This window comes from Coptis chinensis, chromosome 4 (genome assembly GCF_015680905.1).
Source record: "Coptis chinensis isolate HL-2020 chromosome 4, ASM1568090v1, whole genome shotgun sequence".
NCBI lineage: Eukaryota > Viridiplantae > Streptophyta > Magnoliopsida > Ranunculales > Ranunculaceae > Coptis > Coptis chinensis.
The window spans coordinates 3,288,841-3,429,615 of record NC_141459.1 but is presented as its reverse complement, the minus strand read 5'-3'; the positions used below and the strand labels follow the sequence as shown (position 1 = coordinate 3,429,615).

The 140,775-nt window shown below is 36.8% G+C and overlaps 14 protein-coding genes and 1 non-coding gene across 28 annotated transcripts; 9 read left to right on the top strand and 6 right to left on the bottom strand.

Annotated features, from left to right (window-relative positions):
• Positions 1–1,225: 1,225 nt before the first annotated feature.
• Positions 1,226–8,766, bottom strand: LOC147501259 (DUF21 domain-containing protein At1g47330-like). 4 transcript variants are annotated; one of them, XM_086606290.1, is made up of 12 exons: positions 8,492–8,766; positions 8,324–8,400; positions 8,150–8,233; positions 7,940–8,053; positions 7,747–7,833; positions 4,917–5,056; positions 4,741–4,828; positions 4,126–4,199; positions 2,980–3,152; positions 1,971–2,239; positions 1,824–1,870; positions 1,226–1,677 (listed from the first exon to the last, which is right to left on the bottom strand). In XM_086606290.1, exons 1-12 carry the CDS (start codon positions 8,667–8,669, stop codon positions 1,416–1,418), a joined length of 1,593 nt encoding a protein of 530 aa, XP_086462416.1. In that variant the 5' UTR covers positions 8,670–8,766; the 3' UTR covers positions 1,226–1,415. The 4 variants fall into 4 exon arrangements, with proteins under 4 accessions (XP_086462416.1, XP_086462417.1, XP_086462418.1 ...); XM_086606291.1 differs by having other exon boundaries at positions 1,971–2,236; positions 8,492–8,729; XM_086606292.1 differs by having other exon boundaries at positions 4,741–4,824; positions 8,492–8,683.
• A 10,680-nt stretch (positions 8,767–19,446) lies between these two features.
• LOC147501258 (Leucine carboxyl methyltransferase) lies at positions 19,447–21,262 on the top strand. Of its 2 annotated transcripts, XM_086606286.1 has the most exons (3): positions 19,447–20,041; positions 20,478–20,732; positions 20,826–21,262. In XM_086606286.1, the coding sequence occupies exons 1-3, from the start codon at positions 19,501–19,503 to the stop codon at positions 21,104–21,106; spliced, it is 1,077 nt and encodes a 358-aa protein (XP_086462412.1). In that variant the 5' UTR covers positions 19,447–19,500; the 3' UTR covers positions 21,107–21,262. The 2 variants fall into 2 exon arrangements, with proteins under 2 accessions (XP_086462412.1, XP_086462411.1); XM_086606285.1 differs by having other exon boundaries at positions 19,457–20,041; positions 20,478–21,262.
• Positions 21,263–22,485: 1,223 nt separating this feature from the next.
• LOC147501257 (plasma membrane fusion protein) lies at positions 22,486–24,793 on the bottom strand. 2 transcript variants are annotated; one of them, XM_086606288.1, is made up of 6 exons: positions 24,532–24,793; positions 24,339–24,446; positions 24,147–24,262; positions 23,961–24,061; positions 23,819–23,878; positions 22,486–22,888 (listed from the first exon to the last, which is right to left on the bottom strand). In XM_086606288.1, exons 1-6 carry the CDS (start codon positions 24,734–24,736, stop codon positions 22,804–22,806), a joined length of 675 nt encoding a protein of 224 aa, XP_086462414.1. In that variant the 5' UTR covers positions 24,737–24,793; the 3' UTR covers positions 22,486–22,803. The 2 variants fall into 2 exon arrangements, with proteins under 2 accessions (XP_086462414.1, XP_086462413.1); XM_086606287.1 differs by having other exon boundaries at positions 24,147–24,265; positions 24,532–24,792.
• A 13,671-nt stretch (positions 24,794–38,464) lies between these two features.
• EMB2754 (Vacuolar sorting protein 39) lies at positions 38,465–53,971 on the top strand. Its single transcript, XM_086606283.1, has 12 exons — positions 38,465–39,031; positions 39,134–39,345; positions 40,291–40,422; positions 40,511–40,654; positions 41,878–41,990; positions 42,877–43,306; positions 44,165–44,494; positions 45,815–46,036; positions 48,408–48,650; positions 49,650–50,096; positions 52,244–52,342; positions 53,346–53,971. The coding sequence occupies exons 1-12, from the start codon at positions 38,566–38,568 to the stop codon at positions 53,544–53,546; spliced, it is 3,039 nt and encodes a 1,012-aa protein (XP_086462409.1). The 5' UTR covers positions 38,465–38,565; the 3' UTR covers positions 53,547–53,971.
• A 7-nt stretch (positions 53,972–53,978) lies between these two features.
• On the top strand, positions 53,979–58,431 carry LOC147501255 (uncharacterized). Its single transcript, XM_086606284.1, has 8 exons — positions 53,979–54,220; positions 54,322–54,400; positions 54,535–54,588; positions 54,684–54,775; positions 54,852–54,965; positions 57,769–57,836; positions 57,910–58,021; positions 58,100–58,431. The coding sequence occupies exons 1-8, from the start codon at positions 54,161–54,163 to the stop codon at positions 58,193–58,195; spliced, it is 675 nt and encodes a 224-aa protein (XP_086462410.1). The 5' UTR covers positions 53,979–54,160; the 3' UTR covers positions 58,196–58,431.
• Positions 58,432–62,489: 4,058 nt separating this feature from the next.
• Positions 62,490–62,858, bottom strand: LOC147501254 (uncharacterized). The gene has a single exon (XM_086604289.1). The coding sequence runs from the start codon at positions 62,856–62,858 to the stop codon at positions 62,490–62,492; it is 369 nt and encodes a 122-aa protein (XP_086460415.1).
• Positions 62,859–66,789: 3,931 nt separating this feature from the next.
• Positions 66,790–97,816, top strand: LOC147501252 (phenylalanyl-tRNA synthetase, putative / phenylalanine-tRNA ligase). Of its 3 annotated transcripts, none has more exons than XM_086606281.1 (19): positions 66,790–66,851; positions 87,976–88,133; positions 88,205–88,327; positions 88,395–88,487; positions 89,096–89,152; positions 89,590–89,645; positions 89,810–89,902; positions 91,270–91,360; positions 92,867–92,904; positions 93,003–93,041; positions 93,351–93,427; positions 93,524–93,608; positions 93,796–93,892; positions 93,980–94,076; positions 94,529–94,600; positions 96,913–96,979; positions 97,100–97,225; positions 97,396–97,450; positions 97,546–97,816. In XM_086606281.1, the coding sequence occupies exons 2-19, from the start codon at positions 87,981–87,983 to the stop codon at positions 97,597–97,599; spliced, it is 1,473 nt and encodes a 490-aa protein (XP_086462407.1). In that variant the 5' UTR covers positions 66,790–66,851; positions 87,976–87,980; the 3' UTR covers positions 97,600–97,816. The 3 variants fall into 3 exon arrangements, with proteins under 3 accessions (XP_086462407.1, XP_086462408.1, XP_086462405.1); XM_086606282.1 differs by having other exon boundaries at positions 66,842–66,869; positions 88,000–88,133; XM_086606279.1 differs by lacking the exon at positions 66,790–66,851 and having other exon boundaries at positions 87,590–88,133.
• Positions 66,821–77,592, top strand: EMB1427 (Spc97 / Spc98 family of spindle pole body (SBP) component). Of its 3 annotated transcripts, none has more exons than XM_086606276.1 (19): positions 66,821–67,007; positions 68,889–68,944; positions 69,041–69,156; positions 69,238–69,495; positions 69,573–69,661; positions 69,944–70,106; positions 70,207–70,317; positions 71,850–72,887; positions 72,984–73,136; positions 73,222–73,321; positions 73,430–73,524; positions 74,332–74,526; positions 74,611–74,667; positions 74,744–74,815; positions 75,019–75,117; positions 75,205–75,336; positions 75,447–75,620; positions 76,364–76,587; positions 77,200–77,592. In XM_086606276.1, exons 4-18 carry the CDS (start codon positions 69,256–69,258, stop codon positions 76,520–76,522), a joined length of 2,877 nt encoding a protein of 958 aa, XP_086462402.1. In that variant the 5' UTR covers positions 66,821–67,007; positions 68,889–68,944; positions 69,041–69,156; positions 69,238–69,255; the 3' UTR covers positions 76,523–76,587; positions 77,200–77,592. The 3 variants fall into 3 exon arrangements, with proteins under 3 accessions (XP_086462402.1, XP_086462404.1, XP_086462403.1); XM_086606277.1 differs by having other exon boundaries at positions 66,842–67,007; positions 69,020–69,156; XM_086606278.1 differs by lacking the exons at positions 76,364–76,587; positions 77,200–77,592 and having other exon boundaries at positions 75,430–75,587.
• Positions 97,817–99,981: 2,165 nt separating the features above from the next.
• On the top strand, positions 99,982–104,394 carry LOC147501251 (cold-responsive protein kinase 1-like). The gene is made up of 5 exons (XM_086606271.1): positions 99,982–100,377; positions 100,465–100,505; positions 100,856–101,860; positions 102,033–102,266; positions 103,426–104,394. Exons 3-5 carry the CDS (start codon positions 100,878–100,880, stop codon positions 103,634–103,636), a joined length of 1,428 nt encoding a protein of 475 aa, XP_086462397.1. The 5' UTR covers positions 99,982–100,377; positions 100,465–100,505; positions 100,856–100,877; the 3' UTR covers positions 103,637–104,394.
• A 1,829-nt stretch (positions 104,395–106,223) lies between these two features.
• LOC147501249 (cold-responsive protein kinase 1-like) lies at positions 106,224–121,504 on the top strand. Of its 4 annotated transcripts, none has more exons than XM_086606273.1 (5): positions 106,224–106,364; positions 106,716–107,796; positions 119,489–119,722; positions 120,931–121,015; positions 121,201–121,504. In XM_086606273.1, the coding sequence occupies exons 2-5, from the start codon at positions 106,814–106,816 to the stop codon at positions 121,306–121,308; spliced, it is 1,410 nt and encodes a 469-aa protein (XP_086462399.1). In that variant the 5' UTR covers positions 106,224–106,364; positions 106,716–106,813; the 3' UTR covers positions 121,309–121,504. The 4 variants fall into 4 exon arrangements, with proteins under 4 accessions (XP_086462399.1, XP_086462398.1, XP_086462401.1 ...); XM_086606272.1 differs by having other exon boundaries at positions 119,477–119,722; XM_086606275.1 differs by lacking the exons at positions 119,489–119,722; positions 120,931–121,015; positions 121,201–121,504 and adding exons at positions 107,926–108,159; positions 108,785–108,917; positions 109,053–109,363.
• Positions 110,986–116,778, bottom strand: EMB2219 (Mitochondrial transcription termination factor family protein). 2 transcript variants are annotated; one of them, XM_086606269.1, is made up of 6 exons: positions 116,067–116,778; positions 115,514–115,922; positions 115,140–115,355; positions 114,651–114,758; positions 113,502–113,776; positions 110,986–111,121 (listed from the first exon to the last, which is right to left on the bottom strand). In XM_086606269.1, exons 1-6 carry the CDS (start codon positions 116,744–116,746, stop codon positions 111,043–111,045), a joined length of 1,767 nt encoding a protein of 588 aa, XP_086462395.1. In that variant the 5' UTR covers positions 116,747–116,778; the 3' UTR covers positions 110,986–111,042. The 2 variants fall into 2 exon arrangements, with proteins under 2 accessions (XP_086462395.1, XP_086462394.1); XM_086606268.1 differs by lacking the exon at positions 110,986–111,121 and adding an exon at positions 111,839–112,606 and having other exon boundaries at positions 116,067–116,776.
• A 933-nt stretch (positions 121,505–122,437) lies between the features above and the next one.
• Positions 122,438–124,020, bottom strand: SYP111 (syntaxin of plants 111). The gene is made up of 2 exons (XM_086606267.1): positions 123,882–124,020; positions 122,438–123,787 (listed from the first exon to the last, which is right to left on the bottom strand). The coding sequence occupies exon 2, from the start codon at positions 123,747–123,749 to the stop codon at positions 122,808–122,810; it is 942 nt and encodes a 313-aa protein (XP_086462393.1). The 5' UTR covers positions 123,750–123,787; positions 123,882–124,020; the 3' UTR covers positions 122,438–122,807.
• A 1,280-nt stretch (positions 124,021–125,300) lies between these two features.
• On the top strand, positions 125,301–128,186 carry LOC147501247 (AP-3 complex subunit sigma-like). Its single transcript, XM_086606266.1, has 6 exons — positions 125,301–125,432; positions 125,522–125,626; positions 126,154–126,250; positions 127,074–127,144; positions 127,785–127,876; positions 127,968–128,186. The coding sequence occupies exons 1-6, from the start codon at positions 125,364–125,366 to the stop codon at positions 128,029–128,031; spliced, it is 498 nt and encodes a 165-aa protein (XP_086462392.1). The 5' UTR covers positions 125,301–125,363; the 3' UTR covers positions 128,032–128,186.
• Positions 128,187–129,420: 1,234 nt separating this feature from the next.
• On the top strand, positions 129,421–129,492 carry TRNAQ-CUG (transfer RNA glutamine (anticodon CUG)). The gene has a single exon. It is a non-coding gene; the product is annotated as a tRNA-Gln (tRNA).
• Positions 129,493–130,660: 1,168 nt separating this feature from the next.
• On the bottom strand, positions 130,661–137,380 carry LOC147501245 (putative LRR receptor-like serine/threonine-protein kinase At2g16250). Its single transcript, XM_086606265.1, has 4 exons — positions 135,251–137,380; positions 132,870–132,998; positions 132,189–132,211; positions 130,661–131,648 (listed from the first exon to the last, which is right to left on the bottom strand). Exons 1-4 carry the CDS (start codon positions 137,065–137,067, stop codon positions 131,044–131,046), a joined length of 2,574 nt encoding a protein of 857 aa, XP_086462391.1. The 5' UTR covers positions 137,068–137,380; the 3' UTR covers positions 130,661–131,043.
• Positions 137,381–140,775: the final 3,395 nt, after the last annotated feature.

Genomic DNA, 140,775 nt, shown 5'->3' with positions numbered 1-140,775 from the left:
TCAGCTCTCAATTCTGCGCAATTTCAGCTCTCGGTTCTGCAATAATCACTTCATGATCATTCCCTGTCGGTGGATCAACCCAGGCAAAGAATAAACACCTTTCTGGGTGTGGAAACTTTCTACACCCAACAAATCTTCTTTCGGGGTTCGTTGGCGTCTGAGAAATCCATAACTTGGGTTCAAGTCCACAATAGCAAACGGTTCGGAATCGGGAGTTGCCTCGAGAGTTCACAGATGTGGTAGAATTGACATAGACATCTAGAATTAGACATAGAAATCTAGAATTTGAGTAGAAATGATGAGTTTGAGCAGAAATGATGAGTTTGAGCAACAACAGTGAACTAGGGTTTCAATTTAGATTTTCCATGGTTTCAATTTGAAAATTTGTGGATTAGGGTTTCAAATTAGGTATTTAGGGATTTGGGGATAGAAAATACGAGAGGGAATAATTTTTTGTGCGCGCGCGAGTGGTTTTGTTGGTAGGTCACGTGATTTTCTCATGTCTTTGTTGACTTGACTTGACCAGAGTGTGTTGAGTGTGCAAGAATTTGATACATCTCAAAATTAGAATTAGAAATTCCATGTAAGAAAAAAATTAATCCACATCACTCTTCAGGTGCCGGAAATGAACCGGAAATATGAAGGTGGATACGTTTTACAAGTACAGGGTTAAAATTGCCTAAACTGAACTTTAGGGGGTAAGTGGTAAAACTTGACAAGTTCGAGAGTGAAATATGCCAATTTGCCAACCCTAAAATTTTATCACTTTCTTGTATAAATAAAAAATCTCTAATGATTTCAATGTTTTCTTTGATGAAATGTTGGAATGAATAAATTGTTTTTCCATTATTTTCCCCAGATTTTATTAGTTTAGAACACCCTAAAATTTTTATTCCTTCGTACATGCTAAAACCAACAAAGCTTTTCATTTAATTTTTTTTTTGTTCAGAAATTGGGAAAAACAACTCAAGATATGAAGCCAAGCCCCCTAAGCAATTTTATCAGGCTGTGTGTACTCGAGCAAAGAGGTAAGAACTTCATCTGCAGAATTGGTAGGATAGAATTGTATAAGAGTCTCTGCTTTCTAAGACCAAACTTGTGATATCAGGAAAACTATTGATGAATTGATTTTGAATGTGATGCAAGGGTACAGCTGTAGAATACTTTTTCACCCCAAAAGAGATTTGCAAAAGTTTCAGAAACACAAGTAGTCCACGCTTCACAGTTCAAATGAAACCATTTCATTTCTGTATGAACATTAATAGAGATAAGGAACATCCTTCTTATGTTTTGAGATGGCCAAACCATTACAATTTCGTAGTGAACTCAGCCCTTGCCTGTCATAGTTACCGAATTCTACCCTCTATTCAACTAATCTCACTGGACCTTTGATTTACAAATATCAAGCTTCTTAGTTAACAGTTTAAGTCCGAACCTTGGGAATTACTAGTAGGTGAACTTGATACAGAAGTACCGGTGGAAACTGAAAGTGCTGGTGTGGGTCCTGGAACCACCAGCTGAGGGGATATAGGTGACTGCTGACTGAGATTGAATCCCTTGGCCGACAATGCTGATGGTGGTGTTGGCATATATGCTTTTGATAACAATGTAGGAGAAGGCTCTTGCGAGTTCAAGTAATTCGTCTTTCCTTGAGATGCTTGCATGTTGATCTTTATCCTGGACCCCAGTAATCATAAAGTTCAATCAATAGTTTAACAACCGAAATTTCATAGGAACCAATACTGTCAAGTAACCAAAGTACAGACCCCATCCAAGAAGCTAGTCAAACAAAAGAAAATTGGCGAACAATATTTTAAACTTACCTGTTGTGAATATTTACGTATTCATCTGTCTCGTCCAATATCTCCTCCTGAAAAAAGCAAACATCTAAGATGAGAATGGACCATCTTATGTGTATGAAACTACGAAAGTGAAGGGAGCAAAACAAATTTTGTCATATCTTGGTTAACCTGTAGAAGTTCCTCAATAACATCTTCCATGGTTATTACACCCACAACCTGTTCATTGGATGAGAATTCTGGGATTGGAGAATTTTCAACATCCAGAATGCAATATGAACAATCTCTATGTCGTTTCTTTGATCCAGGAGCAATCGGAGGACAATTATCTGACTGTTGATAGCCCTTCCTGCTTGGAAATGCTGTCTGAGAATCACAACACTCTTGTTTGACCCCAGCAGTCTCAACACCAGCATTAGGAATTGCCCCACTAACCTCTGCTATTTTATCAAGAAAATTGTTTTCTTCAGTTAAAATGCCCACGGGAATTCAACAGGCCTGACATGGTACCCCACAAGCCCACAGCTTATTTGCTACTACAGAATTTCTTAACCAGAAGCAATACTGAGAAAATAACTACAACTCTAACTTTAGGGCCACTAGCAAGAGCGACATAGGTAATGGAATCTTCAAGTTCATATCTTAGATCATGCTATTGAATCTCAAATGTAAACAAGTGTAATAATCCAACAGATTAAATCTCCCAGGAATATAATTTGCACCAAAATTTCAATGGATGGCTTTGTCACATTAATAGGTTACCATGGACTTGGTCATCTTTCACTCTGCCAAGTAATAAAATTTCACACAGGCACTTGAGATCACAAGTACCACTAGATCACTTTGAAGTAGATTGCCAATTCCCCATAAACAATTTAAAGATGAAAGTACTAGATTTTACATGAGACCAAATATTTATCATTCCCTTCCTCAAATAATATATCCTTTAACATATAATATCACATTCCAAAGGTTAGATGGGAGTCCCAATAACTGAGATAAGTGAAAATTAGCATTATTTATGTATTTCTACTTCTCTGGACAAGTCACTATAAACTAGCGAGGAAGAGCAAACAGTGGTGGAGGGTGTGAACCATGTATACGAACAAAGTCAAGACTTTACCAACCAAGCTAGCAACCACACATGCAAAAGAGAATAGAGAGTTATTCTTCATCTCACCTTCCGCATATACAGTTTTAACAGATGGGACCCTGTGCTTTCTGCGATTCAGCTTAGGCTCCACATGCAGCACCTCGTTTGAGTGAGAAAGATCCTTTAGAACAACAGCTATATGGCTGTGACCCTTCTGAAACTCATTTAGAATATCATAAAGCGGCATATTTTCTGAAACCCTGCAGAATAAACATTGAATATAGTTTTGAACATGACAACTTCAGCATAGCTCAAGTCAAAGCACAAAGAAAATACAATACGATGATGACATGAACTTCCAAACTAAATGCTGGAATTCATAAGGACCCGTCAAAATGGACAGTTTGAGCTTTTAACAACTATATTGAACAGAAGTAAATGCAAAAGTATGAAATCCTCCATTATGTTAATCTGAACAACAGAGTGTCAATTAGCATAATGGCTACACGCTAAAAAATTAAATTTTGGATACCAAAGATGATAGTTTTCAAGTGCACATCTAGAACTGTATTGAACCAAATATAGGATAATCAGTACGATAAACGCCACTGGTGGTCACAGATCAATTTATCACTCTGCAATCTGCATGACTAAATAGCACAATATAAAAGCCAGACTAGAAAATGACCGACAGAAGGGCTGCTAGTGTCCTAACAATGATTAATTTTTTAGGAAAAAAGAAGTACGAAATCCTCAATTTATCCAAAGTGTGAAGTGAATTAACAATTTCCACTTGTTTTTGGATCTTTCAATTTTCGGTAACGCCGGTGAGCATCGGTTCTTTAATCTCAATGATTGTAAAGGACGTAGCTCACTGATTGTAAAAATAAAGTGTAATTATAAACCCTGCAGCCCACCAATAGAATTCGTGTGGTCGCTCCAATAAGATTTCAGAACAAATAGAGTTTGTTTGAACTAAATCAGAGTACAGTAATATAGAAGCAAGTCTATGGTACGCAGATATGGCAGGATAAAGTCCTGCAGCTGCATGGATGATGCCTTTTACTGAAGTATCCGACATGGTACAACACCTAGTTTTAAGTATTGGGTGCCATAGAAGCAAGACAGAAATTGGGCCCAAGGCACATACACTTTTATTTTCTTTCTCAGTTAGTAGATTTAGTGGTAGAAATCAAATAGGTTGAGGTTAACATCTAAAGAGAATGTACTGACCTAGGAATTTTCCGAATGGTCATTTTCTTTAGAGAAACCGCGTCATTTGGATCAACTGTCAACAGATTTTTCACCTACACAGCAAATTGTTTGTTAGATAATAAGGGATACAGGGGGAAGAACAATCCTACTGAAGGCATGGGAAATGCAAGTTCTAGTAAACTGGAATAGATGAAGAAACTAACTCTTTTTACAACCAATTATAGCTCATCAATATCAAATATGATGTATAAATCTTGAGTCAAAATGGCTTCAGCACAATTCAGACACACATTGATGCTTCAGAACCCAAGATAATTTAATTGGCTACAGCTGAAAAGAAACAACTATTTACGCCCCCCAACCAAAAAAAAAAAAAGAAAATCCAGTTTCTAGTTTCCCCTATAAATATTCTATTCTTGCTAAAATTCCCAAACTAAATGAACCGGCCTTAACATTCCAAGGGTGTAAGGGGAACCAGAAACTGATGATGACTCGCAACTTTTTCTTCCCTTGTTCTAGAGTCTAGACACGTTTTTGAATCATTCTTGGTCTAGTGCATGCAGTATATACGTTAGTTCCATAGAACAGATTAGATCATCCTAAGCAAAATTTAAAGGTTGAATTTCGACTTACCAGGATTAGTCCAATTATGTTAGTTGGGTTTCCGGCATAGACTGGAACTCTACTATGACCCTTGGCCATTATAGAGGACAAAGTCTGCCTGAGACAAAGAATGAAGGAAAGAGATTAGAGTAACACTTAATTAGGAGGTGACCAAACTAAAAAGAAAAGAAGAGAAGATAACCCACAAATCAAGAGCGCCATCCAGATCAAGAGAAAATGCTTTGGATATGGGGGTCATGGCATCCTTTGCTGTCTTCTCAGTCAATTCAAGAGCACCAGCAATTATGGTAGTTTCATCATGAGACAAATCTCCACCTTTTCCGGCCTAAAAACATCAAACAACAATTATATCCTCCTACATTAAACATAAAGAATAAATAGAGAGAGAGAGAGTACTATGTTGAGATTTATGATCCCACATCGAGTATATTAAGTCTTGCACTCGAATAAATAAATCTTGGGGGATCTCCACTTACCGACCAATTAGTTTTAAGTTGAATGCCCAAATTTAAAATGGTACCAAAGCAAACTATTTCTTTGACCCAAAGGACACATGTACTACACATCACCCATTTAATAATTGTCCACGTGTTTGCTCAAGATTACACCACATGTGCGGGGGCATGTTGAGATTTATAATCCCACGTCGGGTATATTAAGCCTTGCACTCAAATAAACAAATTATGGGCCCTCTCCACTTATCGCCAACTAATGATTTGAGTTGGATGCCCAAATTTAATATACTGAAAACAAAAAATGTCAGCTCAAGAACAACAAGCACATCACAAAGCCAACCTAGCCTACCAACATTATGCTCTGATGTGCTCCAAAATGAATTCCATTGTAACATGGAAATTTGAGTATAACTACAATCTACCAGTAGTTGTGTCGTGTACTTCCTCCATCATAGATTACTTCACTCATTTGTAAGCATAGAGAGAATCAGAATTTGTACAGAATGAGACAGAATGACAGGTTATTACAATAGGTTGGAACGAGACATAGTGTTTTACAGCAAAAACCATCATGGCAGACAGTAATTTAACTCAACTGGTTCACTAAGTTATACACAAAATTCATGTTACACTTTGAAAGTATGCTTCTACCAAGCTGAGAATCTTGATAAATAATAATAAATTAAAAGTTTATAGCTTGAAAAGTTGATTAATACATGAATTTTCTTTTGATGTACAGAGAGCTACAAAGATTCAACCTTACTACATGTAATGACCAACCGCATAGCAGGTGCCGACTAGCAAAGTCGGTAAAACCTTTGGGTGATGATACCAGAGGTCTGGGGATCGAACCACGCCAGCATCAAAGAGTTACTGATCTCATTTAAAACAGGCTTGCCAATCAAAAAAAAAAAAAAAAATTGACCAACCGCATACCCCCAGTCAATACTGTCACCACCGACACAAGTAAATGACAGTCCATTACATATTATCCGGGATCCAAGACGACTTCCTACCAGATTGGGGACCAACTTACCACCCACCCACCACCACCACCACCCACACACACACACACATGGAATACCACACTAGAACTATATTGGACTAAACCCATACACTCCAAAACACAAACTACTTAATATATTCGCCTTATCATACTCCCCCCCCAAGTTGAAAAACATGGTTTCTTTATTCTCAAGCATAAAGTACAATAAAGAAACACAATAAAACAACCAACAACATCCCCCCTTAAAAAACTTATGCAAAACTTTTTCTTTGAATAACACAATATCTTCTAACATCCAAGCTTTAATTAGCAGACAAAAACTTCAACACGAACATTGGCACTGAAGAATTTCCAACAACAAAGCACACAATAGCCACTGGTACACTTGCCTCAGGGCTCAGGCACAACCACACAAGTATCACAAACTACGAGAAAACATACCCTGGCCAATAGTATCACATACAACGGCATAAAACAATGTATCAACAGGAAAATCCACACACATGGAGCACAAGAACATGGTGAAGGTTCGAGGCTCGCTCACTAGAACGCAAGATGGTAGTAGACTAGTAGCAAATATTTTACCACAATCCAATACCAAAACAAAATAAAGCAATGGTGTTAGTTGTCAAGGCGGTGCGGCACAAAAACCAATCAAATATAACCTAAAGACTGCATCAACCAACTCATATTTTCCGCAGTTGCATAATAACTCCAGCAGAGAATATATAAAATATGTTACACTACACGTTCTCAAAGCCCGTCCAACGAAATCGGCCATTGAGGAGTTTCACCAAACTCAAACAGTGTAGGGAACAAGGCAAAACTCGAGACAAAGAACCAGAGAAATCAGCAAAAACAGGGGAGGAGCAAAGAAAATATAACCACTTTTTTGTTGCTATTAACACCAAGAATCAACCAGTAGAAGGCAACCATTTTCTGATTTGTAACATGAGCTTGATATGAGGACTTTGCTACCAGTACTGGAACTGGTGAGTAAGGTTCATGTAGTTCAAACACTTTTGTAACTTTCTTTCTCTTATATACAATATATAAAACTTATTACCAAAAAAAAAAAAAAAAAAAAAAAAACAGTAGAAGGCAACCATTTTCTGATGGTCGGTTACGAAAAGTGTGAATACGCGCACGTATGAAGGCTAGAGATGTGATATCTTATTGTGAAATAATGTAATGAAATAAAACCTTTTAGTTGAAGTGATTATTACACGAACTTCCTCTATTGGTCTTGGGTTTTGTCTTATATACTCTATAAACTACTCAACTTATATACCTTCATGCAGACAAAAACGGAATCTGCATGTGATTTACAGTCTACCACACAGTACTGAGGATGCTATTTCAACCATTTTTATGTGAGTTGATTTGGATTTACTTTCATTTCTTTGAAGCAGAAATAGTAAAATTTATCTTAAAATTTTCTCCTTCGATATTTTAAGTATGTTATTAGGAAGTCCAAATGATCTGACTCCATAGTGTAAATTGCAGTGCTCTACTAACAATTACAAATATCTTTCTGGATGCAGAAAAACATACCTCATTTCCATGAAAATCAACAAATGTCTTGAGCTCAGCTCTCCTTAAAAGGGCAGCATGCCCCTTACCCAACATCCAATCCAATATCTACAGATTATAACATTTTAATCAGTCAGCAATACAATTTTAACACTAATCAAACCATACAGAACAAAAAAATAACAAAGAAATTGTGTACATGCAGGTAATCCACCTTACTGATTGGATAAGCCACTGGAAAGAAGAGAAAAAGAAGCATGCGAACAAAAGGTGCCATCACTGCTCCCACCTTCATTCCATAACGAGTGCAAACGGCTTGTGGCATTATCTATACTTCCCAAACACAAACAACCAACAAAGACTTTTTAAGGATTGTACAACAGCAAATACAAAACACTCTTCCACTAGAAGAATTAAAGCTTACCTCTCCAAACAAGAGGATTAATGTCACTGACACCAAAATGGCCGCCCAAGGTTTCAATAACTTGTCCAAGAAAATAGGCAGAGACTAAAACACAAATCACAATCAAATAATCCATAAAATGGAATAACCAAATACACATATAACAAAAAAGAAGTATGTGGAATTACAACACACCTCCATGGCTAAAGAGTTCCCAATCAAAAGAGTACATAATAACAAGTGTTGATTCTTCACCACTGGAAATATCTTAGCTGCCCAAATACAAAAATTATATAATTCACTTCTCTTTGACTTAAAATACAGCCTACTAGTCAATTTTGAAAAAAAAAAACAAAATGTTACCAGCATGTTTACGGTCTTGGGGACGACCAGATTTGATGAGAACTTCAAGATCAACTAGACCAAGTGACATCAAACCCAAAGTTAAACCAGCCATAAGACCAGCAAAACATACCAACCCAACACATGCTATTAGATACATCCAGAACTTCGTCTCACAGCACGGTACGTCTGCTGCCATTATGTTCACACCACACTACTCTTCTTTGAAGGTGGTCAATATATACTAGTTTTTTTTTTTAATGTTTAATAATAGTTTGTTGTTGTTTATTATACGATGCTTACAAATCTAGTTGTGTGGGGTCCAGTATGTCAAATTGTTACTAGTTGAACCACTTGAACTTGAACGAACTAAAACGGTTGTTCAGGTATTCTGATTCTCATATTCTCAATAAATTTGTTTGGGAACGTTTGTAGCGCGAGTCATTGGATGATACGACCGTTTAACACCAGTTTGTTTATGACGGGCCTTCACCCCCAAAGATTGTAAACTAACACGTACTACAGCCACTACATTTTTCAGAGTGTCAAATATTCTCGTGCCCCATTTTTTTTTAGTCTTGGGCTACCGGCTACCCGAGAATATCTTCATAGGGATAAGAGTTTCGAGGCCGTTGGATGTGTGACCGTTGGTCATCCAACGATCCGAAAGTTAAAAACAAATCAACGTTGTATTTGTTTTTTATTTTCAGACTGTTGGATCACACATCCAACGGTTTCGGATCTCGATTTCGTCTCTATAAAGATATCCTCAGATAGACGAACTCTTTTTTTTTTTATGGTTATTCGTAATAATTTACATCAAAACTAGTACAGTATATGGAAAAATTAACGTATAGGTTCTAGCTATGGCCGGCGGTAAAACGAAAAATGGAGTGGACCACAACAAAAGCCACTTTGACATTTTCGTGGGCTGCCGCTGATTCACCAATACAATATATTAAGCCATTAAGGTAGTTGAGTGCTTGAGTGTAAAGTGTAAACTAGTACCATGGTGGACTAATTTGGTCTGTATTTAAATAACCATGGTGGACTAATTTGGTATGTTTCTAGTTGTATTCGTAGCCTTTTGGCAACCAACTATCAATAAAATTCAATTATCAAAAAAAAAAAAAAAAACTAATTTGGTATGTTTCAGGCGTGTGATCCAGGAAATCTTTCTGATGGGATTAAACATCCTAATAACTTATTATTCTGGCACTCATCCCTTCTCGAAGCTTTTGATAGTAATGCACTAATGCATACCCACTTAATTGTATAAAACATGTTATTTAACTAATGTATGTATACGTCCTACACTCCTACGCTCTGCATGCAAACTCACTACTAGCTAATAATAGCACATATTTAAAGCGTATTTCTATCATTCTCTATCTGTCAAATAATACATAGATTGTGCTTATTACAAAATCAATGTTTGTCTTGTGTGTGCACGGCTAGCTTACACTTATTCAGTTGGGCAGAACAAATCAACAAAGATTCTATGAGTCCCTATATCGATTTATAGATTTTATTATAACTTATTCAGTTGGTATATTAAGAAACTAAGAACAAATCAACAAAGATGTTTTCTTAGTTTTAGAAATTTATGAGTCCCTATATCGATTTATAGACTTATATGACGATAACATGCAGCTACTCTCTTACCTTCTTAGTTCTTACTTTATTAAAACTAACTCTATACAAAATGCATATAGTTGAGCACTTGGGCTTAAGCTAAAGAGCACTCCACATACCATTTTTGAAAAGGGAGTTCATAAGAGTCAAGAAATCTAAGTAAGAGAGCAAAGAGAATTGAAGGTTATTGAATATAGAAAGTGTCTTGATTCATGGACCAATACTCTGGTCTCTTCCGAATCCAGTTCAGTAAACTCAATGACCCCACGACCAAAACTACAATCCATAAACTTTAATTCATCTAAGACTCTGAGTCTCTGAGAGTGTTTAAATTCAGGGCCATCATTCCAGTTCACTCAATTATTGATCATTGATAACTTGATCCCACCATTGCTGAATGTTGATAATCTGATACCAAGAATCTCATGGTAGGTGTCTGTGATGTCGGCCCTTACATGATCCTGGCAGGGCTGTCAATGGACCGGGATTGAAACCATCGACTATAGATTTTCCACTGTAAAGCCCAATAGTCCGATCTTCGAAGTTAACTTGTTTTAATGACCTGGTGCTGTGGTGCATTACTAGCCCAAAGCTAGCGACACAGAGAATGCCCACGACTAAGTCTCTGAATGAGAGGTTTTTGAGAGAAAAATGTCCAGAGCTCCCATTGCTACTGGAGATTGGAGAACGCGAGGAGGAAATATAGCAACCAGTCACGGACGGAACCAGAATTCAACGTCTGGGGTGCAAGAGCAAAGACCAAAATATCACTGATATTTCTGAAATATCAACAATATATATCAGTTTTTTAGGTATCCGATTTGGATATATTGTGATATATCAATAGATATATTGCCACATTTTGTATTCGATATATATTGGATGTCCCATATAGATCGTTGATTTTGACTGTTTGACAAATCTTTGACAATTTTTATTAATATATTAACAATATTTCTAATATAATTGATGATATGTTTGATATTTTCTGATACATCAATATACAAAACAAAATTTTGACCGGTCAACAAAAAGATATATATCCATTAATGTCGATATCCATTACGTCCGACATCTTAAATTGACATCGCACATTCCAAAAGATTTTCACATTGAACTAAGGGCTGATTTTTGGTAGATGATTACTTACCTACTATAGAGATAGTATCTCCACAAAAAAATGTTTTTCAATTAGATGTCTAGTCAAAAGGTGTTTAAATTCTGGAATAGTATATATATATATATAGTAGCGAGCCCGATATATATATATTTTAAATACCTTTTTGACAAGACTAGAGACATTCATTGAGCTGATTTTTGTGGAGATACTATCCATAGTAAGTAAGTCATCTCTACCAAAAATCAGCCTTAGTTCAATGTCAAAAAATTTGCTTTTGGAATGCGTATGTCAATTTAGTATGTCGACGTAGCGAGCCCGTATATATATATTGTCTAGGGTGCCACTCTTATAGTGACACCCTTATCTCACACTTCTCTTGAGCCGTCGGATCTCGCCCTCTAGATGTGAAGATCTAATTCACCCAATTTACCGATATTTATCGATATTTCAAAATTTTGGTTTATTTCAAAATTAAAAAAAAAACGAAAATACCAAAAACACGAAATTGGGTTGAGTTCTCTCTCTCTCTCGGCTTCTTCTTCTCCAATTTGAACCAAGCTTCTGGATTAAGGTATTTTCGAACATTTAATTCGTTTGATTTGTTGTTTAATTAGTAAACAACAAATTGGGTATATTGTTGGATGTTGTTTAAACGGTTGAACCTAGTAAACTTTATTCTTGGCAATTGTTTAAAACGTGAAATTGGGTGAATACTGTAACAAGTAAACAAGTTTAAAACGCTTGGTTCAACCGTTTATTGGGTATGAAATTGTTTATATTGTTGTTTGGAACAAGAAACTTGGAAGTAAACAAGTTTCTGTATTTGAAGAAAACATTAGACAACCGCGTGTATGAACTTTATTCAAATTGGGTAACCTACGTGTAGTGAATTTATTGAATTGGGTAACCTTTATTCAAATTGGGTACATGTAATAATTTTGCAAATTTAATTAGCTTTGAATGGTATTTAATTTAATTAGCTTTAATGGTATTTTCGTTGCCGTATTCTTCATGCTTTAATGGTATTTTCGTTGAAGTTTGAATGTTATTTAATTAGCTTGAACTCTGTCGTATTCTTCATGCCGTATTCTGGCAGAGTTTTGAACTCTGTCAGAGTTTTAAATTCTGTCAGAGTTCGGTGAACTAGCATATTCGGTGAACTCTGTCAGAGTTTTAAATTATGTGAGAGTTTTGAACTCTGTCAGAGTTTTGAATTCTGTCAAAGTTCGGTGAACTCTGTCAGAGTTTTAAATTCTGTCAGAGTTTTGAACTCTGTCAGAGTTCTAAATTCTGTCAGAGTTCGGTGAATTCTGTCAGAGTTTTGAACTTTGTCAGAGTTTTAAATTCTGTCAGAGTTCGGTGAATTCTGTCAAAGTTCGGTGAAGTAGCATATTCGGTGAACTCTGTCAGAGTTCGGTGAATTAGCATATTCGGTGAACTCTGTCAGAGTTTTGAACTCTATCAAAGTTTTGAGCTAAAGTGGATTGATCCGGTCGACGTGGCTAAGCTGAAAAAAGAAGGGAGTCCTATATATTATATAATGTATTGATGGCTCATTTTGGCTCACTTCCTCGATATGGGATCGAAAATGTTAAGTACTCAGGTTTCTTAGAGAGGTAGCGGGTTAGCTGTACAAGCAATTCGACCTCTTATAGGGGGGATGGGGTTTAAAGCGACTTCTCTAGAGGCAGACCCGAAGCAAGATTCTAGGCGGGGCTTAAGTGGGGATTTTGGTCTAGCCATTAGAGATAGAGAAAAAGTTGAGCCAACCAAGGCTTTGGTAAGAAACCAAGAATATGCTTAACACACCCAAGTCAAGGGCTACGAGTGGGGATTTCTAGGGAGATTCAAGCCGTGGCGCTAGCTTTAGCTTTAGTCGGCATAAGAACAAACAACTAAATGGGTATCCTTAGCCTTTGTTAGCCGTGGTGGCTGGAGTCTTCTGGGGCATCTCTTCTTTATAGCTTTATAGATTATGAATTCGATTGAACACACAAGAAAAGCGTTGATGGAACCATGCAAACAATGCTCATTAACTCACTAGCGTCCCCAATCAAATCATTCCAAAATACTTCCCCATGCCCCATTTCGAACAAGCTCTTGGTGAAAAAGATCGTGTAGTCGAACGAAGATTATCCGTCAGTAGTTATTTCCTTTTTCTTGAGAAAGCTCTGCCGAGTAAGGGAATGCTCGTGTAGTCGACACTTGCACTAAGCTTTTAGAAAATCTTCCAATAAACCGACAACCGGAGTCCGGCCATCCCGAGTGATAAGCACCGCTTAAACCTCGAGTTCGATTGCCTAATTTCTTCCATAGCACCCTTTATTAGAATTAGAGCGCCAGATCGGTGTATTGATCGGACATAATGCTCCCCTTTCGTCATAAGGTGTGGTTTCTCACGCCTATAATGATGATCAAACCACGATCATGGGATAGCCCGGTTCTAATTCTATATGCGGATTAGAATTGAAATTAAGACCGAAGCTTATTTAGTTCCGGATGATGTAGAGCCAATTCAATTTATTTCCTTAGGTTCCTAGCTCTCCTCTCTCGGGTGGGTTGGAAAACTTTCATATCAAAGGGGTTAGCTCTATCGAACGAAGGTTAGGTTTTCAAAGTGGTAGGCTTAGAGCCAAATAAAGCTAGAAAAGTCTACCGGTGAGTGAGTAGTCTTTGCCAAAAAGCAAAAAGGTAAATGCTTATTTCATCTTTCTTTGAGATGAAATGCAAACGTTAATTGGTGGTGTGGGGTCCAACTTCTTTCTTTTTGTTTGTATTGGACTTGCCGACATATCCAAACGTAAGTGAGTCGGAATCAAGCTCTTGTCGTTCGGTCCATTCAAACGATGCTATAACTTAAGAAAAGAGGCGGCCCCTCTTATAATAATAGTAGATCATTTTCGCATGCTATCCATTTTAATTGTTTTTCCTCCCTTTCCAGTGATCCTTTTCGATCATTTTTGCATTATAGTCCTCCTCAACTAAACAAAAAACACCTAAGATGATGCTGGTTTTGCTTTACTTTTCAGTTTGTGTTAGTTGAGATGATGCGGGGAGTGTTTATTGGCATTTGAGATGATGCGGGTTTTGCTTTACTTTTCAGTTTGTGTTAGTTGAGATGATGTAGGGAGTGTTTATTGGCATTTGTCTTTCTTTGTTCTTTTGAGAGTTGATCATGACTTAAGTTCAAGAGTTTTCCAATCAATGAGGTTTCTAGATTTGGTGTTGAATTTGACATATGTGGTAGTATTTATCTTTGATTCATGTGTTTTATTGGGGGGTAATTAGGCAAATGGTGGTGGCGGAAGATGGTGAACATGAGGAAGCAAGTGGAGAGGTTAGTTTTTGTCGGGACCTTAATAAAGCGGTTTGATTTAACTTTGCTTGACTGATCTGTTTATTCAATTTTTTTGTTTTGCAGGAAGGAGATAAAGTCAGAAAGTTAGATTGGAAATCTCTTTCTAGTCAAAAAATGTTATGTTAGGACTCTTTTGTAAGTGCAAGTTGTTGATATGTAGCAACTTAGCTTTATGTTCAGTAATTCAGACAATGTAATTCGACATGGTGTCACATTGTTGAAATATGAAATGATAGTGATCTTGCTTTGGACTTGTCATTCTTTTCATGTTCACCTAAGATCCTAGGGTTTCATGTATTTCATGTCACATTGCCTTTGGTTATGTTTCTGCTATTAGCAGGCATTGATTTGAATAGGACGTCTGCTGTCAATGGAGTAAACAGGTTATACTACTTACCGTATTGCGTATGTGCTTTGCTTAGATCTCGGTTTATATCCATTCAATGGCTCTTCTTGTGCTTTCCGACAATTTGGCGATTTTAATTTGTCACATCAAGTATCTCTATTAATAATCTAATGCGAACATTGTCCCAATGTTATCTCTAATGTCCCAATGTTATCTCTATTAGTATCTCTAATGCGAACACACAAAATCCCAATGTTATCAACAAAAATCCCAATGTTATTTACCAAAACACAAAAATCTAATGCAAAGACGCAATGTTTTTGCCAAAACACAAAAGATCTGCTTTTTTGCCTCTTGAGCGGTGTGGTCACACCGTTTGGGACTAAGGCCAAACGGTGTGGCCATATCGCTTGGATTTGAACTTGCAAAAAATGGGCGGTTCTGTTTGGACTTTGTCCCAAACGGCATGGCGTGTCTGTTTGGACTTAGTCCCAAGCGGCATGGCCACACCGTTTGGTACTAAGGCCAAACGGTGTGGCTATGCCGTTTGGGACTAAGTCCAAGCGGACGATTTTTTTTTGCAAGTTCAAAAAATCAAACGGCATGGCCACACCGTTTGGCCTTAGTCTCAAACGGTGTGGCCATGCCGTTGGAACTAAGTCCAAACGGTGTGGTCATGCCGTTTGGACTTTGAACTTGCAAAAAAATGGCGTGTCTGTTTGGACTTTGTCTAAAGCGGCATGGGCCACACCGTTTGGACTTAGTCCCAAACGGCATGGCCACACCGTTTGGTACTAAGGCCAAACGGTGTGGCCATGCCGTTTGGGACTAAGTCCAAAGAGTGTGGCCATGCCGTTTGGACTTTGAACTTGCAAAAAAAAAATGGCGTGTCTATTTGGACTAAGTCCAAACGGTGTGGGCGGAAAGGACCAACGGGTAAAGAAAACTGAAGGGGAAGTGAAGAAATTGTACAATTTGTGAATATCCAAGATAAATAACATTGTCAACTAAGTTGGTCTCAAACGAAGTGTGCATATGGATTGTAAAAAATACGTGTTTTCAACAGTCGAACTTGGCAAAATGCAATTTTTGAGCATGGTTTTCCGTCTCCGTATCTCTCGAAGTTTCGAATCAAACGAAACATATAAAATGGCAGTTCCCCCACGGAACTATATTCCTACAAATCAAACACATCCTAAGATTATTCAATTCTGGACTTGGCGCTCAATGGGCATTCATGTACATCCTTCAAATTTTTATTACATGCACTATTTGGTAGTTGCGAAGTGTACACTGGAATCACAATCCTCTCAGGAACGTAAGTGGCCATCAATGACATTATATCAGCTCGTCGGCAGTGCAGTTCAATTTGTATTTGCTTGGCTTAATGCGAACCGAAGAGCTTTAAGTTGACTAAATTTAAGTTAAGAATTATGGTTAGCTACTATATCACAATAGACAAATGTCATGTTAAAATCACCATTACATCCCAAAATGCTTGTGATCGTTTCAATATGCTCGGAGACAGAATGCTCCAATAGAATACATAATATGCCCGGAGACAGAATGCTTCAATAGAATACATAATATGCCCGGGGACAGAATGCTTCAATAGAGTACATAAACAACTGGGTCCTCGAATCCAAACCAATTTATTTTTCAAAGCTGAACAAAGGTAAGGTACAAATCTCCAACAAATGCACCCTAGTTACATTGATTTAGTCGGTTGCCCGAAAAGCTCTTGCAAAGACCTCGGGGGTTGGCGCCATCGAGCTTGTTTTTTCCATTGATCCGTCGGGAAGAATCGCCTTAGTAAGGCAAAAAAAAATCCATAATATCAACAGAAGGAAAATTTTCTTTTACTTCTTAGTGAGAATAATGATGAGATGGAGCACATACCACATAGTATGGAGCGCTTTGTTATGTGGTCGGAGTACTTCTCAAGTTCGGTAAACCTTTCGGATAACCACCAAGAAGAATGTCGGGTTTAAAAAGAAAATAATAAGTGTAAATGTAAGAAAAACCTATTTGTTTATGGAGAATAGACCTCTTGGACTCTCTTATTAGGGTCATCAAAACTCCTTTGCTCCTTCTATTCCAACCTTTTTAGTAGCTTCTACAAGAAACTCCCGTGATCGCTTACAAAGAGTCACACTGTTAATATTTCTAAAATAAAAACTGCAAACCATTGTCGGGCTATGATCACAGAATGAGCACTTGTCTCCTATATACTTCCCCTGGGTGAAATAGCCGAGGTGCAACTCCTCCACAAGAGCATTTTGCTTATCGTAACCCTGATGCCCTGCAAATGTTATGAGTCTGTGGTTATCTAAAGTGTTTCCCCTACATATTTAAGCATATCGGTCAATGTTAATTTAGCAACAGTTTCTTGATTCATCTATTTGTAACGATTGGAATTAAAGTTTGATTCAAGCTTACGTGAGCCCATCCACATCGTAGTCAAGACCATGACCACGGAACACCTACATGATTCAAAACCTCATTAACACCAAATGCATTGGACCAAAGAAACACACGGTATATATAGATAAAAAGAACGGAAGAAAAACCTCACCATTCGAGCTTTTATTCTTTTGATTGAGGTCCAAATTTCTCCATGTAATGAACTTTCTTAACAACACCTTCTTTTGGAGTGAAGGATTCGGGAAATAAAGGTGCCACCGACTGTAAAATATAGTCTCGTTATCCGTAGAAATGTAACTAACTCAGTAAAATATAGTCTAGTTATCCATTGAAATGTAACTAAGTAAAATAGTAGTACAACAATGAGATCGAAGCAGTGAAGGGAAGGAAACCTCAAAATCAAACTGATCATTTGATGAGGCTATAGCCTTGTCTAGATTCTGCCACTGCTAGTAAGCTAATGAACAAAGAGGACTTTATCAGCAAAGATAAGGCACTACACAAGTGTGAAAGAGGTCGCAAAGGACATGTACCAAGGGAGAAAGAATATATCAATTACTGACTAAATAGTTAACTGGACGCTTTGGCTAAAATCGGATTGAGTGTTCAAATTTATACATTAAAGGAAATTAAATGAATGAAATGCGAAACTAAATTATGCACAACTTTACATATTCATCATGATACAACATAAAAATAGAAGGAATTGAACCCTTAATGTGGACTTTGAACTTGCAAAAATATGGCGTGGTCCCTCGTTCAACATATTGATAAGTAGAAAACTAGTAGCATTTGCAAAGTGGATTGCGAGAACACCAAGCACTATGTGAAACTGGAATATTAGATCTAAACAACCAATAAACTACTAAGATTAGATCAGATCAAAGCATGATTATCATAAAAATGAAACAAACAATAATAATAAATCTTATGAAAATAAAAGAGTGAAAGAGATTTACAGTTGCGGTAAACGTTAGCATGCACCATGATTTTGGGTTATTTGATTTTGGGTTTCGATTTTTGAAGAGGCAAATTTGTGAATCAAACGTGAAATCAATTCGTGAATCAATTTGTGGGTTTCGAAATTTTGGGTTTGATTTTGGATTATGAATGATAGCTATTGTTGATTTTGGGTTTCGATTTTTGAAGATTTTCTATAGTGAGAGGAGAGAGAGAGAGAAGGCGTTGGTTTTGCTGGTATATATCGAAATATTAGGCTTTGTGCAAGAGTATACGCAACTCATGTCTCCCTTGTCAAATGTCCACCCTCATGTAGGTTGAAAATTTTCGTTGATTCATGGCTAAAAGGATTCTAATTAAACTCTGAAGGCACGTGAGTGTTCAGCGTTTTTTCTTCTTCCTTTTCTCCTCTTATCAGCTTTGGACATTATTTCACCCTAAAATAAGGGCTGGACATCAGGACATGGTTAGGGAATCTTGTTACTCTAGCAATGGAAAATTTTAATTTTTTTTCCTAAGAAAAAGAAGAAAATAAAACGTGTACATCTCGTGTCTAGTGAGTCAGAATTAATGAAGAGATGTTCTTTTCTTCAAACTTTGTATGCATGGAAACATAAACCAAGTGCTTTCCGCAAAGCAAACTGAGTTTGCTGGTACCGGAAGCTTACGACAACCCAGGGGATAATTAAATACTTAAGTCCCTGATCAAAAAAATTGACAGAACCCTCGGGCCACCTATGGATGTCAGCTTTGAGATACGCAACATCAACTCAAGATATGCACCAGTGTCTCACTGTCTCAACTCTAAAGACTTTGGCATGTAATTCACAAAGCAGCATAGGTGGATGGATGGGGACCTTTATCAATTTTATGACCGCTAAAAGTACGTCTCATCTTCCACAGGTTTTCTGTGTCTCACGAAGTACCAAAATTCTTGTCCATATGTTGACACAACTGATTAATGTCGCCACAGAAACCATTTCTAAATATATTATAACAAAAAAAATAAAATATGACGTACCAGTCTGTTTCTATGCATGGTGGGATCCATCTTATGGTATTTTGTAGAGCTTTTTGTGGGGTTGTGAAAACTGAAAAGTGTAAATGGGTTCACAACAAACAAAGAAATAGAACGTACAATATGAAGAATAGTCGTGGGTTCAATACCTCCCTTCCCATAGCTTCAAATGAACTTGGATGCGTTTGCTTTCAAAAATTGGTTGTGTGGCTCTCTTTTCTTATCCCTTCCTACTCGTACCCTTTCCTCAAAACACTCTTCCAAATATTTTTGGATTGCATTACCTCCTCCACTCCCTCCTTCCCATACTTCTGCAAGGCTGGTTGCAAACATGTTGCCGCAGGAAAACGGGATGGAGGAACCAACTATGTTTGAGCTGAAGCTCTCAGACTTGCTTCTGTCAGATAAAGTTAAGGAACTGCATGCATCCATAAATGACGAGTGGGACTCGCTCCAGCTTTCTGCATGTCAAACTGCAGCTGGAAGAGCTCTGTGGAAGCATATGATCCATGATCCTGTTGCAGACATACTTGCCGGTGAGAAGTATCTACGAAATCTTCATGAGAAGATTAAGAAAGATAGGTGCAATAATGCGCGTGAAGTGTCTGGGGTGATTCTTGCTGTCAGGACACTCTGGTTTGATTCAAATATTGAAACTGCTCTGAGCTCCTTTAACGGCAGAGAAAACCAAGTAGTACTTTTGGGTGCAGGTTGGTAACTCTTTTATTCCACTCGTTCCTTTCTAAGCTTACCATTGCATCACCAATCTCTATGTTGCTATATGCACTCTGGCACTCAGCTGTATACAAGAAGGGTGATCACATTGATCATTCCTTCAATAACTAAGTCTACAATTGCTACACCATACTTGGTGTTACTAGCTTTGGTAGCACATTCCTATCCAAGCACACACTTAAAGATGAAATGATCCAGATACTGGCTCCTGCATGTCATGTATTACTGATTGATAAGGTTTTGTCAACTAAACGAACATCATCTTTATCTATATATTTATCCAAGAAAGATTAATTTTCATACATTAGTAGAGCACACAAGTCTTTAATGTGCTTAAAGAACAACGAGTCTTTTTCTCATTATAACTAATGGAACCCTTCAATAAAAACTACTATCCTCTTTTATCTGCAGGAATGGATGCAAGGGCCTACCGTATGGGCTGCTTGAAAGAAAGCAATGTCTTTGAGGTTGATTTCCCAAAGCTCTTACATACGAAGGCTACACTTATACAGGCAGCTGCAGGGTCCAACAATGGAAACCAACAACTCAACTTGATGGCCAAATCTGTAACCAGAGTGGCAGCTGATATCAGGGATGAGGATTGGTTTGAGAAGCTTAAGAAATCTGGGTTCATTCCTGAAAGGAGTACAGTATGGGTTCTCGAAGGTATCATTTATTACCTCTCCCATCTCAACGCAATGCAAGTGCTGCAAACCATAGCTTCTAATAGTGCTTTGACACACACGGTCCTCCTAGCAGATTTCATGAACAAGTCTTCAACTACACTTTCCCAATCCACCTTCCATTTCCACAGTGATTGGCCTGATCATCTCCTGCCATCTCTAGGGTTTTCTGATGTGAAGCTTTCGCAACTTGGAGATCCAGATGCTGATTTTGGGCTCATGCATGATCCTCTAAATCTATTCAACCGGCTCCGGAGTTTGCCAAGGTCAGTCCAAACCCACCCAGATGATGGAACACCCTGCTGCCGGCTTTATTTGGTGAAGGCCACAGGCTACCCGAACCAGACAATCACATAAAAGATCAACATGAATACCCACATACCTTACATGTTGGTTGCTTTTCAGATATGGTTGCAGCTTGAGACATTGTCGTCATTGTTCACCAAGAAATACAAATGTACTTTGAATCCTAATATTGACCCACAAAAATGAGTCATTTCATTATTCAGTTTAGTCACCAAGATATTCTGGAAGTTTTTTTGAATGTTGTGTCGAGTTCAGCTAATGAACCTGATAGAAGTCAGGGTCAAGATGCTTTCCCAGGATCCTTTCTTCTTTACCTCTTAAACTATGTATCGTTATTATAAGAAGTTCAAAAGAGAGAGCGTATACAACTGAGTCTTTTTAGGAGGATCAAAAGCTGTATTGCTTCGAGAACTCTCAGTTGAAGGTCATCTACTAATAACTCAAAAGGCCTGCAGTGTGGATTGCAGTTTTGTTAACCCACTTGCAGTCGCATTGTAGAACAGAGATTATTTTGTGGTTACAGGAATACCACTGAACAAACGGGCTGGGATGCACAACACATACTTGTGTGCCCATTATTCTATGTAACCCTACATCGCAAGAAAGAACAGAAAGGGGATATCTATACCGTCACTCAAGAAGATATATAGCCTTGAAAGTCTGCTAAGTCATGAAGTCAAAATAAACTAGTTTATACTTTATAGTCAGTTCAATATTTCAGTTATACAATAGCAGAAAATTTCCTAGAGGTATTTTACTTAAACAATCACTGCTCAGAGAAGATAAATTAGGCATGCCTATGACTTCAAAGTCCAGTTTCTTTAACTAGAATTTTCAACTTTTATTATATTTCATAAACTGTTATAGACATTACAACACTTAAACTAGAATAGTACTCACAGCATAAATCAATGACAGAACATGCTATTGTACAGTTTCTCACCTCAGGAAAACAGGGCAGCATGAGTCATATAGCTGTGCACTTAGAACACCCAAACTCATTGGACTTTTGGAATCAATTATCCGTTTACTAAGCACTAACTAGTGCAACCTGTGAGTCACTGTGAGAAATAAATAAATAAAAAAGAAATAGATCTACATGATTCTCTATGCAAACTGAGGTCTATATGAGATGCAAACCCTCGGGCATCTATTCTGGCATTGGGATATGTTCTTTAGGAAACTCTTTAGTGGGTTCACTTCCCAGCATACACAAAATCAGAATACAATGATTTCTTGTTCAATACCCTTTTATCAGGCTTACTCAATACCTTAACATGCCATACTTCAGTGAACTATAATTTTATACAGGTGTCCAAATCCATTCGATTCAGGAGTACTTACAGTATTTGTTGTAAGTGAAAGGTCTACTGCATGGCCTAATAGATACACCGTAAAGCAGAGGACTTAATTAGTCCTAAAGAAAAGGGTAATGAAAGCAGGCAATAAACTGGCAAAGTGGTGATGAATATGTAAGCTCAATGCATTTCCTATACAGCTACACTGCTACATACAACTACCAGACGGGAAAAAAAACATAGTAGTGATTACTATACTCAGGGAGGCGAAGGAAACTCTGTTTAAAATCAAATTAAAAAGCAACACCAAAAAAACAAAAAATTAAAAATCATACAGGCCTTGCATTGCAACCAGAATCCAATTACCAGTGTCCTCTGCTTCCAATGAAAAGTATTGACCTTCTTTCTGGAATCTCACATACAGAATATAGTTCTTCTGGAATTTAACAATCAAATCTCAAGGCAATCCTTGATACCTTGCTCGAATTTTTCAAGGGAAAAGATGGTGTCTGTAAGGGCATCTTCCACCTTCTGTCTGCATTGCAGTTATACAGAAAACATAAGCATTTGTACGTAAGGGTTCATACTCATACTCATAGTCTAAACACAAGTACTATACAAATTAGTTGCATAATCTAATTTCACAAGAACCAAATGTAAACATATAATATGTATGGAGCTTTTTATCCTATACAAATGATTTCCACAGAATTAATTGATTATCAGATAGGTGAAGTTTAATTGCAAAATCCATGTTATGAGTTTATGACCCTATAATAAAGATAAATAATATATGGTGACGATGACATGCAGCCTTTGAAAAGTTTCACCTCGATCATTGGCTGCAGTAAGTTCAATATATGAACTGGTTAAAACCAATAAACTTACAGAAATCATGTGAAACCGATAAAGAGCATGAAGTTTCCAAACGAGTTGATGTTAGCTTTATACGAAACAAATATACAAGGAATGTACACAAGCTAGGCAAATATAGATTTAAGTGCTACTTGTAGTTTGAAATGTACCTTAAAAAACACAAAAAAGAAGGCGTACTTTTGAAAGAAACAAGATCATCAACATCCGGACAGGACATGAAATTGAATAAATAGTATATTAAACCAAGTGCAAAAAGGAAGTATTAAGAAGTAATAGTAATAAAATGTTACTGTACATACAGTCATTAAAACGACTTGGATGCCAATGGACCCATTTCTAAAGAGGCTAAGAAGCTGGTAAACATTTAAAATTAACCGCGACAATTAGTCTTTATGTAGATCTCCTGTCTCGTGGTGTTACAAAGACGAGGGAGGATATCATTATAAGCCATAAATATAGATTCTGAATTAGTTTATTTATCAACTAGCACTACTGAAACAATGGACTACACATTTGCCTAACCACTGCTCAAAGGATGCAATAACTTGCACGAATCGATATTTTGCAGTAAATTTTTAACAAAACCTACCTACTAGAAGATAGTTGAAGATCTGCTTCATTTGCCACAACATCAAGTGAGGTAAAAGACCTGCATTTGATAAGAGAACATAAATACATAATGTCATTAGATATGTGTCTTACTCCTATGTGGCAAGGATAAGGAAATGTACCTTACAAGATCAGCTAGCATAGCTTCCGCTTCTAATTTTATAGGATCTTTATTGTCCAGTAAAGAAGCTGCATTATTCAAAATCAAACGGAATGTGCATACCTACACAGTGTACATGGCAATTCAATTTTTAAATCTACACCATTCAAAAAAAAAAAAAAAATGTACAAGTTAAGTAAAATTCTACCTCGACACCGGTGCTAGCTTGAAACGAAACGAAAGAATTCCTCTCCTTAATAACACAATCTCTTGCAGCAGATGTCAGAAGCCTTTGAACTTCATCCATGTCCTTAGTTTCACTTTCTTCTGTCAAAGTGAACGTAAAAACCAGTCCAGTTATTCAAAAGAAGTAAGAATAATGGACTAAACTCTTACTTACTTAGTATAAGATATGCAGCACGTAGGCTTTCACGGGAAGCATCAATAGGAGCTAAGAGGAATCTAGAAGCTTTCTTCTTCTGTTCTCTTAACCAGTCCTTTGGTCCAGCTGTAAGAAAAAAACGTAAAGAAGTAAATATATAGACGTGGCAATAGTTACTGTTTTGAGGAGTGAGTGAGTTAGAGAGAGTTACATATGCCTATGGAGAAAGCGTGAGCAGGAGGAGAAAGAGAGAGAGTGGGAAAGAGAGAGAGGAGACAGAGATAAACGGTGCTTCTACGGGTGGAATGAAAGTGTTGGTTTAGTGGGATTTGTTTTGGCGGGGAGTTTTTATTAGTGAGTGTGGAGGAGATAAGGTGTGATCCTGATCCTGATCCTGCTGTTGCTGATAGTGTCATGGCGGATAACTCTTTTTTTTTCTAATTTCGAGTTTGAGGTTCTAGCTGGAATCTGGATGGTTTTCCAGGGCTTACTAAAAAGGCCTTGGTAATTTGGGCCCAAAATCAAAATTCAATCATACAGGTTCGGCTTGTTGAGGACTCTTACAATTTTTTTGAAATATGACTGTCGGGTTATAGGTAACCACACTATCCAACAGAATGACTGAAACAATTTCGTCCCATATTTTACAATTTAAGGGACGAGGCCAGCCCAATTCCCATTATCTATAAGTCCAATAGCATTAATTTACAACCAATTGGACTTATTAAAATAGAATTAGTTTTCAAATTTGGAAAATAATTTTGATATGCTCAACCACAATTATTGAATTTTTGGTGATCTATAATATTATTGATTGTATTTAAAAAAATTGCACAAAGGTTTCCAAATATTTGGAAAAAACAAGTCATATTTGTGTGAGAATGATTACCTATAATTTGGATGGGGCTTTTTGGGCCCCACACTTCTCTATTTTGTTAGATAGATATGGCAGTCGGGGTTATAGGGAGCCACACTTTCCAACGGAATAGGCTATTTCTAATCCCTCCTATTTTACAATTTAGAAACACCTCCCTCAATTATTTTAATTAGCTCTTTTTATTTTAAGTAATTTACAAAAAACTCAATCACCTCACTGAAATTTTTTTTGTTTGTTTTTTTTGAAAGGCAAGCAGGGTTTTTGAGAGGTCCCTTATCCCTATTTTATTGAATATAAATAATGGCTTGGTTACATTCGTACATATTGTTTGCCCATGGCATCATCAAAAATAATTTTCTTTACATCTTCTGAAAAAGAACTAAGAGTAAACTCTACATAAATTAGCTTTCATATTATTTAAAATAATTTAGAAAACCTCCTTCACATCACTGAAATTATAATCAATCCCTCATAATGTTTTTATATTGTTTTTTAAATATGTTAGAGCAATATGTTTAAATATTTGAAAAAAACCGATGCGTAGCACAGTCCTTGTTAGCAATTCGCGAATAATTTGCAAATTGAACTTTTGAAGGGCAAAACGTATAATACTTCCGAATGTTTGAAAGATTCACAATAATTCGCGATTTTTTGTCTTGAAATGAATAATACGGATTTTGCCTAATTTTTCAATAATTCGACTAAAAAATAAATAAATAAAAATGAATGAAAATTCGGTTGCATTTTTGTTATTTTTTATGTATTTTATGTCCTCACTCTTACATTTTTAGTGATAAATTAATCCAAAAGATTTGTTTTTTATATTTTTTGGGCAATATTTAAATTGTCATGTCATGATATGTGTGTATTTTGAAATTTGAACGTTAATTTCAATCCAAAAACAAATAAATGAATGTACATATATAGACCATTGAATTGGTTTTAATGTTTTTGTAACTAAATTATTTAGATATATTTTTGTTATACCAAATAAATGAAAACAACTATTATTAATATTTACTAACATAATATCACGAATTTTTGACTTCCGAATTTTTGCAACCAAACATTTAAAATGCGTATTAATTAAACACCACATAATTGCCGTATAACTGTATTGCAAATTTTTGACCGAATATTTGACCGTACCGTTTTTTTGAATCACCGAATTATTCTCGTACCGAATTTTTGTTGTATCCCGAATTGCTAACAAGGAGCACAATTCGCATACTTGTTTTTTAAATGTGAAAGTATATACTTGATCGAGCAAGTTCTTTTCATGGTCCGGTTCATATAGAAACTGCAAACCAAACCGTCTTGTCGGTTATCCTATTTTCAAAACCGAACCATTAATATAAAATCAATATAAAATCAAACCAACTTAACAATTCAGTACCGTTTCAGTTATTTGGTTAATTTGGGCCAGCCATTGGGCCTAATGTCTGGTTACATATCCAATTAATATTGAGCCCATTGATATCAATCACAAACATTTGAAATCCATGGACTAAGTTAAAATTCAAGCAAGCATACACTAATAAAGGATTTGATTTCACAGTTCTACATAAAGAGCCGTGTATATAGTCTATTCAATATGTTAATACGTCATAAATGATAGGATAAACATTTATTGAGCTCAATATAGCCATCCAACAAAAAATAGGCTTTATGTTTTTTGTTGTTTATTGTTTATAGAAACCCTACACTTTTATACTTAACATATTTAAATATAGTTATTAATATACTCAAAATTAGTTTTGGTTTTCACTACGACCAAAGCCCCAAAACTAGACCGAACCTAACCCACCAATTCCTATTTTTTAGAACCGTAAACCGAACCAAATATACCAACAACCGTAAAAATTGTTACATTTGGTTCGGTTTCACGGTTCCAGTTTTTTGTTGAACAACCCTACCTCATGTTGTTTAAACAATCTTTTAAAGTTGCTTAGCATTTAACCTCCTACAGTTTAAAAATAAATCTTTGAATTGAATTAACAAGATGACCTAATGTGATTATTGAGGGTGATGCGGTTAGAGTGATTAACGATTTGAATAATAAATTCTTAGTGCTCTACGGAGTTGGAATTCTATTTTAGATATTGTGTTTTGAAAACTTTGTTTATTTTTGAAGTTATTTATTTGGGTTCATTTTTAGAAATTGTTGTGAACCAATTAACTCGTGAAATAGCTAAAAGGGCAACTCTACCGTAAGCCTGTCAAATAACTCCTATTAAAATATATGTTATATTTAACTCGCATGAAAATCCTAAATCCACTTAGATATTATAAAAAAAAAAACATCTCCAAATTTAGACATTAGGCAACACAAAATCCCATTATTACTACTAACACCCAAAATCTCATTAATGAACTCGATCATTCACTATTAGCATATTATATTATTCTTTTTGATTAGTTGATCTTTTAAAGTTGTGCTTGTAGATGTATAAGTTTCTACCTATAACCTGATGCTGAGGTTGATTGGGAATGACTGCACTATTTTTTGGGATAAGAGTTGCATACGTATCAAGTTTATTGGGTGAATTTGAATCAAGCTTTACATAGTTTATCTCTCTTTACTTATAAGTGTTTGCATTGATATGACTTTTCTTATTTGTTTGAGGCCGTTGTCAAGTATAGATCCATATTTTTTGCTCTTTTGATGATAAGCCATTACTTCTGCTGTTACAAGGTAAATGCCTCCTTCATTGGTGCGTTGACTGAGCTTCAAGATCGCGGTAGATCATTTGTTTTCATGTATGGTTGTATTTGTTATATGGGATGACCTGAGTTTGGGTCGTGGTTACGTCCTGGTGGAGTAGTATGACCTTGTGATATACGAGCTATGTAGATATGATCTGATGTGTGGACACATGTGCTGTAATGATTGGTTTGAGAACAGATGGTACTTACACAACCCCTTTATTCTTTAGAGGTTGTTTGTCTCGTGAGGATGAAGTGGTTGAAAAAGAATAAAGTTGAAATAGTGAACTCGTGTCGCACAGCTGGTGGGATTTTGAAAATCGAAAATTTTAGAGATTATGCGGGAAAAAAGATTGTGGATACTGATTTGTGGGCCCAAGTCACGCCATTTTTGTGGGGGGGTAAGTCTATGTAATGATTTTGGTTTTTTGGGTACTCAAACATTTTCTTTTGGGTTTTGTGCAGTTATAAGTCGGTTCGCTTACCAAGATTGTTCATTTGCTATCAGTTGTGAAGAAAGAAACTTAAACTAGCAATCTTCTTCTCCAAAACAGGTGCGTGCTTTTGTCTTTCCTTTCTCATTTGTGATTTTGTTTTTGTTAAAACTGAATTTGTGATGTCTATTAGCTCTAATAGTATGAGTGGTGAATTGGGGATGAGTGAATCGAGGGAAAGGGAAATGGGTGGTGACAGTGGTGTTGTTAGAGTTTGTAGTGAAGATGATGCGTCATCGTCTTCCTCATTGGAGACGATTACTGAGGAGGCGGTACCTAGGTTGGTGTTTGACAATTTTGGTGATTTGAGGAGGGAGTTTGGATTGGAGACACTCAACTTGATGATATACGACCTAAGTGGTGAGAGGAATGTTTTTGGTTCACATTATGTTCCTCAAGATGGTGGGGTTATGGTTACTTATGGCCAAATGAAGGCTGGATTGAGGCTTTCGTTCTCACACTTGACCTTGGACGTTCTAAACTTTTGTGGGAAGGCACATTTACAGTTTGTGGGCAATAGTTGGAGGGTGCTTCATGTTTTGGATTTGTTGAGATAGAGGGGTTACAATATTTGTTTGTCTGATGTGCTAGAGCATTTATCTGTTAAAATGTCTTCTGCCATGAACTTTGGTTTCTAGGTGATGAAAGGTAAATCATCAGTGATTGTTAGTGTGAGTAAGGAGGAATGGTGGCGTAGGCCTATGTTGATTGTTGGGAGTTATTGTGCTCCTGGATATGTGTTGGATAACCGTTGTGCGAGGGACTGATGGTATGTTATTATCTATGTGGGTCGTTTATATGTATAGGTCGTTTTATTTGTGTAGGTCATGTGATGTGGTCACGTGTTGGTATTAATACGTTATGACGTTCGTTTGTTTTGCAAATGTCATCATTCGTGGTTGTACGAGTACGGGAGCTATTAATGAGTTCGCCGGGTTGAGTTGGGAAGAGAAAGCATCCTTGTAGGAGGAGATTGCACACTACTTCAAAAGACGAGACGATGGTGAGAAGATTAACTTGAAAAAAGCTGAGTAGAAGAAAATGGTTCGTCGGTTGATTTGTGTGGACTCTGACTCTAGTTCAACTACTGAAATGGAGAGCGATGAAGTGCCAAATGCTAGGGGGAGGAGCTGGCTGGTGGTTCCAGAGGTGGTGGTGCTGCTAGCAGTTATGACACGTCCAGACGTTCTGTGGAGGGTGGTGATACTGGAAGGGGTGGACGTGTTAGTGAACATGTTGGGGCTGGTGGTGAAGGTATCCCTTCAGTTTGGAGGCCTGCGTTGAAAAGGCGAACTGAAGGTGGTGAGCCTGAAGGGGCCAAGAGAATGCGACCTGAGGCTGAGAGTGAAGAACGACCTGTTACAAGGGGAGGTCATAGTTCATTAGGTCAGGCTCCTTTGAAAAGAATGAATTTGAAGGACTTGGCGGTGAGGTTGGTGTGGCGGATGCCAAGGGCAAGAAGAAAGCTAGTGACATTGAGCCAACTGTCCAAAAATGTAAAAGGTTAGGGAAGTGCCCCCCAAGGTGAAGAGACTAGGAAGTTTGACGTTATGGATAGGACGGTCACCTATTATCAACTTATGAGTGGGTTGTCGCGGCTGGTGAGAAATAAAGACTATAGTTTCAAGTCCTCTTTGGTTGTGAATGGATTAATGGAGAGTATTGTTCTTAATAGAGATAGGAGTGCGCTAGAGACTGGGAAGGATTTGGAGGCGAATATGAAAGACATGGATCACTTGATATGTTTTGTAAGTATTCTCTTGATTTGAGCTTTGTTTTGTGTTTTGCGTTGTTGATTTTTGATTTATTATGTTGGTTTGTCAGGTTTTGGCTATGTATAGAAAGTTGAGAGAGATGACAGTTATTTCTTATATGTATAAGAATGAGTTGAAGGCTGCCAAGGAAGCTTAGGACAAACTGGTGACTATACAAGAAGTTAAATGAGCTGAAGTGGCAGGGCTGAGGGCTCAAGTCGGTGATTTAGCTAGGAAGTTGGCTTTAATATAGCCCTCTCTTGACTCTTCAAGGGTGGAGGTAGCGCATTGGATTGCTGAGAGTATGTAATCACATGCCATTGCTGAACAAGCTCAAAATGAATATAACGACCTAGTCAACCTAGTAGAGAGTGGTGATGTCTACGTCCTAGTGGATGAATATATGGAGCTAGAATGTAAGTACAAAACCCTAAAAAAGTATGTTGAAAGTTGGGATACAACATTAACTATAGAAAGTACTATGACAGATGCTACTAGACGACCTGATCTACCCAATGGCATGAGTGCTTTCGTTTCTGGCCAAACCAACTGAGGGTGTTGCTAATGATGTGCCTATTGTAAGTGGTGATCCGTTGGTGGCTCTGTTGATGAAGAAGGTTGCACCCTATACCCCCAAAATGTGGAGAATCTATTTTGTGTGAACTAATTGGTTTTTCTTGTGTTATGTTGATGGTAGGTGAAGTATTTGAACTGTTTTTTTTTTTATGTTGATACTGATAAATTAATTTTTTGATGGGGATGCTGAGGTCGTTTACCCAAGATAACTTGGGGGCCTTTAGTGTCTAACTGACTTTGTAGTAAGTAGTTAATTTATTTGCTTTGAATTGAGATCATCTGTGAATTTGGTATGAATGTGATTGTTTCCTTTGCTTCTTGTTTTACTATTCGACGACCTGTCTTGTACTCTTGTATAGTAGTAAATTCGATGATCTGTCGTATATTGGTAGATCGCCTGATGCTTGTAGGTCGTAAATATATGTAAACGACCTGATAGATGCGCCTAGTTGACACTTAGGTTACTTCGTACCCTTAGGTATGTGTGAATTGATTGACTGGTTCCTTTTGGGGAAAACCTATGATTGATTTTTGACTGAAAATTAGCCTTTGAGTGGTAATTATAGTTGAATCAAATTTAACCCTTTTAAAGACCTTAAGTTGACTTGTGGTCCTTTTGGAGGTAATTTGGATTAGATTTGACTGATAATTAGCCTTTGTGTGGCAATTATAGTTGAATCGTGCTTAACTCTGGGGTTGGTGTTAAGTTGATTTGTGGTTTTTTGGGGACCATGGATTGGATTTGATTGATAATTAACCTTTGAGGGGCAATTATAATTGAATCGTGCTTAACCCTAGCATTGGTATTAGGTCGATTACTTTGCTATACCATATCGAGCAATGAGTACAAGATGTGTGTTATTCATGTAATGCAAGGAGAACACTTAAGCGTGAAATGCTGACCAAATTTTTATTCATATTGATTGATACATCTGGAGAAAATTTATTGGTAAAAACAATTAAGTAGAATTGTATTCCAAGGTCGGGCAAACACATCACCGAGCTGAGTTTTGATCCAATAAGCTCAATTTCCAATAACTCTATGAACTATGTATGGGCCTTCCCTAGTTGGGTTAAGCATGGTTGGTGCTAGAGTTCTTTTGAGGACTAGGTCACCAGTCTGGAAAGATCTTGGGATGACCTTCTTGTTGTAAGATCGTTAGATGATTTGGTGGTACCGAGCTAGGGATATTGCAGCAGTCTCCCTGCGTTCTTCTAGGAGGTCAATTTCTTTGGATAAAATGCTATCGTTTTTTCCTGATTCAACAATGTCAGAACGCGTGGTTGTGATTGTAAGTTCTGATGGTATTACTGTTTCAGTTCCGAAGCAAAGGGTGAAAGGAGATTCGTTGGTACTGGATCGGGTTGTTATTCTGTATGCCCATAAAATGTTATTGAGTTGTTATGGCCATTGGGTTTTCTTGCTCTCCAATTTCTTTTGGAGATTTTATTTGATGGATTTGTTTGTGGCCTCTGCTTGGCCATTGCTTTGTGCATATCTATGTGTGGAAAATGCTTGATTGATGTGCCACTTTTGTAGGAATGCCTTGACTTGTGTGCCAACAAATTGGGTTCCATTGTTCATGATGAGGGTGTGGGGTAGACCAAATCTTGTGATGATGTTGGTCCATATAAAGTTGATGATGTGAACTTCTTTGACTTTTAACAAGTGGGATTGTCTCAACCCATTTGGTGAAGTAATCTGTTACGACCAGGACATATTTGAGTCATGTCTTATTTTGTGGGATAAATGGTCCCATGATGTCTAGCCCCCACATATGAAAATATCACGGGATGGCTATGTTGATTAACTCCCGCGATGGACTTAAGTGGTTGTGACCAAATGTTTGACATTTGTGGCATTTGAGAACATACTTCTTTGCTTCGATGTGCATGCCTAGCCAATAATACCCTCAGGTGATTGCTTTATGAGCAAGAGATATTGCTCTTGCATGGTTGCCACATTCGCCTTTGTGAATTTCATCGAAGATGAGTTGGCCTTCGCGTGGAGTGATACACCTTAGGTGAGGTCCTCATGCAGATTTACGGAATAATCATCCGTTGATATATGATGGTGTATATGGGAGCGCGAAATTGTATGTCACAAGCATTCTTTGCCTCCACTAGGAGCTTGCCATGTAAGATAAATTTAAAAAATGGACCGATCCAAGATTGTGTGATCTCTTCCTCGGATGAAGGCTGGAAGTCCGTGAAGTTATTGATACTTTCATGTTGGTAGGCGGGCCTCTCCAGGATGTCAATGTAAACTGTCATGGGACATGCATCTTAGGTCTTTGAGGCTAAGAAAGTCAGGATGTTTGCATGTCTGTTATATTATTGGGGAATGTGTTCCAAGGGGAATATTGCGAACGAGCTAATTTTATCGCGGATGACCTAAACGTACTTGGATAAATTTGCTCCATTTGTCACATACTCTTTGGTGATCTGTTTGATGATTAATTATGAGTCACTATAAGCTTTAAGCTTTCGTACTTGCAATTGTTGTGACATGCGGAGGCCTGTGATTAACGCTTCATATTCCGCTTCGTTGTTAGATGTTGCGAAATCGATCTTTATAGACTTTTGTAGCTGGGTTCCTTCTGGTGAAGTTAATACAGCCCCCAGTCCACTACAGTTGTTGTTGCAAGCTCCATCTATGTAGAGGTGTCATGTGTCTGGGGTGGTTGGTTGATGGAGTGAGGTAATGGGCTCGGGTTCCCAGTTGATATCTTATTTGGGATGTCGAAGAAAAAAATCAACAACAACGACCTTTCGCGCAACGCGTTTAGGGAAAAATTCGATGTGGTGCTCTCCGAGTTCTTCAGCCCATTTAGCCATGTGGGCTGTTTTGTTGGAGGAACTCAAGACTTGCTTGATGGGCACCTCTGTTAAGACCTTTGATGTCGTGAGCCTAATGGAAGTATGGTCGAAACTTGTGAGCATAGTATAACAAAGCTAACATTGTTTTCTCAATTGGAGAGTAATGCTTTTCTGAATCTGCCAATGTTTTGTTTGTGAAATAGGCTAGTTTTTCGATTCCCTCACTTTCGCGAGAGAAGACCGAGCTGATGGCAAAATTGGTAGTCATAAGGTAAAGCCCCAATGTTTCTCCTTCATTTGGTTTAGACAGGACGGGTGGAGTTGATAAGTAAGCCTTTAGGTCGTTGAATGCTTTGTGGCATTCGTCTGTTCATGTGAATGTTGCGCCTTTCTTCATTATTTGAAGGAATGGTCTGCATTTGTCAGATGCACGTGAGATGAATTTGTTGAGGGTTGAAACCATGCCAGATAGCTTGTGTATTTGTTGTTTGGAAGTTGGTTCTGACATTTCAAGGAAAGCTCGTATTTGTTCTAGATTTGCTTTAATGCGTCGTTGTGAGACGAGGTATCCTAAGAATTTTCCCTGAGGCTACTCCAAATATGCACTTTGCTGGGTTGAGCTTCATCTTATTTTGGCACAATCGTCCAAAGGCTTTTTGTAGGTGAGAAATGTGGTCGCTAGCCTTGGTGCTTTTGACTACCATGTCATCTATATAGACTTCCATAGTGTCGCCCAACATGTCTTTGAACATTTTCATGACAAGTTTTTGGTAGGTCGCGTGGCGTTCTTCAAGCCAAATGGTAGGACGTTGTAGCAGAACGTCCCTTGTTCGGTTATGAAGGACGTCTTTTCATGGTCCTCTTCTTCAAGTGGTATATGATTGTATCCTCTATATGCGTCCATAAATGATAAAAGTTTATGTTCGCAAGTTTGATCTACTAGTATGTCAATCCTGGGTAGGGGAAGTTGTCTTTTGGGCAATGCTTGTTGACATTGTTGAAATCAATGCAGAGTCGTACCTGACCATTTTTCTTAGGAACGGCTACAATGTTAGCAAACCATGTCGGATATTCGACCTCTCAAATGAATCCAACCTTTTTTAGCTTTTCTATCTCTTCATTTATGGCTTTTTTAAATTTGAGTGCTAGTTTCTAAAGTCGTTGTTTGATAGACTTTACATTTGGATTTACATTTAATTTGTAGCAAGCGACCTGAGAGTCGATTCCTGGCATATCGATATACGAATAAGCAAACACATCTTTATTGAGAGATAAAAATTGGCAAGTTGCTCCTTGAGTTTGGAGTCTAAATAAGCCCTACATAAACAATTTTTGGGTCATCATCTGTGCCCAAATTAACTTTCTATCATAGTTTGACTTGTGCTTGTTTTCCTTGAGCTTGTTTGTTCCTGATGCTGGAAGGCTAGAAGCTTAAGGATCTTGTGGCTTCGGGATGTCGTTTGACTTGGCAACCTGAGTTTTGGCCTTGGTTATTGTGCTTACTTGATTGCATCAGTGAGTTTCTAGTTGGTTACTTCTAAGCTTTATGATACCTTGAGGTCCGGAGAACCGCAGGACTTGGTGTAAGATTGATGGCACTGCTTGGATCTTGTGAATCCACCTGCGTCCTAAGATGGCAGTGTATGATGACTTGACATCTATTGCACTAAAGCGTGTTGATGTTTTAACCATGTCCTCTTTTTCTCCAATGGAGATTGGTAGGATGACGTCTCCAATGACATTTGTGCGGTCTCCATTAAACTCGTAGAGTGGTGCATTTGAATATATCATCACCGAATCTGGTAGGTGCATGTCCTTGTATGTTTGGTAGAAGAGGATGTCGCTAAAAGCTACCTAGATCGATTAGGACCTGCTTGACTGTCCATCCATTGATATTGACATGCACTACTAGAGCATCATTATGGGGTAGGCACACCTTGTCGAGATCTTCCTCGATGAATGATATTTCGGTTGTAGATTGAGAACTAGCAGGAGTGATCATCTCAGCTTTGTGAGAGAGGTGATAGATCTCTTGTAGTGCTCTACGCGTTTGCTCTTTTCACGACTGGAGGTCTCGTTGTTAGAGGTGTTTGTAATCATGTGGATTACATTTTTCTCTTCCTAATCGGAGGAGTGTTGTCGTCTGTTGTGCCTCGACCGACCTGGAGATTTAGATTGTCGGGCTATTCTGCTTATGCTCCTTCTGTGTGCAGGTCGTTCATGACTACGACTCCTGCTTTTGTTGCGGTTGACATTTAGTTTATGCCTGAGGTCATTTTCTGGGGAATTCTTTGAGTTTTCTCTCTTCAATTAAGTCTTGGAGGTAGTGCTTGAGGCTCCAACATTCGTTTGTGTCATGATGGTGGAGTTTGTGTAAGTGGCAATATGGGCATCTTGGAATTTTTATGACCTTGTTGATGTGCGGCTTGAAGTAAATGGCTATCTTTATCTTCTTCAGGATGTGGCCTGGCATCCTGGAGAAGTTGGATAATTCTCTCTTGGTGTAAGATGACTTTTGGGAGTTGGTGCCCTTGTTGTTGCCTGAGTACTGCTTGTTTTCTTTGGGTCCCCATTTTAGCTTATTGCGCATGAGAGACCCTCTAGTTCAGAATCATCTAGGAGGGCGTTAGTGAATGCCGAGGTTGCAAAGCTATCCTTGAGGCCTGACTCCATTGATAGCAATTCATTCTTGAAATGACCTAAGAAAGCCCGAATGGTTTCGTCGTGTGCTTGCTTTAGCTAGAACAATGAATCCAGGTCGCCTTGCTTCTTTTTGTTGTGGACGAATTCTACTACGAATGTTTCAGCTAGCTTGTTGAAGTTGTGGATTGAATCAGGTGGTAACGTATAAAACCAATCTAATGCTCCGTCCTTTAGGTTGGATGGGAAAAGTCTGCATCTCAAGTAGTTGAAGTCTGAAGCACTGTAGAGCGTCTAGATTTGGTTGAAACGAACTACGTGTTGACCTGGGCACGAGCTGCCATCATACATTGGGAACTTTGGCTGGATGAAATCATTGGGAGGCTGCTTGTCCCGGATTTCAGTTGTGAATGGTGATGCTCTGTAAGATTGTAGCATCTTTTGGACGATTTGGGTTCGTTGGCCTTTTTGCTTGATTTCTCCAAGCGGTTGGGAGAAGTCATTGAGACGTTGATTGGTGGTAGTTGTGAGTACAGTGACGCCGTTGTTATCAATGGCATCGGGATCCATGTTGTTCGTGTTGGACGTTGTTTGTTCGCTAAGAGTTTGATTCTCTGCTAAGAGTTTGATTCTCTTGCTGAAGGGTTGTAAAAAAATCTTGGAGAGTCTTCATTTGATCGGCTAAAGTTTTAAGCTGTCCTTCCATGGTGGTTTTACCAAGTTTTGTGGCTTAAGAAAATGGTTTGAATGCTTTTTCTCAAGAAGACGAACCAACAAACAGCGCCAATGTAGATGTATATGTTTTTACATATAACTTTATGTTGAGGTTGATTGGGAATGACTGCACTCTTTCTTGGGATAAGAGTTGTCTACATATAACTTGATGTTGAGGTTGATTGGGAATGACTGCACTCTTTCTTGGGATAAGAGTTGTTTACGTATCAAGTTTTCTGGATAAACTTGAATCAAGTCTTACGTAGTTCATCTCTCTATACTTATAGGTGTTTGATATGACTTTCCTTATTTGCTTCAGGCCGTTGTCAAGTGTAGATCCATATTTTGTGCTCTCTTGATGATACACAATTATTTATCTGTTACAAAATAAATGCCTCCTTCATTGGTGTGTTGACTGAGTTCAGGATCGCAGTAGATCATTTGTTTCCATGTATGTCTTTATTTGATATTTGGGATGACCTGAGTTTGGGTTTGGGTTACATCCTGGTGGAGTAGTACGACCTTGTGATATACGAGTTGTGTAGATACGACTTGGTGTGTGGACACATGTATTGTAGTGATTTAGTTTGAAAACAAAGGTACTTACCGTGCTTGATCAAGTTGAACTAACACAACAAAGACAAACAATTTTGTTAATCAAAGCCATATGTAGTCAAATTATAAAAGTATAAAAACACAAAAAACATTGATCATATCTAAATACCTAGATTAAACAACAAACACATTTCACCTTTTAAAACACAAAATGTCCTTGATCAAGATCGACTATCTACAAGTGGAAGTAACTTGCAACGATATGATGTTTGAGAGTTTTAGATTCCATTGGAGGTTAAGCCCACGTGCCACTTGAGTGTTGTCAAAAAAAAACACGCGCCACTTGTTATGTCATGCAATAGTCCGATTGCAACGCCGCATCCACAAATGAAAAGCCAAATTTGTGAATAATCGTTTGCTATTGGATTTGCTTCTACCTAATTTTGTGGTAGTTGTTTGCTACCACCAAGATGCTCCTAGCAGCCTAGGGAGCTAGTTAAAAACAACAAGGCTAGGGATGCTATTTTTCTTATCTGAGTTGGATTTGGTTACGTGTAGGGTTGTCAATAGATCGGTTTGGGTTGGGTTCTAGAAAATCCGAATTCAACCTGATAAGAAAATTGAGAACCCAAAACCAAACCGAATCAATAATATTATATTTCATCCGAAACCAAACTGAAACCGATAGAATATATTGTAAACCCAAACCGAATTGAAAACTATAAAATCAATTAAATAATAAATTAAATTAATTAATTTCAACAACACAATTGATAACACATATACACAATTAATCATAAATATTATTAAAATGCCATCTTATCGGTTTGGTGGAGGGAAAATCGAAACCAAACCAATATTTTTCGGTTCGGTTCAGTGGAGGGCAAACCAAATTACGAAAACCCAAACCGTATTTTTTTTATCGGTTTAGTTCGGGTCCCATTGACAGGCCTAGTTAAAATTTGTAGGTCCGGTAACTGGCTCCCATTCGGACCTGAATCGACACACTATATAACAACCTTCCACCCCAATTCCAACCCCCAGAAAGTAAATAATGCGCGGGCTCAAAAACCCCCCCTGAAAACAAACAAATTAAAATTGAAAAAAAAATGGTACACTCCGCATACGATTCATTCCAGCTCCTAACAAACCCCCCATCAAAAATCGAAACAATCGCAACATACAATTCAAAACTCCTCCTCGGCTGCTCAAACGGCTCCCTCTTAATCTACATCCCTGAATCCGTCGCATCAGATCATTCCCCACCACCAGATCTTCATAATAATAATAATAATAATTCCGATACCTTAACAACAGAATTACTAAAACAACCTTACGTGTTAGAAAAAACAGTAAATGGATTTTCAAAAAAAGGTTTTATTTACATGGAAGTATCAAATACACGAGAATTACTCGTTTCGTTAGGTGAATCTGTTATGGTACATAAATTACCCGCTCTGGAAACAGTTGCTGTTGTTGGGAAAGCTAAAGGTGCCAATTTATTTGCTTGGGATGATCGTAGAGGCTTCTTGTGTTTTGCTAGACAGAAACGTGTTTGTGTTTTTAGACACGATGGTAATATACTCATTTCGCTTTTTTATTTTATTTATTTATAGATAGATTATTTTTTGTCTTATTATTATTATTATTATTATTATTATTATGTTTGATTATTAGGAGGGAGGGGGTTTGTGGAAGTGAAAGAGTATGGAGTACCTGATGTAGTGAAGTCGATGTCGTGGTGTGGTGAGAATATATGTATGGGTATTAGAAAGGAGTATACCATTTTGAATACCAATAGTGGTGTGTTGTCGGAAGTGTTTCCTTCGGGGAGGATTGCGCCACCGTTAGTGGTCCCGTTACCTTCTGGTGAACTTCTTCTAGGAAAGGTGAGCTTCTATATTGTTACTTATTTGATACATAGTTATATACTTTCGATATGCCACAGTTTCCATTTCCATTTCGAGTCTAGATTGTCTTGGGTGTGTCCCAGCTGGGCGGTGAGTTTGCTCGGTTCATGGGCTACTAAACCTTTCACTTCTTGTGGAAATTGGCTATGGAGTCTTCCACCATTTGAGATTTTGTGGGGTATAAACCTTGTGTATATCAAAGTCCTATTAGGTCAGTGGTCTAAGGTCTCTGAGTAGTTTACAAATTGCCTTTTTGAGCATTTCTTGTTTAAATGGGACCAATTGCTAGGTTTGGAACTTTGGATACGGTGTGATTGGTTTTTAGCTGCTTGGTTGTAATGCATTTCTACTGTAATGTAAGTTTTCTTGGCCAACTTTTTATTTATGAATGATAAGAAATTTTACCGAGCAAATAAAAAAAAGAAAAAAAGCACGAAATTTCTTGATACCGTAACTCCAACTCTTTAGACAATTTTACTAATAACCTGGCTTCGGTGCCCTCACCCTTTAGCTGATTTTAAAGAGGGATTCCAGAAGGTTGAATTATCTCACTTGCAAGAAAAGTTCAAAGTCTTGGTAGGTTTTAACTATTGTTTACACAAGGAGAAATTGAAATTCAATAAATACTCTAATTGATGGATCAATGTGTTAGTACTGTCTTAGTTTGGTTTCACATACTCTCCCCTCTCCATGTAGAAATTTGCAGATTATATGCTTAATGAATGTGTCAACTTGTGTATGCGGTTAGTTTAGTTACTTTACCATTGATTTTCATTAACGGAATTTACATGTTAGCTGTCCAATAACCTATAACTTTTTTATAGGTCTTTTGAGATTCCTATTTCATAAAACTAAATATTAGAGAACGAGTTGCCTATATCTTCACTAAGTAGTAATATATTGATGTGCTTATTGCCATCTTAGGACAACATTGGTGTTTTAGTAGACCAAAATGGGAAGCTTCATCAGGAAGGCAGGATTTGCTGGTCTGAGGCTCCTTCAGCTGTTGTCATCCACAGCCCATTTGCAATTGCTCACTTACCCAGGCATCTCGAGGTAGCAGCCATTCTGTTAATTATCAAGATTCACTTGTGTGTTCCCTTATAATATTCTACTACATTTACATTGACACCCCTGGTTGCAGATACGGTCTCTCCGAGCTCCTTATCCTTTAGTTCAGACAGTTGTCCTTCGTAATGTATATCGTCTTCACCAAAGCAATAATTTTGTGATTGTGGCATTAAACAACTCTGTTTATGGACTATTTCCAGTTCCTCTTGGTGCACAGGTACAGAGCACGTTTATTATGAGATGCTTTCTTAGTATGTCTTTATAAAATCCACTAAATCTTTTTGAAGAAATAAACAAATGGGAGAATCGTTGGTTAAAAGAAATAATATTGATATTAGATAAATAAAATTGCCTGTTTTTTGACCAAGACAAAAATATGTCATTTCTTTCCATAGTTTGGCCTACTAATTCTTTGTTAAGTATGAAACAAGTTCTGTTTCTGTATTCAGGGTATATATCCTTGACACTTTTACTTCTGTCTAGTACACTTATCTGCCATTCTCTTGACAGAGCCTTTGTTAAGAAGTTCTATAATCAACTATATATATGGAATGTACTAGTTATTGTTCACTGTACTCAAGGGTGCTGAAGCTTCTTGATCTCAAAGTGCACGGTACAAGGTTAGGTGCGTGCTTGAATGAAACAAGACGCGATAAGCAAAATGAAAATGATTATACACTTAATTGAAACATAAAATGAAAAGATACCAATGCTGCTCTTCAGCAGTTTGAAGTATCAAGACATCAATCTCTATATATGAGCATGTAATCATGTAAGTGACACTTCACATAATCTTATGGAGATTATGAAATACACATATGGCTATCTAAATATCAGAATTAATTTTTGTAGAAGTTTGTAGTTTGTACTATCACATCAGGTGTATTGCAGTTTTCCTTAAATATTAAATAAAAATCACTGAAATATGTGATGTGTAAACGGTTTATTTGTTAGGTTCGTTTACAAGCATTACTCATCTCATTAGCACACTTTTGGCACTTCCGTGCACATTTCCATCTTTCCTCTAAGCAAATCATGTTTTTTCATGATTTTACTGATGTCTCATACTCTCATGTCATGCTTCAAAATGGTACTTAGATTTGTATGGTTTTGACTTCCGCTTAGGGAGTGTGGGACATTATCATTGATATAATCTCCAGATAATTTCAAGTATTGATACAATAGTTCTCTCTTTTGAACGGTATGGCATCATTGTTACATTTCTTTTCATTTCATCACTTGTGTTTATAGTGGGAAGTCCTATTGTAAGTGTTCATGTTCTCTGATATATCACTCTTGACTGTCTTGGATGAAAGTGGTGGAACACTTCCATCAATCTCTCTCTCTCTGATAATAGTAATAATTTTTATATTGCGATCTTTCAACAACCATGTTTCTGGCTCTTACTACATTTATCTTATTTTTCATTCCGAGATGCAGATTGTACAACTAACAGCTTCTGGTAACTTTGAGGAGGCCCTAGCATTGTGTAAGCTGCTTCCGCAGGAAGACTCAAGTCTTCGTGCAGCAAAGGAGGCATCAATTCACATCAGGTCGGTATATGTTATATTCCTTATAATTTGACAAATTAGATACAATTTTTTTTATGCTATGAACTATATAAGGGTTCTTTGCTATTATTACTACTATTGTTATTTCTGTTGTGGTTCTCATTGTCGTCCTCGTTAGGAACAATGTCTCAGCTCTTATTGTACCATGAGCCAAAAGCAAGCCGAGACTGAGTAGATTGACTTGTTTACCATCTGTAATGAGCACCAATTGACCCCCTGTATAGAGAAAGTGGCACTTCCACCATCTAACTTCTTAATTAATTGCTTCTCTGAAGGATCCCAATTAGAATTAGATCCAGATTCGGGTCCTAGAAGAAGTCTCAAATAGTTAGTTAGGACTTAGGACAAGAAGCGGCGTCATTACCTATGCGATCTGCCAAGGCATTTAAATCATTTACATCACCAGTTGCAAACACCTTACTTTAGAAAGGCTAATCTTCTCATCTAACTAGATCAAGACTATCCCCCAAACAGACAGTGATATTTGTTCTGTGGTATAGTACTTGCTTTATTGCTTTTGTAGTTGGACTTGGCTGTAATGCTTTCTTTAGTGCATGGCTATGGGATGGATATGGGTCGTTTGGATATTGGTTACATTAATGAAACCTTGGGTTTTATCGATAGAGAGAAAAAACAGAGAGCAAGAAAGTGACTCTTAAGATTGATGCTTTCAGGAGTTGGGTCTTTGATCTTTATGCATTCAAGACATTGATTGGGCGACACATGATTTTATTTTATATGGCTTACAAATACAACTTGAAGCTGAGTATAGAGTCCATGTTTAGCTAAGCAGTTTTTTTTTTCTTCTTCTTTCTTGATGTCTGATAACTCTCAGAGCTGACCAACTTTTTGACGATGTTTGGTTCAGATATGGTCACTATTTGTTCGACAATAAGAGCTATGAGGAAGCCATGGAACAGTTTTTGGCATCTCAAGTAGATGTGACTTACGTGCTCTCGTTATATCCTTCCGTCATTCTATCCAAATTGATCTCAGCTGAGGCAGAAAAAGCAGCTGACCCTGCAGGGGATGGCTCTCTCACCAGAGCTTCATCTGAAACATCAGACGATATAGAATCGTCACTTCCATCTCAGGTGATGGAGCCTGATAGCAGCACAATGCTCGAGTCAAAGAAAATGAGCCACAACAGTCTCGTGGCACTTGTCAAGTTCTTGCAGAAGAAGAGATACACTATTATCCAAAGGGCCACTGCAGAAGGAACAGAGGAGATCGTTATGGATGCTGTGGGACAGAATACAATACCTAATGATTCCACTAGATCAAAATTTTCGTATAAGGTAAAAATCGTGTTAGAAATGTCAAGATTACGTTCGTTTCTCATTCATCTCATCTTTGTTTTCTTTTCCATATTGTTCCAACCTGATTAGCCTAGTGCTAGAAATCTTGAATATTTTGGGACTGAAATGATTGACCCAAGATAGGGTTGGGGTGTGCTTGCTTCTAATTTTAAATTTTAGGCAGTACTCTAGCTTTCTATGTGATTGAGTTGCGGTCTCAATTGGGGAATCTGTTTTTTAAAACACAGTTTATATTCATAATATCAGCAGGGCTCACTTAGAGACGATTTCTGGTGAGCTGATGATAACACTATTTAGATCATCACCACAAAAGTCCTATTTACTAATTGGAATAAAATAAATTATCCAACTGTTTTAGAATTTAATATAAGTGTTTATGTTTAAATATGAAAATAAACGAGTTTATTTATCTCAAAACAAACTTGATAATGAGAAGATTTTCTGGCCATTAATCCTCCTTAGACTCGTACACATGGTATGGGAATAGTGGAATACACACATGTATAGTATAATTGTATAAGTAGCTTGATGAGTAACAACTCTGTTGACACACATATCTTTATGACCAACTAATGCCGATTCTACCACAAACATGTTCCCTTCATGGCTTCATCATATTGGTGGTCATGACTGAGCTAGTAGTTAGTGTGACAAGTGTTCTTTATGTGTATGAAGTTGGTTTTGCACGCTGAGTATTTCAAGTATAGGCTTGCAGCATCCACATTTGCCATGTTACATAGATTACTACCACATGACAAAGTTGGGTTTTTTGGTCAGTAGTTCTTTGAGATTGGTACTGTAGTGCCCCTATTAAAATTATGTCGCTTGCTGTCTCAGGGACGCAGTAACATCCATGTTAGCTCTGGCTCAAGGGAGATGGCTACCATACTGGATACAGCGCTAATTCAGGCCCTGCTCCTCACTGGACAGTCTTCAGCTGCATTAGATCTATTGAAAGGTCCCAACTACTGTGATGTAAAAATATGTGAGGAATTTTTGCAGCAAGCAAACTATTGTGCAGAGTTGTTAGAACTCTACAAGTGCAACGGCATGCACCGTGAAGGTCTCAAACTCTTGATTCAATTGGTAGAAGAGTCAAAATCAGAAAAACTACAACCTGAGAGCACTCATATCTTTAAACCAGAAATGATTATTGAATATCTCAAGGTAAAATCTCTCACTTTGGTGATAAGACATCTTTAATGCGTTTTGGAAATTTGGAATATGTGAAATCAGAAGTATATATAAGGAAAAAAAACAGGAATTTTTTGAACAGTAATAATGTAGATATAGACTTATTGCTAAAGGAGCTGAACCAAATTTTACCTAGTCTCACTCTTTAGGGTGTGCTTGCGGTTTCTTTCCGTCATTGTATTTGGACCTTCCCCGTGATACTTGGCTACGGCTGAAATATATTTAGGATGCGATTGCAACGTGTTTAGTAGTTGCCCTTAGTTGGGGTCTAGTGTGATCCCAGAAAAATGAAGAGCTATCTTTTGTTCTGTATATGTTTCTGGTGGGCCAATTCTTAATTTTGCTGACAGTGGCATTTCTGCGGGGCACTAGTTTCTATATTTGTTTATTTTTGTTGGGACCAAGTGAACATGGTAATCATTGTTAGTATACAGATACTAGGCCAACTAAATGGCATTTATCTTATATCACTTTCACTTATATTGGTTGCCAGAACCATCTTTGATCTTGAAGCAAACCAAATTGTTCCTTTAAACTTATTAGTTGGGACTAAGATTTATTCCAGTAACCCTAAGAACTCAAACTATTATGAACCAAATTATGGTAGGAGTTAAATGACAACAGTTCAACGTGTTTTCTTGTTGTACCTTTGGTTTCTTTATCTAAATTTGTCCAAGGAATACATATTTAGATACGTGGAGGTTTCCTATATGATTTATGACCTGAGGCTTTCCGGATATCATGACAATTGTATTGCTGTCTTTACGTACCAATCCATATATAAAATTAAGACCATGTCCATGCTCCCATATTTAGCCATTTTAAATCATATTACTGTCAATGTGTATATTAAAATCTTGACACAAAGACAGTATTCACATTAGAGTAGTAAAATTTAACCAACTAAGCTGCAGACCTGGTCGTTCTGTTAATTCTATTTGTAGTATGGCATCATTCAATTTTCTATATAAGAAAAAGGAAGAAAAATGAATAAAAGAAAAGAAAAGTTGTAGTTTTCCTCCTCCGTTTGATGTTTATATGAACACTGTGACTTATATTTAATACTGCATAAGTGCATAAATTATTGGACGTAAAGATGTAATCGATTACAACTGTATTCTTTTTCCCAAGTTGAATTTTTGTGCTATAATTCATGGTAAGGGCCTCATCTATAATATTATGCAGGTAATGATTGGATCTACTGATGAATATATGAACTTAGTGTTTGACAGGCTGCGTTTTGAAGCCAATTGTTGGACATACTAATATCTTTATGATGGAATGTTTGTGCAGCCTCTCTGTGGTACTGATCCTATGCTTGTCCTGGAACACTCTATGCATGTTCTTGGAAGTTGTCCAACGCAAACTATTGAGCTCTTTTTGTCTGGGAATATTCCAGCAGATTTGGTTAACTCATACTTAAAACAGAATGCACCAAGCATGCAAAGTACGTACTTAGAACTTATGCTTGCAATGAACGAAAATGGAGTTTCTGGGAATTTGCAGAATGAAATGGTGAAGGAATTTCTTTTTCCCTATCTTCTTGTAGTAGCTGGATACTTCTTATCTTAGTTTGTGCATAATTGATAGTCTTTTTTATTTTTATTTTTTTCATAATGACATAGTGTCTTTGTAGTCATTAACAGTACTAGGAAGTGAAACACATAATGCACTAGAGACTTCTTCGCACAAGTAGTTTAATGTTGGCAATGTATTATTGCATTACACCTATTCTTAATTTTAGTCTCGGTAATATAACTTCAAGGCATATCCGTCGGTAATTTACCCCACTATTAGGGTTATGAATGTAAAAGCATCCCTTTAGTATATTCATTTATATGGTATTCAAACCGGTCACGATTCGTACTGTTCTGAGTATAGCGACCTCTAATGGTTGGTTTTTGCGTCAACTTGATGTGAAAAATGCCTTTCTTCATGGCCATTTATCTGAGACTGTGTACATGACCCAGCCACCTGGCTTTGTTGACCCTCGGTATCCTCATCATGTGTGCCGCCTACATAAGGCCATCTATGGGCTCAAGCAAGCCCCTCGGGCATGGTTTCAAAGGTTCAGCACTTTCTTACTCCAATTTGGGTTTACACAGAGCTGAGCAGATGACAGCATGTTTGTATATTGAGTAGGCACTCAACTTATGATTCTCCTTCTTTACGTGGATGACATTGTTCTCACTGGAAACACACCCGCCTTAATCTCTTCATTTATCTCCACCCTTGGGCGCGAGTTCGAGATCAAGGACCTTGGTGCTCTCCACTACTTTCTGGGTATTGAGGTCCTACCTATGAAACCCGGCTTGCACTTATCACAGACTAAGTACACTATGGAGATCCTTCAGCAAAGTAACATGCTTGATTGTAAACCTTGTGGGACTCCTCTAAGTGCCAAGACTCAACTTTCAGCTACTAATGGTACTCTCTTACCAGATGCATCTGAGTTCCGTCATCTAGTTGGTTGCCTCCAGTATCTCACTCTTTGCCCAACATCGCATTTGCTGTCCATCCGTTGCTCAATTTGTTAGTTCTCCCCGTTACAGATCATCTTCTTGCTGTCAAGAGGATATTGAGGTACCTTAAGGGTACCTTGGAATTTGGCTTGGTTTTTCGGCCTTCTAATGGTACTCTTTCCATCCATGCCTATTCTGATGCAGACTGGGCTGGTTGTCCGGATACTCGTCGCTCCACTACTGGTTATTGTGTGTTCTTAGGTCCAAATCTCATCTCTTGGACTGCAAAGAAGCAGCACACCGTCTCACGCTCTAGTGCTGAATCAGAATATCGTGCACTTGCTCATGTTTGTGCTGAGACAGTGTGGATTGGTTATCTTCTATCTGATCTTCAACTTCCTTTCTCTAGACCGATCACACTCTATTGTGATAATCTCAGCACCACCTACATGGCTTCTAATCCAGTCTTTCATGCTCGCACAAAGCACATTGAACTGGACTACCATTTTGTTAGGGAGCGTGTTGTTTCTGGCACTCACCTTGTTTGTTCCTCTGTTGATCAAACTGCGGACATCTTTACTAAAGGGTTGCACAAGCACCGCTTTCAGCTTCTACGCTCCAAACTTGTTCAGCAGAGACCGCCAAGTTTGCGGGGGAGTGTAAAAGCATCCCTTTAGTATATTCATTTATATGGTATTTGTGAATATATATATAGATAGATAGATAGTATAGTCGGCACATGCCATGCACATGTCAACTTATGTAAGTATTATATATATACCTCACGGAGAAGAATAAATTCATTCAATTTTCTCTTAGATTTATTCTCTTACAATGAACACAGGTTTTTCTGCTCCCATTCAACTCTTCATATGGCTATACCTTCAGTTCAGGGCTTCAGGCTTCTAATGGAAATACTTAAAAGATCCTCTAACAATACATTCAATGGATCTGTCATGCCTGGTCTTACCACCCATCCCTCAACAATTTAATTTTGTCCTCTTAAACTTCATGCATATGTACGTTGTGTTTGACTTGATTGGAAGCATAGTTCAGAGCAAATGCATAACAATGCGTATGGTTATATTTTTATTGAAACAGGTAATTATTACTTTGCTGTTGTTTGTTCTGCATGTGATAGACAATACCCACCCCATCAAAACGTGTGTTTCCATGCAATTGTGATATCATACCTGCAAGAAAAACAATAATATAATAACCACCTGTCAGTAATGAGAAATATAATGACATTGGTAATACTGAGTAACCAGTAGTCATTTCCTTGTATTATTATAATTGTTTTCATTTGTCGTTTTGATGATATAGTTGAATGTTTCCTTTTTTTTTATCACCTGATAGAAGATGCTGTTTCTGTTTTTGTGGTGTGGTTGCTTCATTTCATCCTATAATGTTTCTGAATATAGGTGCAAATCTATCTCTCTGAAGTACTAGATATGTATGCTGACCTGACATCTCAGAAGAAGTGGGATGAGAAAGTTTATTCCCCAACCCGGAAAAAGTTATTGTCTATGTTAGAGAGTAAATCACGATATAACCCGGAGACTTTGTTGAAACGTCTTCCTACTGATGCTTTATATGAGGAGCGTGCAATTATCTTGGGGAAGATGAATCAACATGAGCTTGCCTTATCCTTGTATGTTTACAAGGTACTATTATTTTCCTGAAGCAATTTGTTGTTTGGATTTTTATATCTAGAACCCATGGTGTGAGCAATAGTAAACAGCTTTACATGAGAACAAGACCAAACTGTCCATAATCAGAGATTAGAGGCAATTTAATTGAATGCCAAAATGCTGCTGTGCTTATAAAACTGCAGTACCTCACAGTGTAGGTTGAGTTCCAAAGGATGAATTTGGTTTTGGTTGTATGATTTCTTTCATCTAGTCTTATTAGTCCTCACATTGTACTTTAATTCTTTAAAGCTTGACCCTCAGTTTGCCAAGTTCCTTTAAATTGTATAAGCTCCAATGGTAGACAGTTAGGAGGGTCATGTAATAACTGAAGATAGTTTCCTTTCTCTATCAGTCTTATCTCATGTATTCCCAGTCGTCATCAGAAGAGCCTTGTCCCAACCATTTGGGAATCTCATTCTCTCCTAGGGTTATACTCCTGACAAATCTTCATCCCAGTACTGTTTTTTTTCCCATGTTTAGCTAGAGTTGGCCATGGGACACGTCTCATTAGTGGTAAGGAGTAAGACCCATGTTTTGGTTTTCATTTATTTATGCAATATTGCGAAGATGACTTGCCAAAAGGATATGTTTCACGTTATCAATTTCTATTGTAGAGCAATTATTAGTCAATTTGCACTCCTACATATGCAGCAAGTTTCAGCTTTCTTACTAACGAAACCATACATTTATAATCACAATGAAGGTGATATTTAAATGTATGAGAAATAGTTTGTGAAGGGGGGTGCCATCTTCTAATTTTTAGATCCTCTTTTGACGAGGGAAACAATGTTCAAATGATCTATTATATAAATATGGCGAGTCATATTCCAAAGTGATCAGCTTTTAAATATTCTCCTGGGATCCTAAAAATGTAAATGTGTTTGTGTGTGTCTATGTAAATTTTGTTTTTGAACGACATTATTTATTTTCTTATTTCTTTAATGACCAATGCTTCTCTTGTGACTATTGTAGCTTCATGTCCCTGAAATGGCACTAGTCTACTGCGATCGTATTTATGAGGCTCGGAAGCATCAATCTCGTACAGATTCTCATGACAATATTTATGTGACTCTTATGCAAATCTATCTCAATCCTCAAAAAAGACTAACAAAGGAGTTTGAAAAGCGAATAAGTAACATAGTGTTGTCGAATAAGTCTGCCATCCAGAAAGTTGCCCCAGTGAAATCTAAAGGGAGCCGTGTTGGTAAAAAAATTGCTGAGATTGAGGGTGCAGAGGATAGACGAATCAGTCCCAACAGCACTGATAGTGGAAGAAGCGATGGTGATGGAGATGAGCCAAGTGAAGAAGGAAGTTCTACAATTATGATTGACGAGGTCTTTGATCTGTTAAGCAGAAGGTGGGATAAAATTAATGGAGCTCAGGCCCTTAAGCTCTTACCAAGGAGGACTAAACTACAGGTATACAACATTCTAGAAAGGAACTCTTTGAACTTCAAAATGCCAACATGCCATTTAAATTTCAGAAAGAATCAATATTGTTCCTCGTAGATATCCTGTATTCTTAATCGGACGGGTTATATGTACATGCCTCTTATACACAACTATTGTACACGCGCTCATAAAGCCCAAATGTTAAGGAACCAAATGATGATTTTTGGTGAGGATGTTCTCCTCCCTACAATTCTACAAAGATCATTCTCATGAAAAATCAGCTTATATGGATTTGTATAACCATGTCAAAATTGTGTCGCAAAAGTGAAGAAATTAAACTGTTTGATAAATTTTAGAAATCTTATTGCAGGAGGACTATCTCCTTTTAGCTCTATTTCTATATGATTCCTTGTTAATATAGAAGTAGTATAGTTGCTATTTTAGTTGACTTCAAATTAGAATCAGATTAGGAGTTGGTTTTAGCAACTGGTTCTCTCATATAAACGATTGCAGACATCAATCTTTTTCAGTCTTGATTTTTTATTATTGAATTGAGGGAACTAGTTTTTGGGTATCTTCCATTAACTTTAGTTGTTGTAAGTCTCTTATTTAACACAGAACACCAATGGAGTTCTTGTATGCCACTCATGTCACATGTGAAAGATATGGTGTGATGACTGAAGAGAAGTCTAGAGGGTAGACCTGAATACTGGATAGAATTGCTTTCTGAGTTAGAGATTCGGAAGCTCTCTTGTTTAATCTAAAGTTCAGGGTTGGACCTAAAATGAGTCAATTGTACTTGCCTGGTATTTTCTTCTCAAAGTTAAGAAGTGGAATATCTAGGTAATTAGATTCTCCCACAAATAGGGTCCTATTAACCTTTGCCTGAGCGACTTGGTCTGTTGAATGAACACTTATTAAAAGGCTTAGATACTGAAGTTGTATAGTATGGTAGAGCTCTTAATATTCCACCAATTAAATGCTTTGTAGTTTCAATTACAAATTAAATTACGGAGATATCGATCAAATCAAATTTTGTATGGAAAAACAACAATGGCATGTGTTAGGAAAACCAGCTGCGCCCCGCTGGATGATCACAATGAACACATCATCATGTGGTCAGTGGTTGGATGTGCAGTTGGGGAAAATTAGATCTTGGATCATCTAAGCAGACGGTGGGACATAATAACAATTCTACATATATAATTGCGGGTTATATAGGTTTACCTATGGTGTCAAACTTGGCGCCCTTTGGCGGCCGCTTGGACAAGTTTTAAACACCAACACCTCACCTGCTTCACCCCTGTTGTAAGGCGGGAAAGGCGTTTACAACTAAAAGCAACTTTAAAAATGAAGGCCCAAAAGAAACTTAAAAGGGTTAACGAGTATTACCCCCCTACTAGATGAGCCAATTAGGATTTCCCCCCCACTAGATGGGAAACTAGGGTCTCCCTCCCAAATACACAAAAAAAACACGGTCAACCCAATTTGACTTTTTTTTTTGTGTGTATTTAGGGGGGAGACCCTAATTTCCCATCTAGTGGGGGGAATATCCTAATTGGCTCATCTAGTGGGGGGGTAATACTCGTTAACCCAACTTAAAAAGAAGCCCAAAAAGAAACCCACACTTTAACCAACTAAGTTATGAAAGCTATGTGACGTATGCATGATTTATCAGTACTTAATTTGTGTAACACTCCAACAATTTTAGTTTTAAATGCTTATGATATATGATTTATTATTGTAAGTATATATTTGTAAGAGTATACAAACCACAAGAAATGTATTTTTTAAGATGTAGACAAGTAGTATATGCTACTGTAAAACATAGGTTTTTTGGGGTCAAACTGTATGTTGATTGGTCAAAGGCGGTGCCAAGGCGGGGTGAAACTGGTCTACCGCCCCGTCTTATGCCTTTGACAACATAGGTGTTTACAGTTCCCATCTTGTTCCAGTCACAGAATGTATGAATTGATTTTGTCTGCTGTTTAGTTTTGTAGTAATACAATAACCAATCATGAAATTTATTGTCTCTTATTTATTTAGAAACGAGGAGTCATTGATTAGTTCTTTCCCAGTCCTTCAATTGAATATAGTAGCAATGGGTTTTTCTCTGTTATATAACTCAGAAATTACTCTATCGTATACTACTAATGACTTGTATGTATGAGCAGAACTTGCTTCCATTTCTTGAGCCTCTTTTGAAGAAGTCTAGTGAAGCACAACGGAACTACTCCGTGATCAAGAGCTTGAGACAGAGTGAGAACTTGCAGGTATATATATACAGTTTCTTTTGATGGGTAAGGTTTATACTTGTGTTGTGGGTTTTGAACACAAACTTTACCATCTAAGCTAGTTGGTAACTACAGGGACTATACTTGTGCAGTAACCTATCAAATGAAGTACAAGTTGGTGTGTCAATTCTGAAGATGTATGCTGACTTTTTTTTTTTTTTTTTTTTTTGATTGGCAAGCCTGTTTTAAATGAGATCAGTAATTCTTTGATGCTATAACTTTGCTGATTTAGACAAAAAAAAAGAAAAAAAAAAAAACAAGAAAAAAAGATTTTTAGAAGCAAGGACCAAAGGTAATCTATCAATGCATACTGTGTTTGGTGTGCCCCATCTGGAAATTATGCTATGCGAAAGACCATTTAATATATCATGCCCTTTTCTTACGATCTTAAAGTCTCTTAAAGGTCTGGAGCTATTTAGTACCTTTGTGATGTAGTAAAGGTTGGAATTCAGTCTGTCAGAATCAGGCTATCTCAACACTCTTACTAGAGTATCAGGGTTAAAGACTTGTTCAGGTTTTCAAGTTATAAGTCACGGTTAGTCTCTTCCAAAATTTTCTTTGTGGCTCTCAAAACAGATTGGATTATACCAACTTACCTACCACACACACACACACACACACACCAAAAAAAATAACCAAGATCCAATGGGCAATGGCAAACCTACTTCGTGTGGAAAAAAAAACCATCTCGTAGCCGTTGGATCTTATTTTTGTTTTTTGCTTTTGTTTTTGTTTTTGTTTTTGTGTATGTGTGTATGTGGGGAGAGGGGGTGTCTGTATAACCCAAACATATATATTACACAAAATGCAGTGCAAAGGAGGATTTCGTGCTGCAAATGTGAGAAGTTCTCAGTTGGCCCTTTCCCTTTTTGTCGAAGTAGACTCAAACCAGTTAGCTCAACATGGGAATTTTTGAAATTATACTTGATTCTGCTTGCCATCATACATTTCATTATGGTAATTGATTCAATTTCTGGGGCAGGTGAAAGATGGCCTGTATAAGCAGCGGAGAGTGGCGGTGAAGATTAATAGTGATAGCATGTGCTCTCTTTGCAACAAGAGGATAGGGACTAGTGTTTTTGCGGTGTACCCTAATGGAAAAACACTGGTGCACTTTGTTTGCTTTAGGGATTCACAGAGTATAAAAGCTGTCTCTAAAGGCTTGCCATCGGGGAAGCGGTAATGGTTGGTTCTTTGCTTGCAGATCAGTTTAGTTTATCTTTTCATTTTACCCACATATGGTCGAGAATCAATGGTTTGTGGTGTGTTGCTGTTACCTTCAATTCTGGTGTGAAGTTAAGCAAAGTGGTGTCTATGTTCTTCTGCTTCCGACCAAGAATATGACTGATTTGGAGGTTCAAGGATTTGTTGCACCATTGAGAAAGGGACTGGTTTGTGCTTGCACTATCGGAGCAACAAAGCTTTTTGTACATCTATCAGTAGGCTTTTCACGTGTAAATCTGTGAGATCATTCAAGTGTTGTTGTGTTCAGAAAAGAATTTTCAGGGTGGATGTATTATTGCCGTATTGGTGTTTGTTGTATATTTCATATTTTTGGAACTTGAGTGTAATCATTTTCACCTATATGAGAACGGCATTCTTTTTTTATTATTATGTAGTAAAGATATCCTTTGTTTACTGGCCGTGTGTCCGTGCTTGCCAAGTGGCAAGATTGTTTCCAAGACGGGCCTAGTTAACAGGCCCAAAGCCAAGTCAGACCCGAACCGTTAATTCACAACAAACTCCTTTTTAATTCTTCTTCATCATCTGAAAAAACACAACATTTGCAGAAAACAAATGGCAGCTCTCTTAGCTCGAAAATCCATGCTCGCTCTTCGTGCCCGCCAACAACAATTGGTATTTCTCTAATTTGAATATTGAATAGGTCAAATTGTCCCTTTGAATTTGTGTTTAATGATTTTATAGCTGCACTGAAAGATTTAATATTTTATTTTCAGAGTGGAGTTGGACAATCTTTCCAAGGCTCGTATCAGAATGCGTTGCGGATCACTTCACACCCATTTTCTACCCAGAAAGGTAATTTTTTTTTTTTTTGTATCATGTCTGGGAGTGGATTGTGGAAATAGGAAATGATAAAAGCAATGGGAGTTAAGAGAAATGAATTTGAGACATGTTATATTGTACATTGTTGTGGAATTTTCAATCTGCAGAGGACGAGGAAAGAGAACAACTTGCAAGAGAGATCTCCAAGGACTGGAGTTCTGGTAATATACTCAAGCACAACAATTTTTTACATTAGAATAGTAATTGTCTTTTGTTTTCAAATAGTAATGCTACTCTCTGATGCTGACTGAATCAGTTTTCGAGCGTACCATAAATACACTATTTTTGACTGAGATGGTGCGAGGTCTGATGCTGACTCTCAAATACTTCTTTGAGCCAAAAGTCACAGTAAGTGTCTCCCTTTAGACATGTACTGCCATTGATTTCTATGTACCAAATCGTTGAATTTCTCATGTATTTGCAGATCAACTATCCATTTGAGAAAGGGCCTTTGAGCCCTCGTTTTCGTGGGGAACATGCTCTTAGGCGTTATCCAACTGGAGAGGAGCGTTGCATAGCATGTAAACTATGTGAAGCTGTAAGAAATCAGAATCCCCTGTTTCACTCCTCTTTATCTCATCCTAGGATTTCTATATTCTTCTTATTGTTTGTCTTTCCTTTAAATAAACTAGTGGATATATGGGCCCTTGGCCCAATCTAGCAAGGGCCGTGTGTTGATCCATCTACCCAACTTATTAAGCCTGTAATTCAAAGAGGTCTTGTGTTTGAGTGTCTCTGCAGACTCATTTTTCGATCTAAGTTCCACTGATAAAAAATATATATAATATTCAATGAGGACAATAGTTGCTTGGAAAAAGTAAAAGTTCTGAAACTATCTAGGAGTAATTTCGTAAGTAGCCACCAAACATTGATTTGGTGGGACGCTGATGTTCCCACTTTGTGAAGCACTTGTCATAAATGTAATACCTATCATATTCGAAATTTCATAACAAACTAGTGCGGGCGAAATTGTCAGAAAAGGGGTGAAAACATTAAACCTCAACCATGGCTACTGTAGCCCGCCCAATTCTAGTTAAAGTAAGATGAAAAGTCAGACTTTATCCATCTGTTAGTAATTGATCTGCATGGGAAGCCTAGACCAGGAAGGATTACAAAAATGGCTCCCTTTGTATAAGGCACCATGCCACACATTGATTCTTTTAACCTAGCTCTGACATCCCTCACCTGGACCCTACATGCTCCAGGTCAGGGGACAAAGAGCCATCAGAACCAGGTCCTAGCAGATTTGAGCCTTTGAGGGAATTGAGGGACAACGATCTGGCTGAAGTTTGATGGTGGTTATTTCATTTTGTTATATAGTAAAAAATAGAAAGCCCTCCAACCTGGCTTTTGAGAGGCTGAGAAGGAGTTGATAACTTAAGTATTGGTCCGGAGCAATCCCTCCCTTTACAATTTTGAGGGTCCAGCGGGATTGAGGCCTTTAGGGCTTCATGACCTGCATTTGACTCCCCTAATGTCAATAACTAATGTTTGGTGTATATGTGCTCAAGATTTCCATTTGTGTTTTGACTTGTCATGCATGTGTCTGCACCAAGGTATAGAAATTCAAGGTATGCTTTCATCTATGTCCGTGTTAGTTGAGCTGGGGAAAAAACAAGCAAAGAGAGGACTTAGAGAACCATGTAAGAAAGAGGAACTAGGATTTGCAATAACTCCATGGTGAAATGTTACAAGTGATCTTTACATAGAGAACGCTAAATGAGTAAAAGACTAGCCAGCCCCTAGCAACTTAGAGAAGCGCACTTTTGAGCTAATGTAAGGCATATTCTTTCTTCCCGGATTAAGCTCCCAGTGTCATAGTGAGGAGCATCGGTAGCATGTTTAGTGGAAAGTAAGCTGTGCAACGGGGTGTGATTTTGTAATGAATCAACAGGCTGCAAACTAGAAGGAACAAACGGGAGAGAGATAGTTACAGGCGGAAGATGTTGATTCATGAAGTGATAATCATCTCTGAGCTGTGTGCACTTGTGAAAGACAAATTATGAGCTATCCAAATGGCACTCTTCTTGTGAATTACATACGGGTAGATAGAGAGATAGGCACCCAACCACCCATATTACATACGGGTAGGTAGAGAGATAGTCTAAACAGTGATATGATACTTGGCTTCAGCAGAGGAGCATCCAACAACAATTTACTTTTTGCTTGTCTAAGAGAAGAAAGGATCACCTAAAAGACACAAGATCCAGTAGTGTGTTTCAGTGTTTGTGATCAGTAGAGTCGTCTTCCCAGTCAGCATCTGAAAATACACCATGTTCTGGAGTCGAGATAAAAGGAAGAAGTAAAAAACACTCTCATGGACTTTTTCTAATCGAAAACTCATTTTTGTTGTTTTTGTTTTAGTGGAAATCCTGGTGGATCTTCTGTCTCCAACGAGAAAAAAATTAGTTGAGCTGTTTGACTAAATTAATGATCAGAATCGTAGTTTCACCCATTCTAGAGAGAGACCATTTTGTCACACACTTTACAGCTATGGATTCTAGTTGATTTACCACTGCCATTGCCTTTCTGATTTTGATGCTTGTCACATTAATTTTTCTGCAAGAGTGGCATTTGATGGGGTGCCTACGAATCTATGATATATATTTTTTTTGTTTGGGAAGAATTTCTGTGCTTTCCATACTCTTTCATACATCCCTTTTTCGATGGTTCGGTAGCACTAGAAACTATTTGCGTATTGAAGGTGGAAATTAGGTTTTGGTATGTGGTTGCTCTCCTGCTATGGTCGATTTGTTTGTGGATTTGAGGTCCTCTGGTTGACCCATGCAGACAGAAGGCTAGAACTGTAGAAGATAGGGCAAGATGCTGCTGGACTCAATCCTGGGATTAAGTAAACTGTGGATGGAAATTGAGAAAGACAATCTAGTATCTACTCTTGGAGACTCGCTTAGGACCTTCTTAATTTCGGACTAGATGTCGTTCCAGTTGATGGTACTCTATGTATAATCTGTCTGGAAAAGCATCACGTAACGGATATTGTTCTTGTTGTGCTCACATTCACCATGTTGCATGCATTGAGCGTGGCTTTAACTAAATATTTTCCATCCACAATGACTTGGAGGCTGCCAATAAAAGATAATTGGTTAAAAGTATGAATTCTGTCTTTGTTGGTCAAAACAGTTGTATATCCTTGCAGCAGTCTGAATAGAATTCTAAGTAAAATATGAAAGTTTCAGCACCTGAAATTCAGATATCATTTATATAAAATTTCTCTGATCTGGTAATATTGTTTCGAGTTGTAATGAAATACATTTTCGTTGGTTTAGGCTTTGAAAAATTATGACTGATTGTGTTATAAATGCCTGTTTGTTTGTGATTAGATATGCCCAGCACAAGCAATCACAATTGAGGCAGAGGAACGAGAAGATGGAAGCCGTCGGACCACCAGGTAATGGGTTAGGCTTGGCATACAGGCAGTCTCTCTCTCTCTCTCTCTTATGTATGTTGTGTTTCTTTTTCAGGTATGATATTGACATGACCAAGTGCATATATTGTGGTTTCTGCCAAGAGGCATGCCCAGTTGATGCTATTGTGGAAGGGCCCAACTTTGAATTTGCTACAGAAACTCACGAGGTTATTATTTTCTAGAAGAGCTTTAGTTGAAAATATTATTTCTTTAGCGAAGGGATCTTTATGCAGTTTACTTTACAGGAGCTATTGTATGACAAGGAGAAACTGCTCGAGAATGGAGACAGATGGGAGACTGAGATAGCAGAGAACCTAAGAGCTGAGAGCTTGTACCGCTGAGCTCTCTCTTGGTCAATGATGGCACCCCTGCGAGGATTAATCAGCAGAACTGCTTGATGGAGAAGTTTATTTATAATAATAAACATTTTCGAAATTTGCTCGCTTCCTGAGAAGCCGAGTTGTTTATATTTCCCCCAAGAATAGTGCTTTTAATGAGCCTATTACGTTTTTGTATGATTATAATTACTAGATAAATGGATAAGTACAGCAGTTGATGTTTTTCACTGCTTCTATAAGAGCATTCCCAATGCAAGTTACTATCAGGGGAATTAGGGACTTGTCACCTTTATGGAGCCAAAAACTTTTGCTCAATGCAAGGGTGACAAAGCCGGTAGCTTGTACCAGTTACACTGAGGATAGCACTTGCTAGGGAGATAGTTGCTTAGTTATAAACTTCGGATGGGATGTCTTATTTTGTCCAGATTACGAAACACACCGAATGGAATTAAACATCCCGTCTCGATATATTTCTTTTTTTTCATCTCGTTCGGAGTCCTAATGGCTAGTTTATATCCAATATTTCAATTTTGGTATATATATATATATATATATATATATATATATATATATATATGGGAAAACATTTGTTTCATTTCAACTTACACTTCCAACAATCATATTTTTCTTCTTCAAAATCAGTTGAATTATTTAAAATGGCAACTCAAGCAAAAGTAAATAAGACATCGGTTCACTTTAGTATTCCCGAATATCAAGCCCTATATATGTCTTGTTTGGATAAGAATTAGTGAAGACTCTGTTATTGGTGTTTTCCAAAATCCAAAAGGATTTTAGAATCATGTAACAAACGAGTTCAATGAAACACATGGGCATGGGTCGGATAGGTCTCCCGATTCAATTTTCGGTAGATGAAAGTATATTTCGAAAATAATGAACAAGTTTGTTGCAATTATGAATGGGGTGGAGGCTCGAAATGCAAGTGGTATTACAATACAAAGCAGGGTAATTACAATTTTGTCAATTTATAAATTTCGTTTATGATTATCTTAGTTTAATTATTATTTTTTTTTAGTTGTCCGAGGCAAGGATAACGAACCAACTACAAGAAAAACAGTATTTTGCACTTGATCATTGCTATGTTATACTCAAAGATAATCCAAAGTGAAGTAACATTTTTGAGACAAGGTTAAGCCACCCCACAAAGAAAAAAGGTCGCAAAAGTGATGGTAAAGATTTAACTTCTAATTCACCAAGTGTTGATGGAGTTGAAACGGCGGGTTCTAAAGAAATTGAGCGTCCTCTTTGATCGAAGAAGGCCAAGTCCAAGAGGAACCTAGAAAAATCAGTTGGTGTGTTGGAGGGTTTCTTTACACGTTTAGATGATAAATTTGCAAAGTTTGCAAGTGATACACAAAATTCCATAGAACTTAGGGAAAAGGAGCTTGCAAATAGTAAAAGAGTTGTGGCGGCGAGGGAAGAAAAAAATCGGCTTCAAAAGTTGCAATATGAAGCTAAGATTTTAGCTACCGATACGAGTATCTTTCATCCCGATACCGCTTTTATGATCGAGCAACAACAAGTTGAAATATGTCCTGAATGGCAAGGGTTAGAGATGGTTCTACCTCTAACTATGTTTATGTAATATCTAATATCTTCTTTTAATTAATGCACTATGTATTTTAATTTCAATGTATTTTTAATTAATGCACTATATATTTTCTTTTCAATGTATGTTTGTATAATTAACTATGCACTATGTTTAATTAAACAAGATAATTCATTTCATAGAAATACAATTACCAATAAAATTAAAATACATTGTAATATAGTCAAATACATAGAAAATACATCACACTTTGAAACTTCATAGTTCACTTTTGGAATTACATAAAACACAACTCATATTAAAACATAGAAAATACACCACACTTTGGAATAGTTCACTTTTGGAATTACATAAAATACAACTCATATTAAAACATAAAATTAATTAAGAAAAAATGGCCGTTTTGTACCATGAACTTTGTTGGTTTTATCAATTTGGACCAAGAAATTTTTTTTTGAGCAAATTGGGTCATGACCTTTCTTTTTGTATCGATTTGGGCCAACTTGGATCATAAATTCACATGCTTATGTGCATTGCGGATGTATATGTGTCCGACCAAATGCTTATGTGTCAATTGAAGTGCACACCTAATCACCCACATGCATCGAATTTCAAAGTGTTTTGAATCGAAATTTCATAATTTTAAGTTTCACGCCCACATAAATTTTCAAATATTGATTTCAGCCCCAAAATCATTCAATTGAATCATCTAAATCAAACAAAATGAAACAAAAAACTTGTTCATCTTCCTGGTAGAGCTCCGTCCGCAACCACTTCTCCCTTCCTCATCATGCGGTTTTGATCTTGACAAAAACCCTCTTTAATCCTATCTTGCCGAGATCAATGATCATTATGTTTGGAATTACACACTTTTATCTTTCACGACAACATCTTCCACCGCAAGATTTCTTCCAAATATTTGCATGCCTTCATGTATTTTACCCATCGGAAGAAATTGAACCATATGATAACACAAAAATCTTAATGAAATTATTCTTCCTTCGTTCTTTAATTGCGGCATTGAAAGAACTTAATTTTCATCACCTTTTCTATATCTTAATTCCTGATTTTTATTTGTAGAAAACTTCTTCATGTAATTGACTAAAAGTATATTCTTTAAGTTGTCTTTTGCTACTATCAAATGGATTGAACAAATGTGCCCCATTTGGGCTATGCTCCAATGCAATAATAGAATCTCCAGATATATGAATGTTTTGAAAAACATTACCTAAAAATTGTTTAATTCCATCCCTTGAGACGAGCTTTTAATTTTCTTCAAACTTTAAAGCAAAAGAATGTAAGCAAGAACCAAAGACATCCACCGCCAAGCTTGTTTAACTCCCGCTCAAGATATTGCCGCGGGTTTCTAACGTGCACATGGTGTTATAATGGTTTGAGACTTTCATGTGCTTCCATGAAATCAACTGAGAAGACTTTATCTTTAAGACATTAAAGGCAAACCGCGTATGATTGAAGAAGAAAGAAAGACTCGATTCGATTTTATAATCTTTTTTGGAATTAGGCCGATGTTTCAAATGCTAAATCAAAATGTCTCGAATTTCAAACTTTCTAGAAACATAGTGTGGACCAAGTATTTGGGAAGGAGATAACATCATTTGCAACAAATCGTGATGTTGCTTGTCATGTAAATGCCACATCAGATTTTGTTAGCTGTCCATTTGAATACTGGAAACCGACATCTTCCGTTTAGAACACATAGGCAGCCGTTTGAAAACACATAGGCAAATCTTCTAACGGAACAACACCGGTGGCCCAAACTGATACAAAAAATAAAGGTCATGACCCAATTTGCTAAAAAAAAAAGTTCTTGACCCAAATTGATAAAACTAGCAAAGTTCATGGTACTAAACGGCCATTTTTTCAATTAATTAATTCACTTAGTTTACGTTCATTCACTTTCATTTCCATTTTCCTCTCCTTCTCCCTCTGCATCTGACCAACTTGGATCATAAATTGGTGCTGGTGCATTATGAATGTTCTCTATACCAGTCCAATTCCACACATGCTCAACTAAGTCCCTTTGAAGATTAGTATGTGTAACTTCATTTCTAATTTTATTTCTTACTTGAATCATCTAATAGACGAAATGAAAGTCAAGGATCGTCTTCCTGGTAGAGCTCATGTATGCTTTTAGTCATCCTACCTTTCCAATTCCACACTCCACTTTCACGTTCATTCTCAACAATCATATTATGCATTATAATGCATGTCTTCATTATGTCCCCAGGAACAACAACAATATGACAACGCGCAAAAGTCTTAATAATATGTCATCTTGATTTTTATAAATTTCCAAACGTCATTTCAATATTTTTTCCAAATATTATTGTTGTTTTAACTAAAGACCTTTTCATGAGCATTTGTTGGATAACGAATGGATTGAACAAATGTACCTCATTTAGGGTAAATACTATCAACAAGATAGTATCCTATATAGTAGGTATTACCATTTATATTAAAATTAACAGCAGAAGACTCATCTTGCTCTAATGATTCAAAAGCATGAAAACGATGAAACACGCTAATATCATTTTTTAGAACAAGGTAAAAAAGAAACAAGTCCATATCCAAAAAATACAAACAATCGACTTCAAGCACAAGAGTTGGTTTCTTCTTGTACCCCACATGTTGCCCAGCCCATCCAGTTGGGCAATTCTTCCACACGCAGTGCATACAGTCGATTGATCCAAGCATTCCTAAAAAACCCCTTTAATCATTTTCAGCTAATATTCTAGCTGTGTCTGCCTCAGTTGGCCTTCTCAAGTACTTTTCCTCAAATGCGGTGATTATTGCTTTGCACCAACGCTTAAGACAATCAACTGTTGTAGAATCTCCAAGTTGAAAATACTGATCCATTGAATCAGATGAACAACCATTTGTTAATTGTTCAACTGCAGCTAATCCCTTCTGCAACCTAGAAATTGCTTGCCGACCTAATCCATCCACCATGTCTTGGAAGTAGTCGTCGAATGCTGCAATAGATTTCAACATATAAGTGAAAAACTCTCTTTGCATCTTGTACTTTCGCCTAAACTTCTGAGGAGGCCACCCACAAGGTGTTGAGAAATAATCCCTCATTATAGCTTGTTTATGTACATCCCCACTATCTCTAAACGTATATGCTCTGCCCAACACAGATCCACCTCACTTGTCTATATCCACATCTTCAATGACTGTTTAACCTATTAATGCCCTAGTAGTGAATAATAACTGCTTCTGCCTCCTCCTTCGCCTAGCCATATCATTATGCTAATCTCTTACGTACTCTTTCCATGTAGTCATCTTGAGCGTCGTCAACACCAGAAGACGAACTACTACTACTTGTCCATAAACTTTGGTTGAATGCAATTTTATCTTGTCTAGACATATATTTTCAATAGTGATTATCACTTGGCTGTGGGGAAGAAGATGGTTGTTTGATCTGGAAGAAGAGAAACGAAATATGTAGTAATCATATGTAATAGCTAGATTTTGATCCACTCTCTAATTGACAACATATTCTATCCAAATATACTATACCCTCAATAGTACCATCAATAATTTCAATGTACAAAAGCTGCAATGGAAGTGACCTGTTTTCCAGATAGGAGACGAGATGTTTCATTCCATCCCGGTATACCAGACATAATGAGGATAACTGAACATTTTTTTTATAACAAGGATAAAAAAAGGAAGGGAGTTTAGAACATATTTTTTTGATAAAACACACTTGAGAACATAACCATAATAAAATAAAATTATAATTTATGAATTTCTTTTAACATAACCTCATTTGTTTTATTGACATATTCATATACAAAACCTGCAAATATTTTCCTAAATATCTACGATAATAAAAAAAAATTACAAACAACAATCCAAACGCCATATTACAAGTAACGACGCATAATTATTACAAACAATAAGAATTTAACTACGAATAACTATTGAGGGGTTTCCCCTGACCACTTTTAGAGCGGCTCAAGGGGTGCTCATCCCCCACTTCGTTATCGGGACGTTCGACCTAAGGTGTGGCCCTTCCTAACGAAGCAACTTCCTCCAACTCTTGTACACAAAATGAATCAGTTTGCAATGTTTGATGATTTCAAGCTATAAGTACTCAAAACTTTGACGAAAGGACTCCAAGAACGACTCGTGCATGGCATAAGTCAGAGAGTTGTAGTTAAGGAGCTTTGACCTTACTTCCTCCTAATTAACAAAACAAATGCATGTTACATGTTAAAGTAAATAAAAATAATAAATCATGAATAAATTTAAATCATACTAACTAATGGTTTGTCAAATCCATCTAGGTTATAACAAATTACTTATACTTTATATTTGTTGGTGGAATAGGTATGCTCATCTCTTGCCCCTAAAAAGTAATCATGCTCTAGTGCCAAATGTTAAACTCATCAATTATTTGCCCATTTGATTGGCATTCAAAAATGAAGAAACACCTTTAATATGACAAATGGCTTTAGTATATAACCATCAACTATGACGGGAAATGAAATGAATGTCATGCCTCAATACATCGGAAGTAACCCTATCAAAGTTGGGCCCCCGGTATAACACACCTAGCAAGAGACCTCGATCAACCCTCTTCAATACAAATCATAGTCTCCCTTAAAATGTAAGCTGCTGCGTAAGGCCAATCATTTGGGTTTGCTCTATAATGTGCAAGAGTTGCAAGAGGAATATCAGAGGTTGTCATATCTATGGGTGGTGGGTAAAATATAACAATCTTGCCAGATACTTGACGCCAACATCGGTCCCCAAGGTACCATGCAGTTACTGACCATACAAGTATCATTCGTCATTAAGAAAAAAACCTTGCTCTATGACACATATATGACAATCTACGGTTTTCAGTGTTCTTTGGAACATCTAGAATATCCTCATAAGGGGTCTGAAAGATGAAGGAAGAGGCCTAGGGTTGCCACTCAATTTGTGTAGCTATTAAAAACTCAATCTATTGACAAGTGTTATGAATATTATGAGATAGATCATTATACCCCCTTTGCCTATGATGAAACCCCATGCTTGAAGACGTGGAATTAGGTCATGAGTCTCATTCTGTTGCAACGACTTTAACATAGGCCGGATGCATTACGTGAAAATATTCGTACTACCAATACTGAATCAATAAATAAAATACAATATCAACATAAATATAAACACTTCAACATCAATAACTAGATAAATAAATAAGATGAAACAATAACTTAATAAATCAAACTTACCAGTATAATCCAAATAAAGCTGCACAAATTGCCTTTAATGACTTTAGTCTCAACTGCAAGATCTAGCCAATGGTAACGGTATGCCAAGATTGGCCCTAGTCATAAGCCTACATCCTCTCTACGTTTAAGACAATGACCATCCACCTGATACATAAGAAACTATTAGAGTTTCCAAATAGTACTGCAACAACAAAGTAAAAGAGGAAGGAAAATACATTTTCTTCGATCGACTCAATGCCAATGTGATAGTCCCTCGACTTCTCCTTTAGCCTATTTAAGTATCTCAAAGTAAACCAACTCATATTTATACCTCTCCCCTTAAAGTGCTCAGTCGATAATTTAAAGAACACATCATCCTCATCATCTTCTACAATATCAAAATCTTCAAAGAAACTCATTGCAATAATAAAAACCTACAAATTTTCATCAAAAAGTACGACATCTCCATTACTAATAGGGATACCCGTGAGCATGGCGAAATCAAGAGGGGTAATCCTAAGCTCACCCCATGGGAAATGGAACGTGTGGGTATATTGCCACCACCGCTAAACTATCCCAAACAATAATGTTTGATCATTTTCCCCCAAATTTGAATCTAACAACCTCCCAAATGGTGTGGCGGCTATAATGTTAGTAACCGTGACAAAGTTAGGGTCTGTCTTTGATCTCAAACAACGCCACCATGACACGGCATTTGAAAGTGCGCAACACACTTTCCATAAGTGTATTGCCTACATATATTTTACACGCAATATAACAAACTATTCAACACGATCTAATTTCAACTCAAATTTTAATTTTATTAACTCAATGCAACAAATTCAAACAAATTACTAATATAAACTAACAAAAATAATAATAATTAAAATAAAAAAATTCTAAAACTTACTTGAGATGCTGCCACTCTATTTGCTATGTGTTGGATGGATGTTGATGCTAATGGTGGGTGTTGGTCGACTTCACAATGTGGTGGAAAGTTAAAGCCAAGTTCAATTTCGTCCTCCTCATCTACAACATTTCGAGTCATTGAGTTTGATCCTTTTGCTTTTTTTTTTTATAATTTTACGTTTTCCAAATCATCTACTACACTCTTGATGTGGTGAGACAGGTGGGGAATCATTGGGGTGGGGGTTGAGAAGTCATTAGGTGCGAGGTTTAATTTCCAAAATTGCAACAAAATCGTAATGGAGGTGGAGAAGATGAAGTGATCTCGTCTATTTCAAGTATATTAAATTAGATTGATGGGATGAGATGTTTCATTCTGTCTAGTTATAAAACTATTCAGATGGAATGAAACATTCCGTCCAAAGTTTTAAAGTCACCTCTGCATTGGGCAAACCATTTGTAGCTTTTCACCATAAATGTAGCAAAGAGGGGAAATAGTCTTACGTGGAGGTGAAAACTTGCTGGTTGCATTGGGAATGCTTTAATAAACAATTGAACATGAGCTGACATGTTTGTGAACCAATAATTTAATATTGCACCGAGAAATACAACTGCAACGTCAATGTTGTATCATGAAAACCACTGCAATATCAATATTGCACCATGAAAAATAAATGGAATGAATGATTTGTTATGAAGAAAATATGAAAATAAAAAAATGATATTGGAAATAGAATAAAAGTGTCTTGAGAGAGAGAGAAAATAGATTTTTGGCTCATATTTAAGTTTGATCAATAGTATAATACAAAATATCCTGCGATATATCGAGAGAAATCTGCCGGTTTTTCACGAGTTTTTAACCATTATTATTATGGTATCCCTAAAAAGAAGTAAGTTCCCATTATACCCCTCTGCTCACCTTTTCTCACCGGCTCTAAATTGGCGTGAAGAAGAAGAAGAATGGGTGATACTGAAAAAGGCCCCTAAGTTTCATACTCCTCATCTTACTGCTTAAGAAATATCACCTCATCTTACTTCTCATCTCCCGCCCAAAGCGTACTGGAAGTTCATTAGAGGAGGCCCATCATTGAGTTGTTAAATGATTGCCACGTCAGAGGTAAAGTAATTGCATTTTCTTTCAATTTTATTTTTGCTTGAACAATTCTGTTTGCCTATTTATACTATTCAACAAGTCTTTCAATTGTTGCTTAGAAGGTATCCGTGCATCATAGGTATCAATACTTCTAGAACTAAACCTGACGTCTCCATGCACCGTGTTGTAATGCCTTTGGTTGTATTTTACATCATGTGATCATTCTTTTATGGGTTTTGGCGGTTACTAATTGAAGTTGTCGGTTATATTAGACTCTGAGCAGCCTGGTAAACAGTTTATGAAATTGCTTATCTATTATGAGTTAATGTATTACTGGATCTGTGTATGTGCATATGTATAGAAGCGTAGGATCAGCCTATTTGAACATCATATGTAACCTTTAGAACCCTTAATTCATTTAAAATATGAAACTTAGTGAGCTTGTATTCATGTAAAACTTCAGTAACCTATCCGGAGTATATCTCTTTCTACTGAGATTACTGATAATCCTCTCTATGTGGAATATAGAAGGAGGATATATAGGGGAAACCAAGACTTGAAAGGGTGCCCTTGATTGAAATGACTCGTGTAGAGAGCGAATGACTCATTAATTGGATCCTAAATGAAACCGTCCTTGCCACCCTTCAACTTCTCTCGGAAGCTATCAATAATTGGATCCTAAATAGCGAATGACTCATTATCCGCCCATGAGTAAGAAGAGACATTTACAGGGTTTGAAAGAGTTTCTTGTTCTTTTGTGTTTTTTTTTGGGTTAACTAGTATTACCCCCCACTAGATGAGCCAATTAGGATTCTCCCCCCACTAGATGGGAAATTAGGGACTCCCCCCTAAACACATGGTCAACTTAGTTTGACCGTTAACTTTCAAGTTAAACAATTGAAAATTACACAAATGCCTTCATTGTTTTCAAAAAGAAAATATTCAATTTTAATTAGGTGGGGGCATTTATGTCATTTTCAGTTGTTTGACTTGAAAGTTAACGGTCAAACCAAGTTGACCGTGTGTTTAGGGGGGAGACCCTAATTTAAATCCTAATTGGCTCATCTAGTGGGGGGTAACACTAGTTCACCCTTTTTTTTTTGCAAGGAGTCTTCTGTTCTTTTGTTTGTACTTGCATTTCTCACGTTGTTTTGTTGTTGGAACAACTTTTCTGCTTGCCCATTTCTATTGTTCAACATAAGTCGTCACAATTGCAAGACTTGTTGTTTGTTAGAAGGTAGTGCACAATTGCAAGATATGTTTCATTTAACGCATTTGAAATCCTTGCCAAGTAATCTGGATCTTTTGCCATGTTTAGCATTTTGTGGAGATAATACTTCTTTATTTATTTTGCTTTACATTTCGTTTAATATGTTTGAAATTCTTGTCTGGTAGATTTTATTAATATTAATTATCGCCATTGTTGTCATTTAGTTTATCAAGGTTATTAACTTATTATCATGCTGCAATCGAAACATGCCATTTTCATAAGGTTAATACATATGCACTTGCATTTGTATCGTTTTCTACTATGACTATCTCCATAGTATTTCATGGTATCAATACTTCTTGAACTAGAACTGACGTCTTCATGCATTGAGTTGGAATGTCCTAATTCTTCTCGTACCTTGTGTGATCATTCTTTAATGGGGTTAGTCGTGGAAATAAATAAATAAATATAATATATATAAAAAAAAAAAAGAAATAAATGATATACTACGCTCCCGCCCCCACTGCAGTGCAGTATACTAGTAAACTGTCAAAAGTAGCATCGAACATCAAAGTTCACTCCCGCCAGAGCCAGACCATTTTCTCCCAATTCACTAGTCGATCCAACAAATAATTTCCATTTCTCTCCCTACATAAACCCCGTAATTCTAAACCCTAACAATCTCTAACTTTCAGGTGACACCTCAGAAGAAGCCCGAGATGGCGATTTATCCCCCACGGGGACTATGAATGTACGTCTGTTTACTATTATTATTATTATTATTATTATTATTGATGTTATTGAGTGTGGAAATACTAGTTATCAGTTGTATGTTTTTGTTCCGCAGGTGGGAAAAAGGATGAAGTTCCTGTAAGTCTAATATATAAACTCCATAATTTATATTCCAAGGGACTTCCATTTGCGGGACCAATCTCCACATTGAGGACAAATGAAGCTGAATTGGTACACTATTTTGAATTATGATTGCTTGTTGATACTCAAGACTCTCTCTTAAATAAGGTTTCTTTTTTAACTTGTTATTAGGTTCAAGCTGTCCTTCAAATGCTGCAAGGGTTTTCGAGCTCTCTCTTTTATTGGGATGATGACAGTTTTTGTCCCAAAACTGGGATTTATCTAGAACATGTTTCTCAGACAAGTCTCACTTGTATACTCACTCACTTTACATATACTGCAACTTGCTTACACTTGGTGGAGATTTTCATCAAGAATGTTGACATGTTATCTTTCACTTCACCTCCTACATTGAGGGCATTTGGGAATTCTATATCTGTGTGGCTCAAGGTATCTCTTTAAACTTCTTATACTAGTTTTTGCTTTAAGTTTTATCAGGAAATAACTTACCTTGTTTTATGAAAAAGAGGTTGCGGAGTATAGCTTTAGAAGAAGAAAAAAATATTGCGGAATCTAGTACCCCAACGCTGCTAGGACTGGCTAATACTTTATCAAGGTGTTTTTTATGATCATGTTACCAAATATTTATTTGCAATAGAAAAATATTATTTGGTACATCTGAGTAAGACAGTGGATATTTTCCTACAAGGTTCCCTGATGACTGATGATATTCGCCTTTGATCTAGTTTAAATAGTTTACATCTGCATCGATTGCACATGTAGATGTCAGCAACTTGAAGAGTGCTTTTGTTTCAAGCAGCTTCATGGGATTTTTTACTTTCTTTTGCATTTGTGCTTTCATGTAGAGCTAATTAACTGTTAACCTGTGGTTGAACAGTCTGTGTTCCCGAGCTGATTATTTGCTTCAAACAGTGCAAGGAGCGATTCCCAGTAACTATTTTGACCGTCAACCTTCTTTTCCAGCTGCTGAAATCGCTGTTTATATCCTTGATCACCTTTATGTCAAATTTACTGAAATTAGTCTCGTGCAAGCTGGAGAGGTTGTAGGAAGTGGAATTATCATCCTTTATTCTCTGTGTTTTCTTCATTGTCTATTGATTTTTGTGATTTTCATTTTCACTTTAAGATCCCTAATTCCAGGAAGAAGCATACCTAATGCTACTATATATACTTGTTGGGAGTTCATTGCCTTATATGGAGGGGCTTGACTCCTGGATCTACAATGGAGCTCTTGATGATCCTTATGAAGAGGTACCTTTGATTTTTATGTATTTAGCTTTTACTCTTGCAGTTCATATATATATATATAAGATAGAGCCACATTCATTGTAGCCACATTCTAGCCATATTGTAAACGAATCCAAACAAAATCGTGTACTTAAAAGTTGAATTAAAGGCTGAATTTTTATAGATATGATCTCCCCACCATGGAGAATATGCTCACAAAAATTTAGTTCATTCAAAGAAGTCTAACCTTAGAACATACTCACAAAAATTTTGGACCGCTAGATGAAAAGTTCAAAAATTAACACTAATTTTTACATGGTTAGACATCCAAATATTATAATTTTTTGTGAGAATGATCTTCATGGTAGGGAGATCATCTCCACAAAAAACCAGGCCTTAATTCATTTGTATGTCGAAAATGTGGCTATAATGTGCGCATAAGAATCTCTCTCTCTCACACACACACACACACACACACACACACACACACGGTCAGACTACGTTGACACCCCTAAATAACACCCTGAGTTGACACCCCTACCAAAAAGTCTACTTCCACAATGAATTAATGGCTGATTTTTTGTGGATACAATATTCCCATCATGGATAAGATCTCCACAACAAATTAGCTCGATATCTCTAACCTTGTCAATTGTGTTTTACAAAATTGAACAAATGTAGACCGTTAAAAAAATTGCAAATTTAAACATTACTTTTGGCAAAGTTCCACATATCTAATTGAGCTGATTTTTTGTGGAGATCTTATCCATGGTGGGAATATTGTATCCACAAAAAATCAGCCATTAATTCATTGTGGAAGTAGACTTTTTGGTAGGGGTGTCAACATAGCCTGACCGATATATAGACTTTTAATAATGCGGTCCAAATCTTCAAAATAATCCAATTCATCCAAGTTTCCCTCTCATCTTCTCCTTCATCAAAACCATGCATCTACCAGGACCATTAAAATGATCATTGAACCATAATTTTGATTATATATATATATATATATATATTTTTTTTTTTCCCGCCTCGGAGGGCGTCGGGTTTATCTCTATGCCATGCTCATGAAAGATGGGCATGGTGCTTAAGGGCCTGACCAGCTGTCTAGATCTTTAACATTGGGTTAGAGTAACATTTGAAAATTTATTAGAGTATAAAGGGAAAAATGGTGCATCCACAAGAATATATACTATTGTGCAAGGCTTTAAGTTCCTGATGTGGGATTACTGTATATCTGAACACGTGCCCTTACGTGTGGCCTAAGTTTGAGTCAAAGACATGGTTTCATTTTTACTGGGGATGTGGAGTACTTGGGTCATCAGACCAAAATGAAATAGCTTCCTCTTAATTTGTGTGTGTGTGGGTGGGGATCGATCGACTTTTATTACCATATATGAAATGCGGTTTGGTGCTCTCATGTATTTAATTTTGGAGTTTTACCATTATGTTTCTCTAAGGCTCTTTTTTTACTTTCACTTCCTAGTTCCTTTTTTTTTTGTTATTATTTTGTGCTCTTCTGAGATACTTATCCACCTTACCTGTTCTCTTTCTAGCTTTTCTTTTATGCGAACAGTTCAGTTGCTATTAGCCAGGCTGAGTTCTGGGAGAAGAGTTACCTACTGAGACAGAGGTGCAGAAAGCTACCTTCTGGATCCTCTCCACTTGCAAGTGAAATTGATGGAGAGTTGATGATTAATTCTAAGAAGGAGATTTCTAAGGGGGAACCTGGCTCTAGTTTAGGAGAGAAAGGTCGAAATGAAAACAACATTGAAGTCTGTCCTTTGTTTCTCAAGGATATAGCCAAGGCCATTGTATCAGCTGGGAAGTCATTGCAGCTGATTCGGCACCTTCCTGATGAGGACAGTGCATTCTGTGGAAGTTGTGATGATCATGATAACGATGGTTTTGGGAACTCCAAAGTTGGTGACAGAGTAAATGAGACATGTTATGGGAAGAGTATACAGGGGTTAACCTTATCAGAGATTTTCAGTGTATCATTGGTGGGTCTTATTGGTGATGGTAATCACATCAACAAGTACTTTAGGCAGGAAGGTCAATGGGAGCCTAGAATAGCGAACTTGTTAAAGTCGTACCTGAACCAAAGTAAGCTGGGAGAAGATGGGGACTCCGGATCTGCTTCAGTGTGCTTAAAGCAGTCTTGGTTTAGATATTTGGTTGAGACAGTGATACACAAAGGAACTGTAGATTCAGAACATTTTAATGAGGATCCAGAGTGCTTCATTAACGTGAATGGAGGGGATAGAAGGGTGAATTGCATGGATAACCTTCCCTTTTCTAAATCATTTTTCCCTGAGAATCCTGTCATTACTGTATGTCAAACTCTTCTTGACAACAGTAGGGCCTCACATGATAAACTGAATGTATCTGGAAGTTTCAACCTTCCGTCACTAGATGATAATGGCTTACGACAGGCTATCTTTTCTGGAACTGATGGAACAACTTCTGCACCGAAGGAGACAAACTACATGTTTGGTTTTCAATATGTGGAATCCGTGCATATTCGGTCAAAGAATGACATAAAAGCATTAGAACTGTTGTATCCCTTCCCAACTCTTTTACCTCACTTTCAGGTTTGCTTGATTTTTCTTAACGTGATTAGGTCTTCAATTATAGTACATAGGGTATCCCTCTCCCGCCTCTGAAACCCAGATGTAATCATGTGACAGGAAAATCTCCAAATAACAGAGGTTTTTCCATTTCATGAAAATAGCACTCTCATATCAAGAGTTCTTAACTGGATTCAAGCTGTTGTACCGAAGGCTACCCCACTTCCTGTAGTTATTATGCAGGAATGCCTTCTTGTCTACATCAAGAAACAGGTAATCGGTTCAAGTGTGTTTCTTATTCTTTTATTCATATACATGGTTGCCATTTCTTGTCTCAAATTATGGTTTTACGTGCTAGGTTGATTATGTAGGCCAACATATGTTGCTGAAGTTGATGCATGGTTGGAGATTGATGGATGAACTTGGTGTCTTACGAGCTATTTACTTATTAGGATCAGGTATTTCCTGCTCATCTTGAGCCTCTGTATGGTTTGAGTCATGTTATTCTTGCAGAGAATGTTGACCTGATACTATCCTGACATTGTAATTGGCTCTAACTTCTTCAGGTGACTTGCTGCAGCATTTCCTGTCTGTGCTTTTCAATAAGCTGGATAAAGGGGAATCCTGGGACGACGAGTTTGAGTTAAACACTGTTCTACAGGTATCGTTAGATGTATTTGGAAATTTAAACCTTATCATAGACTTGACAATTAATCAGCAACGTACTGCTATATGTATTGCACATGCATGTTGGTGGCCGCATGTACTATCTTGTAAATATCCTACCGATGTGGTACATGATACTTCTGATGGCGTCGTCTGATATTAAAGCGTTTAACGAGTGTTTCTCTTGTGACGTTGTGGGTGAAAATTATGATGTTATGTCAAACTAGGGCTCCAAGCTGAAACCCTAAATCAATGATGTTCTAGATTGCTTCACTGGATTCACATAACCTACTTTAGTGTTGATCGGATTAATCATATTTACTTGTTCACTCCATCATTTATCCTGTTCTTCACATTCTTTTGTCGTTTAAGTGAAATCATATTCTCGTGCATTTAGAGTTTAGGTATGCATTATTTGATTGTAATGGGGGTAAAGCTCGTTACGTTGCCCCCCCTAGTCTTTATCCTATAATTTTCTTAATAAACTGGTAGGGGTCTGCCTAACCCCACTCCCCACTGGAGGTTTCTTCAAAAAAAAAAAGAAGAAGAAGAAGAAGAAGAAGAAGAAGATAAAGAATCCATGTTGTCTACCCAGGATTGGTTTTGGCATAGAATCTTCTAAGGTAGAGGCGACATCACTAACCATATAGTTCTACTCCGCAACATGTTTGTGCTCCAATAACTAGTATGTTGCCATTTTTAAAGTTTACTTGAAAGGCATTGTTACTCAAGTTGTCTTGTCTTGTTTCACTGTGTGTTCTTGGGTATTGTAACTACAAGTTATGGTACTTTACATAAACAGGAATCCGTTAGAAACTCTGCTGATGGCATGCTTCTAAGTGCTCCGGATTCTCTATTTGTGTCTGTTGCAAAGCGATACACTTCTGAAGGTTATGAACCAAAAGACACATCTAGCCCTCTGTCAGCTAACTTCAAAGGTCGTCGTAACCACCATTTTGGAATCGATTCCCTGGATATGCTGAAATTTTCATACAAGGTTTCTATTCTTCACTTCGTCCCATCATGCTCCTGTTACTCAACCCCTGATGTTTTAAAGTGCATTTTAATGTTTATTTGACAGGTTCCTTGGCCCCTTGAGCTTATTGCTAATTCAGAGGCAATTAATAAATACAATCAGGTACAATTTTTATATAGAACTTGTGTTTTCAGTTGATCATCAAATGGCCACCTGATTTTTTTTGCGTTTGGTGTAGGTGATGGCTTTTTTGTTGAAGGTGAAGCGTGCAAAATTTGTTCTTGACAAAGCACGGAGGTGGATGTGGAAGGTTTGTTTTCTATAGCGTTTTAGAATTTTAAATAGACTTGGAAACATAGATTTCTATTTTATTGATTTTTTAATTCTTCAGATTGCAACTAATACATCACGGCATTGCCTTTGATTTCTTCCATATAAACTGTTGGGGGGAGTTTCAGATACCACTATACCAGTATATTCACAGTTGTTAAATAGTTAATATCCCTCTTGTAGGGTAGGGGCACTCTATCAAGAAACCACAAACGTCATTGGTTAGTGGAACAAAAGCTTCTCCATTTCGTGGATGGTTTTCACCAATATGTCATGGACAGGGTAAATTTCCATTTTTATTTCTTTCAGTTTTATTCAGAAAGTAATATATGCACTCTGACACCTTTGATCTCTATCAATTTTATGCAGGTTTTTCACAACTCCTGGCTCGAACTCTGCGAAGGTATGTCAGCAGCTGGTTCTCTTGATGAAGTCATAGAAGTGCACGAGGCCTATCTCTTGTCTATTCAGAGACAGTGTTTTGTGGTTCCAGATAAGCTGGTAGGATATTGGTCTCCCTTTTTGACCACTTGGTGTTTTTTATAATTCCCTTTTTTGGTGCTTGTTGGTTGAGGGTGTTGATTGAGTTTATAGCTGTCTTGGATTTGCAGTGGGCTTTGATTGCGAGCAGGATTAAGAACATCCTTGAATTAGCTCTTGACTTCTATACCATACAACAGACTTTAAGCAGTGGTGGAGCAGCTCTTGCTATCAAGGCTAGATGTGAAATGGAAGTGGACCGCATCGAGAGACAATTTGATGATTGCATTGCTTTTCTTCTAAGAGTTATTTTCTATCCATCACTTTGCTATATTGTGTATTTGTTTAAAAATTATGGAATGCCATGATATAATATGAAAAGCATATAAGTGTTGAAGTATTCGATGAGATGAGGAGCATCAAATCGCCGTTAACAATGGAATGGTGGAGAATATAGAAGATTTGACAATATCAATTAGTATATTGTCAAATGATATGGAATATATGGTGTATGGAAAACATGATCTAGAATATTCCTCATGCCATCGTATACTTCAACAATAAGTACTGTAGGATAAGTTTCAAACACATGTTATAAAGAAAAATGGAATACACTTTACTTCTTGTGTATATCGACTCAGTCTTTTCTGTTTATTTGTTTTTTTTCTGAAGAAAAACCTTAATTGGCTGATTAGAAAGAGAGGAAAAAGAAAGTGTAGTCCTATCTCATGATTTTAATGCAAATAGTTTGGCATATAATAACAAAGAGTAAGTTTTTTTGTATTGACAAAAGGATATGCATTTTACCATATGGTCACTGTTATTTGATATTTTAGATGTTTGCATGTTTAACACTGCTATTCGACCACAAAGATGCATTTATTTTTTATTTTGTTTATTTTGTTTTATCTTCTTTTGATGTATTAGCACCAACAAACTTATGCAGTTTCGTGTAGACACATTCAAACCTCAGTAGATGTGTAAATGCACTAGTATTCATATGCACAGATATGCAACCATGACTCAGATTTGTCTAAACTGCTTGCAGGTCCTATCCTTCAAGCTCAATGTGGGGCAGTTTCCTCATTTGGCAGATCTGGTTACTAGAATCAATTACAATTATTTCTACATGTCTGATAGTGGGAACTTGCTGACAGTCCCGGGTGCTGATGCTGCTGTTTTGAAACTAGGGAGGCCTTCCCAGTAAAACCCTGATTGATGAGATATGCTCAAGAATTGATAAGTAGCCCCGCACTACTTAGAAGAACTGAGGTATATTTTCTTGTTACGTAGTATACATCCTCTGTCTAGTTTTGCTAGTTCAAGTTTTGTCCTCAGGAACATGCCATTGCACCAAATCTACTCTCGCAGCTCAAGTTTAACTTTGGCAATCAGTCATCTTTCTTGGCGCGATGCCATTCCTCCCCATCCATGGTTGAATAAAGTCCCCACTACCTGTGCGCTATCTTAAAGGAATTTCTATCAGTTTGAGCCCTTCGATATTAAGGTTTCCATACTAAATGTTGATATAGACATGTTGTGGAGCCTGATTTAGAAAAAGCGAGGCAATATCATAGTTGGTGTGAAATTATTAAAACCTTAATCTATCTATAGATTTTTGGCTTGCTTTCATCATAGAGACGCCTTTGATTGGTTTAGGAGCGTGGAAAGAAAGCTGACTGTTAAATCGGATATATATTTGTGAAGAGACTGACAAAATACTTTAACTGAGGCTATAAGGATGTTAAAACGTCGACTCTAAAAGCTTTTGAATTTTGGGACCGCACAATAGTATTGAACATAATGTGGTCCATTTAAAGTTTTTAACGGATCTTAGCATGAGAGTTTCAGATGTTACCTGATGTTTGCTCAATTTGTTTATAGGCAGAAAGCTAGGAGCTGAAAAGCTGAAACAACAAGTCCTGCTGATCTAAAGTAGGGAGAGAAATCACGCTTACAATTGAAGCCGAAACTCCAACTCCTGGTGTTATACCAATGACTTCTTAACCGACCTCATTTATCATGTGTGCTTGCCTCAATAACCTGAAATCACAGTCTGCATGTCAGTGGCTCTTCCAAGCAGAGAACGTTTGACTAGTCGCATTTGTAAGTTTATACTTTCCTGGTAAAGCTTTACGTGGTAATTGCTGTATCGTGTATTTGTGTATGTTCATTGTGCAGATGACTTGTATTTCGCCTTTTGAGTGAGCTGAAATGACAATGTCTATCCGAATAAAGTTGATTGTTCTTACCATAAATCTAGAGTTTTTGGGTACAGCATGCATTGGTAAAAGACTATTTTGAGGTTGGTATTGTATTTTACACACACAAAATGAGTGCATAAGCGACACGAGAGGACTGACAGCAGCTCTACAAATTGCGGAATCAGCCAAGAAAAAGCTAAAGGTTATGGAATCATATGTTTTTCTTATGGTTTATGAGAACACAATCTCCCTTAAATATGCTACATTCAACTTTTGAACCTTGATACTCATTTATGAACGTAAGCTAATTATTTTTGAAACTGAAAGACTATGTTGGAAAAAGGCCTAATAATCTGATCTCCCTCCCATGCAAGTCTTTGTGACATTAGCTCAAGTGATATTTCCCTATGGTCTGATCAATAGTTTGAAGTTAATCGTTAGTTTTCACTTCATGTTCTAATGGCTGAGCCGTTTCATAATTTAGGACTTGGGTTCGTGATTCATGTTAGTAAGCTCAATTCCTAGAGAGAGAGAGAGACTCCTGATAATGGAAAAATAAAGTTCAATGCGATCCCTCATAATCTCTACGAAGACATGAAGGCACAGATTCATTTCTAATAAACTCTCGCTGGAAGGCGAGATTGTTAACTCGAATTGAGGCCCCAGTAAATGAAATGCTCGCCCTTGTTTCAATGCAGTAAAGGATTGACGACATGTCCCATGAACAATACCGTCCCACTCTCATCATCTCTCACCATGAACATAAACGGATGATCTGCCACGAAAGCAACCCGATGGCCATCTCATCAAATTCCGCTCTATCTGTAAATGGAGAAGTTAGTCCGACTCCCTGGAGAACCTTAGAAGCTTCAAACCCAAATGTTATCTTGAACTTTGGTAGCATAAACGTTCCCACTAAAACTGGTTCCGTATCTTCATGGATATAACTTTCCAAGAAATTTAAGAGTAACGTAGTTGGTTAGTTAAATTCATGGTGCTTTTATTTAAACAATAAAGAAGTTGAATTTGTTCGTTGTTTGATCTACTGTACTGCTTATAGTACGAGAAATTTAAATTGTCAAAGAAATCACAACCTAATATGTTAGAGAAACATATAGGACCCTGATACAGATACAAGATTGACCCACTTAAAACTGCTTGATCAGTAGAGCTCGCGTTAGTGCTTAAAATTTTACTTCAGTTTTTTACAATGCAAGTAGATTATGAGCAGTGGAGCGATACACCTACAGGAATTAGATGCCTACTTTTTTGAATTCGTCCTGTACTCAAATTTTCATATCATCAAATACTCATATACAACCAAACACGATGCGATCTCCATTGCTCTTTAATTTACACTATAATTAACCTGCAGCCTTAAATTCATCATCCTAAGTTAATGAAGCTGCATAACATTATACTTCTGTAAACAAAGACAAACATCAAAACAAGTTGATTACAATCATATAGTCTGACTGATTACTGACAAGCTATTATATTCATACTAGCCATGAGCCCGACCTGTGGCTGGCCTGTTATTCTTAAACCCATCATGTCTGGGCCTATATTTAAGGAAAGCACTTGGAAGTTTAACATATCCATATCCAATAAGTAATCTATATCCATATCTATTAACTAATACATATCCATATCCATATCCAATAACTAATACATATCAATTAACTAATCCATTGTTTTTTAGAATTTGTTTTTTTTTTTATCCCATGTGTACATTTGAAATAATAAAATAATGCGTAGCTTTGTTTTTTGTTTTAGCATAACACATGAAAGGACAATTTTAATTTATATTAAATTAGAGAGCAGGCCAAATTCAGGGTTAGTTTGGTAAGAAGGCAAGTAATTATTTTTCAAATAGGGACTATTTTAAAAACTTTGCTGATGTGGCTCACTATGAGCATCTTGGGAGAAACGGATATTAATATAGGTAGGATTGTATCAATTTATTTCTATCAAAGATATAAAATAGAGTAATATCACTAGATCTGAACCCATATTCCCTCACTGGGAATATCTTCATGCACAACAAAGAAAATATAATATCCAGGAGGTGAAATAGGTGAATTAGGCAACGTGACTGGGACTTGATATGTGGAACGGGATACCGATGTCGATTTCCCTCCCTCTAACACTAACACCCTTTGATTCATCGAAAAAGAGTGTGTTAAAAGATGGAGCAACCATAGTCACTGCAACTCCTTTGTGTATGGCTCCTGGGAGTGAAAAACGTATCACTAGTTTCTGTCCGTAATTCAGTTTAGATTGAGAGTTCGGTGAGAGTATTCTGGGGTGCAATTCAAAAATTCTGGATCCAAATAGGTTGGTGAAAATGATTCTAACCTTAGTTCAGTTGGATATAGCACGCCAGTGAAATTATAGTACTCGTGAGGATTACTACCTCTAACAAGAATTCTACCATCACGTAGTATAAAGCTGTTAAAATTTGATAATACATAGACAATATTATGGCTTTACTAAATTTCATGTTCAAGTTAATATTTAATGTTTTATAAAACATCGATAATACATGACATATATTAAAATTTGATAATACATCAATTATTGTTTTACTAAATTTCATGTTTTATAAAACATCGATAATACATGACACGTATTAAAATTTCAATGTCCAATTGTAATGAAAATACATTGACAATATTATGGCCTTACTAAATTTCATGTTCAAGTTAATATTTCACGTTTTATAAAACATCGATAATACATGACATATATTAAAATTTGATAATACATCGATTATTGTTTTACTAAATTTCATGTTTTATAAAACATCGATAATACATGACACGTATTAAAATTTCAATATCCAATTGTAATGAAAATACATCGACAATATTATGGCTTTACTAAATTTCATGTTCAAGTTAATATTTAATGTTTGATAGAACATCGATAATACATGACATATATTAAAATTTGATAATACATCGATTATTGTTTTACTAAATTTCATGTTTTATAAAACATCGATAATACATGACACTTATTAAAATTTCAATGTCCAATTGTAAAAACTAAATTACATATTTTATAAAACATCAATAATAAATGACTCATATTAAAATTTGATAATACATGGACAATATTATGGCTTATATATATATATATATATATATATATATATATATATATATATATATATATATATATATATATATATATATATATATAACACCCTTTGATTCATCGAAAAAGAGTGTGTGTTAAAAGATGGAGCAACCATAGTCACTGCAACTCCTTTGTGTATGGCTCCTGGGAGTGAAAAATGTATCACTAGTTTCTGTCCGTAATTCAGTTTAGATTGAGAGTTCGGTAAGAGTATTTTGGGGTGCAAATTTGAAAATTCTGGATCCAAATAAGTTGGTGAAAAGGATTCTAACCTTAGTTCAGTTGGATATAGCACGTCAGTGAAATTATAGTATTCGTGAGGATTACTGCCTCCAACAAGAATTCTACCATCACGTAGTAGAATAGCTGTTAAAATTTGATAATACATAGACAATATTATGGCTTTACTAAATTTCATGTTCAAGTTAATATTTAATGTTTTATAAAACATCGATAATACATGACATATATTAAAATTTGATAATACATCAATTATTGTTTTAATAAATTTCATGTTTTATAAAACATCGATAACACGTATTAAAATTTCAATATCCAATTGTAATGAAAATGCATCGACAATATTATGGTTTTACTAAATTTCATGTTCAAGTTAATATTTCATGTTTTATAAAACATCGATAATACATGACATATATTAAAATTTGATAATACATCGATTATTGTTTTACTAAATTTCATGTTTTATGAAACATCGATAATACATGACACGTATTAAAATTTCAATGTTCAATTGTAATGAAAAAAAAAACTAAATTACATCTTTTATAAAACATCAATAATAAATGACACATATTAAAATTTGATAATGGGGGAAAAAACTAAATTACATCTTTTATAAAACATCAATAATAAATGACACATATTAAAATTTGATAATACATCGACAATATTATGCTTTACTAAATTTCATGTTCAAGTTAATATTTCATGTTTTATAAAACATCGGTAATAAATGACACATATTAAAATTTGATAATACATTGACAATATTATGGCTTTATATATATATATATATAAAACTTATATTTCAATGTCCAATTGTAATGGGGAAAAAAAACTAAATTATATCTTTTATAAAACATCAATAATAAATGATACATCGACAATATTATGGCTTTACTAAATTTCATGTTCAAGTTAACATTTCATGTTTTATGAAACATCGATAATACATGACATATATTAAAATTTGATAATACATCGATTATTGTTTTACTAAATTTTATGTTTTATAAAACATTAATAATACATAATAAAATTTGATAATACATCGATAATATTGTTTTACATACTTTCTTAAAATTTGATTGTTATTTCGTAACTTTAGAAAATCTGTAAATTAGAAGTCCGAATAACAAAAAGATGAAATAAAAATAAATCATTCTTTCTCTCCTTACAATTGTTATATAAAATAGAATCCCAATAAAATTACTATTGAAAGAAAACATAATTAGCCATTATTCGGTGGTTCAAAGATGCCAATTTGACTTCAATACTTATCATGTTTAAACATGATTGGATAACAATTTTAGAAAAAAATATGAAATATATCTAATGCATGTTTGAAAACATATTAGGTAAAATTATGGTATGTATTTCCAAGAATTATAGATTGTTATCTCTATAAATCTAAGACTTAAGAAAGATATGTCTCTACTTGCAAGGGATTGGAATGTATTATGTTATGAAGTTGTGGTTAGGACCAAGGAAAGATATGTCTCGAACAAGTGTTGATGAGACTCGCATTATGACTTTCAGGGGCGACTCAAGCCATTCGGGGGCCCTAAGCAAAATTCGAAAAGCAGCCTTCTACCATTGATTACACTCACTTTTTGCAGGAGAAATTAAAAGTTTTTTGTTGGAGAAGTGAGAGAATTGAAACGTGGGGTTTGTTTGAGAATGTAATTGCATTTTATTGTGTTCAATTCAATTAATGTTTTTTCAAATGTTATTATATAAGTTTTTAACTATTATAAAAATAATAAAAAATAAAATGAAATCCAAACTAGTGTGGGTTGAGTTGGGGGCCCTTTGGACTGTTGGGGCCCTAAGTGGCTGCCTATTCTGCTATAGGGTTGAGTCAGCCCTAATGATTTTAGGTCTAGCATTGGTGGTTACTTTGGTCTTCAATTGTGGGATTGTTCATGGAAAAACATGGATTGTGGGGGGATAAAGGGGGATGGGCTTTGAACTCGGATATGCAAAAGTGGCACTGGGAAAGCATTTTAAGGCTGGTGATGTTCTCGGTATGTTTTCAAATGATATTAGAATTATTTTTTTGAGCACAATAACCGGGTATGTACTGGGATGGATCCCAGTAACTGTTTGGATTATAAGGCCACGTGTCTAAGTAGCAAACCCAAACCTACATACATTTTCTTCTTCTACGAACAGTACGTTCAACAACCCCAATAGCTCGTTTTCCTCCTATCCTCTCAAACCACAAGCTCTGGTTTTAAAAATGAAAAGCAACAAAATAAAAACCAAACAAAATGAATAAAAAATTGTTTGTTCGATCTAATTTATCTGATTTTTTATCTCAAAACATAAAGAAGAGGACGATGATACTACTGTGGGGATTTTTAGGAGAAAGTCGAAGTGAGTTTGATGGGTGATTATCTAGTAATGTTGTAATAAATTTATAATGCAATGTATATTTGGGTTCCTTATTTTTCAATTGTTTTAGGGGTGATTTAGCTTTAGGTCCTCCCAATAATATGGGTATTTGTGTTAGATCCAAAGTTTTTTGTTTCTTAGCTTTAGGTCCCCCTACTGTTAGTTGACCATCATTGACCAAGTTTGACCGTCTGTTGTGGTTAGGGCAGGGAACGGGTCAGATATGGCTATATCCGAATTCGAATCCGAATAGTTTGACAATATCCGAACCCGAATCGAATAAAATCGAAATCTTCAACCTGAACCCGACCAACCCAATCGGATAACACAAAAAAAAAAAAAAAAAAAACCCTAAAAATTATATTCGAACCCGAACCCGACATACCCGAATAAATAAGCGGTTATGAAAATTGACTCGAACCCGAACTATCTGAATTTGGGTTGGGTCAGATTCGGGTCAAATCCGACCCGATTCCCTGCCCTAGTTGTGGTGTGTATGGTGTCGTGCACTTTCAAAATGCCTTAACTACCCCTTACATGTTTTGCACGTGCCCACACCATAAAACTCAAAATCCAATTTTCAATTTACTCGACACGTGTCGTAATCGTGACTCCTAATCCAATGGCTACTTTGGATCCAACTAACGGTAGGGGGACCTAAAGCTAATAAATGGAAAACTTTGGATCCAATGCAAATGCCCATATTATTAGAAGGACCTAAAGCTAAATAATCCATTTAAAATCGGAATAAGGGAAAAACTAGAACATGTGTATTAGATTCTAAAACAAAAAACTGGAACAAATTCATAATTGAGTCAACTCATAACTTGGCATCTTCTCCAATTAAAGAGGTAACAGTTTGTTAAGACTCAATATCTAACCTCAGTAAGAGATTGAAGGCTAAATCGCAAAGAGAAGTTCTTGAATTAAGATTCTCCATCACTCCATAATGGTTAGAGGGAATTTTAGTGGAGGAAGTGAGTTTGGATTTTCAATTTTGAAATGTTTTTTTTTACTACTTTTCACTCGTGGGTTTTTCCTCATTTAAAATAGGAAACTTATTAAAAAAAGAAAAATAATTTATGAAGGAGACAGATGCAGGTTTAAGTTTGCTACTTAGACACGTGGCTTAGATTCAAAACGGTTACTAGGATCACATCCAGTGGCGGAGCCAGGGGGGTCCAAGGTACACCCTGGCGTACCCTCACTTTTTAGAAAAAAGAAATATATACTTTTCTCAATACCCAAAAAACTATCTTCTGCACAATATTCCATCAGTTTGTATGCAGAAATATATTACGAAATGTTAGAAAATATAGATCAACAATTACCCATTTGTAACTGTTCCATAACCCATAACTCATTAGATTCATCTCTACCCAAAAATACATCATCTCAAACCCAAATTTCACAGTAGATTACCTCATAAACTCATGTGGTTTATCTCAGAATCAGCTCTCAAAACTTCAAAAAAAAATATATATACTAAAAAGATTCACAACAACTAAACCTGACGCAGTCCTCTCTCTCTCTCAAACCTATGGTCTCACTGATGCCCACATCTCAAAGACCATTGCCAATCACCTCTTAGTACTCTTTTCTAATCTTGATAAAATTCTAGAACCCAAGCTGAAGTTTTTTAGTGACCTCGACATTACTAGACTCAATCTTGGAAAATTTATCTAGTCCAACAAACTGTCTTGTCAAAGAGTTTAGATAAACAAATTATTCCTTCAGTTAGTTTCCTTAAGAGTCTACTTCACAGGGGAGTTGGCTCCTCCATGAGGCAGAAACGAGAATGGGACAGAACATAGCAAGCCTAAGACACGATGGTGTACCGGCCAGAATCAAATATATTAGAGCTCACAATGATTAGATTCTTTCTTTCTTTCTTTTTTAATACACTTATTATTGCTACCTTTATATATGATTTTTTATGTTCATTTTATACTTGTTTTGTGATCGGGTTTGAAATATTAGTTAAAAAAATGAGTTTTTTTTTGTATGCTTGGCTGTCGGGGTTGGCTCACCCTCACTCAATTTTCTAGCTCCGCCACTAATCACATCCCAGTACCCGATTATTGTGTAGTCGGACTCTTTTTTTTTTTTTGCCAAACCAATTGATCCTGCAAATTAGATCAATATACAATTAAAAATATTGGAAACCTACGTCTTGTTTTGATACAATTAATGTACGTAGGACAATAAGGCTACAATTAGAATAAACTTTTGTTATATAATTGGGAAGACTATTTACTTAGTAGTCTAATATCTTATTTGAGTTTAATTAGAATTAGTATTTTTCTTTCTTGGTTATAAAGTTCGGCTAATTTATTCTAAATTATACAATTCTTGTTATTGAATCTTTTTCTTCGTGAGTCTCATTCTCCCTTTTGAGGACCTCTCCGCATCCTTTCATCACTTTCCGCACCCTTGTTCCCGATTAGGAAGTTTCTTTTTTCCTTTAATTATTTTCATTCGAAATAGAGTCTATGGAAATGAATAAAGGCTTTTTTATCAAATTTTCAATATATGTAAATCAGTACTAACTGCATAGGATGTTTCTTTGAACTAGTTTTTAGCTCCAAGGAGGCCTATACTGTGCTTGTGGATGAAAGTGATTATATAAACTGCAATTTGTTGGGGAAAGCAAAGAGATACGAATCATGACATGATAGAATACGCCTAGTTAAAGGAGGCAACTACTTCATCTCTAATGGACCGGAATGGTGTGGCTATGGCATGAGGACATCTGTTAATGCAGAGTAACCTTGTTGGTTAATTAAATTCCTGGTTGTTTGATTTAAAAAAATAAGGTCGTTCAATTTGTTTGTTGTCCGATATACTGTTTATAGTACAAGAAGTTGGAAATGCCAAAGAAATCACATCTTAATATTAATATGTTAGACAATTAAATGGGTTTGCCCGCCGTCATTTCTTTCTTTGTCTTTATCTAGTTTCATGCTAGTATTCGTATGTACAGTTAGATGGATGCAAACGATCAATTTTAGGGTTAACCAATATTACCCCCTATTAGATGAGCCAATTAGGATTTCCCCAATAGAGAAATTAGGGTCTCTTCCTACAAAAAAAAAAAAAAAAAAAAAAAAAAAAAAAAAAGAAAGTCAAATTGAGTTGACCAATTTTTTTTTGTGTGTATTGAGGGGGGAGATCCTAATTTCCCATCTAGTGAGGGAAAAATCCTAATTGACTCATCTAGTAGGGGGGTTAATACTAGTTCACCCTCAATTTTATTGATACCCTGTAGTTTCTGTTCCAAATGAGTGAACTAGTTCGACAGAATGACCACATTACAGAGGTGAAATAATATATGCAATGAAACTGGACTAATTCAAATTGCAATTCCTTGGAGTTGCAATTACCTCTCAGATGAGTATACTTAAAGGGCCTAATAAAAAAACATATTGTTTAGGTGCCAATATACGGGACAAGTTGATTTGGTCCCCATTCTAGTTCAAACTTATAAATGAGAATGTTTGAACCACCATAAGACAGCTTTACCAAAACTTCACAACCATGGTAGGAAGCAAAGGTGCTGGCATTTCCCATCTCTAACTGTGCCAGGAGAAAGATATATATCGACACTATGAGACCTTCATAGTCGTACAAGATTGACCCAAATACAGTGTTGTGTGCTTAATTACACAAGATTTATTTGGATAAGAAAGACTTGTTATTAATCATGGAGATAGAGAACAAAACATACAAAGTGCTGATGAGCAAGGAGTTAAATTACATTCAGTTTACCCTAGGGCATGATCATCGAAGTACAGGTTTGGCTGAAGGACATGCAAGCTTCATAAAATGCGCGCCCGTATAGTGTATAGCCACATTGAATGCCAAGCTTAGAAACAGAGGAACATGCCAGCTTCAATTCATTTAACAACCGGATCCAATTAATGATAGGTCTTCACATTTAAATCCTCTCCTATATGGCTGCTTAGTACCTGAACCGAATTGGCTGTATATGTTAGAATAGACAGTGGTGCTTAAATAAGCGTTGGCATTATCATTACATATAATTTTTCAAGTACTGCAACGCATTGTGCATAGTATAAAATATTAAGATATGAGTATTTATCGATAGATAGATTTCGGTAATCGATATGTACATGTTGTTGGTTTCGTGGATATATCTATTTCAATATTGGAGATATAGACAATGATATAATTTATTTTTCTTAATTTATCAAAAACTATCAAGTTGTAGAAATAAATAAATAAATAAAATATATATAGAAAATTAGGGCCAAATTAATGATATTGGACAAAAACCAACTATGGTTGGTTCTCGGCGCGCCCTCTGTCTGTCCCAACAATTGATGCCTTCTCATTTTTTGACCCTTCCAATACCTTTAATGCCTCTTTCACATCTCTCTCTCCCCGTGATCACCCAACTCTCTCTCCTCTTGCAAGCTCATAGAAAATCCCTTGGCCCTTCCACGTAGAATACTTAGTTGACATTGTTTGACATGCAAATATTATAGATATATCCAAAATATCAACAAATATCATATGTATTTCTTGATATATCATAATACATTTTACATTATTTCTTGGTATCCCTAAAAAGAAGTAAGTTCCCATTATACCCCTCTGCTCACCTTTTCTCACCGGCTATCAAACAGCCCCTCCAAATTGGCGTGAAGAAGAAGAATGGGCGATACTGAAAAAGCAATTCTATCGTGTCTAAATACCCAACAAGAGATTCAAGATTCCGGTGATTTCTCCAAATCAGTTAATATCGACCACTCCGATATTGTGAACGTCGTTAAAAGCCTCCACGGTTTCGGACTTGTCCTCGCTCAGGTTACTACTAATAAAATTTCCAGGAAAACAATTTTTATTATTATTTTTCTAATAATATTTTTATTGGGCAGGAAATAAAGAGGGAGAATTGGGTACTTAGTGATGAAGGAAACCAATATGCTGAAGTTGGTTCACCTGAAGTACAATTATTCAATGCGGTCCCACCCCAAGGCATTGCCCGCGACGAATTACAGGTTCACATATTCAATAATGTTATATTAAGATTATGCATTGTCTCAAATTATTATGAAAATTTTGCAGAAAAAAGTGGCTCCTTTAATTTTGAAAATTGGGTCCCAATATGCTGTTAAGAGTAAATGGATTGAGATGGGCAAGCAACAAGTCACAAGAAAGGTAAATTTTAATTTAGAAAACTTCTTTGATCAAATTATCTTACTCTTGTCATTATGCTTACCCGTTATTGGCGACTACTACCAACGAAGTAGTGCCTTGCCTTTTAAGAGGTAGATGATTAGTGTTTATTAAGAAAATATATTAGAATATGTAGCTGAGCAGTAAGTGTCCTTAACAAGACGCCAATGACCAACGAACTACTGTCATACATCCCTGCAGTTGTGCCCCAATTACAGTTCTGACCACATTGTACTCGTAGACCAATCATATAACAGTAAAATATGTATGTGATGCATGTCTTTTTTAGGATAGATGCTAGAGCAGGCTTTGTATGGTAGTAGCCTGTCACCAAATAGCCAAGATAATGTTTTGATGATTTTTGTTATTGTTCTGAATTTTAACCATCTTATAACTACTATTGCATTTCTGTTAATGTATCTTACTGAATTTTATTCTTCTCATATGTTTATTACTGATATTGTTTGTTGTGTGTGTGCTTTATGAAAAACGAACGAGTTTACTTACCTTTTTTTTTTAATATGCCTGTCGTGTCAGTTTTCCTTGTTTTAGTACTCATTATTTTCTTTCTCTTCTTGCCCTTTTCTAAGGTTCAATGTGTGGAGGATCATGTCAAGGATTTGCTTCTACAGATAAAAGATGGAAAGGTTAAAAATCTTATTTACTTTTCTTTATTCTTTTATGGTATGTCATTAAGAAGGCGAATGGTTAACTTCAATTTGAACTAAACTAAAGAAAATGTTCATATGAACTAAAGTAAAGAAAATCATTTGAGGAGGTTTTGTCATGTAGCAATAGAATAACAGAACACTGACCGTATTAGTCTCAGCTTTTGTGGTTGTGGTGGTCATCAGTTCTGCACTTAAAAACATTATTGCTTATGTTATTTCTGGTGTTAGGTCATATACGATTTCCTTTCTTCAATTCTGAATCCCTTCACACACCTTGAATGTTCTCTGATAGTTACCTTGGTTGTGTCCATGACTACAACGTTATGAGTCTTCTATTTCCCATTACGAACTCGTTTCTTATTTTTACTTTATTTGCCTTCATTTCACAAAGTTTATTGTGTTTGGTGTTCCAGGGCATTGGTTCCGAAGATATAAACTTGCTAAAAAGAAGGAAGCTGATTGAGCTGCAGTAAGAATTAAATGTTTATTGTTTTGTAGAATTAGTCTTATCTTTAATTAGTGACATCAATGGTCATAAGTTGAGTACTGTGGAAGAGGACTTCATATATCTTGTCAGATAAGTACATCTATGTTGTCCATATGTCTAAGTTTGTTCTATATGGCTACTTATAGGACATGGAATGGGTTTTCTTTGAAAAAGGGCCCTAATTTTGTTCTTGAAAGGAAGAAGCTTGCTACTGATTTAACTCGAGAGCTTCTACAAAGGTATTTTTTCACATAAATGAAGAAACTTATATCTTTAATATCACTAACATTTAGCATCTTAGACATATACGGATATACCTAGCTATATATTACAGTCACGTTGGACTTTTTTTGTATTCGAAGTACATTTCAATCGTGAATGGTATGTTAAGTTATGCACTGATCATTGAACTATTTATTAGAAAATAAAAATGTTTAATGAGTCAAATGTGGCCCATGGTTCTGCTTTGTCCATGATTGTATTGCATGCCCATACATTTTATACTTTGGTCTATTTTGTACATTATATATTCATTTTTCCTTTTTATTTCACTTTGCTTTACACTATTGTTGATTGTGAATCTTGGTCGAGCAGAAAGTCGTACTCTAATGCATGACGATTCCAAAAGAGTGTAAAATCTTGTCCAACTGCCTGCTTTAGAGTTCATATATGTATTATACTGTTATTTATTTTCTTCTATGGGTCTGTCACAAACTTCTGAATGTTTTTTGGTTATGAGATGATCCTCTTAGTCTATTCAACTCTATTGTTGTATTGTTTAAAATCTTTGATGACGGTCCATCGAAAGGGTGCCTGGGACCTTCTGGCTATGGACTGTCTTTTAGAGATAATGAAGGCAACTTCATGCTGGGGTGCAGAAATAGCAATTGACAGAGGCTTAACATGTGGATCGAGTCCAATTTGGCAGCAGCAGTCACATCGTATAGGAATGGCTCCCATGCCGTGGAAACTAAAAGGAAGATGGGAGTATTTTTTGAGGAGAGCTCAATCCATTTTTGTGTCACACATATGGAGAGAGGCTAATCTTGTATCAGATGTAGTAGCTAAGAAAGTATCAAGTATGCCTATAGGTGGATATTTCGAACACATGGTCAAGCCCCCATGTGTGTATAAATGGGAGGTTCCATATCATGTTTACCACAGGCTTTCTTGATGTGGGAATGCATTCTTGCATTCTCCTTTTCCTTGTTTTTTTTTTTTTTTTTTTCATTTTCTTTAATACAATTTTAACTTACCAAGCAAAAAAAAAAAAAAAAAAAAAAAATCTTTGATGATCGATGCCCCATTGATTCTGGTATAACCTCCTTATATCTCATAAATTCATCAGTGGAAAATCGTGGAGATCTTGTGCCGTAGTATCTAATTTTCTCTTTCTCTCGGTGTTGTGGCCTTGTGGGATATCTCGTACTACCATGTACTTTGATCTGCTATGTCATATATGTTTTCTCTTTAACGAAATAAAAAAAATGGAGATACATTTATACAACTGATTGGATTAAGAAACATTTTTATAATTTTTGTGTAGCTTAATGCTATATGAACTCAATTTTGCTGATAGTTGTGGTATGACTGCTTGTGTTTGTAGCGGTGACTGGAAGAACATGGAGCTGAAACCTTACAACTTTAGTGCAAAAGCCTTACCTCCAAGTGGTGGCCATCTTCATCCGTTGCTCAAGGCATGTTTTCAATATCTTATCTTCATCTCTGTTTTCACTTAAGATATCTTTGTAGTTATTGGCCTTTTGTTTTCTAGGTAGAACTTTATGATACTGTACTTCTTTGCTAAGCTAGATTCTTTCTACTAAGCAATTGGAATTCTTCAAGGTTAATGCCACTTTAGTAAATTTCTCTTCTCTAGGGGTCCTTGCCTACCCCTGCTGTTTCTCATTTAATGTTATTTTTAAAAGTTCTTGGAATGTTGAGGCTTAGTCCTTCAACAGGATATCCTTAAACACCTTCCGGCCTAGCTATAATGGTTGCAACCACTTGCCTTATTGTGCCCTTTCTAGTCACGGTGCATCATACCTTGTACACCATTTAAAGCCCCGTCACAGGTTTCTGTTTTATGTGTACGTACTGGTTCACCAGTGACTGCAATTTCTTTGTTGTGGTAACTGAAAAGTTCTATTTGGTTCCATTTTTACCCATTGTCTCGACCCTTAATTGGATCAAAACATTTCTTTCTTTCTTATGGAATGGATCAATGGTAATTTTTACTTTTTTTTCTTGTTATATAATGAAAATACCCTTTCATATATTACAATTGATTTCCAGTTGAAGGAGTCTAGTTGTGTACTGTTAAGACTCAGGAGGTTGGACCCATGGTCTTGAGTTTGAGTCCCACCTTCACCTGGAAAACAAAATTAAAGGGATTAGGGAATAAAGTTCTAACTATCAAAAAAAGAAAAAGAAAATAGTGGTTTCCAGATTTTTTTTTTCAGAAATATTGCTAAAGAGGCTTTTGTCATTGGTACGAGTATTATTATCTTGTTTTTAATTAAGCCAAACGTCAGGCCACCTAAAGCCTTGTTGCCTTTAAGTCTCTGTCCTTCTTTCTTCAAGTCTTCTTTCATCTCTGTAATTTTTCTAAGGCTTGTTTAACATAGTTGGCTGGGAATCTGATAGCGACAAATTCACTAAATTATAGTGATTTGCTGCATAAAAAATGGTTATCAAACACAGGTTACACAGCCTAAGCTTTTAACGATGTGTTCAAAGATTTCATAATCCAAAACCAATTATGGCCCAATGCTGAATACAGTTTCGGCCTTAAAGGCATTGGGCTTGGAATCACCCAATTCCTAACAGTAGTTTGTGACATATTGTGTCATTAGATTGGTTGAATAAGAAATTTTGGTTATTAGCAGATCGAGCTGTCTGTCTATCAAAATGTAAAGAGAGGGAGGGAAAGATCTTTTAACAGGCCCATGGTTAAAAGCATTGGATTTAAATGACACCAGTCATGGTAATGATATATGTAATTTCATGACATTTCTTGGTGTCCCATGAAGAAGCTTTTCCCATTAAGCTTGTGTGTGAGCAGATCTGCCATGCTAGTTGGTTACAAAGATATGTCTTGTAGTTTTCCAATGTAATGCCACCATGAACCTCTCTTCTCTTTTGATGTAGTTACAAACTTCTACTTTATAATGTTTCGATGCTGTGATCTACCTTTCTTTCAGGTACGAGAGCGTTTCAGGAACATCTTCATTGAAATGGGGTAAGGCAGGACTGCAGGACTTTACTTAAGTCTGTATATTAAGTTACTATTTTTATCCTTTTTTGAACTGGTTTTGGATTGTGGCATAATTTTTGCAGTTTTGAGGAGATGCCAACAAATAATTATGTTGAAAGCAGGTAAAGGTTTTATCATCTTTTAAACATTTGTGGCATAATTTTTACAGTTTTGAGGAGATGCCAACAAACATATGCTGTTTTTATTAACTGGCGTTCTGGGTGAGGATGGAAAGTATAAAATATATTCCTTTGTTTCTGAGATCAATGTGCATTTAATGGATATTGATTACTACATCAAAGTTAACTGAATCCTTCTTAGTGGTTACTAGTTATCAGGAAAAAAAAAACTGAATCCTTCTTAGTGGTTATTGCTTCTAACATTTGATGTCTGGGAATGTAGTACATCTCTAATCTGTCGGTGCTTTGCAGCTTCTGGAATTTTGATGTTCTTTTCCAGCCGCAGCAACACCCTGCTCGTGATTCCCATGATACTTTCTTCCTGCAAGGTTAGCTAGCATTTGCAGTCGATAAGACAACTCCACATTGAGTGCTCTATAATAAATTCTTCTAGAAATAGTGATATGGTTGCTTGTTTTCTGCAGTTCCTTCCACTACTCTGGCACTGCCTGAAGATTATCTTTTGAGGGTAAAACGTGTTCATGAGTCTGGTGGTTATGGGTCCAAAGGGTATGTTATTTCATATTGTGATGTCTTCTTTATTCATGGCTTTGCCTGAAGATTATCTTTAGAGGGTGATAGTGTGAAACATGTTCTTGTGTCCGGTGGTTATGGGTCCAAAGGGTGTGTTACTTTTTATTGTGGTTCTTTTATCCTCATGGGTATCTAAGATGAAATATATTTTTTTCCTGTCTAGATACGAGTATAATTGGAAAAGGGAGGAAGCAGAGAAAAATGTGCTTCGAACACACACAACTGCAGTTTCTGCAAGGATGCTTTACGCACTTGCACAGGTATGGATGCTTTAGTGGTCAGGGTTTGCTGTCCATTTTTTATTTATTTATTTTTGTGGATCTTAATTGACAGTCTTTCATCTTCAGAAACCTTTCATCCCCCGTAGATACTTTTCTATAGATCGTGTCTTCCGAAATGAAGCTGTTGATCGAACTCATCTGGCAGAGTTCCACCAGATTGAAGGTATTTATTTCTAAATCTAAGTTTTTCTTTTTGAATATATGGAAGCAGCATTCTGTTTTGGCTTTCAGTGCTCTCTCAGGATTTCTTTTATATTGTAAGAATGTTTAAAAGCTAGGTTACATGGACACGCCATATTTTGAAAAAAATCCGTGTCCGATACGTATCCACGTGTCCGTGTCGGACACATATTGCATGTAATTTATCTCGAATTTTGATATTTTGCCGTGTCCGACAATTCTTATCCGTGTCCGATACGGAGTGTCAATGTAACCTAGTTTAAAAGAGAGAAGTTCCCATTATCAGGTGTGTAGTTGCTCAGTTTGTTGGCAGTTGACATGCTACTTGCTGAAACCATGAGTGTACAGTGATCCTTGTTTACCTGGCCAAAACAATGATGATGATGTTTTGTTAGATTTGCATCACTGACCCATTTATATTTCTGTCTGTCTAAGGTGTTGTCTGCGATCGGGGCCTCACTCTTGGTGACCTGATGGGAGTCTTGTACGAGTTCTTCAGAAAGTTAGGTATTGTTTCAACTCTTCCACTTCAACATTAGCTGTTTTATGTGCTTTCTTACTGATTGGCACGTGTCAAGTTTTCTGTTATTAAAGTTTCAATAAGAAAACTATTGGATGTTTTGTTAGTTAAAGACATAAAGCAAGTGCACTAGAAACGGCTAATGAGGGGTATTATTTGACGATATTTTGATAAAACGGGAAGAGCTATGCTATGGTCATGTGGTGTAACTTGATGTAATATGCTTCTTGGTTGGGCTGGGGTGTGATTCCCTCTCACACCTTTATTGATAAAATTTACTGTTTTACTGGCCAAAAATATAAGTGCACTGACAAAGTGACGGTATTTGTTTTGTTTAGATTAACAAAATAAGCATTATGGAATACTTGTAAACTTGTGATCAATCAAACTATTTTGAGTTGCAAGCATAATACAAATAAGTAAATAATTATCTATTCTGTTTCGACATTGTTTAGTCGGAGTATGACGTGTATCAGGGGGGAGAGACCGTTCTACATCTTTTCAGGGACTTCTACCTGTAGAAGTCACATTACAGGATTTTCTGGTTAGTTTCAGGAGATTCTTGTGAGGGGTGTGTTTATGCAAAGCCTTCGTAATTATAAAAACGCCTATCATCTGCTCTCTTAGTTATTTGGAAATGTGTATCTTAGTCTATCCCCTACCAGCTAAGTTACATTGACACGGATAGGTGTGTCCATATCCGACACGTATATGGAGTGTCTGACACGGTGAAATTTCAAAATTTAAGGCAGATCACATGCAATATGTGTCTGACACGGACATGTGCATACATATCTGACACGGATTTTTTTTCAAAATATGGCGTGTCCATGTGATGCCTACTAGTAAGCTTGTTATGAGGCCACTCCCGCACACTTCATGCTTCAAATATTTGGCTCCAAACATTGATTTTCAGTGAACATTGTTAAGATGGTATTCAATTATATGTAATTATATTACTTTTTTTTGTGGGCTTGGATTTCTTTCGACCTTTTTTTTTGTGGGTTTGAGATTTGTCGATTATGGTTTCAACAAAGAGCTCTTTATTAGTCTTTCTTCTGTTATGAAGTCATCAAACAAGTTTCCTTACAAGAAGATTTGGATGAATTCTAGTCCATTTAGAGTCGCGTTGTTTTGGTGGCTTCCCTTCTTGGGGAGAATTTAAGCCATCGTAAACTTGAATATAAGAGGTATGGAATTAGAAAGCACTTGTTCACTCGGCAAAGTAGAAGAAGAGTGTGCGCATCGACTCCTCTTACATTGGTGTCTTGAATTGCATTTGAGAGGTTTTTATGCGGCAATATCGCTTGCTTCTTCCTAGAGCTACTTTATGGATTCGAGGGTGTTTCACAAGGTAGTGGAAGGAGTCGAGGAAAATTTTATGGTTGGGATTTTGCGTCTCCTTCCTTTAAGGGTCACTGACCAAGATTTTATTTGTGATTATGGGGTGCCATAGGTGTAAGCGTTTTCACATTATAAATCTGAAACAACTTCCTTGGAAAAACAACTTCAACCTCTATTTGAGCAGTAAAGCAAGATCAAAGTCTGTAATCCATACCCAAGATGGGGATCACAACAAGATGGGCTAGTTGTGATCATATACTAATATGTATGCTTTTGCAAATATTATGGGGTCCCATAGGTGTAAGCGTTTTCACATTATAAACCTTGGAAAAACAACTTCCTTGGAAAAACAGCTGCAACCTCTTTTTGAGCAGTAAAGCAAGATCCTTAAGTGTGTAATCCATACCCAAGATGGGGATCACAATAAGATGGGCTAGTTGTGATCATATACTAATATGTATGCTTTTGCAAATTAGCTGGATGGAGAAACCGTGCAAGGAGGAACTTTTGGTTCTTCCATCTCCGTGACCTTTCACATATCTTTTCATGGTAGTAAGAAGATCTGGAGAGTCATCTTTTTTATTATTTTGTTGTTACTGCACATTCTCCGTGTAGTTTCTACTATATTTATTTATTTATTTCATAATCAAAATTGCTCACCTCGACCCAAAAAATTGATATAAATGAATCTTGTGTGAAATTTAATTTTGGTCAAACTCTATTCTTTCTCTTTACTTAGAATTTTAGTAAGGATGCTGAACTTTGCAAATAAGTATTTCCTCTCTGTTATAACTATTGATTACACCCGTTTAGCAAAAACTAAGTAAGCAAGCAATGTTATAGATAATCGGCTGTAGGATGGAAGAGTTAGAGGAAAACAACCAACTTAAAACTGATACTGAGTGAAAGGAAAAAGTTCCCCGATTAATTTCCTTCACCCATTTTATTTTTCCAGGAATGTCGAAGCTGCGTTTCAAATCCACTTACAATCCTTATACTGAACCCAGCATGGAAATTTATAGGTGAGAAGCTGACTTCGTCTTAACCAGTGGAAAACCCTACTTTGATGTGTTGAATCTTTGGATCATGTTTTGGCATTCTTAGTTTCTTGATATGTATATGATCTTTTTTAATTTGATCAGTTACCACGAGGGCTTTAAGAAATGGGTAGAAGTTGGGAATTCTGGTATGTTCAGACCTGAAATGCTTCTTCCAATGGGGTTCCCAGAAGATGTTACAGCAATTGCATGGGGCCTCTCTCTTGAGAGGTAAGTAAACTTAGTACAATGATTGTTCAAGGTCACAGGGAGCTGTGCTAAAAATTTATGAGAAAAAAACAAATATCTCATTAACAAATCAACAGTTTCGTAATATAGCTCTTCTATCGTTTGACCAATTATTATGTTGTGGTAAATTAAGTGTTTCTTTTCCTCCACAGACCGACCATGATACTGTATGGAATTGATAACATTCGGGATCTCTTTGGCCCCAAGGTGAAACTGCTACCCCTTCTTAGTGACGTTGTGGATCCATATATCAAAAAGTATAATTGAACTTATATTTTGTTTCATCCATTTTTTATGTGCAGGTGGATCTCAGTCTCATCAAGAGAAATCCAATATGTAGACTTGGAATTGATTAGATTCCACCCATTCCTTTTACCACATTTTTGTAAGAGAGCCTTTTTGGATAATAGGTTCTGAAATATATCGATCCATTGGCTAAATTTCATGTGCGTTGAATCTTTGCTCTGTAGGTCCAGACGCAAGTGGCCTATATATATGGTGTAATGGTTTATTTCAGTGCCATTTATTGTTTTAACATCGACTGACATTATTTGAAACATGTTGACTTCAGCAGTCCTTGTGTGACTTCTAATGCCACGTCAGTCTAACCTGTGTCCTTCACAAGCGGCAGACTCGAAACTTACCGGGGTAAAAAAAAGAAAAAGCCCCAACCCGTTGGGATCATTCACTAATAGCATTAACTCGTTGTACATTTAGGGGACAATTGCAATTGACTGAAGATTAGTGTTGGCTGTTTGTAACTTGTTTATTGTGTGTTCTGGATGGTGGGAGGAGTTTAGTGGACGAACGAAGAGTGAAAAAAAGTTTAGTTTTGAAAGGAAAGTAAGAAGTTTTGGTCAATATAATCTGTTGGAATTTTGTGATTTCTGAACTATGTTGGAGACTTGGAGCTGTGTCTGGGAAACATAACGGCTTCATAAATAAATAATAACGGGTTTTTGACAATCATCTCACCAAACTCCAATCCATCATTGAGAGAGCGTCCAAAACCCTTTCCCAGATAATATTATGGTATTTGGGAATGCAAACTTTAAATCTATGCTCTTCCAGCGAGAATGCCTGCAGAACAGATTCTTTCCTAAAATTGAGTGAAGTTTCACCTCATTTGGTTTCGTTTGCTCTGTAAAAAAACTTGTTAGGGGCTGGTGGACATAGTTCATCCCTTAGTCGTGTTGTTGTTGTAGGGCATCTGTTAACATATATGAGTTTCCTCCAGTTTACTCTAATATATTAATAGAGTATGGAGAAATTGACAATTTAATATGATATCGGAGCTCTAATTTATGAGAAGTCTCGGGTTCAACAACTTCACCTAGAAGTTGAACGTTAAAATGCAGCTGAGCTGTTTCTCTGCCAAGACAACAACAACAGCTCCACGTCTCCAACATAGTTGAGAAGTGGAATTTTGTGATTTTCAAATCTTCTGCGTTTCTCAATTGTAGCCTCCACTCTCTTATTAAAACTCTTAATCAGAGCATGCTAAATATCTGCATATGCACGTTCTTAATCAGGTTCATATGACTAAACTTACGTAGCATAACGTCTACAGCTTGGAAGAGTGAGAGTCCATGCTCATGGTTTACGGGCAATTGAACACAAACATCTTGATGAATACCGAGTTACCAACAGGTGACTCCAAGGATTTGCTTATATTATGTCATCAAATTGGATTGGGCAACCCAAAAAAAAAAGAAATATTACAAATTTGCCATATTATAAGTTTGTCATTAAAGCCCAAGCCCAACAACCAATCTAACCGGTCTCCGGAATATCTCGACGCCAAACGATCTCGGATATCACCACGTAGTTTTTTGGTGTACACTCAAACGACCTTCACCGTAGTTTGAGTGTCATCTGTCTGGCGTGTCGTTTGAGACAAAACTTTTTGGTTTTGTTAAAAATATCGGTCGATATCTCTCCGATCGTTTGGGCACTCTCTTGGATCATTAGGGGACTCGCCGGCGGGGTCGTTTATCTCTCGGATATGGGGTCGTTTGGAAACTCTTGGGCAACATTGGGAACTTTTGGGAAATTTTAATATTAAATTATTCTTGGACAACAATTGGTCGTTTGGGGAAGTCAATGGGTGATAGTCGTTTGAACTTAAAAATTCGGTTTGTTTGTCGGGATGTTCATTTTAAAAATCAACTTTCACTTAATCAACCCAAATTCAAACTCAAACTCAAATATCGCAAATCGAACTCAAGTTTAATCAACCCAATCTTCCACCAAAACTCCAAAAATATCAAGTTTGAAATCATCAAGTTTAAATCAACCCAACCCAATGCTTCCACCCCAATCATGTTTAATCAACCCAATCTTGGATAATCAAATTTAATCAATAATCGAGTTTAATCAACCCAACCGAGTTTGAGTATATATAAATGGGGTGAGATATGAAGGATAACTTCAAATTCGATTGTTGATTCACAACCAACACTCGAAGTATGAACACAATAGAAAACTTCAAGTTTTTTTTTTTGGTTTAAACAAGCAACAGAGATGATGAACCGCTACAAAAGGTTTGAAAAAAATTGGCCTAAGTTCTAGGGTGGAGAAATTGGGCTATTATTGTTGGACTTAGTTGCCCAGAACAATGCAATTTGATTAGTACCCGATTAAATCAATAAACAAGCCATTCTGAAAAATGATTTTAACGTCAACAAGAGAATCTAATCTTCAGCTCTAGCTTATGTACAAAGTTGCACCCAAAAACTGGCCCCAAAGCTATTACTTTGGCAATATATTTTGGGTTGAGAAATCTTTTTTATTTTTGGCTAAGTGAGCTAAGAATTATATTAAAAGTATGGGAAAAAGGGGAGGAGGAAAAGTGTAAAAGGAAAAAAAAATGAAAAACTGGGTATTGTACTTTAATGAGGTGTTGTTGCAACCCTACTAGGTAGGCCTCCAAGCGCATCTCATCAAGCACATATCCCGCTTAATCAAATCAATTTGTGGATTTTGAGTTGAGAAATCATGTTGTGAATTTGTGGTTATAAATGGAGATATAAAGTGGATGTTCTGTCCCACTCTCACAGTCTCATCCTTTCCTATTTAGCTTTGGAGATCCATTTCTCCTGCCTAACTCCAACTCGATCGATCTTGTCATTGTGGTCCGTGCCCAAGCCTTTACTTGCTATTCAACATGATTTTATTTCTGTATGGATACAATATACAACTAATGTTTCTGACGTTTGCAGGTAAAAATTCTGAGTGCTCTGGAACTTGATAGTCGTTCCTGGTAAGAAAGTCTATTTATTTTTTATTTTTTATAATCAGATAGTTTGTTAGCTGGGAACACTGTTTTCTTGTTTCGCTTTGTTTCGCTTTAGTTTGGTTTAGAAAATATTTCAACCTCCAAGCTAATCCCCAACTGTTTAATGTTGAAATCTGAAATATTTGTTTGGTTTCTAGCTCTTAGTGTTAAACTGGCAATTTAGTAGGCCTGTTTATTGGAGAAATATATACATTTGATCTGTTGATAACTATATGTACGTCCATGATTTCCTTCTTGCTTTCCTCTCGCAAGCCGTTGCTAATTTGCTATCACTCTTTCTTCCATACTCTACTTGGTTGGATGGCTACCAATAGCTACATTGTATGATCTAAAAGGATGGAGCGCGGTGATGAAAAGTTACTATACGGGACACCACAACTATTTTCACAAGAGGAACTCAAGAGCTTTACATTGGACCTCAAAAAGAGCATAGGTTTTGGTGGGTTTGGAAACGTTTACAAAGGAAAGTTCTCTAACGGTGTCAAAATAGCTGTTAAGGTGTTGAAAGAAAACACAAAGGATGTCATGATAAAGCAATTCATGGCTGAAGTGAGCACGATGGGAAGTATTTCACATCCAAATTTAATTAAACTATACGGGTATTGCTTTGATACTGACATGAAAGCACTTGTTTACGAGTATATGAAATTTGGATCCTTGGATAAGATTCTGTTTAAGAATCAAATTGATATAGAATGGGAGAAGTTGTATAATATTGCAATTGAGATAGCAGATGGGCTCTCTTTTTTACATGAGGAATGTCGTCCACGCATAATTCACTATGACATAAAGCCTGAAAATGTGCTTATTGACTCAAACCTTTCTCCTAAGATCATAGACTTTGGAATGGCTAGGCATTCAAATCAGGTCGAACAGTCAGGATACCGAGGGACCAATAGTTATGCTGCTCCTGAGGTGGGTAAGGGACGACTTGTAACTTACAAAAGTGATATTTATAGTTTTGGAATGATGTTGTTTGAGATTTTGAGGAAGAAAAGGAATTCTGTGGGACCTGGTTGGTTTCCAGGAGAAGTTGGGCTAAAAGTTGAGAAAGACGAACTAGAAGAAATTATTCTAGTATGTGGCATTGAGGGAAAGAATAGAGAAAAGGCACAAAAATTATCTTTCGTTGCACTATGGTGTACTCAGGAGAAGCACCTTACAAGACCTGACATGAGTAGTGTGGTGAAGATGCTCAAGGGTGAAGTACAACTTGAGAAGCCACCCAATCCGTTTGGGTTTTATGACAACTCACCTGAAAGCAGCATGTTTGGTGGTCGACCACTCCCGAAATACTCTCCTCCCGAAATTCCAGAAAGGTACGTATCTTTAGCTATGAGAATTTTCTGGAACTACTCTCTATAGTGTATTGTTTATATTTGTGTTGGGTAAGAGTGTCGTAAGATAAGATCCTCTCCTATAAGATCATACATTATTTATAACAGTGTGAGACACTTGAGACTAACTGTAAATTAACAATTCTATGTTCAGCCTTACTGAGGAAAGATCTCCCGAGAGAGCAGAGGATTCAATCCATGTAAAATCTGGTTCGAGTTCTGTGTCGAGACCACCTTCCAGGAGTACTGGTATTGATCTGAAAACAGAGAGCGCCAAAACTGCTTCGAATAACATCCGCCCAGAGCAAAATGCATCATTGGAGAAAGAGCGCAATGAACAATCTTCACCTGACGCGCTCCTCGAATTCTCTCCTTCCTTTACTGAAGTGTACGTATCACTAACCATAAGATTTTTCTTTCCAGAGCTATGGATGCTCGAGCCGGTCATTGCTCCATTGAGTTTGAACCTCCAATGTTTGTGTATATTAGTGCCAGTTGACCATGGATAACAAACAATGCAAATATTTTTCATGAAATTAAGGTTCTCCATCAGATTCTTTTTTAGATGCTATACTGGCCAAATTAACACTTCTACTTTCAGCCTTTATGAAAGTTACGTGTTTCTTGATGTCATCATGATAGGTGAGGAAGAAACCATGTTCACTCTCTGTGTATTTATATCTTTTACATGGATGGGAAACAAGAAGTATTCCTTTCAACTTCTATGTCCAACTCATCTATGTATTTTTTGCTCCCACATCGTGTGCTTATCATCAAGGGCTTGTGGTAGTGCTTATCACACTCCACTAATTGCTCACATTCAGGTTGCAACAGCTTGGGCAATGTACAAATCCACTTGGCCTTTACTTGTGTTCCTATATATGTCACCGAAGACCTCATGGTTCAAAGTCTTGAGGTCCTTAAATCTTTGTAGTTTCTTCATTACTGTAACCATAGAGTTCCAGTGATAGGTTGATTGCCGCTGTGCTGAAACACCTAATTAATGGAAGTGGTAGGTGACAACCAGAATTTGATAAATGGAAGGGACTATTTGTGGGTTTAGGAGCCGTTACTGTGTCTACACAAAGTGGGGAATGTTCTGATCCTGCCCTATATAACACCTTATATCTCCATCCAACATCTGTTGAACCATGTGTTCGTTATTAACAAACAATCTACCTAAATATGATACCATCCTTCTTCTATGCTTCTGGTTATTGCAACAGTAGCATTACCACCCTGTATGATGACTACCCTGTATGATAAACGTCTCTATGTTCACACCCATTCACAACATTGAAAAATTCCTCCATAGCTAATCAATTTGGTCTGGCGCCATCCTTTTTCAGTATAACTTGGCACATTTGTTGCCCCCACCAGCCAAGGTTCTGTAGTTTCCATAGCTTGCATTTAATTCCAGAGTGTTCTTCATAATCCTGTGAGACATTGAACATGCAAATTTCATTGTTATTACACTGTCAAGTGCAATAGGAATTGTTCTGTTGGTAGTGATACCGTGAAAGTGACATCAAGCACCTTGTTTCCAGGTCTCAAGTTCGACAGCGACTCATAAACAGGCAGGGAGCTCCTACTACAGGCGAGCATGCAGATGATATATCCCAGATTACCCTGAATGAAAATGATACTTTTAGCGAAATGATGAGAAAAAAGACAGCTCAATATGTTGCTAAGTATCCTAGGAGACGATCTAAAAGAGCAGTCTTCCGCACGGATGAGGGAAAAGAAGGTTCAATATGATGCTAAGATGGCTAAGAGACGATCTCAAATAAACAGTCGTCCTCCCGATCGTCCTGATCTTCAGCTGTTATGCTTTAGATTGTTGCAGTCGTGTTTACATATTTTATTTTTTTGTTTATCTTGTGAGTTGGTTTTTAACTATTTAATAAAATGGAAGGGGTTTTTCAGCCCCAAGTCAGCCTTACAAAAATAAAAAAGGATGAGGGAAAAGGTGTGCTTTACTTCCATAAAGTTCATGCATTTCTTTTTACACTGGATATGCAGGAAGTCGTTTTTTCATGCGCTCTTAGTGGACTAGCTACTGTCTACATTGGATTTCATTAGTACAGTCAATTTCTTGCGGTTCTCACTATGAAGCAACCCTTCACTAATCTCTGTGTTCTCTGTTGCATAAGCAGTATGGGCATACGTCTGACTTCACATACAAATCATCTGAGTCGAACAGTTACCAACAAAAGGAAGCACGGCCACCACAAGAAAGAGGCCCTTGTACCATAATGTGATTTTTTTTGGACGTTATACGAATCCTAATGTGGATATCATATGGTCTGGACCAAACGAAACTTGGTTTCTGAAACAGGATTTTGGTGTGTAAACTGCGGTAATGTTAAACAGTTTTTTCTCTGTTCTTGTAATTTTTTTTCTTTTTCTGAGTAGGTAGAATGATAATTGTCCATTTATCGGAAAAAAGGATGATACTTGTCCTGGAGCTTTAATTTGTTACACGATTAATGCTAAATTGAGTGGATTCTTTATAATGGTAGATTGGTAGGTACTTCCTTTCTGAAATCTACATAGATCTTAGACACTAGGATTGTATATGCATGACTTGTGGCATATGGTGAAATGGGTAAAGATGTGATTCTATGACAGTTCTGGAGAAATTTGGCAATTTCAGGGTATACTTACTAAATACAGACTCTGTTGCAGCGAAAGAGAGCCTCATTGATTCAAGAAGCCTGCTGTTGCTGCTGATTGCAAAAAAAAACACCGACTTTCACTAGATTACACAAGAAAAATAAAACTTTAAATAGATTAACTGCACCCCTATCAGGTGCAGGCGTGTGTGTGTTTGAATTACGTTCATATTTACCAAGGCTTTGAAGGCGTTGGGGCAACAGACCAGTAAACTTGTTAGACGTCTTGTGTTTGTCCGAGGTCGCCCTTGGTGCCTAGCATCCAGGTTGAGGATGGTTCTCTAGCCCCAACAAAATGATCTTGCCTATTTTGGATCTTTGCTCCGTCGGTCCAGAAGCAAGTGGGCTATATGGTGTAATGTAAAAATCAGTGCCATTTATTTTTCAGCCCACAGATAAGGATATATTATTGATATAGTAGAAAGAAAAAATCTCAGGTGTACCCATTTTATCCCTCAAATTTTTAGAACACAGATAAGGATTTTGTTATATTATTGATGCGGATAGTAGCAAAAAGAATGTTACATCACCCTAAAGAGGGGGACTCCGACGTGGGGGACATTAAAGCTAATGTCGCGGGGTTTTTTAATTAAATCTACCAAGTACGTCGAGATTCTTCAAAATGGAGTTCTATAGTACGTCCTGAATGGCGTTTCTATAGCTGGGACAAACACTGGCCTAGTAGTTCTCCAAAGACAGTCTCCTGAATTCAAGAGAGCACCCTTTTTACTTTTTTAGCAGCTGCATCAGCGCCAAAGTTAGCTTCTCTCAAAGTGTGTGAGAGATCCACCATTGTTCCATCTGTGAAGCCGCTCTATTCCATCTTGCTTTTAGGTGCCAGGGGAGAGTCTGTCCTTTAATTGCCAGAATCACCGCCATTGAGTCGCTCTCAATCCGCAATCTTCTCCATCTCTTATCAACTGCCATTTCTAATGCAAGTACTATGGCTGTACATTCTACCTCGAAGTTAGTAATTACTCCCAGTCCATGCACAAGTACTCCCAAAAGCTCGGCTCTGTAGTCCCTGAAGATCTGCCCTGCTCCTCCTATTCCTGGATTTCCAATGGCGGAGCCATCAGTGTTAGCTTTAACTATGTATCCAAGAGACTTCTCTGATTCTATTTGCTGGTTTGGATCTTCTTTTTATATTCATGAAAGTTAGAAGTGCCAGGTCATCAACTGTGTTGAACATGATACCTGTTGCCAAATGATCAGCAATAATGTTTATCCCCACCATAATGTCCTTCTTCAGTAACTGAATATTCAGAGTTCGCTCCTCAAAACTCTGCTCTTCCAGCGAGAATGCCTTAGTCGTGTTGCTGTTGTAGGGAATCATATAAGAAAATGCACCAGGAAGTTGGATGTTTAAAAGGGGAGTAACTGAAATGTCTGCATATGCACATTCTTAATCAGCTTCATATTATTATACTTACGTAGCATAACGTCTACAACTTGGAATAGTGACAATCCACTCTGTAATTTAGTTTTCATGATATCTGTTAACCAAAATAAATCCATGCACATTGTGAAGAAATACCCAGAGATAAGAAGTACTTGACAATTGGCATTAACCTCTAGCTTACGCACAATGTTGTACCCAACATGCTCTGGCCCCAAACTATCACTTTGCCAGTATATTTTGTGGGGTTGCGGAGTTGTTGTTATTATAAATGGAGATATAAAGTGGATGTTCCGCATATATGTCCCACTCTCACCATTTCCTCTTTACCTTTGGAAAATTTTCTGTTCAGCAGCACCTAACTCATTTCTCCTGCAGTCCTGCCTAATCCAAACTCAATCTTGTCATTTTGGTATGTGTCCAATCGACCAATCCTATACTTGCTATTTATTATTAATTTCATTTTTACAGGTAAGAAAATCTAAGCTAGTCGTTCCTGGTAAGGAAGTCTTTTTTTTTTTTTTTTAGTTGGAAGTTTGGTTTGGAGACAGGTGGTTATTGTTTTCTTGTTTGGCTTTGTTTCTGTTTAGTTTGGTTATTTCAACTTCCAAGCCAGTCCCTAACTGTTTAATGTTGAAATCTGAAAAATTTGTTTGGTTTCTGGCTCTTAAGTGTTAAACTGGCAATTTAGCCGGCTTACTTATTGGAACAATATATACATTGATACGTTGATATTTATGTTCGTCCATTATTTCCTTTTCAGTTACCTCTCACAAGCCATTGCTAATTTGCTATCACTCTTTCTTCCATACTCTACTTGGTTGGATGGCTACCAATAGCTACATTGTATGATCTAAAAGGATGGAGCGCGGTGATGAAAAGTTACTATACGGGACACCACAACTATTTTCACAAGAGGAACTCAAGAGCTTTACATCGGACCTCAAAAAGAGCATAGGTTTTGGTGGGTTTGGAAACGTTTACAAAGGAAAGTTCTCTAACGGTGTCAAAATAGCTGTTAAGGTGTTGAAAGAAAACGCAAAGGATGTCATGATAAAGCAATTCATGGCTGAAGTGAGCACGATGGGAAGTATTTCCCATCCAAATTTGATTAAACTATACGGGTATTGCTTTGATACTGACATGAAAGCACTTGTTTACGAGTATATGAAATTTGGATCCTTGGATAAGATTCTGTTTAAGAATCAAATTGATATAGAATGGGAGAAGTTGTATAATATTGCAATTGAGATAGCAGATGGGCTCTCTTTTTTACATGAGGAATGTCGTCCACGCATAATTCACTATGACATAAAGCCTGAAAATGTGCTTATTGACTCAAACCTTTCTCCTAAGATCATAGACTTTGGAATGGCTAGGCATTCAAATCAGGTCGAACAGTCAGGATACCGAGGGACCAATAGTTATGCTGCTCCTGAGGTGGGTAAGGGACGACTTGTAACTTACAAAAGTGATGTTTATAGTTTTGGAATGATGTTGTTTGAGATTTTGAGGAAGAAAAGGAATTCTGTGGGACCTGGTTGGTTTCCAGGAGAAGTTGGGCTAAAAGTTGAGAATGACAAGCTAGAAGAAATTATTCTAGTATGTGGCATTGAGGTAAAGAATAGAGAAAAAGCACAAAAATTATCTTTCGTTGCACTATGGTGTACTCAGGAGAAGCACCTTACAAGACCTGACATGAGTAGTGTGGTGAAGATGCTCAAGGGTGAAGTACGACTTGAGAAGCCACCCAATCCGTTTGGGTTTTATGACGACTCACCTGAAAGCAGCATGTTTGGTGGTCGACCACTCCCGAAATACTCTCCTCCCGAAATTCCAGAAAGGTATGTATCATTAGTGTTGTTTATATTTTCTGTTGGGTGAGAGTGTGTCATAAGATAATAAGATCATACATTATTCTTGACAGTGTAAGACACTTGAGACTAACCGTAAATTAACAGTACTATTTTCAGCCTACCTGAGGAAATCTCTCCCGAGAGAGCAGAGGATTCAACCCACGTAAAATCTGGTTCGAGTTCCGCGTTGAGACCACCTTCCAAGAGCACTCCTATTGATCTGAAAACAGAGAGCGCCAAGACTGCTTCTGATAACACCCACCCCGAGAAAAATGCATCGTTGGAGAAAGAGCGCAATGAACATTCTTCATCTGACACACACCCTGAATTCTCTCCTGCCTTCACTGAAATGTACGTATCAGTGTATCACTAACTATGAGATTTTTCTGTCTGGAGCTTTGGATGCTCAAATTGGTTATTACTCCATTGAGCTTGAGCCTCCAATAGTTGTGTATAATAGTGCCAGTTGACAATACAAATACTTTTCTTGAAATTAATGTTCTCCATCTGATTTAGTTTTTAAATTCAGTACTGGCCATATTAACACTTATACTTTCAGCCGTATTTGTGGGTATAGGGGCCATTTGTGGGTGGAACCACCCTGTATGATAAGTGTCTCTATGTTAACACCCATCCATAGCATTGAAAAATTCCTCCATTGCTAATCTTTTTGTTCTGGCGCCATCCTTTTTCAGTATAACTTAGCACATAGATTACCCCTACCATCCAAGGTTCTGCAGTGTCCGTAGCTTGCATTTCATTCCGGAGTGTTCTTCCTGGTCTTATGAAACATTGAGCTTGCACACATTTCATTATTATTACACCGTCAACTGCCATAGGAATTGTTCGGTTGATAGTTTTTCTAAGCTAACATTAAAACCTCTCTTGAACTGTACGTACCCCCAAGAGAAATTTGATTTTCTTAGTTGATAGTGATATGATACTATGAAAATGACGACAATAACCATGTTTCCAGCTCTCAAGTTCCAACGCCACTCATAAACAGGCAGAGAGCTCCTGCAACAGGCAAACCTGTAGCTGGCACCCTTGATCCCCAGGAGATACCTGCTTCTTGGCCTTGGGCCCCAAGCGCACGGCTGATGAAAAAGGTAGGCTTTACTTTTAAATTTCATGCATTTCTTTTTACACCGAAGCAATTATGTTAGGAGTCATTTTTTGTTCGTTCTTAGCGGACTACAATCTACTTTGAATTTCACTAATCTCTGTGTTCTCTGTTGCATTAGTGGTAGGGGCTTGATTCCTGACTTCACATACAAACCGTCTGAGTCGAAAAGGTGCCAACAAAAGGATGCACGGTCACCACAAGAAAGATGCCCTTGCACGCGATTTTTATTGACATTCTATGAATCCTAATGTGATATCATATGGACCAAACGAGACTTGGTTTCTGAAACAGGTTTTTGCTGGATTTTCGTGTGTAAACTGCAGTGATGTCAAAACAGTTTTTTCTTTGTTCTTGTAATTTCCTTTATTTTTCTGAGTGGGTAGAATGATATTTGTCCTGGAGCTTTATTTTATTTTGTTTCACGATTAATGCTGGATTGATTTTTTTTTTTTTTTTTTTATAATGGAAGGTACTTCCTTTCTGAAATTTAGTTTGATCTTAGACACTAGGATTGTGATATGCATGACTTGTGGCCTATAACTCGGATATGGTAATTTGTTAAAGATGTGATTATATGACATATAGTTCTGGAGAAATTTGGCAATTTCAGGGCATACTTACTACAGACTTTGATCACTAAACAGGGATCACCAAACAGAGCATACTTGCGGCGAAAGAGGCCTTATTTGTTTCAAGTAACCTGCTGTTGCTGTTGGTTGCACAAAACAAAAACACTAACTTTCACACAGGTTTTTTTTGAAATATTTGGAGGGTTAAGGCGTCACCACACTGGTTACATTCAGTGGCGGAGCCAGGAATGTAAGTGAGAGTGAGCCACCCATAAACCAAGTATAAAAAAAACAATACACTAATTTTTTTTTTAACTAAAAATTCAAACCCGATCACAAAACAAGTATATTTCGAATATAAAAAAATCATATAAAATAATTGCAATAAGTATAATATAAAAAAAAATAAGAAAAGAAAAAATAATTCAATCTAAACAAATACTTATTCATAGTTGTTCTCGGCGGCTTTCTTTTTTGTCATCTTTCGAAAGCGTTGCAAGATCAACTCGGTATCAATGCTATCAAAAACTTCTTTTTCAATATATATTATTAAACAATCATTCAACCATTCATCCACCATCCAATTGTTGTTGTTTTGGTAGAAGAGTAGAAGACTTAAATTTTAATATAGAGTAATAAAGAGTGGAGGAGAGGAGAAGTAGAGTATGTTAGGGGTTTTTTTTTTCTAGTTGTTTTTTTTAAATAGATACAAGATGATTTCTGTTTGGATTTATATATGGGTTGATAAATACGAGATAAATAGGAGAACAAATACTATTGGGTTTTCTATTAGCTTTTTTGGTACTGTTTTTTTTCGCATACCAAATAAACAAGTCAAATTTGTACATCAAGTAGAACACCCATCACATGACATCTAACACATCCTTTTTGTTTCGCTCAGCACATGCCACCTTTTTTTTTTGCTCCCTTATCACTTGGTTGATCACTTCAGATAGCTCCTTTGTACAATTGCTTTTAGATTCTTCCTTGAGATTCCTAATTTGTGATGATTTCTCTTTGAAAAATTAAAGAGGAATTTGAGACTCTTCACAAGCAGCTTCTTGAGAAGGAGATTGACCTAAATGTGTTTCTACAAAAGCACAAGAAGCTTCGAGCGGCGTATCACAAGCAGACACTCGTTCATCTTGCTGTGAAATCATCTTCTGGTTGAGGCTATCATGTATCAACTGTATGATATATGAAAAATACCATTCTCAAACAGTAACATTCTTGTCTCATCCATATCGCACCACCCAACTTCTTGACATTTGAGCTGATAAAATTAGAACAATCTACAGTTCTTTTTGTATTTTTTCTTTGTTGTTTATATATTTTTTTTGTCTTTCCATTTTTCACTCCGATTTGTTAGTCGTCATAAACCTATTGCTTTGTCTGCCCCCCTTGGAACTTCGGATGGTGGCGAGACTTTATGAACTTCGGATGGTCACTAATAGCTACTTTTTTTTTTTTTTTAAGTTGAGGGTATGCCAGGGTGTACCCTGGCCCCCCTGGCTCCGCCACTGGTTACATTGAAGGATCCTATCCCGAAGACTTGTCCAAAGGCTCCCATCGTAGCAGCACTTTGTCTCTGGCCCAAAGGCTCACCTTGCTTAAAAACCTATAACATAATTACACAAACAAAAAATTACCAACCAACCGTGGGATTCGAATTTGCAACCTCTCCCAAGAAAAGAGGGGTACACAACCAAATATCGTCATATATCTCCAAATATTGCCAACATCATAAATATTGTCGAAATATTACCGATATTTGCAATCTTATATATTTCTAAACATATCGTGATATTTATGTATCTTTTGTTAAAATCTCAATATTTATCGCAATATTTTGCACTATGGCAAACACTCAAAATTTATGGGTGCAACTTCCATTGTTAAATGAAAATCAATAAATAAAAATTAATGGTTAACTAGTATTACCCCAACTAGCTGAGCCAATTAGGATCCCCTTCCTCCAAAAATATAAATAAAAAAAATTCAAATTGAGTTGACTGTATTATTATTATTATTATTTTTTATTTATTTATTTTATTTATTATTATTTATTATTTTTTTCAGTGTATTTGGTTTTGGTTGGGGGTGGGGGTGGGGTTAACCCAAAAATAAAAGAAAAGAATAGTCCTCATTCAATTAGATCATTCACTACTAAAATTTGGGGCGTTGTGCATTTATGGGACAATTGCAAGTGACTAATGATTAGTGTTGGCTGCAGCCGGTACGTAACTTATTTGTAATGCGTGTGTACTTGGTGAAGTATGAGGAGTTTAGTGGACGAGGGAAGTTATGGCCAATATAATATGTCGGAATTTTGGGATTTTTAAAAACAAAACCGGCTTCATAAATCATAACAGGCCATAAATGAGTAGGAAGATAGTTACAGTTTCGCACATAACGCGTTGGCATGACAATCATCTCACCAAACTCAATCCATTGACAGAAGCCTCATCCAGTTAGTTTTCTGGTATTTGGGAACGACTCTGCACTTCCAGCGAGATACACAAACTTCCATTATACAGAGTGAAGTTTCACCTCATTTCTTGGTGGACACAGCTCATGCCTTAGTCGTATTGCTGTTGTAGGACATTGTATAAGAAAATATTCCAGGGCGTTGTTTAAAGGCAGCTGAGTTCTCTGACGGAATCCAAGTTCAAAGATAGTTGAAGCATTCAGCTACTTGAGACTAATTTATCCGACTGTGAGGTGATCTGGCTGACAACAAGAAACTGTCACTGATGGTTTAACATTTTTTTGTTGGAACGTCAATCCCCCCCTGCTTCTCTTTCATTTCAAAATACTCCACAAATTACAACGGAAATTTAATTAGGGCCCTTGACAAGTTTCTGCTCTTGTAAATTCAACTTGAGTCCCCTCGATTAACTCATCAGTTGCTTCATTATTAGAAAGAGGAACATCCACAATGCCAGATTCAAATCTTCTGCGTTTCTCAATTGCAGCATCCACTCTCTTATGAAACTCTTCATCAGAGCATGCTAGCATGTAGCGCAGCTTGAAATTTAATCGGTCCTCAACGACCATCTTGTGTCTTGGAAGTATTCTACCATCAAGGGAGTAACTGAAATATCTGCATATGCACATTCTTAATCTGTTAATCAGCTTCATATGTTTAAAATTACATAGCATAACATCTAAAACTTGGAAAATTGACAGTCCACTGTGTAATTTGGTTTTCACGACCATTGGAATCCTAGGCAGGAATATCTGACAACCCAAATAAATCCCATGCAACTGTCACTGATAATTTAACTGGGGGTGGGGACAGAACTAGTAAGTATTCAATAGAACATCAATTACGCCCCCCCCCCACACACACACACACACACACACACACACACACACACACAGTGAAAGGGCTTATGTTCGACTAATCTTGCGAAGCTTACCAAATGCACATGATTTTCAGGATATTGGCTCCATCACCCACAAACACAAATATCCTGATGAACACCGAAAGGAGACACCAAGGATATGTTTATATAAACAAAGCATTTTAAAAAATATTTTAACTTCAATAAAAGAACCTAATCCTTTGGTTTCTTTCAACTGCAAAATTGCAGCCTGCATATGCGAGTGTTTCCAAGTGGGTTTTCTCTCTGAGGGTCTTCTTGATTCTTGGCAAAGGATTCCAACTGAGAAACTTATCAAGATGGAAGGCAAACGTAAACTAAATGTAAAATTCTTGTATTCCTCCTTCCAATGTTTTTGTTGTCTAGGCAAAAATGTTGGTCCTATAATATCCCCCCTCGTTTTGCAGCTTTATTCTTTTCAGATTAAATGTTTGGTTACATACATGAGTTTTAACTCAGATTACTTAAACTAGATAAACAAGTTTTAATTTTAAGCCTATCTCCTCTGTACACTTATAATTCATTAATTTATAATACATGTATAACTGTATAAGACAACAAAGATAATTCTGAAAGTTAATCTAAAGATATTTTCAGTGAAGGCGTTTTTACCTGGGGAACTCAATGAGATCTTGCAACGTGCCGACCATGGTTCTTCGCAAGTACCGGTACTTAGGGCGGAGAACGTCCAAACTGTATCTCAGCAACATAGGGAAATCAGCAATCATCTCACCCAGCTGTCGAAGTGAAATACCCAGAGATAAGAAGTATTTGACATTAACCTCTAGCTTATGTACAATGTTGCACCCAACAAGCTCTGGCCCCAAAGCTATCACTTTGCCAATGTCCTTATCCCTGACTCCAGCTTTAGTCATCAAGAAAATGACCTATATGGCAGAGAAGATTGAAATAAAGATGTGATAAGGCACAACAATAATGTAATCAGAAAGTGTGCATGCTAGATTCTAAGCGAGTAATTTGTTCTTTGAATTTTTTTTTTGATAAAGATTTGTTCTTTGAAATTACGACACAATAAAGTAATAGACAAAACTTACAAGGGAAGACAATAGGTGAGTTCGCAATGAAATAAGTTACATAAGTTAGGCTTTTCGTTTTAATAGATGTTCCCAGGCTAATTTTGCATGCACCTTGATACCACTAGGAGTAATTCCTTGAATAAAGAAAAGTGTGTAAAACAAACTCATCTAGAATAGAGAACAGGTTTCCATTTTCTTTAGCAATGTATAATATATAGGAGAAATATATCAAGTGTTTGATAGAATAGCAAGTCCAACCAATGGTTAGCAAAGAACTTCTGGAATAACCACGAAAAGGACTCCTTGGTCAGTTTAAAAGTCTCCGCCAAACTCCTATACTTAAGTATCTTCTTATACAGGAATTCTCTTAAACGGACATGTCCATTGACGGACATGTTCTTCGAAAGCTTATATAGTGTCATCCGTTAAACAAGTTAATAAGCCATAAATTAAAAAGTTTGGGACGACACTGTATAAGCTTTCCAAGACACTATACAAGCTTCCCAAGAACATGTCCGTCAACGGACATATCCATTTAAGAGAAGGCCTGTCTTCTTATATATAATTGCAATTATTTAAACTTTGAAACGGGGACTGATAACTGAATTAAGTGATTGTATGACACAATAGTTGTAAAAGCAAAAGATGTGTGTGAAAGCGTTCTATTAATTATCCAAATTATATGCAGAGCACAGCAAAAGAAAAACATAATAGAATTACAAACCACTGGACGAATTTTCTTGTAGAGGCTATATGTTAATATGGTTGGGAACTTGACTATCATGCTACCAATGGCATCCTCCCTGATTCCTATGTCCTGAAAGAACCGCACCTGCACAAAGAACTAAAAGGTTAAGTTCAGTGAAACCTAAACAGTCGGCAAAACATGAAGATATCAGTGCTCATTTTATGTGTTAGTGGTGCAAACAAGCTTTCAACATTTTTATCACAGAAATGTCGTGAATTTTCCACATGCACGGGTGTAAAGAAGAACTTCGTAGTGCTAATGCTAAAGCACTTTATACTTGCAATTTTTTTTTCTTTCACTTTCTGGAATTTAGTTTGGTGACGCTTTGATGAGTTTTAACCTAGCTGAAAAAGACCTGATATAACTAACTGTGTTTATGGCATTTGGAGTTGATAAAACATTCATGTAGCTTTTAACAGGTTACTTCTTTGTAAGCATAGAATAACAGAATAAACTAAACCACACCTTTGGTGCAATTGTTGTCTCCAGATTAACACAAAACACCATTGGTTTCAATGTAAGCATCCTCCTCATACCATCACGCCGAACCCCAAGATAATATAGATACTTCACAAGAGGCTTCCATCTGTCCTCTATGCTACAAGCCATCAATTGCGGCTTGAATGCTAGTAATCTCCCTACTTCTTCGTCACTTAAGCCAAACTCTTTAAGATAATTAACCTGAGAACAAAGGTAACAGAAACTTCTCTATCATTGACCAAATTGATGAGACTTGTCCCCATAGATCATACAGTAAACAGAATAGGATACATTTTAATGCTAAAACGATCACGAGGAAGGCATCAGGAAGAAGAGAGGGGCCAGAACAAATATAATACCTTACATGTCATCTCTTCCAGAGGCAAGGAGCCAAACGATTTGGGATAATCAAAAACCATTGTTCCAAAATCCTTCTCATTCATTCCCATATTCAAATAGAATTCCGCACGAGATTTCACTTCTTCCATGGTGAATGACAAAATCTGTGGACAACGGCTAACAACATATCCCACCCAGTCCCTTCTAACTCCATTCCTCTCAAGATACTCGATGATCTCATCCAGTTCATCTGTACTCCTGTCCAACACACTTCCACCCGCCTTAATAAGTACAACCCCGAGAAACTTTCCCTTCACATAAATCGTTTTTAACCACTCAACAGCTCTCCTTATCGACTCAGTATTCCCACAAGACATACATATCAGCTTCCCAATTTGCGGATAAGTGAATGAATTATGTTTCAACCACCTATATAAACATAACATCACAATTCAAACCCATCTAAGTGTTTTCTACACTAACAATGTTCAACAAAAGACACCAACATTCATACTATACTAAACAACTAAAAAAGTAATAATCTTTATATGCAAAAGGTGAAAACAAAGTTACCTAACAAGTGGAACGACATTGGAGTTGTGTATAAATGTTTTAGCCCTGGCATTGAAAGTGGAATGTGAAAACTCAGGCACCCGTTTCATCGAAGCGGCTTCAATCATAACATGATCAATAAACTCAGGCATTAAAGAAACCAAATTTGTAGAATAAGTAATACTAAACTTGCCACCCCTCAAACATTCTTTTAATACCTCAGCTGTAACTTTACGCCGAATTTCAAGAGCTTGTTTTAGCATTCTCTCATTATCAATATCTGCTTCTCCATGTGGAAAAAGTCTAGCTAGGGGCGGGGTAGAATCTTGAGAAGATTGTTGCAAGTATATCGAGCCTGAGAATTGTGGGGCTCTTCTTTTAACTAATGACATTTCAAGTACCCTCACTTTCTCCTTCTCCTCTTCTTCTTTTTCTTCTTCATTTTCTACTACTATTGCTACTTGTTGTTGTTGTTGTTGTTGTTGGGAGAGACGACGAAGGAGAAAGGTGGTGGATTTGGCATTGTGTTTTCTAAGAATGTGTTGGTTGTTATCTTGTTGTTGGGAAGAGGAAATGAGGAAGGGCCTAGTTTTTTTAGTGGGAGTGAAGGGTTGATGGGTATTGGTTTTGAGAGGAGAGTTTGAGTGAAAGAAATGGATAGAAGGGTGAAGAAGAAGATGGTGTTGTGGAGATAACAACATGAGCAAAGTGTGTAGATAATTTGGAATAACTTGATTTTGTGAACGGGTGCCGTTTTAATGTAATTATTAAGTAGATAATAATATATAAATATATAATTAATTTAAAGTGTGTGTATATAAAACAGTGTTTAGAAAACCGGACCGGACCGGTGGTTGAACCGGGGTCCGACCGGAACCGGTAAATTTTCGGTTCGGTTCAGTTAAAACTTGAGTTTATGGTTGGACCCTCGGTCTAAGCTTAAACCGTGGTTGAACCGGCGAACCGGTTGAACCGGTTCAGCTCTAAACCGGATCACCCTTATATTTTTTTTTTTTTTTTTTTTGAAAAATTGATAATATGGGGAGTTGAACCTAACACCTAAACAAGATAATCCAAACTCCAAACCAACATACTACTATGTATTTCTTGTATAATAAATTTATTTTGATATATAATACCAATTAATATTGAATTAAAACATGTATTTATTCATTTTATTATTGTAATTATTAAAAAATTTACTAAATAAACATCAATCGGTCCGACCGAGTCGAACCATGGTTGAACCTGGTTAAACCATTTTAACAAAAAATCGGTTCAATCACCGGTTCGGTTTTCAAAACATTGATATAAAATGTTGGAATCTGAAATAATTTAATGTATTTTGACTTAAGAAATAATGTTGTAAATGGAGCCGTCTCATTCTCACCATTTTTTTTCTTTGGTAAGTGCCCAAGCTTTTACCTTGCTATTCATTATAAATTTTTATTTGTGTATAAAAAATAATACACAAATAATGTTTCTGACGTTTACAGGAAAAAAAAAGTAAAATCTGAGTGCTCTGGAAGTAGCTGATCTACTCGTTCCTGGTAAGGAAGTCTGTTGATTGATTATCCTGTTTTTTTATATGGTGGAGAAAGTTTGTCAGTTAGCAACTTTGTTTTGGAGACTGGTGGTTACTGTTTTCTTGTTTCGTTTTGTTCCTGTTGGAAAAAAAAGTCAACCTCCAAGCTAGTCTCTAGCTGTTGAAATCTGAAATTTATTTTTGGTTTCTGGATTTTAGTGTTCAACTGGCCATTTAGTATGCTTGTTCTTATCTGAATAGTTGCTTAAAGATCGAATAGCTTTCAATTTATTGAAAAATATATACATTGATATGTTGATATTTATGTACGTCCATTATTTCCTTCTCGGTTTCCTCTCAGAATCCCGTTGCTATCACTCTTTCTTCCAATACACTACTTGGTTCGATGGCTACCAATAGCTACATTGTATGAAGTATGAACTAATAGGATGGAGCGCGATGATTATTCACTATACGGAACACCACAACTATTTTCACCTAACTCATTTCTCCTGCAGTCTTGCCTAATCAAAACTCAATCCAAATTCAACTTCCAAGCCAGTCCCTAACTGTTTAATGTTGAAATCTGAAAAATTTGTTTGGTTTCTGGCTCTTAAGTGTTAAACTGGCAATTTAGCAGGCTTACTTATTGGAACAATATATACATTGATACGTTGATATTTATGTTCGTCCATTATTTCCTTTTCAGTTACCTCTCACAAGCCATTGCTAATTTGCTATCACTCTTTCTTCCATACTCTACTTGGTTGGATGGCTACCAATAGCTACATTGTATGATCTAAAAGGATGGAGCGCGGTGATGAAAAGTTACTATACGGGACACCACAACTATTTTCACAAGAGGAACTCAAGAGCTTTACATCGGACCTCAAAAAGAGCATAGGTTTTGGTGGGTTTGGAAACGTTTACAAAGGAAAGTTCTCTAACGGTGTCAAAATAGCTGTTAAGGTGTTGAAAGAAAAATAAAGGATGTCATGATAAAGCAATTCATGGCTGAAGTGAGCACGATGGGAAGTATTTCCCATCCAAATTTGATTAAACTATACGGGTATTGCTTTGATACTGACATGAAAGCACTTGTTTACGAAAGCATATGAAATTTGGATCCTTGGATAAGATTCTGTTTAAGAATCAAATTGATATAGAATGGGAGAAGTTGTATAATATTGCAATTGAGATAGCAGATGGGCTCTCTTTTTTACATGAGGAATGTCGCCCACGATAATTCACTATGACATAAAGCCTGAAAATGTGCTTATTGACTCAAACCTTTCTCCTAAGATCATAGACTTTGGAATGGCTAGGCATTCAAATCAGGTCGAACAGTCAGGATACCGAGGGACCAATAGTTATGCTGCTCCTGAGGTGGGTAAGGGACGACTTGTAACTTACAAAAAGTGATGTTTATAGTTTTGGAATGATGTTGTTTGAGATTTTGAGGAAGAAAAGGAATTCTGTGGGACCTGGTTGGTTTCCAGGAGAAGTTGGGCTAAAAGTTGAGAATGACAAGCTAGAAGAAATTATTCTAGTATGTGGCATTGAGGTAAAGAATAGAGAAAAAGCACAAAAATTATCTTTCGTTTGCACTATGGTGTACTCAGGAGAAGCACCTTACAAGACCTGACATGAGTAGTGTGGTGAAGATGCTCAAGGGTGAAGTACGACTTGAGAAGCCACCCAATCCGTTTGGGTTTTATGACGACTCACCTGAAAGCAGCATGTTTGGTGGGCAACCACTCGAAATACTCTCCTCCGAAATTCCAGAAAGGTATGTATCATTAGTGTTGTTTATATTTTCTGTTGGGTGAGAGTGTGTCATAAGATAATAAGATCATACATTATTCTTGACAGTGTAAGACACTTGAGACTAACCGTAAATTAACAGTACTATTTTCAGCCTACCTGAGGAAATCTCTCCCGAGAGAGCAGAGGATTCAACCCACGTAGAATCTGGTTCGAGTTCCGCGTTGAGACCACCTTCCAAGAGCACTCCTATTGATCTGAAAATAGAGAGCGCCAAAACTGGTTCGGATAACACCCGCCCAGAGCAAAATGTGTCATTGGAGAAAGAGCGCTATGAATATTCTTCCCCTGACACACTCCCAGAAATCTCTCCTGCCTTTACTGAAGTGTACGTATCACTAACTATGATTTTTTTTTTCCGGTGCTTTGGATGCTCAAGTTGGTTATTGCTCCATTGAGCTGAGCCTCCAATGTTTGTGTATATTAGTGCCAGTTGTCCGCATATAACAAACAATACAAATGTTTATCATGAAATTAAGGTTCTCCATCAGATTTTTTTTAGCTGCAATACTGGCCAAATTAACACTTCTACTTTCAGCCCGTATGAAAGTTTTGTGTTTCTTGATATGGTCTTGATAGGTGAGGAAAAAACATTGTTCACTCTCTATGTATTGACATCTTTTACACGGATGGGAAACAAGAAGTATTCCTTTGACCTTCTATGAGCAACTCATCTATGTATTTTTTGCTTCCACATCAATGTCCCTATCCTCAAGGGCTTCTTGTAGTATATTAATTAGTTTCTGTATGACACTCCACCAATTGCTCACATTATGGTTGCGATCAAGTCAGCTTGGGCATTGTACAAATCCACTTGACCTTTACTCATGTTCATATTTATGTCACCAAAGACGTCATGGTTCAAAGTCTTTAGCTCCTTCAATTTTTGTAGTTTCTTCATTTCTGTAACCATATAGTTCCAGTGATAGGTTGATTGCTGCTGTGCTCAAAGTCTGAAACACCTTAGTGGAAGTTGTGTGTGGCAACCAGAATTTGTTAAATGGAAGGGACTATTTGTGTGTATAGGGACCATTACTGTGTATACACAAAGTGGGGAATGATCTGATCCTGCCCTACATAGCACCGTATATCTCCATCCAGCATATGTTGAGCCATGTATTATTAACAAACAATCTATCTAAATTTGATACCATCCTGCTTCTATGCTTCTGGTTACACCACTAGTATTACCGCCCTGTAGGATAATGACATTGTATGATAAGCGTCTGTATGTTTACACCCATTCACTGTGTTGAAAAATTACTCCTTAGCTAATCTATTTGGTGTGGCGCCATCCTTTTCCAGTATATAACTTAGCACATAGATTACCCCTACCAGCTTGCATTTAATTCTGGAGTGTTCTTCTTGGTCTCATGAGACATTGAGCACACACAAATAGGAATTGTTCAGTTTAATTTTAAGCTAACATTAAAACCACTTTTGAACTGTACGTACCCCAAAAAGAAATCTGATTTTTTTAGTAGATAGTGAATAGTAATACTATGAAAGTGACGACAAGCACCTTGTTATTTCCAGGTGTCAAGTTCCACAGCCACTCATAAACAGGCAGGGAGCTCTTGCTACAGGCGAACCTGTTTGGAGCGAACGGATGAGGGAAAAGGTATGCTTTACTTCCGTAAATTCCTTGCATTTCTATTTACACTTGAGGCAAATATGTAGGGAGTCATTTTTCGTGCGTTCTTAGTGGACTGCAGTCTGCATTGGATTTCATTGTTATAGTCAATTTCTTGCAATTCTTACTATGAAACCCTTCTCTAATCTCTGTGTTCTCTGTTGCATAAGCAGTATGGGATTGATCCATCTGACTTCACATACAAACCGTCTGAATCGAACATGTACCAACGAATGGAAGGACGGGTACCTCAAGAACGAGACACTTGTACCATAATGTGATTTTCGTTGATGTTTTATGAAAAGAGGCACTTTTACCATAATGTGATTTTTATTGATGTTCTATGAATCCTAATGTGATATCATATGGTCTGGACCAAATGAGACTTGATTTCTGAAGCAGGTTTTTGCTGGATTTTTGTGTGTAAACTACTAAACTGTGGTGATGTCAAACAGTGTATTTTCTTTGTTCTTGGAATTTTCTTTCTTTTTCTGAGTGGGTAGAATGATACTTGTTCGGGAGCTTTAATTTATTTCACAAGTAATGCTGGATTGAGTTAGATCTTAGACACTAGGATTGTGATATGCATGACTTGTGGCCTATAACTCAGATATGGCGATATGATTATATGACACAGTTCTGGAGAAATTTGGCAATTTGAGGGTATACTCACTACAGAGTACAGACTATGATCACTAAACAGGGATAACTTTTACAGACTGTTGCGGGGAAAGAGGGTCTTATTGTTTCAAGAAGCCTGCTGTTGCTGTTGATTGCACAAACAAAAAAAACCACTAACTTTCACTAGATCACACAAAAAACAATAATAAAACTTTTTATAGATTAACTGAACCCGTATCAGTTGCCGGTGTGTGTGTGTCTGTTTGAAGTACGTTCAAATTTGAAGGAGTTGGGGAAACAGACCAAGTAGTTAAGTGGTCAGAGACTCATCAGAGTGCATAAACTTGTTAGAGGTCTTGTGTTTGTCCCAGGCCGTCCTTGGTACCTAGGCGTCCAGGTTGAGCATGGTTCTCTAGCCCCAACAAAAAAATCTCGACTATTATGGGTGTGGTTATCTCGCACGAAGCCAAATTAGATCAGATGTTTGGAGTTTGGTATTTGGCTATCGTTTCACATATTAGTATGGTACTGTATTTGATTTCCTTAGAGTGAGACACGTCCAATATGTCCTTACAAAAGTGTACCACATTTTGCTCCGTGGACGAAAGTGTTCTCGTTAGTGTTGATTTTTTTTTTTTTGAAGAACACAGAAATATTATCCTGAAACGGGGAAAACTACTTAGTAAATTGAACGTTCTTGTAAATTTGAGCCACCAGCCCAGTTCAATAAGCTTAACGCAAAATCCAGTGTTTTTAAGTTTTAACTTTCAAACAATTGCATAACAATAGGAAGGCCTGATACTGCATTTTCATTTCAATTTCCAAATAATTCCCCAAGTCAAAACATGAAATATGCACCCAATAATTTTTCCATCAGTAAAAGTTGCCAGAAAATATGAACACAGTGGGTGCTCTAAGATGTTTTGATCTACAACTTCAAGTACTCATACTTAAAATTTCACACAATTTTCTAACTACATAGAACTAAAACATAAAAAACACCCAATTTCCAAATTGAAATACATGATGATATTCTCTCCATATGGAGCTTGAGCAGAACTCCCAGCACTCAGAAAGGGCTAGAATGAAAATTGACACAACCAAAGCTATGAATGAAATAATGTTCCAACAAAGCTCCTGTATATTACTCTCAACCAACTTAGGATTTACTGAAACTAGTAATAAGCGGAATGATGACGACAAGGATAAGGATGAGGAGCAAAATCAGACCAATGCACATCCACTTCCTGCTACTCCTCTGGTGATCCTTGGCCGTCTTCAGATTCTTGGTCCCATCCTTCACATAATGCGCAGCGTGGAACACATGGTGTTCAATATCATCCATCTGCTCCCCTTGAGCTTCAACCATCACAGCCATGTCTAAAAACACCTGATGCAGTTCCAACAAACTCCTCTCTATCTCCTTTGCAGTATCATGCCTGTCCTTAATCTCCACAACAGTCTCAAGCACCTTCCCTCTTCCATGTTCTTGTATAGCCCTCTGCAGGAAATCTTCACCACCCTCTTCACCATTTGTTATAATCTTCTCAATAACATCTTCTTCTAAACGTTCACCAGTCACTGTAAAGTAACTTCTCCCCACCATCTCCTTATATTCAGACATCATTTTCTGCCTCAACTCCTGAAAATCCATCATTAATTCCTTAAGCTTCTTTCTCAGCCCATTAGTAACAGAAGTCCTTGAACGATCAATTGGTGTACCCGCTTTATAACCGGACAACCTACGATTCACTTCATTCGCTTGATCCATGTCCTCAATTCGAACCCTAATAGTCCTAGCTTTCTTCAAAACACTCAAAATGTCTGCATTAATCCTGCTACGCAAAGCTTTCAAGGAATCAGGCCTGTGCACTGATTTGCTCTCCTCACTAGCATCTTGCAACCTCCCCAAAATGTCACGGATCGACGCCATTTCTGTCTTAACCGTCTCAGCCCCTTCTAAGAACAAGGCGAGATTAGGTTCAACATTAGTTGCATTCGTCATTTCGACACTGTAATCAGGACCAGCTTCTAGATCTTTCATTGCTTCTTTCTTTAGATCCACATAGCTCACAAACGACTTTGTCATCAAGTCATTCATCTTGCCTTTCTTAGCTTAAAATTTCACACTCTATATACCTACAACATCAAAAAGAGCAAAACTATGAGTATAAAACAACCCCATTAAATATAAGAAGCAATCTGAGCTATAATTCAAATTAATTAAAGCTACCTTGTAATGGAAGAATTGAAGTGAAGAACCAGATTCAGCACAGCAGCTACTTCTACGGTGTTGGAAGGAAGTGAGAGAAAATAGGAAAGAGAATTGTGAAGTGAGGAAAGAAGAAGGTGAGAATGGAGAAGATGAAGATGTGTTTGAAGTCAGGTGTCTCAGATTTAAATCCTACAAGAAAGTAACCGTTGTGAATCTCGACAACGGCTATATTTTTTGTTGTTAAACGGTCGTGGTATTTCAATGTATTACCTAATTTGCCACTAGTTTTGTAAACGCTCCAAAGTTATTTATCCGTTGACTTTGATTAGTTGTTGGGAGTTTCAAGTGAGCTCATGTCCTAAATCCTAATCAGCACAATAGCAAATAATTGTATTTTTATTTCCTAATTCAAAAACAGCTAAATAAAATAACTTTAGAGGAACAACTAGATGAGAATAACTCAACTACCATTTCCTACTTCAAATTTCTTGTCAAAAAATAATTAGAATTTAGCAACAATTATATATACTGGATTAGGTTTTTATACTGGATTAGGTTTTTGTCCAAGTTAAGAGCATCTAGTAGTCGTACTTCCCTAGTTCGCAAATGTATCACAAAATGCCTGTCCAAAAAAACAAAGACACAAAAAGACCTATTGAATAGCACCATTTAAGCAAGCAGAATGGGGACTATATGGGTTGCTAGAGGCCATATAACACCCCAAACACCAAATAACCACCATTCTAAAAGTAAGTTTTGGGAGTCTATGCGTTAAAATATAACGGACGACAAAATTTTTATAGCATATATGTATTGTTCACTTTTACAGTTTGCCGGCCATCCACTATTTCCACAAAATGCTAAAAAAACACTCATTGTTGGCATGCCAAATTTGGATTGCATGCTAATAGAGCCAAAAATTTGATGTGGCACTCTTTTAGCAACTACCCATTGGACATTTGGACTTGCTCTTAGATGATTAGACAGCTTTCTCGGATGAGTCCTTGATTCCATAAATTTTGAAAAAAAAACAAAAAAGAGTTCTGCATAAGGCAGGGAATCGGGGTCGGGTTTGATTTGACCCGACCCGATCCAAATAGTTCGGGTTTGGGTCAATTTTTATATCCGTTTATTTATTTGGGTTTGGGTTTGGGTATGTCAAATTCGGATTCGGATATATTTTTTGGACTTTTTTTGAATTTTTAGTGTATCCGATCGGGTTAGTCGGATTCGAATTCGAGTTCAAATATTATGAAACTATTCGGATTCGGATATAGTTATATCCAACCCGAACCCGACCCGATCCCTGCCATCACTTCTGCAGCTTGTCTATGAATTTGTCAAGAGGGCAAGGCTCAAAGATTATCAGACCAAGTCCCAGACCCGCAAACCTTCAAATAAAGAATACCCGGCCCAACAACTCTGCCGGCCCAATTAAAAAAATATACATGTCCGTGTTTCTGTTAAAAAAACACACACAGAAAAAAAAAAAAGGCAAAGATGATACGAGCAGTGATGGTGATCAACACCCAAGGCAAACCTCGCCTTGCCAAATTCTACGATTTCATGGTACCCTTTCACTCATTTTCATTTTCTCTATCTAATGATATTAGAAATACATGATTTGATATTGTATCCACTTTGTAATGTAAGGTTAGCCTGTGGAGAAGCAGCAAGAGCTTATACGCAGTGTCTTTGTAGTTTTGTGTAGTAGAGCTGAAAATTTAAGCAACTTCGTTGAAGCTGATTCGATATTTGGCCCGGTATGTTATGTATCATGTTTTATATTCTTGTTATTGCTTGCTATAATGTTTACTTAGACAAATTTGTTATGGAATACAAGATTTTATGTCTAGTGATTATATATAAGATCCTCTATAGTTTGATATCCATTTTGGGTACACTAGTAGGAATATGTTTGTTGAGGAAGAGATGGGGCACCTCGAATATGGACTCATTGATTTACCTAACTAGGCATGCCGCATTCAAATTGATTTGGGCATATACTGAACATTTTGTCCAATGAGGTCTAGGTATAATTTGTCGAGGACCCAATTCAAATAAAACCAAATTTTATCCTTGACGGCCCACTGCAATCCGTTCTTGAACAACCACTGTTCAGCTTCTTGGTGTCCCTTCATACAGAAGAGTTTCAGAAAAGGTTTTTTTTTAAACTAAATACTAATATGCTACTAGAACTTTTGGTACTTGTTCATTGTGTTTCTTTCTTTCCCATGTTCGTGGCTTTTCAAACTTGAAATTTATGGTTGGTTGTTGCTCATTTTTGCAGGATACTCGGCTAGTATACAAGCATTATGCAACGCTATACTTTGTCTTTGTATTTGATGATTCAGAAAATGAACTGGCTATGCTTGATCTTATCCAAGGTATGTTCCTTAATTATTTGTCGACATTGAAACTTCATATCCCATCTACACACTCTGATGCATTGGATCTTGATACTTGTTTGTTAGTAAACATGAGTTGCAGAGACTGGTGTGGTCGTTGAGGGTGTATTAGTTGCCATGTGAACCTAGTTTTCCATGAACTTTGCACTGTCCATACTATTTTCACTATTACATGTCACCCATGTGCATTTAACATTTCACTCCCGTGTATTTAGTGCGTTAACGGCTGTCCATTTCTCGTGTTATCATCCTATACAAATTTTCGTAATCTTCTGTGTGCCTTCAACACTATTCCAGTCTAGTAGACTTGCCTTTTGAACATCTCATGCCTTCGACATTCATGGTGGGAATATCCCTAGTCAAACTAACTTTCAGAAACATATTACCCTGTCTGCATAACGCTCCATTGCAATCCACATGTCTTCAACAAATCCATTCCGCATCCGTTCCCATGCCTTTGCCATTTCACATACTTTGAGTACGACACTTGCTATGAAATATGCCTACCCAAACAAGTACCCAATTGCTCAGTGTGCCTTCAACACTATAACTGACTAGCCGTAGTTAGCTTGACTTTCAAAAAAAAAGAGGAGAGAGAGAGAGACAAAAAAAATAATGGACAATAAGGTTTGGGCTGAACATCAGAATTACTGGAGATTCCTATTGAAGGGCGGCCCACAACTTGAAGCTCCATGATGCCATTATTTGTGTATTTTCACTTTTATGAAAAATAATTGTAATGGTTTTTGACTTCCTTAGTTAACTGACATGCTACTTCGTTCACATGATATCTTGCTTTCAGTTTTTGTGGAGACATTAGACAAATGCTTCAGAAATGTGTGCGAGCTTGATATCGTTTTCAATTTTAGCAAGGTTTGGATCTTCTCCCCTTGCCTTTTGAACTTTATTGCTCATTTGTTAATGCCAAATGAGGAAAAGTGTTTGAAAAGAGATCTAGAGAAAGTATATCCTTTGCTATGACTGATAAAAATAAAGGTAGTTGATCACTTTTCGTATTTCTTAGTTACGTTACACTTTCTGTTTGTTGGAAAAGATGTGCCTAGAATCGTAGATCCATGTCTAGGCGCTTATAGAGATCTAGCTGAACACTCTGCTTTGACAGGAAAATAATTTAATAAACTATTATTAGTTGAATCAGCCATGTAATGTCAGGTTTGTGTTCTCAGTTCTGTAATAGGAATGTTAAACATAAAAGTGGAATTATTTCCATTTTTTCCTTCTGAATTCTTGTGATTCCCCATGAGTGCTAAAAAATCTAAGTCAAACTCAAATTTGTTTCCCACTTTATTTCGAGCCACTCTTTTGCATGAGACATTCAGTGCTATTGAATCCAGTTTCAATTAATGGGGTTCGGAATCCTTTAATTGACATGCTTCACACTTTCTCTCACTTTATTGATTATTATTTCTTTTTCATTCTTTAATTGGCATGCAGTGTTTTTGAGTCTTTTTAGTAAGCAAATATTACGTACTTATAGTTTTGCTTATCTCAGATGCATATGGTTCTCAATGAAATCATATTTGGAGGTCAAGTGCTTGAAACAAGTTCAACAGAAGTTATGAAGGCTGTTGAAGAGATTACAAAGTGCGCTCTTCTCTTTCCTTCAACCCTTCCACATGTTTGTATGTTTTTTATTAATCAATTTATCATTTGGTTATACTATTTGTTTAAACAGGTTGGAGAAGGCCTCAAATGCAATCTCTCTAGTCCCCAGATCTGTTTCGAGTTGGCAGAGTTGATAAGAGATGTTCTTTCTCAAATCAGAGAACAGTGTTCTTACATTACTTATTGTCATCAGCTGTTTCACGTTTGAGATGTACATGGATCATGTGTATCAATTTTGCTGAGCTGGGATTATCCCACAACTGAAATGTGATGCTCTTTGTCAAGTCAATGGTGAGTGCTTTGTGCTTTCAGACTTAGCAATTCCCTGAATCAAATTCACTTATCATTCTTTTGAAGTGATAAAATTGCATCAAGTACTCATAGGTTTTTTCAGTTTATCCAATCAATCCATTGCGGGGTAATATTCAACTATACTATGTGCTAGTTAGGTGCTGCAGATTTTTTGTTTCATGTGGTTGGTAGATTAGGAGATGCATTGTGAAACTACCTCATATTTGAGATGAAATTGGAGATTGAAACACGCAAATTGGACTCATTGCATCGTGATTAAAGACAGCAAATGGTTGAAAATGGATGAGCTGATTGCTCTATGTCCAAAGGGCCAGAAAAACAAGGATGTGGTTCGGTTATCCCGCGGTAAATATTTCGAAGTATTGAGACGGGATTGCTACTGCAGTATGGATTTTCCATGAGGTATAGATGGTAGTACCCTAGGATTCAATTCAACCAACACTTGGTCTTGAAGACAATTCAAGGAGAATGGTAGAAAAGGGCTGGACAAGTACGGATTAAAATTCTTTTCACTTGTTAAAAGAAGAAAAGCTTCACGAAAGTATTTAAGCCTTACTTAGATGGAGCTCATGGAAGTCATATAACCCTGTAGGCGTGTGTAAAAAGAAAACTGAAGGGAAGCAAATTAATGAGTGAGCAATCTTCATTGGGACACTTCAAACCATGAATAAATTGACCGTAGGTGGAAGATGGCATTGAGTCAACAGAGAACACCAATGCAGGCAGAAATACCCACATTATTGATGGTTAAAAAGAACCAACTTTAACTGCTATTTTCCTATCAAACAGTCACACACAGAAAAGGGAACGTGGTTGACAAACGAAAATTGATGTACATTCCGGTAGAATGGAGGACTGGTACATAACTTTTAACTGAACAAAAATGCCTTTGGACAGGAAACATGTCTAACGTAGTCAAATATACCTCCACGTATATAACATTACAGATCGATCCTGGGACCATCGCAGAAACAAGATGATACATTTCATTTATTGTTTTTTGCTTTAAGCAAGATGATACATCTCAATCATTGAATGTAACAGAGTTAGTTGAAGGGACATTCGACTTTATAATTGCCATGGACCCGAAACCTGATTCATCCCCGATATGTATGACATCACGCATGGTCCAGAGTGACGATGCTACATATATGTGTGTTATAATACCAAGGGGTAATATAATAAACGTAACATGAGAATCAACACAAACAGGTCCCATGGTCTAGCGGTTAGGACATTAGACTCTGAATCTAGTAACCCGAGTTCAAGTCTCGGTGGGACCTTTGTTTTTCCCATTTAGATTTTGTTTTTCTGTCTGGTTAGAGCATCTCTAGAGGCATCAGTTGTCAATTTGCTTCTTCCATTTGAATCAAAATAAACCATCTCTAGGTAGAGGCATAAGTGTCTAGCTGAATAAACCATCTCTCGGTAGAGGTATAAGTGTCTGGTTGCATTTGTGGAGGCAAATTTGTTGATGTGGATGCGGCGTGGCACTCCCAATCTATTATATACTTTATAATGTGGCGTAGGCAAGTGAGCCATTTGGACGTGGCAAATCCGTTCGCCATTCTTCTGACAGTTTTGTCTCCAATTTCTATCTCAAATTACAAGATAGTTGGCTAAATACAAATGCAATAGTTATTATATTTTAGGGTAAAAAAAGTAATATACATTATAAATAAAACTTGCTTTATTACTAGCGTGGGCCAATTTCTTGATTGAGTTGGTCTTCATTAATACAAGATATTTGGACGATTCTACCCCTATTTTGCATCTTAAATTACATGATATTTATGATTATAACATTCTAATAATTAATATATGATAGGGGCAAAAAAATACTAATTATTTTTTGATTTCTGTATGATAATGCAAACAAGTTGTGGCATAGACACGTGGCTACCCACGTACTCAAAACTAGTCATTCTAATGTTGCACCAATTTTTTTTTGTCTTTGACCAGAGCAGCTGCGACGCTACTATATTGGTATATTATATTGGGAATGTGGGCTGAGAATGAGGTATTGAACTGAAATTTGTATTTTTTATTTGATAGCGACAATGATAATTTCACACGGCATTATGGTAATGTCATGGGTGCTGGTCCTACAAAGAATTTGCGACTGTGTTTTTCTCCTTACCTAGAGTTGGTCATTATTTGCGAATGCTTACCTCAAATCTAGCCTCAAACATGACACTTGATGCCTCCACCACCTAGAAATGCAACATGACACTTGATGCCTTCACCACCTAGAAATGCTCTTATATTCCTGTCTTTGCTGTAGCATACTAGCATCTCATGAACTTGTCCCCATTTGTTTTTGACTGTTACCAACAGCATTACCTAACTGTTGTCATTATCCGAAAAAAAAACAGACCTCTTGTCTGTGAGGACAAATGAACAAAACACATAAAAGTAAGTCAAATTGTGTATATGAAAAGGAAGTAAGAATGCTGAAGAATTAACACTTTACATTAACAAGAGAAAGACCAATTACAGGAAAAAATCGCTAGCTTGTTTGACAAAACACAAGCTCTCAACAATAAGAATTTAGAGACACCAGCACGTCTCTCTCTGATATGGCACACAACTGCACAACTCAACACTGTTTTCCTGATCTGTTTTCTTCGCCATATTAACATCTCTCTAATAAGGGATTGTTCTGAGTTCTGACCATGTTAAATTCCATAGAAAAGGTAGAATTAATTCCCGTATTCCCAAGGAGAACTCTTTAAGAATGAATCAAGGGTGGCGATACCCATGCACAGGCACGCGAATTGGGAGCCTGCAGCATTATTGACAAAGAATCATGAACCGCTTTCTAACTAGTCTTGTCATGGTCTCTCAATGTCTAACACATCAGACGCTGGTTCAGGAAAGACATCCCTTGACAACCTCTTATTGGAAGACGAGTGATCTCCTCCTCCGCATGGCCCACTTCCATTGGAACCTACCGTGCCTGACTGTTTCAAGCTACTGGACCCTTCCCTGATGCTTGGGCCAGCAATACCAGCAATGTCGGATGAGCTGTGACGCCAACTACCAAAGAGAGCTGCATTCCAAGATCCCCTAGATGAAGTTGTCCTCAACCTTGCTGAGCCGGAATTTTCCTCCCTTACCACTTTCAAAGGGTTCTCTAATGCTTTCAGGATGTATCTCATGAGTGGGCGTTTGGAAGGCTTTGGGTTGAGGCATGACTTTGCCACAACTGCCATGGCCCAGACCTCCTCTAATAGATCCTCATCCACAATGAGTGATGGATCCACAATCTTGGTAACCAATTCCCTCTCATATATACTGATGTGAGGCAACGTTTGCTCCAACCACTCATTTGCGGTGGCATTGTCGGGCGCACTAATGCCCAGCTTCCCAGTTACCAGCTCAAGCAACACCTTGCCAAAGCAGTAAACATCATAAGCACAAGTAGCTGGCTGAGACCCTGGCCATTTTCCAAGACAGTAAACAGTAGCATTAGGGTTTAGCTTGACTACTCTAAAGACAAAAAAGGGAATTGAGATTGCTACATCAAGAGCTAAATGTTCCACATTTCTTTGGATTAAAATGCCCCTTATGCTAGGTGCATGTAACATCAAAAGTCAAAACCAAGACGGCTCACAAGATTTGTGGACATACAGGATGCAAAGGAAGATATAGTCAGTCAATCGAGATGCACATTAATTTTGAAGTGTCCTCTACCCTAGTTAATTAACTAGGTCAAGTAAACCGAAGAATAGATTCCACGGACAGTTATCTAAATGGCAAGAAATTGGTTCAATCCCAAATGAATCGTATCAGTTGATTTATATTGGTTGGGAATGTCTTCGGTGAGTAACGACAAGTGCAAGCATAAAAAATAGATTGGTTTTCTAACCATTAAATCACTTAATTTTACTCAATAGAGATGGGTCTGAGACCATCTTTTAGCTCCTAAAAACGAATATATGTATTTAGTATTTCATAGAAAGTAAACTATACGTACCAGATGATCCTTGGTCAGAACTCCTGCATATTACCAAGAGAATCACTGTTAAAATATAAAGGATGGAAATCCAAAAAAGCAGTCCTCAAATCAAGACAAAGCAGAGACAAAAATGTTACAGACTAACAGCTTTCAATAACAACACCCTTAACATGATCCAAAATACTCTAGAAGGAATAGTTAATCGGTACTTAAATCATTGTGAAGTAAGACCTTAGTCCATGGCACCTCACCCCACCCCTGACAACATAGTGCTGACCCAACCAAAAATTAAAACTCTGTGCTATATATATTACACTGGTGGGCATGTCCCAACCACCCAACTCGAAGATTTAATGAAACGCCTACACAAGCTTCTCTTAGTTAAGATTATTATCGTGCAGACGCATCTAAGCCCCAGGTTTGTGGCAACATCTCCCAAAAATATGACCGGCAAAAACAGTTGGCACCTGCTAAGAGTATTGTGGTGCAGGCACGTTTGAGCCCCAGGTGCAGGAACAACTCCCACAAACATTACCAACTAAGCTAATTGGCACAAACTGAAAGTCCTAAGTGACGATAGATAATCCATTATATTATGCATGTATGACAGATAAGTGACGATATACCCTAATATATCCATTCACATGTTCAAAGTATGAGAATACCAAAAGACATAAAACTATTAGAAAAAGCACTTACGTCGGCAACCGCAGTAACCTTGTTATCACATTTTGGTGAGAATCTCCTTCTTGCTTACATACTTCACTTAAACTTCCAAGACGCACTTCAAACTTATCATCCAGGAGTATACTACTTGCTTGAACATCTCTGTAAAAAATGAATTATTCAGGAATTGCTCAGGCAAGCATTTTAAGACAATTCTTTTCCAATTCATCACAAGTACAAAGTAGAAGCATTTGAAAATAATATTGAAAATTTGGAACATCTAAAAACTAGGTTAATATTTTCACAAGCAGTAGAACCAGAGAAAAAGAAAACTGGAACAGCAAAAAGAATTACGGCGAAAATCCTATTGCTGTTTTTTCTACTTCTCACCAATAATAGCATACAGCATACTATAAACTATTGCTCATATATTTCCAAATTTCCCAGAATAAGGGTGTCTCTTGTCTCGTAGATTTTTGGGTTAAAGCATCAAAATATTCAATACATAATGTTAGAACCACGAGATATTAAAGTGAGCCAATCTAAACATTGGGGCTAATTTGCTAAAACCCTAACAAAATATACCCTATTCATGCTCTACTATACAACTTCTGCGAACTTTCCATTTTCTTCAGATGGACCAGTAAAGAATTGTATTGGGAATAGATCCTCTGAAAATTACAAATTTCAATAAATGCCATCCAGGGAACTGATTGATTCTTTTAAATTATTCTCTTGTTTGCTACATACAGTATAGCATTTGAAAGTCCAATAAAAGCAAGAAGAACCTTGAGGAGCTATTTGCCTATTTCCACTGCAGACTGTGATCCAACACAATTTTTTGGGAGCTTGAAACTCTGCCTTGGTATAACTTCCTTCCCTTGGGGCTTTCTTTGCTCGTATTAGAAGATTTAGATAATCAAGTAATTTTACCATCTATTATTGGTTTTCCAATTAAGAGCAGGAACTGCAGAGCCAAAATAAGATAGCACATAGCAGGGGATATTCATAAAGTCCTTTTTCAATGTTATTCCATGCAGTGCCTTGCGGTGTTATTTCTACTAGGAAGATCATGCAGCCAGTTGAATCGGAGTTCCAATGATCTCTCATATAAATATACATGAGTTCCTTAGAAACACTGAATGCCATCTATGATCTTGGAAATCCTACGTCACGTTTCCTTTGCGTCTATATGAAATATTCCTTTCAGACATGTGTCTTTATCAAAATATGGATATCTAGCTGAACATGACCTTTCATCGTACAGTTTAAACTTCGTCTAGAAACCTTTTCATACCAGTACCTCAGTCAGATATTTCAAGAATGCCATTGACATTCGCATGCTAGTGAAATTACATTGTATATTGCCAAGGATTTTTGCATGCTTCCTTCCTTGAAAATGTTGGTTGTTTTGTTATGGTTGTACGTGCCCAATAGCATCAAGAAGGAAAAAATCTGCATGAGTGTATCTCGCCTGTCCAAGCTTTCATCACTTTGGTCCTTTCTCCCAAATTTCAGTCTCCTACTACGTTAAAAAATAAAGCTCTTCAGCTCATTATTAATATTGCTTTCAATAATGGCGGACCTATGCTCAATCTCATCCACTTGGTATTAAAAGATAATGCCAATCGATGGCAGTTCTAGTGGAGCAATTTGAATAGGCTCTCAAACTTTAGATCAACTACATAGAACATCCTTGTAGAAAATACAAAAAACTGCCCTCAAGTCTCAACAATGTCTCATGCATAGCAATCATGCTAGCTGAACCTATTACAAGCTGTCTTCTAGGCTCTCATGAAGGCCTGGAGGGTAATAGCGTACAAATCAGCTGAGCACCAGGAGAAATACATACTAAGATCTTATTTTGTAAAACGTGCATGAAAGAACTTTTGCTAGAGACTACCCAAATTCTCTTATCTGGTACTAAGCAAAAGCCAGTCAAGTAGCCGATCTTTAGTTTACTCAGAAGAACTCAGCCACTTTTGATCATAAGGAGAGTGGCCCAAGAAATGGTATCTTTGAGAGTTAAACTTACAGTTGTTTTTCTTCTTTTTTTAACGTTAGTATGACTGTAGTTAGTGATGGTTTCTAAAAGGATATTACGAATATGTAATGTGTACGACCACCCAATCTCTTAACCTCCACAAGTTAGCAAGGTAAAGTAGATTGAACAGCAAGCATCTCTGCAAGTAAGTTGTTGAAAAAGATATCACCACGCCTCATACATGAAGGGTTAGCACTTAGCAAGCAGTTGATGATTGAGAAGTAAGGAACTAAATAATACAATAGACGTCGTCAAAAGAACGCACTAGACCAAGTGTGGATGTGTTAATCTTAACAAAATTGTTTGATAGAGAGCGTAGGGACAATTATCAGAAAATAAATTAATGAAAAGTAATTGAAAGCATGGGTACCTGTGAACAAGGGGTGGACTACATTCATGGTGTAGATAAGATAAACCCTCTGCAGCTCCTATTGCAATTTTCAGTCTCGTTATCCAATCGAGAGACTGCAAACTGTCATCTTCATGCTCGCTCTTTCTGTACAATGAATTCACCAAGTCGCCATTTGGCATATATTTGTATATTAGGAGCTTCTCGTTCTCATGCTCCAAACAATGTCCTAAGAGTGGGACAAATCTGGGATGCAAAGATTTGCTGAACAAGTCAAGCTCCACCATGTATGATTCTTTCTTGAGATAACGCACGTCAATCCTCTTGATGATAACAGGAACTCCATTTTCCAAGACACCACTGAAAAGGTCTCCCGAATGACCATGTTTGACCAAATTTAAATCATTAAATTCAGAAGTGGCACGCATTAGCAGCTCATATGTATACGCTTCTCCCAGATTTGAGAAATTCATAGCTACCATGGGAGACTGGCCGCTGCCTCCTTCGGGGACAGGACCCACAGTTCTCCCCCTTTGATCAGCATCGCGCCTCTGAGGTTTGCCTAAACAGCATACCAGAAGCAAAACCAGAAGTATAATGAAACCAAGGCCCCCGAAAACTCCTGCCAATATGAATGCCAATCTTCTGTTTCTCTTCTTAGATGATGCTGGAGCAGGCGGGCTAGTAGTTGTGTTTGGGTTTCCAAAATTATCAAAAATCAAGCCTCTCTCTGAATAGAACAATGTACAATCCCTCAAACTTCTCTGATTAGTCACATTCTGAAGGCAATTGGTCGAGAGGAATGCATTCCTCCCAATATCAGCTACAACTCTTCCTTCAAAATAATTATCAGACAAATCGATAAAACTGAACCTCCTCACTTGAGACGTAAGATTTCCAAAGAACTTGTTGTGGGAGAGGTTGAATGTTGCAGCATTACCACTTGAATTGGCGTTTGGAAGAACATTCGTGAAGTTGTTGTAAGAAACATCTAAGAAGCGTAACGCAGGCATGGACCACAACACATCAGGAAGCGTACCAGATAGCAGGTTGTGACTCAGAACTACAAACTCCAGCTGTGTGAGATTCGCAAACAGATTTCCAGGCAACACATCACTTAGACTGTTATTACCAATAACCATTCTCTTCAAACTCCTCAACCCACTTAAACCAACTGGCAATGAACCCGACAAAGAATTCAACCCAAGATCAAGGTCAGTTAGGTCCAAAAGGTTACCTAACTCAGCAGGAACAGAACCAGAAAGCGAATTCTGCGACAGATCAAGTACCGAAAGATGAAACAACTGACCTAAACTTGATGGAATAGTACCAGTGAGATTATTACTACCCAAATAAAGCTGACTCAAACTAGTTAAATTCCCTAACGAAAATGGAACTGACCCGAAAATCGAACAAGACCTAAGATCAAGCAGTTGGAGTGAAACAAGTTGCGCCCCAAACCATTCAGGAATCGAACCAGGCAGTCTAAAACCAGAAGCATTAAAGCTACTTAACATAGTGAAATTGGACAATGGGGTGACGTTAAATTGCGGGTTTATACGACCAAGTCGAGTTCTTCTAAGACCTGATACATTAATCCCAATAACTCTACCAGTTGTTGAACACTGAATTCCAATCCAAAACAAACAAGGGTCAGGTTTTCTAGGCCAATCTCTAGCTCTTAAACCTAATGATGACCTTAAATCAAGTAAACTTTGTCTTTCAATTGCTGAACTTGATGCTACTAATTGCCCAAATGTATAACAGTTGAATAATGACAGTAATAAACTTGTAATAAAAACAGTAAACTTTACTCTGTTTCTTCCAAAACCCATCATTCCTTGTCACTAATGAGTCATCATCATCTCCACTTCCACTTCTTCTTCTTCTTCTGTGTGTCAAAACCACCAACTACATGTACATGTACATGAAGAACATGATGATGTATGTATGTATGTGAACATAATGAAACATGGGATCCCAAAAAAATGCTGAAAAGAATATAGAAAGTGAATATGAATATATGATACTTGTATATTTGATTTATTCTATTTTGTACCTAATACTTTGTTTTTGAGTTATTACTTTTATTAGTTTCTTTAGTTGACGAAAGTGAGAGAAAATAGGTAGGAGGAAGTTAACTATCACTATAGAGAACACTAGTTGTTTATTATTATTATTAGTTTGATGAATGAGCGTTTGACTCTTATTTTTATTTTATAATTTAGATTAGATGAATTTATTTATATATATATTTAAAGCATACTGTGAATCACATTAAATGAACAACTACAAGTGTAACTTTTTTTTGTGGGTAATTGGTTCAAAACCCAGGTGGACTGGTGGTGAGGTGACGGTGAGTGGAGTTACTAAAAATATTTTGACAGAGTTGACCTCCGTTTATCCCGCCTAAAGCCAGCTAGGCTTACTAAAAGAATACCAAACAACTCATGTGTATGAATTTTTTATGTACCAAAGAGTGGATACGTATTTATTTGTAAAAATCTTGTTTTGGGCCCATTTTATATCTTCCGAGACTCACAAACCAAAAACTATGCTCCTCATTATTAGGTTAGTCAATTTTGATTGTGGTTAGTCATTTTTGTTGTGAGATCATTAGAAGCATAACTTCACAATAATACTAATAATTAAACCTATTATTGTGAGTACTTAATGTAATACTAGACTTCTGATGATTGAGTTGTATTTTAGCTCACATATTTAAGATTATATGGGAATGGGATGCAGGGATGCACATTATATTGTGTTTTCTTCTACCTTTACATGCATGGTAGTGTTACATGCGACTATTTCTTATACTATATAAGTATATATATATAAATCGATTCTAGAAAAATTTAAGCTCGTGGATCAAGTCAATGTATCTTGAGAAAAATGTGCCAAGTCCATCAAAGCATGGAGATATAAAATCGCCGATATATATGATATTTTGGTACACCGACATCGTGAATATTTTTTTCCGATATATAGAATTTCGATATAAAACTTTATATCATCGATATTTCGATATAATCGATATATTCGGTTGACTTTTTGACCATTTTAAAATATAAAAGCGATATATATCCGATATTTGATATTATATTTTCGATATATCCGATATTTTCGATATTTTAAATAGTTTGGATTTGGTTACCAAAAATGGATATATCCGAAATATCCGATATATCCGATATATATCGGTTTTTGGGTACACCGATATATTCATCGATATCGATATTTTGGGCCTTGCATCAAAGCATTTGGTACGTAGCACTATGCAACTCTTTTAATCCGTTGTTCATTACCATTTCTTATGAGAGGTGAAAATGACAAGTGGCATTTAGAAGACTGGGCTCAAAATAACATCATTAAATAGAATGCACAATATCCATGTTTTATTATTTACTCACTCGCGGAGAGGGTGCGGTCGTGCGGTCGAAAAAACAGTTCTTTTGTCTGTTTAACTGTTTAGCATTTATTATATCGTGAGAAGAGGAGACATTTGCTGTACGCAGTTAGGAATAGTAACTCAAAATTCTGATCATTCAAAGTACATTTACGGATTTACCTAACTCCTTTACATTAAGGATGTGCTGGTTAGAGTTATAGCCTTGATTCCGAACGGAATCTCGGAATTCCGCTGAAAATTTTGATTTTTAAAATAAATTGGAATAATTCAAGGGTTGAAAAATGTAAATTTCAAAATTTGGATTTTTGAAGTTTTACAGAATTCCAAAATCTTGAATAGAGTGCACAAAGTATGTATTCCCTCTAATCCAATAGGAACTATGGTTTACATTCGTCGTCTAATCGAAGAAGAACTATTCAGACAAGTGTCACTTAATGGTCGCCCATTCATATATTGCTAAGTGCTAACATGAATTCCCCCCTCGTCCAAACTGACGCCTTCCACTATAAGTGTGACCTAAAATCACTGAAAATTACATTCAAGATTCAAGCTTTCCATACAAATGAGTATGTACGTACCAATGGGCAATGTATAATTGCTCTATGAATTATGATGACACTTCAAACTTTTATATTCGTATTTTTTGGAAAGCTAGAAAACTAAAATTTTGTCAACTCACATCCTCAAGTTTTCCAAACAAATTCACTGTGATTTTTTATGATTAAGTAGTTTAGTGGTCCAGAAATGGGCAATGGTTGAAATTTCAGTTTAGTTTAGGGTGCTATTTTTAAGACCAGCATAATAACATATAAGGATTTTTTTTTTATGATGATAATCTTAAGATTGTATTAACATTGATAATTATAACAAAATATTTTTATTTTATTTTTTATTTTTATCAGGTCGGTGCCAACTAGAAAAATTGGTAAAAATAAAACATTTTAGTAATGATACTAAAAGTTTTGGATTCGAATCCCACCAGCATCACAGAATTACCGATTTCATTTAAAACAAATTTTCCAATAAAAATAATTAAATAAATAAATAATGTAAAAATTCACCATATAATATTGGTTATCTGGTATAGTTGCATATTATCACAAAAAGAATTTTAGAGCCAAAATTTCATATACCGTATCCTCACTTTAGAAATGATAAAGTCAAACCATATTTAGCTAAGTCAAGATAAAGATCTATCTATCTTCATATGGAGAAATCAGCAATATCTATTTAAAAAAACCAAAAAAAAAAAAACTCCGTGAACTGGTCCCTCGATTATAATTGGATTTAATCAAACAAGATGTCTATTCAACAGTGGTGGTGGACACACAGTTTCACTAAAAAACGTACAATTAAAATTTGTCTCCTCGCGCATCGATTTTGATCATAGTGGAAAGTGGTGAAGAGAAAGATGATGAACAATACTGTTGGATAGGACTTTGATCCAGGGACCTCTTAAGTCTTGACCTTGAGGAATAACTAAGAACTACTATGAAAAACTACATTAATTTAGTCACCAAATGCTAACGCTAAGTTGATTAATCGAGTCCGAGAGCAATATTTAACGATGTCATGATTACAGATTTACAGGGATTAAAACTTAAAACCAGAAATATAAACTAAACATGGACAAAACACACAGAATAATGATTAGGTTAGTAGTCAAAAAACTAATGTGTACATAAGATTGAGAAAGCACTCGCCGCAATTGCATGTTGTGGCTGACATGTCAAAATTCTCGACGCGTTATTTGACGTGTACCATTAACCATTGTTCCCTCCATTTTCATTTTCGCCATTAATCCACCCACTTTACTACACGTGAACAAACCTTTTTTAATTTACTTTTAAAGTGGCTACGGATCTGTAATATCATTCAAAATTTCATTGGAACAAATAAACTTTCTAAAAGTGGACTTTGGATATATGTAATAAAGGATTCAAAGTTCAGACTTCAGACAATTTTATAGTTTTTAAAAGTGAACCAATAACTCCCTGCTGATTCTTAGATAGCCTGTTACACTTGATTTTCCTGTAAGACTAACTATATGAGACTCTGAGGCTTTGACAACACATAATATAAGTCTATATCATATTTATCAAAAAGGGTGATTTTGGACACACCTATAAAACTA

Excerpts from the sequence above, each read along its gene's own strand:
- LOC147501259 (XM_086606290.1), bottom strand. The coding sequence starts at position 8,669 with ATGGCAGCAGACGTACCGTGCTGTGAGACGAAGTTCTGGATGTATCTA. Across the intron at positions 3,153-4,125 it reads ACCATTCGGAAAATTCCTAG|GGTTTCAGAAAATATGCCGC; the intron begins GTCAGTACATTC and ends TTTATTCTGCAG. Across the intron at positions 1,871-1,970 it reads TTATTGAGGAACTTCTACAG|GAGGAGATATTGGACGAGAC; the intron begins GTTAACCAAGAT and ends TGCTTTTTTCAG.
- SYP111 (XM_086606267.1), bottom strand. The coding sequence starts at position 123,749 with ATGAATGACTTGATGACAAAGTCGTTTGTGAGCTATGTGGATCTAAAG.
- EMB2754 (XM_086606283.1), top strand. The coding sequence starts at position 38,566 with ATGGTACACTCCGCATACGATTCATTCCAGCTCCTAACAAACCCCCCA. Across the intron at positions 40,423-40,510 it reads ACTTACCCAGGCATCTCGAG|ATACGGTCTCTCCGAGCTCC; the intron begins GTAGCAGCCATT and ends CCCTGGTTGCAG. Across the intron at positions 52,343-53,345 it reads GACAGAGTGAGAACTTGCAG|GTGAAAGATGGCCTGTATAA; the intron begins GTATATATATAC and ends TTTCTGGGGCAG.
- LOC147501252 (XM_086606281.1), top strand. The coding sequence starts at position 87,981 with ATGGGCGATACTGAAAAAGCAATTCTATCGTGTCTAAATACCCAACAA. Across the intron at positions 93,609-93,795 it reads GGTGGTTATGGGTCCAAAGG|ATACGAGTATAATTGGAAAA; the intron begins GTATGTTATTTC and ends TTTCCTGTCTAG. Across the intron at positions 97,226-97,395 it reads TGGGGCCTCTCTCTTGAGAG|ACCGACCATGATACTGTATG; the intron begins GTAAGTAAACTT and ends TTTCCTCCACAG.
- LOC147501258 (XM_086606285.1), top strand. The coding sequence starts at position 19,501 with ATGAACTTGGATGCGTTTGCTTTCAAAAATTGGTTGTGTGGCTCTCTT. Across the intron at positions 20,042-20,477 it reads AGTAGTACTTTTGGGTGCAG|GAATGGATGCAAGGGCCTAC; the intron begins GTTGGTAACTCT and ends TTTTATCTGCAG.
- EMB2219 (XM_086606268.1), bottom strand. The coding sequence starts at position 116,746 with ATGTTGTTATCTCCACAACACCATCTTCTTCTTCACCCTTCTATCCAT. Across the intron at positions 115,923-116,066 it reads AATGTCGTTCCACTTGTTAG|GTGGTTGAAACATAATTCAT; the intron begins GTAACTTTGTTT and ends ATGTTTATATAG. Across the intron at positions 112,607-113,501 it reads GATCTCATTGAGTTCCCCAG|ATATTTCAGTTACTCCCTTG; the intron begins GTAAAAACGCCT and ends GTGCATATGCAG.
- LOC147501251 (XM_086606271.1), top strand. The coding sequence starts at position 100,878 with ATGGAGCGCGGTGATGAAAAGTTACTATACGGGACACCACAACTATTT. Across the intron at positions 101,861-102,032 it reads CCTCCCGAAATTCCAGAAAG|CCTTACTGAGGAAAGATCTC; the intron begins GTACGTATCTTT and ends TTCTATGTTCAG. Across the intron at positions 102,267-103,425 it reads TCTCCTTCCTTTACTGAAGT|GTCTCAAGTTCGACAGCGAC; the intron begins GTACGTATCACT and ends CCTTGTTTCCAG.
- LOC147501247 (XM_086606266.1), top strand. The coding sequence starts at position 125,364 with ATGATACGAGCAGTGATGGTGATCAACACCCAAGGCAAACCTCGCCTT. Across the intron at positions 126,251-127,073 it reads TATGCTTGATCTTATCCAAG|TTTTTGTGGAGACATTAGAC; the intron begins GTATGTTCCTTA and ends TCTTGCTTTCAG. Across the intron at positions 127,877-127,967 it reads GCTGTTGAAGAGATTACAAA|GTTGGAGAAGGCCTCAAATG; the intron begins GTGCGCTCTTCT and ends TTGTTTAAACAG.
- LOC147501254 (XM_086604289.1), bottom strand. The coding sequence starts at position 62,858 with ATGAGGGATTATTTCTCAACACCTTGTGGGTGGCCTCCTCAGAAGTTT.
- LOC147501249 (XM_086606272.1), top strand. The coding sequence starts at position 106,814 with ATGGAGCGCGGTGATGAAAAGTTACTATACGGGACACCACAACTATTT. Across the intron at positions 119,723-120,930 it reads TCTCCTGCCTTTACTGAAGT|GTGTCAAGTTCCACAGCCAC; the intron begins GTACGTATCACT and ends TGTTATTTCCAG. Across the intron at positions 121,016-121,200 it reads GCGAACGGATGAGGGAAAAG|TATGGGATTGATCCATCTGA; the intron begins GTATGCTTTACT and ends TTGCATAAGCAG.
- LOC147501255 (XM_086606284.1), top strand. The coding sequence starts at position 54,161 with ATGGCAGCTCTCTTAGCTCGAAAATCCATGCTCGCTCTTCGTGCCCGC. Across the intron at positions 54,401-54,534 it reads CCCATTTTCTACCCAGAAAG|AGGACGAGGAAAGAGAACAA; the intron begins GTAATTTTTTTT and ends TTCAATCTGCAG. Across the intron at positions 54,589-54,683 it reads CTCCAAGGACTGGAGTTCTG|TTTTCGAGCGTACCATAAAT; the intron begins GTAATATACTCA and ends TGACTGAATCAG.
- LOC147501257 (XM_086606287.1), bottom strand. The coding sequence starts at position 24,736 with ATGACACTATCAGCAACAGCAGGATCAGGATCAGGATCACACCTTATC. Across the intron at positions 24,062-24,146 it reads AAGCTAGCACCGGTGTCGAG|GTATGCACATTCCGTTTGAT; the intron begins GTAGAATTTTAC and ends TACACTGTGTAG. Across the intron at positions 22,889-23,818 it reads CTTCAACTATCTTCTAGTAG|ACAGAAGGTGGAAGATGCCC; the intron begins GTAGGTTTTGTT and ends ACTGCAATGCAG.
- EMB1427 (XM_086606276.1), top strand. The coding sequence starts at position 69,256 with ATGCTGCAAGGGTTTTCGAGCTCTCTCTTTTATTGGGATGATGACAGT. Across the intron at positions 73,322-73,429 it reads TATTTACTTATTAGGATCAG|GTGACTTGCTGCAGCATTTC; the intron begins GTATTTCCTGCT and ends TAACTTCTTCAG. Across the intron at positions 73,525-74,331 it reads AGTTAAACACTGTTCTACAG|GAATCCGTTAGAAACTCTGC; the intron begins GTATCGTTAGAT and ends TTACATAAACAG.
- LOC147501245 (XM_086606265.1), bottom strand. The coding sequence starts at position 137,067 with ATGATGGGTTTTGGAAGAAACAGAGTAAAGTTTACTGTTTTTATTACA. Across the intron at positions 132,999-135,250 it reads AGTCCACCCCTTGTTCACAG|AGATGTTCAAGCAAGTAGTA; the intron begins GTACCCATGCTT and ends CATTTTTTACAG. Across the intron at positions 132,212-132,869 it reads AGGTTACTGCGGTTGCCGAC|GAGTTCTGACCAAGGATCAT; the intron begins GTAAGTGCTTTT and ends GGTAATATGCAG.